Source organism: Vulpes lagopus, chromosome 2 (genome assembly GCF_018345385.1).
Source record: "Vulpes lagopus strain Blue_001 chromosome 2, ASM1834538v1, whole genome shotgun sequence".
Taxonomy (NCBI): domain Eukaryota; kingdom Metazoa; phylum Chordata; class Mammalia; order Carnivora; family Canidae; genus Vulpes; species Vulpes lagopus.
The window spans coordinates 25,659,414-25,781,309 of record NC_054825.1 but is presented as its reverse complement, the minus strand read 5'-3'; the positions used below and the strand labels follow the sequence as shown (position 1 = coordinate 25,781,309).

General features: G+C 38.9%; 2 protein-coding genes across 3 annotated transcripts; one reads left to right on the top strand and one right to left on the bottom strand.

Moving 5' to 3' along the window:
• Positions 1-1,053: 1,053 nt before the first annotated feature.
• On the bottom strand, positions 1,054-89,180 carry NT5C2 (5'-nucleotidase, cytosolic II). 2 transcript variants are annotated; one of them, XM_041742486.1, is made up of 19 exons: positions 89,104-89,180; positions 79,938-80,062; positions 50,008-50,081; positions 20,046-20,163; positions 19,109-19,204; positions 18,754-18,777; positions 13,983-14,074; positions 13,793-13,850; positions 12,660-12,753; positions 11,968-12,021; positions 8,502-8,585; positions 7,414-7,455; positions 6,245-6,352; positions 5,900-5,966; positions 4,930-5,100; positions 3,571-3,622; positions 3,384-3,444; positions 3,079-3,255; positions 1,054-2,496 (listed from the first exon to the last, which is right to left on the bottom strand). In XM_041742486.1, exons 2-19 carry the CDS (start codon positions 80,036-80,038, stop codon positions 2,260-2,262), a joined length of 1,710 nt encoding a protein of 569 aa, XP_041598420.1. In that variant the 5' UTR covers positions 80,039-80,062; positions 89,104-89,180; the 3' UTR covers positions 1,054-2,259. The 2 variants fall into 2 exon arrangements, with proteins under 2 accessions (XP_041598420.1, XP_041598421.1); XM_041742487.1 differs by lacking the exon at positions 18,754-18,777 and having other exon boundaries at positions 89,104-89,179.
• Positions 89,181-105,766: 16,586 nt separating this feature from the next.
• LOC121476836 (nucleoside diphosphate kinase, mitochondrial-like) lies at positions 105,767-107,375 on the top strand. Its single transcript, XM_041730941.1, has 2 exons — positions 105,767-105,930; positions 106,772-107,375. Exons 1-2 carry the CDS (start codon positions 105,767-105,769, stop codon positions 107,373-107,375), a joined length of 768 nt encoding a protein of 255 aa, XP_041586875.1.
• The last annotated feature ends 14,521 nt before the right edge of the window (positions 107,376-121,896 follow it).

Below are 121,896 nucleotides of genomic sequence, written 5' to 3'. Positions count from 1 at the left end.
GGGAGAAGCAGGCTCCATGCACCGGGAGCCCGATGTGGGATTCGATCCCGGGTCTCCAGGATCGCGCCCTGGGCCAAAGGCAGGCGCCAAACCGCTGCGCCACCCAGGGATCCCCGGAATCCTAGCTCTTTAAAATAGGTTTTGGTGGTCCGAAGGAAGCTCTGACCAGCAGTGGAGTTCTTCAACTTGTGTGCACTCCTTGATCTTTGGATCCACTGTCAGACATCTGGCTAAAAAGAAACTCTTATAAAGATAAGATCTTATGTGGCTAACACAATATAAAAAGTGTGGTAAATTAAAAGCAAAGTGCTCATAATGGTCTTTGCTCTAAAACAAAGTATGTAAATGTACTATTAGAAGTTAGGCTCTATAGTTTTAATAAGTCACTTTGAAATTATTTGGCTTTGAGCAAATTTAAGATGGTGTCAAACTGCACATCTCCATCTTGAATGAGAATAATAGCTGGGGTGACCACAAACATACTCTTTAAAATTTAAAATGGGGAGAGTATTTAAATGCTATCTGTAACCTGATTTTTTTTTTTTTTTTTTTTTTAAAGATTTGAGATACTATGTGCAAGCAGGGGAGGGGCAGAGAGAAAAAATCTCAAGCAGACTCCTTGCTAAGCGTGGAGCTCTACCTCAGGAGCCAGACCCTGAGATCAAGACATCAAGCTGCTCAACCGAGTCAGCAACCCAGGCACCCCCATAACCTGATTACTTTTAAAGTAGCATATATTCCTAAGAAATACCAGTTAGAATGTTTCTTGACATAACTTAATGTAAAGCCCATAATGAAAGTGATAAGGTAATATGGTCTTAGCTATGTTACTGAATTATGTTCCCTTCCTATAAAATCATTTTTGAAAGTCTTACTTCATAGTCCTGTGAACTTCCCATGATAAAGTTGTGAGACTTATTTAAGTACTATAAATTTAACCATTAGTCATGCCAAACTATATCTCCTTTAAGAGAATGTCAAGTTGATGTCACTAGCCAAACCTAAACCCACCTGAAGACCAACAGTTATTACAGGAAGGGGTCAAAGTCAGTATTAGAAATATTATACTTTATTGAATTCTAGAGCAGCTAAATCTACCATCTGTGTTCACCAGTAAGAATGGAAGGAATATAGGAAGGGTAAAGTACAAGTCTACACTATGTTGGAACTGCTGTCGCCACTCTGACTGCACCTGAGGCAGTCTAATACCCTTTAGTACACAGTAATGATCCATTCTTGTTCAAAACAACAAGAAGTGATTTCTCTTGGGATTCTGAAGTGAATTTATTCACACTGATTGTGCCCTCTGCTTTAGGAAGGTTCTGACTTCACCCTTTTCCCATCCTCTAAAAGCTTGACTTTGAACTATAGCAATCCACCCTAAAGGACAGAGAAGGCTGGGACTCTGGGAGCATGAGCCACACTAGCCCACACTAAGAAGTTCACTCAGTTATGCTCTAATGAAAGAAGGAGGTTCCTCCTTTTCCTTTTCACAGAGCTTGTTCCTTTGTCCTCTTTCAGCTTAAATTCTTTCTACAGATTCATCCCAGATGAGAAAAAGATTGTTTTTGGATAATAAGCATCTCTGCTATCAAAAAAAATATAAGAAGAGATGAAGACTTTTACCTCAAAACAGAATCACTGCAGTGCATTCCAGACCAGCCCTCAGCAAAGCAAACCCTTGTGCAAGGCCACTGCAGCCCCTAATTTGCCCACAGGCATAGAGGACCCTTGAAAGCTCATAAAAGGAACCCTGACCTGAACAGAAGACTACATTTGATAATGGGAACAATATATTTCTCCACTGATATATAATACTGTGTAATGCACGGAAAAATTCAGGATGGACTTTGGAGTAAGAGCACAATTTGTAACATAACATCATTTTTGGATCACCTCTTCCCATCACCCTTGCTCCACTCTGAGACTCTTCACCACCCCTGGTGTAGCCAATACATACTGAGAATGAAACAAGACAAGGAAACAGTGTCACAAGCCACGTTGGAGCCATCTGCATGCAGTTCAGCCCAGCTTTACCCTTACTTTCTTTCAATACAGACTCCATTACAATTTGAACCATCTGCAAAGAGTGCAAACAAAACTAAGAAGTATCTCTCTATGATTAAAATATTTTAAAGTCTTCAGAAACTTTCCAGATGTACCTTTGATGGAGCTCCCCACCCACCACTAGAACCCATCCTCTGCTCCTGTGAGTCCTGCCAGACTTGTTTAATGGATGCTCAGTTTTGGTTTTCCTCTTTATTCTTCTTCCTCTTCCTCTTCCTCATCATCATCTTCATCATGGCAGTGTGTAATTTCCTGGGGGGCCAGTGGGAAGAGGTTGGGGGGTTTAATCTCACTAATCGACCGGGTCAACTGGTGCCGCTTATAGTCGGTATCTTTGAAATCAACTGATGTGCGGTTCCGGGTGGCAAGAGGGGACTCCATCTCATTGATATCTACATGTGTGTGTTCCACCGTTGATTCATGAGGCATCTAAAACAAAGTCAGAGATTCAGAAAGCAAGTGGAGTAAAACAGTTTTCCAAATCCTAATCCCTTATCCCGCTTAAGGTGGCTGTGCAGAGACATGTCTATAATGGATCAGAGGCCCAGCCAATTTAGATACTGAAATAATGTCTTTCTAGAACTACCTAAAGCTATCTTTTTTTTCTCTCTTCTTCAAAACTGTCCAAATCATTCAGCTGCGAACTAGAAAAGATGAGGGAGAAAAATTCTTATTTCGCAGCAAAAGCCAGTCCTGAACTATAGGTCAGTATCAGAACATAGCACTAAAAGGGAGAAATACGGTTTTTATGCTTACAAAAAGGAAAGTCTTCGTTACTCAAACAACATTTAATATACATTTCAGGGTAAACCTATACCCTATAACATTTGATCTTGATCCTGCTTTCTCAAAGACCCCTTTCTGTGCAACCATGTAACCTGCTTGTGGGCTTTTGCACATTAGAAAGACCAAAACTCTCTTGTACCACCCTATAATAAACCTGGTTGCAGATCTCAGCCTTACAGAATATATCTTAATTGAAAATAGTAGCGTAAGACTGTATTAACTCACCAAGACATGAGCAGCTCTGAAGAGGTAGCTGAATGGATAATACAGCAGGTTGATGAAAGATGCTGCATAGAGATCAGCATACCGCATCACCTGACTGGCAAAGAGGGTCTGTCGGGAGCCACTGCGAAACAGGCTTCCCATCATCCCATAGCACATGTCCATGTCATGAGTTACTTTCTAAAACAGAAAAGATTGAATTCAAATAGTTACTGAGTGCTGACTATACACCAATTCCTATATAACAGAAGAAATAAAAAAATCACAACTTGATCTTCCAAGTTTTCTCCCAAATCCCATTTGGATACCTTAATACGTCTCTGAATGGAACTAATGTCTGGGCGTTCATTGCTGCTGCTGTCAAGATGCCTAGAAACAAAAGAAAACACCACTGAAAATCTCTAGAAAAGATGTCTCTTACACCCCTAGGTGATTCCCAAAGAGGTAGATGGTTTTTAGGGAAGAAACTTTTCTTTTGAGAATCCAGAAACTTACTTGTAGAGTTCAGCCAAGAAAATATCCAAGCTCTGAAGCTCTTCGAAAAGTGCTAAAGTTCAGAAAGGAAAGAAAAATGTTTTTTAAAAAGCATTCAGTTTAAAAAATAGAAAATAAAATAAAAAATAAAAAGCATTCAGTTTTTAACTGCTGCTGGAACTAATTAAAAGGTTGTAGACATGGTTGAAAAGTAAAGCTACAGGTAAGTGTACAAAACGACTTCCTTCTCCAGTGTTAGGAAAACCTACTCCTGGCCTGCTTGCGATCTAGCAGCAGATGAAAGCCATGGTTTCTTCCTTAACTGCTTTTCTTCCTACCTGAATGCCACTCATTACAACTCTCCCTTCCAAATGGATGCTGACTCTGAGCTTACAAATCAACTAGATTTATAGAATCTCCTTGGTGGAAGGTTGAAAATGGGGATGAAGAGCTGGCTAGAAAATACCACCAAGGACAAGCAACAGCTAGGATATGTTGCATGCTTTAAAAGTGTTCCATCTTTCTCGACCTGGCTTTCCCAAAAAGAATTTAGCCCTAATGGATCTGTTGTGTGTAACAAGTTTTATTTATTTTGGGGAGAACTGAAAACACAAATCAATTTCTCTGTTCTATGGGTCAGATGAGGTGCCATGACTGAGAAACGTTGTTTACTTATAACTTTTTTGTACATATATTACACCCCAGTTAAGTCTCAATGAAGTATGTTATTATCCTCATTTTCACATTTGAGGAAACAGGTGTCCCAGTAACTTCTAAGGGCCTGAAGATATTAAGTAGAAGAGCTGGGGTAAGTACCTGAAGCAGTACCTTTCCCCACACTGTGGGTAATGCTAGCAAGGACTGGCTGGAGAACTTATGTGTCAAACAACTTTATGTAACTAGACCTACATACGGCTCAATTCAGCATACAGTTCAGAGAATACAATTTGGCCTCATTCTCTACTTCTCAGAAGAGCAGGGGAAAAAAAATAGGACATATGACTACTCAGAGCCATCAATGCCCTCAAATCACAGATATAGGCTCATGGCAGAGAAACTGAAACTAGTAGGTATGGCTGGAAAATACGGGACTACAGAGGAAAGTGGAATTCAGTTTAGTTGCTACAGTAATATAACTTAGGATAGCAACATTCTGTGCTTAACCCTGAAGGAAGTCAAGAAGTCTGAACAAGATAACCTCTACTATTTTCTCAAAGTTTGGAGTTCTGTACCTTACCTAGCTAGAAGAAAGTTATCTAAATATCTTAGGACCACCTCTGTCCCCCGCTTTCTCCCCACATTCAAAATAATGAGTTCATTAAAGAGGACTGATTCATAGCTGACCCTTTAGGATAGAAATTAAGAGTAACGGTTCCCTACCACTCTTATCAGTCCAGACATGCAGCTCCTGTGCAAGTTCAGGAATCACCAAGAAAGTTCGCCACCCCTGCCGTTTCTTTGATTTTAAAATGTCTCCAAAAATGTGATCTCCAATATACAAAATATCTTTGCCCTTGGCTCCCAAGAGATCACAGACTGTATCTGATGAACCTGAAACAATGGAATAATAAAAATGTTTCCATGTTAAAAACAGCAAATACTGTGCTAATTTCATTCTTATGCAAGGACCAGACTAGAAAAAGGGCTCACCTTTCTTAAAGACCCACCACTAGTTTTTACTTCATCATTCCTTTTAGTGCCTCTAAGGCAAGGCCTTCAGTTCCACTGAGCTAACCAGTGCTCCTGATTACCAAATCCAAGAGCAGCAAAACTACATGTTTCAGTTTTAATGAATATAACCCTCCAAAAGTACCGCCCCCATTTCTCATCAGACTGCAACAAAATCTGCATCTGTGTCCATGAGGGCTCTATGAGGAACCCTTTGAGAACTGCCTCAAATACTTAAAAGGATGAGGAAAAACTGACCCTTTTAGTAAAACCAAAGATTCATTAGGCCAGGGCACCTGGATGGTTCAGTCAGTTAAGTTTCTGCCTTTGGCTCAGGTCATGATCCCAGGATCCTAGGATCAAGCCCCACATCAGGCACCCTGCTCAGCAGGGAGTCTGCTTCTCCCTGTACCCTTCTGCTCACACTCACTGGTGCACTCTCTCTCAAATAAAGATCTTAACAAAACAAAACAAAAAAAGGACTCATTAGGTCATACTAACAACTTTCCAAACCCATTCTCCCCGACTCCTATTGCATTAGTATGTGACGAAGCATTTACCTCCAGTGGACTATATCTTCAGAATACTTAAGGAGTATGGGTGGCACTATACCAGGAGGACACCAAAACTTTCCCAGAGAAGTCTGAACAAAGACAAACTAAAAGGGAAATCTGTGACTCACCTCCTGAGTAGACAATGCCATGCTGTAAGGGCCCTGTGTAGGTACCAATTTTCAGCTTGCCAGTTTTCTGTGAGAAGAGATGACAGACTTTGTAATATTATTGTTTGATCACAACTGCCACCCAAAATGTGATTTGGATAGGCAGCTGAATGAACAGCACTTTTGAATTATATTATTTTGGATTTATTTGGCTATCTCAATGAAAACGTTTAAAACTTAGATTAAATTCAAAAGAAATATATGGCTAATAAGTTAAAAATACCTCTTTCCTTAGGAAGAATAAGAGTAGGGAAAGGATAAATACAAAGGACATGGGCTAGCAGATAGATCATCCTCTTGACTTACAGTATCCACCTGACGCAGTACAGTGCCTTCTCCAAAAAAGAGTGGCTTCCGTGCATCCACCAAAATCAGGTCAAAGTAGGACTGCCATGGTCGATGGGAACTCCCAGGCTGATGAAGATGAGAAAGAGCAACAGCCAAAAACATCGTCCTAACGTTAAGGCACTAATATTTCATCTCACTCAGATGTAAGGCATATTAAGTATGCCCAGAGGATCCCACTATTTTGTGAAAAACATTGTGTCTTATTATAAGCCACATTCTTTTGGAAGAGCACAGGTAAAAATATAAATTAACACGTTGTAAATCATTTTATCTACTAATTATTTCACGGCAATGCATCATATAAAGGAATGTGTGCTCATACTCTGAAATGGGCTAAAAAAAGCTAAAAAGGGGCCAAGGAGAATGCAAATCAATACTCCAGACACAGATTAAGAGGCAGATCAGCATGAGAACTGAAGTATTATACAAACTAACATGGAACTATTACTAGCAAATTTTACTAGTTATGTTCTCAGAATAATGGCTCTGGGTACACATTATTAGCCCTTGGCTCATATTGCAAGCTCACCACAGCACTATCACAGAGGTTATGCCCATTGACATTATCTCCATTCTGAAATGGAACCATGATATTAAATTTTTAAGGTCAAGCTGAAGAGCAATACATACTGTGCTTCTGGGCGATTATGTACGGATATTTACTCAAGCCTAGTACAAAAATCCCACAAGTATGGGACTAAGTTGCAACGAGTAGTCCTTAAATCTGAGTGTAGTCCCACTGCAGGACTAAAAAATTCTCTGCTAAATATCAAAGCTAACTGTTCTCTTGGCCCAGAACTCAGCAATAACTAAGAGCAGTATCTAGACGGTGTCAAGAATATATATATTTTGTTTCTTTTAATCAGATATATTCCTCAATCTGAAAATTCCAGTCTTTACCATACAAACTTAACAATTCTGCATAATATTATTCTGATCCCATCCCACTAAACACACAAATATCTCTCCCTTTTATTTCTGTCTACTAAGTTTTCAAAACCCTAGCAATGTTAAACTATACTAGCTCCTGCAATGAGTTCTGACAATTCCCTTACTCTCAATATTTCAGGATGACTAAATGCATTCATTATTACTAAAGCAATGGTCTACTAACTTATATATAGTACCTTGGGGCCATGTGGGAAATCAAACAGGTAAGTCATAATTTTCTGGAAAAAAAAAATCCAACATAAGGTCCATATACTACTTTTGCAAAAGATACATAGCACCTACAAAGAAAACAACTCAAACTCAAGCTTTTCATAAGACACGTCTTTTTCAATATGATTCATCACATTGTTTCTTCTAAGTTTATGAAATCATGACAGCTGAAGCCAGAAATTAATGCTTCATAAAACAAAAGCTGACATTCTCAGTAGGACATAGGCTTCTTCTGGGACACATTATTAGCCCAGAAGCATATTTTTGTGCTTCATCCATATACCCTTATTCTCCTGGAGGACTGGAACATACATTTGGAATGTTTATCTGAGGTAAGGGCATCAAGAAAACTAATGACTCACATGGGAATAATACACCTTGGCCTCCTAACTATTGTTCCTAGATTACCAAGCCAACGAACCATTAGACTTGTTGGCTTTGTAAGACTGCTTACTCCAGATCACCACGTTTCTAAATTAAGATTTTACATAAAGAGAACTGGGGAGCACTGAGCTGCTTGCTAGTACTAAAAACTTGCAACTGTCTTATCAAAAGTAAGATGAGGCCAAGGAGTTAAATTGGCTTTTCTAGACGCTTTAATCATGGCAAAAACATTTTTTTGAAGCTATAAGGCAGTAAATTTTGATGGCTAAGAGTCAAAACATCTTTGCACCATCTACTGCTATCTAGCTCCCAACAACAGGGAGGGCATTTACAGATGTACAATAAATAAATGTGTGACTTTCAAGTTTGTATAAACGATGCACCAAAGAGACAGAGAAGCCATTAATCAGCACAAATGTTTTAAATAACCTCCAAATTAAAACCTTCAAGTAGCCAATTATAATCAGGGAAAATAGTCAAAAGGAATACTGAGAAAAATTTGAGAACCACTCTGATGTAGTCCTTATGCTAAAGATATTTTTTCACTCTTCTCAAAATGAAATGGCAAAAAACTACCCTCATTTAACAAACTACTGTCCTCATTATCTTCATAGTGCTTTAGGCCAAAATATTCTTCTCTATAGACATTATATGAATATTAAGCACTTACATCTGTATATTTATAGTCACTGTTGGTGGCAAGAAACACTTTCCCTACTTCTTTCATTCGGCTCAAAAGCAAAGGCAGTTTTCCCTGCAAAGTAATAGGATGATGAGTCAAACACTAAAACACAAACATATACTCATTTACACTTGGAGTTTTTTTTCTACTGGATTAAGAATAGAGGATGCCCTTGAAGGGCTGGTCAGTTTCAGAATTTTACATTTAAGTGACCACATTGTCACTATGCATGAATGAAGTATTAATATATGTAGTATGCATGGTGTATATAATGTTTAGGCTTATATATGATACACACAGGTGATATTATTATTATATATGCTTATTTAAAACACCTCTGGGCACCTGTTTGGGTCAGTCAGAAGAGGATTCGACATTTGATCTCAGGGTTCTAAGTCTGAGTCCCACACCGGGTATAGAGATTACACATATGCATACACAGACAAAAACAACTTAAAAATAAATAATGTTTTTTAAACAAAAACATCTCTACCTTCCTCATGTCTGCCTCAGGAAAGAGCCTAAATTACCTTGTAATCTCTTAAAGTATATGAATGAGGTATGGAAAAGGTCAGGAAAAGCTGACTTTAAATATTTGTTAGAGAACACATGAACAAGCGCGTACTTGAGCAGGCGGAGGAAAGGGAAAGAGACAAGCAGACTCTTTTCTTTTCTTTTTTTTTTTTTAAACAGGCTCCCTATGGGAAGCCTGATGCAGGACTTGATCCCAGTAACCTGGGATCACGACCTGAGCCAAAGGCAGACGTTCAACTGCTAAGCCACCCAGGGTGCTAAGCAGACTCCTTTGTGTGCTCGATCCCATGAATCTGAGACCATGACCTGAGCCAAAATCAAAAGTTGGCAGCTTAACCAACTAAGCCATCCAGGTGCCCCAAGAGGAGCTGATTTTAACCATCATGAGCAAAATACTCTACATGGGGAGTGTAAGATATGGCTTCACCAAGTATACTTTTGTTTTATAAAACACCTTGCAGGAGTGCCTGAGTGGCTCAGTCGGTTAAGCATCTGCCTTAGGCTCAGGTCACGTGGGATCATCAGGCTCTCTGTTCAGTGGGGAGTATGCTTCTCCCTCTGCCTGAAGCTCTCTTTGCTGTGCTCTCTCTGACAACTAAAGAAATAAAATCTTAAATAATAATAATAAAATACACCCTGCAGAATGGAATGCCATGTGCAAGATGCAACCTAGAAATGCCCAGCACTTGCAGACCCATGAGGAAATTCTAACTCCTGACGTGATCAGAAAGAAAAGCTTTTCCTTCTCTCTTAGTAAACAGGTTCCTTCACTTAAGTTATCCTAGACCTCTCCTAAACCCCTCAGTGTTCTCTTGTGATAGAAGAGTGGAAGTGAGAGTGGGGGGGAAGCAGGAGGTACAAAAACTATACCAAAGTAAGAAATTTGTACCAAAGTATATTGAAAAAATACTGCATTCTATTACTCTTACTCTGTGAGAAAAGGAAGAAGTATCTCATCTTGGAGCTATGTGTGTCTCCTTTATATTTTATTTTATTTTTTATTTTTTTAAAAGATTTTATTTTATTTATTCATGAGAGAGAGAGAGAGAAAGAGAGAGAGAGGGAGAAGCAGGTTCCATGAAGGAGCCCGACATGGGACTCGATCCCGGGTCTCCAGGATCACGTTGGGGGCCGAAGGCAGGCGCTAAACCACTGAGCCACTCAAGAATCCCTCATTCATTCATTCATTCATTCATTCATTCATGATAGTCACACAGAGAGAGAGAGAGAGAGAGAGAGGCAGAGACACAGGCAGAGGGAGAAGCAGGCTCCATGCACTGAGAGCCTGACCGGGATTCGATCCCGGGTCTCCAGGATCGCACCCCGGGCCAAACCGCTGTGCCACCCAGGGATCCCCCCTCCTTTCTATTTTTTTTTTTTCAAAAAAAAATTTTTTTTAAAGAATGCTAGCATTTTTTAAAAATTTTTATTTATTTATGATAGTCACAGAGAGAGACAGAGAGAGGCAGAGACACAGGCAGAGGGAGAAGCAGGCTCCATGCACCGGGAGCCCGATGTGGGATTCGATCCTGGGTCTCCAGGATCGCGCCCTGGGCCAAAGGCAGGCGCCAAACCGCTGTGCCACACAGGGATCCCCCCTCCTTTCTATTTTAAAATAATTCCAGACATGGGTGCCTGAGTGGCTCAGTCAGTTAAACGACAGCCTCTTGGTTTCTGCTTAGGTGGATATCTCAGAGTCCTGAGACTGAGTCCCACATTGGGCTCCGCACTCATTACAGTGTTGGCTGGCAATTTTCTTTCCTTCTCCCTCCTCTCTATTCCTCCCCCTAGCTCATGGACATGCTTGCTCTCAATTAATTCTTTTTTAAATTTATTCATGAGAGACACACAGAGAGAAAGAGGCAGAGACACAGGCAGAGGGAGAAGCAGGCTCCATGCAGGGAGCCCAACGTGGGACTTGATCCCGGGTCACCTGGGCCAAAGGCAGCGCTAAAGCGCTGAGCCACTCGGGCTGCCCAAATTAATTAATTCTTTAAAAATAATTCCAGACTTACAGACAAATTGGGAAAATAGTACAGAGGGCTCCCATACATTCTTCATCTAGCTTCCCTTGATATTAACATCTTACATAACCACAGAAAAATGATCAAATCCAAGAAATTAACATTGGTACAAGTCTATGAACTAAACTACAGAATTTAAAAATCTTTCAAGATATTTTAAAGCTTTCCTTATTATTTCCTGTTGATAGTTAAAAGCAATTTAAATAATGGTCATATATATGTACATTTTTGAGATTATCATCTAGTTCTGTGGTTATAATTTGACCACGTTTAGGTGTGACTTGTGGCTTTCCCCATTACTAACTGTATGAACTTGGGCAAGTTATGTAACATCTGTTCCTCAGTTTCTTTATCTATAAAGCAGAGGTAACAATACCTATCCTCAGGATTCTATGGAAGATTAAATGGGGATCCCTGGGTGGCGCAGCGGTTTGGCGCCTGTCTTTGGCCTAGGGCGCGATCCTGGAGACCCGGGATCGAATCCCACGTCGGGCTCCCGGTGCATGGAGCCTGCTTCTCCCTCTGCCTGTGTCTCTGCCTCTCTCTCTCCCTCTCTCTCTGTGACTATCATAAAAAAAAAAAAAAAAAAAAAAAAAAAAAGGAAGATTAAATGGCATATAGTCACTTAGTACAGTGATGTGCACACAGTAACTACTCTAGCTGCTATTATTATTATTATTATTAGAGTTAAAGGGCAAATGAAATACTGGGTCTTCTTACCTTCTATGAACAAACAGGAAAAACTATACTAAGACTTATGTTCTGGCTGAAAATCACTGGTGATTATACTTGACATATATTGTATCAAGACAAATCTTCCCTTGTCCATTTCATTATAAATAGGCTTATTATTCATTTCCATGATTTGCAGATCTATTTTCCCCTTTATTACTTACATCTTTGACTACATACTTCTCAAGATTTTCAACTGTCTTTTCCTTAAGGGAACCCTACAGGAAGAAAAACAAAGAACAAAATCAGTTTTTACAGTTTATAAGAAAAACTATGTCTACTATTAACTCAAATGCATTTCTTAAATATTTACCAAAATGGAAAAGTAAATAAACTAGAGAAGGCCATGATAAAGCAGCAGATGTGATTTGCAATGACTCTGCCTTCAAAATGTATTTAAAATATAAAACTATTTTTATTTTAAACTAGAAATCAAAAGGCATTTCATATTTTACTCAGTATAATTCACAGTAAATGAAATATTAATTAGTGTTATTATAGTCAAGCAGGAGGTATTTGGAAAAAAAAACAAACAGCCCATAACCATCATCAAAGAATAGGGTAAGTATAATCTTAACAGTAAGATCTCTTCTAAGTTTGGGAAATGCAACCTGAAATAAGAGCTAGAAGCCAAGCATTATCACTGAGGAAAGATCAACATTACTTCTGAAAGCAGGACAGCCAAAGACAAGAACAAAAATACTCTAGAGAGCTGTCACTAGGGGGCAAATCCATTTTTTTTTTTTTTTAATTTTAATGGAGGAGAAATTCTGCTCTATTTGCACTTGGAAAGTTAATGTCAGACCATAAAACACACATCATAGAGTGATTAGGTGAATCAGGAGCTCCTAGGTACCTTGTAATGAACCCAGTCGACAGCATCTCTTACATCCTGGAACATACTTCGGTAAGACATGAAAAGGTCCCCATCTTTAAATCCTGTTTCACAGCTATACAAAGATGAAAAGAACATGACAGGGAATCCAAAAGAAGGCAAATAAAATGATTATCAAACACTGCCCAGGGGACCCAAAGGTTCCATTATCACATGGCTAAAGGTTGTGGCTAATTAGGAAAATAATTACTCCCTAATGAAAATCCATCTGACCACCAGAGAGGACTATAGTGTTCAATGGAATATGATAATTGTGAACAAACATAAAGTGATAGAATAATATATAGAATGGAATCTAAAAGGTCAATTCCAAAAATATCACGTTCTTTTATTCATCACTTTGAAGAAACAGGTTCCCATCAAAGAAACATTTAAAACTTAAAATTGGTAATTTAGGTTCCCTTCATCCTGACTTTTCTAACATCGTCTCTAGGTCAAAGGTATGGCTTATTTTCTATTTAGCTTAGTGACTTGGTGCTTCACCAGATTTAGTGCTTTGAAGTGGATAAGGCCTAGAGAGGATAAGAAGTTTGCAAACTCTTACACCTATGGCTAAACTTTCAGCAGTGGTTATGCAATTCCCCCTAAAAAAGAAGAGGATAACTTGTTCAAGATTTAAACACAATTTTACTTCAGGGAGGATAAACCATATTTACTCCTCAATCAAATTTTGCTGGGCCTGGGAGTAAAACTAAATTACCACCCCTGAATGGCTCCTGGGCAGCTGCTGTGAAATGAGTTGGGGGTTTTAGTGTAATTCTGCTTGGACAGATAATCATCACACAAACCTCCCACTCAGTTGTCACAATTAGCACCTCTGCTGGCCGTCTTCATTCCCAGGAGAAGCCAATCAGAAGTGGTCCCTTCCAAACATGGCTGCAGCACACTGGCAAGGAGAGGGGCCGTGTGGGAGGTGAGAGCCTGCATGGAGCTGCTGGTGCTGTCCCATCTCTCAGGCTGGCAATGTGGCATCTCTCACTAGCACTAAATTCACTTCAGAAAAGCAGAAAAGACCTACAATGGCCAGTTCTCTAAAACCCTGTACATTAATTTTAAAAATCAATTGGAAAAAGAAAATTATACCATATACATACCTGGTATATCTAGGACAATTAGTAAAAAAATCTACAAGGCAGGCCAACAGGTAGGTCTCTGAAAAATGAAGAATAGATATTCATAAGCTATAAGTGACATAATTCAAACTTATTTCATTATCTCCCTTGAGCAAATGATTTTGAAAAGAAGGAGAAGCATCCATAATATATAAGCACAGAATGAGTCTACCTGGTAGGTTGAATAGTGTGTTCAAAATGTAAAATCTTTCAGTGTCATCTCGCTGGATAAATTTATTTGGATACTGCTCTCTAGTTTCTGGTCTGAAAGAAAAAACTTTAAATTAACTGACATTCAAAAAATGAACATTGTAATAGCTATAAGAAATATTAATCATTCAAAAATTCATTCAAATGTGTTGGTGGCTACATGCAAGGCAGGGTTCTAAATATTACACATAAGTAGCTACGAAGATAAAAAAAAGCTTAGGTTCCAGCCCTTAACAAGTTCTCAGTCTGATAATGGAGGAGAGTCACATACACCAAAAGTTATCACCAGGTAAAAAAATATCACAACTGCCACAAGGAAGAGAAAATAGAGGAAGAGGGGAGCATTTCAACTAAAGGGGTAGAAGAAAGTGAATGTGGGAGTGATGAGAGAGAAATTCAGGAAGGATTCATGAAAAAGGTGGCACAGGAACTGGTCCTTAAAGAATAGGTATAGACCAATTAAAAAACTAGTCCAATTTGAGAAGACAGAGGGGAGCAGAGGAAAATAAAGCTAGAAAGATGAGTTGAGACAGATTATGTTATTGCTACTTTTCATTCAGGGGCAATGGAGTGCCACTGACAAGCTTTGGGTTTTTTTTTTTTGTGTGTGTGTGTTTTGTGGGTTTTTTGTGGTGGTGTTTTAGCCACTGATAGTTTTTAAGCAAAGGAATAAAACCATCAGAATTACAAAAATATTCAATTAATAACAGTTTTAGGATAAAAAGGAGAAAGAAATGTGACATGTCACAAAAATGACTACAAATTCTTCCTATGCTTTTGTAACGTGTGACTTTGCAGTTCCTCTGATTAAGAGGCTCAGTCTCTTTCTCCATCCTCAAATACAGGCTTGAACAGCAGCAACTAGGGATCCAGCCAGAGGCTTGGAAAACACTTGTGTATAGGGGCTTGCCTACTCTTGCTGCACTAGCACCTCTGAGTGAATAAATGAGTGACATAACCTGCTGAAGGATAAAAGGCTACATACAGAAATGAGGCACCCCAGCCACAGGCTGCCAACTGCCAGACATGTGAGTGAGGCTGTGCCAGATCAGCAAAGCAATCCCAGAACTGCCCAGATGACTCTCCAAATTTCGAGCTAAATAAAATGGTCAATGTTTTAAGCCACTAAGTTTTGAAGTAATTTATTATGCAGCAAAAGCTAAATGACACAGACACAAAGGCCTGGGAAATCAGTTAAGTGGTTATTGCAGTCGTCCAGATGAGAGCAGCAGCAGTCTATCCTAGAGTGGTGGCACAGGAAATTAAAGAGAAGCATTAATCATGAGAGACTTCCAAGGTAAAATGAACAAGACTGGCTGTGGCATATAAGGGACATGACAGTCAATATGATGATGCTCACATGAAAGTGTCTCTGAGAAGGTAGTGGTACCATTAACAGAAATATGAAAACTGGATAAGAAATAGATGTAAGAAGAGTTCTATTTTGGATACATTAAGCTCAAAATAAACAGAGGGCAGCCCGGGTGGTTCAGCAGTTTAGCGCGGCCTTCAGCCCAGGGCGTGATCCCGGAGTCCCGGGATTGAGTCCTGCAACGGGCTCCCTGCATGGAGCCTGCTTCAGCCTCTGCCTGTGTCTCTGCCTCTTTCTCTCTCTGTGTCTCTCATGAATAAATAAATATAATCTTTAGGGAAAAAAAATAAACAGGTTTTTATAGGCAATTAGAAATAAAGGTCAAGAACTTAAAACAGATTCAGACTTTAGAGAGAACTGGGGTCATCTACACACAGGTACAGATGAAGTCAGATGAAGTCATGAAGACTATTACAATAGACAAGGCCACTTGCCGTGCAGAGGAAGAAGCGAAGACGGAATAGACCTGTGGAGAACACTTAGGGTTAAGAGGAAAACCAGTAAAACAGATAAAAGTTGTTAGAGATGCCCATGAACCTTGGAGAGTGAAATGAAACACTCCAAGAAGAGGAAGGGGATAGAATTAATAAGCAAAAATAGTACAGAGAAACCCCAAAGGAGAAAAACTAAAATATAAAATCGCACAATTCTCAGGGCACTTGGCTGATTCAGTTGGTGGAGCATGCAACTCTGATCTCAGGGTTATGAGTTGGAGCCCCATGTTGGGTGTAGAGATTGCTTCAAAATAAACTATTTATGAAAAAATGCACAGTCCTCACAATGAATATACAGAGATAACTAATCTGAAAGAAGGACATCACATTTAAAGTCCATACTCAGAGTAATCTGGGTAAATTCTTGCTTAGGTCTAACTACCAATGGCCTAACCTCTAGTTAGGATATAAAATCACATCCGTTTCCTGTCTTAGTCACCCTTTGGAAAGAAGAGTTCCCAACAAGGAATAACTTTGTAGAATTTCTCATTTTCTTGCTTTCTAAAATTTTCTATGATGAAAATTAAGGTGAAAGGGAATAGTAAGGATACGCTCTCCTCAATCAGGTTTAGTTAGACGACACTGTCTCCTTAAGATATACTTTCCTATTCTCTCCATTGTTAAAGAGTAATTCCTTTACATAAGGATAGTAAACAGTTATTTATCAGGCAATTAGAACCCAAACTGACTTATAAATATAGTTAGCAATTACATTTCGTTTAAACTAAGTGTCAAATCAGGCTACCATATATTTAAAATAAATATTCATTGAGTGGAAATAATGTATCCCAGAAGAAGGAAGTTAGATTTGGAAGTTGGGAAGAAAACAGTAACAGTATAGAACCTTGCTCACTTTCTGTGACTTGTAGAATGAAGATTTGATCTCAGTACTAACCTACTCTAAAACTTCAAAGACCTTTGCCAGGGGTGCCTGAGTGACTCAGCCAGTTAAGTGTCTGCCTTTGGCACAGGTCATGATCTTGGGGTCCTGGGATTGAGCCCCATGTCAGGTTCCTTGCTCAGTGGGGAGTCGTGTGCACACTCTCTCTCAAATAAATAAAATATTTTTAAAAAATTGAAAAGTAGGGATGCCTGAGTGGCTCAGTGGTTGAGTGCCTGCCTTTGGCTTAGGGCGTGATCCCGGATTTCCAGATTCGAGTCCCACATCAGGCTCTTTGCATGGAGCCTGTTCTCCCTCTGCCTGTGTCTCTGCCTATCTCTTTTTCTCTTTCTCTGTGGGTCTCTCATGAATAAATATATAAAATCTTTAAAGAATAAAAAAATTTAAAGTAAATTTTATAAAAAAATAAAAAATTGAAAAATAATGGCCTTTGCCATGGTCCAAAACAGAGACCCCAACTCATTGGGAAGGCATGTAAATGTTATGCCTGATGCAGCCCTACCCTCCTTTCCAGCCTTGTCCACCAGTATGCTTCAATAGCTCACTTTCCCTCTCCCTCTAATCTAAAGCTCTTCTTCTCCACAGGCTTTTCCTTTTGACTCTAAAGACTATACATGCATGCATGCATGTCGTCTGAATGGTTCTGCATTACCCATAAATGACTTTTTTTTTTTAAAATACTACTAAATGTACTTCCAAAGGAGCTATTTGGAAACTTTATTTTGGGGAAAGAAAGGTCTATGAATCTTGAGTTAGTAAATCTAATTGCAGTACTAATTTATAGAACTTCCCTGCCTTTTCTTCTGACTACTCCCTCCTCCATAACATAAAAATCCCTTTTCAGACATTAATAAATAGAAGCTTGGTTCATCTTCATTGGGACTTCAAATTATGGTACAATATGCACATGTAAAATAGCTTAGGTTGCTAGCATTATTTGCAATCCCTTCACATTCTAAGTCCTGTCTCTAGATACTCATGAATCTTGAACAAACCCCTCATGAGAGGAACAGTGAAAGAAAGGTGGATATAATCACTGGCCTGCCCAGATATCAAGATAGGTGTTTACTGCATACTGTTCTCAGTATGCATACTTGGAAATCTTTGAGCCTGTATAATTCCAGCTGAAAAGTCTCACATTAGATGCTTCAATTCCAAATAGGGTATTACTGTGACCTCAGATTTAAAGGATACTCTGCTACAGTTAGTTTGTGCTTATCACAAAAAAATATTTATCAAAAAGATTCTCTTTAAATATTTCACTGTAGACTGTGTTGTTTTTACTACTTCACCTCTGAGAATAACATATAGAAGAGATACATAATCTATTTTGGTTTTAAGAACTGCTCTGTCGCTGGACACCTGGGTGGCTCAGTGGTTGAGCATCTGGCTTCGGCTCGGAGCATGATCCTGGAGTCCCAGGATCGAGTCCAACATCAGGCTCCCTGCATGGAGCCTGCTTCTCCCTCTGCCTCTGTGTGTGTCTCTAATGAATAAATTTTAAAAAATAATTTTTTTTAAAGAGTTGCTCTGTTCCAAATACAGTGTCAGTAGTAAATTAGGTAGTAAAATAGTGGAGAAAATGTACAACTGTAAAAAGCCACAATGACCAGAAAGTGTCAAACTGTGGTATTGTAATTTAAAAAAAAAAAAAATTGGGATGTTTCACAAAAAGAGTAGACACTAAATTTTATCTGCTGTTTAATAGGGTGGAAAGTCCAAATTAGTGTGAATACTGGAAATACTCTGGTTATTAAAATATAGCTTGCTCTTATTTGTTTTAAATATTATCACACTTATTCATTTTTAACTCATATTTTTAACTCATATTTTTAAAAACTTTAACCACATGATCAAATATCTGAAGCTATTCATTAGAATATTAAATAATATATTAGCTATTAAAAACCTTAGTCATTTACACTGTTGTAGTTTTAAATTTTTCAAAGCACTTTTATATACATACCTCTTCTGAGCAGCTACCTGAGAACTGTATTAAAAAGGAGAAAATAAAAATCTTAGAATTTCAAATAAGTCAAAGCCACTACAATTCTTTTTGGGTGAGTTTTAAGATTAGCTTTGTTGGATGCTATATAATTAGAAACCACTTAATTTACCCAAAATGTAACTGCTAACTACATTTATAAGTCAGTTTGGGTCCTAACTGCCTAATAAATAATTGTTAAGTATCCTTATGCAAAGAATCGTTCTTTAATAATGAGGGAACAGGAAAGTATAGTACAGTACATCTGGGGAGACAAGGTAATCTGGGGAGACAAGGTATCAACACTAGAAAGAGGCTAAGGGTTCTATGTACTCACCCTCTTATGAAGTTGAATCCATGTGCACAGACCAAAAGATTTCCATATGCATCAACTTTCAAAAGATTTCCATATAGTGTATCAAAAACAAGTCCCCTATGTGAAAATGAAGACATTTGTCAGTAATACAAAAATAATATAGGCAACAGTCTTATGTAGTATTACTAAATCATCATAAACCAACACCACCTTATTCAAGCTTTTATGACAACTCAAGCATGTTCCTAAACAATATAATCCTGGAGTCTGAAGTAAGTAAAATCTTAAAAACTAAACCTAGAGCAACTAAAAAATATTTACTTTGTCCAGAAAAATAATCACAACTGTTTTCTGTAAGAAATAAGAGCCTTAAATGAGGTATGAACTATAATTCCTCTTTATACAGTGGTTCTATTCTAAAGGAGTCTTAATTTCCTTGGACAAATGAACTGGCTTATATATCTCTCTAATAGATGCTGTATATGGGACATATATGATGGCATCACAAACATCATCTTTCTTAATCTTAAACCCTCCCTATCAAATCCAAAAATGCAAACTGCCAAGAAAGCTCCCAATGACAAAGTGAAATGTATTAGTACTACACGTAACTGCTCTCCAACAGCAAATGGTAGGAGTGTCTGTGATTATTGCCCATCAGTTTTAATAATCTCTTTCCCATAAAGAGATCTTCTTCAGTAAACTGAATAACTAATAAACTAAGCTCAATTCCAAGAACACAAAAGATACAGTGTACATAAAGACCCATGGTAATTTTAGAATCAATAGCAACCAAACAACAACAACAACAACAACAACAACAACCACCTAGAAACAAACCAAATAACCTTTTTTGGTTCTTTTCTTTGAGGGTGAGGATGGTGAGAGGTGGTTTGGAATTATTAATCTGGGGGATAGAGGAAAGGCTCTTAATCCAAAAAAAATCTTGAAAAATTACCTGGTAGGGAATGTAGAATCATAAGCAAAGCTGAGCAGTTCCTGAGGGTAGCCAATAGAAACTAATCTCTCCACAGTAAGCTCAAAGCCAAGAGACTCATACTCCGGGGACTTGTACACTGCACAAAGAGGAGGTTCTCATTATAATAATAGTCAATGAAAATAAAAGGCAAATGAGTGAATTTCTACTCCTTCCTAAACTCCTCTCTCTTCCTAAATGTGCTATTTTCTTCTTTTCCCCCAAACTCCACATTTTGTACTGCCCCAAACAATCACAGAACTCAACTGTTAGTCTGCAGAAACAGGTCATATTTCCATAGGAGCAAGAGCAATAAGATGAATTATCAGACATTTCAGAATAATTCATTTCTTAGGAAACTTAACCTTTTTTCCCTTTACCTGTTCTTTCATGCCCACAATCTAAAGGCAGAAAAAGAAACTAAGATGCACAGCTATGATATTAACCAGGTAGAGAGGTGTATATATGTTGAAGGCTTCACTGATGTGTATAGTTAGTGTAGGAATCCTTCAAAATGACCTTTAAAAAAAAAAAAAAAACCACAGTATTTTTGCAATTCCTATTTGGCTTGGTAGTTGCTTTATACCCCTTCAATCAGCACATAATTCTATTTGTCAGGATTAATTTGTTTTCTCATCAGTGCTAGAGTCTGGCTAGAGCCATCAAAATAGCATTTAAGTTATTGCTACAATATCAGCCATAAAAAGACATGCCTGAGACAATCAGGAAAATCTGGATGTGGACTGGGAATGAGATATTAAAGAATTATGACTAGGGGTAGGAGGAGGGAGAATTGGAGGAAGGCGGTCAAAAGGTACAAATTTCCAGTTACAAATAAAAATAAATACTAGGGATGTAACAGACAACATGAGGAATTTAGCTAACACCACTCACTGTATTATATACAGGAACGTTAAGAGGGTAAATCCTTAGAGTTCTCATCACAAGGAGAAAAATTTTTTCATTTATTCTTTTCTTTTCATTTTATTTATGTGAGAAGATGGATGTTAGCTGAAACTATTATGATGATCATTTCACAATATATGCAGATCAAACCATCTTGCAGTATGCCTTATTTTTTTTGTATGTCTTAAACTTATACAGTGATATACGTCAATTATTTCTCAATAAGACTGGAAATACACATTAAAAAAAGAATTAGGACTCATTTTATGAGATGTCATTATGGAAGGATGGGTATATGGAACTGTATGTATAAAATGAGCATGTGTATGTGTGTGTATATACATAGATATCTATATCTATATCTGCCAAAGAAGCCTACTAAGTTTGTTACAGGTGAAAAAAAATGTATTTTAGAATATGGGTATTTCTCTCTACTACTATAGATCTCTGAAATCTTCTATAACAAAAAACTTTTCAGAATAATCATTGCAGTTCAGTATAAAGAAAATGATGTTCCTTTAAATAGGTTTCCTCCAATGCAATATTTAGGTAATCATCTTCCCATCAGTGTCTAGGAGTAGATAAGCCATATTAAAGAGAGAAATAAAAAGACCTGCAATCTTGCTCAATGCCAAAAAAAAAAATCCATTTTTATCTCACAATATTATTCTTATTAGATTACTACTGTTCTTCTATCCACAATCTATACAGCCTATGGCTCAAACTGATTTTTCACTGCAATTAGTTTGCCGGCCCAAATTAGTGCTAAATCTTAATGAGTACTATTCAACTTTTCCTTGCCAAAAGAAATCTTTTAGAGTATTTCTGGAACTACATAAAAGAAACCAGTAATACTGGTCACTTCCAAAGAAGGGAACTGAGTAGCTAAGAGATGGGGAAGTACACTTTCATGTACCATCTGTACTTTTACAACTTGTAACATATTAATGTATATATCCATTATTTTTAAATTAAGCTGAAATGTTAAGAAAGCAGGGTGAACTTTCAAAATATTTAATACCATCTGCCATATTTAAAAAGCCTAAAATTGGGGCAGCCCAGGTGGCTCAGCGGTTTAGCGTCGCCTTCAGCCTTGGGCCTAATCCACGAGACCCAGGATCGAGTCCTATGTCAGGCTCCCTGCATGGAACCTGCTGCTCCCTCTGCCTATGTCCCTCTCTCCTCTCTCTCTCTCTCTGTGTCCCTCATGAATAAATAAATAAAATCTTAAAAAAAAAAAAAAAAGCCTAACATTTTTAAGGTTCTTTAGGAGAAGGAGGTTCTTGAGTCTTGTCCCCTCAGAATAATGCCAAAAGAAGCCATCATTCCCTTTGATGTCTCAGAGGTAAAAATAATTTAATGCTAATGCTGACACCAATATTATCAAAATTGGCTACATATTTTCTCTGTTCAATTCCATCCCCCTCATCACCCTTTCCCACCAAAACAAAAAAACAGCCATTTTGGAATCCATGAGTGTGGAATTATTAAATCTAGATGACGTAAACTGTGATAAAGGAAGTGCTTGTATATTCATACGCACTAAAAGAGTAAGAGCTAGTGTATTATAATAAAACCAGGAAAGTAGTATTGACTGATGTCAATCTGAATTATTTTGAGAATATAAAATTATCTCTCTCACCCAACACTGTGCACACTTCACTCCAACTGGGAGTAAATCTCTTTTAACAAAATTTCCATAAAACAAAAACTTTCTCAATCTTAACAAAGCCCCATTTATTTCAAATAATATTTAATGAAACAAAATTCCAGTATAGTTAAGCAATTTGGATAATCTACTGGCATTCAGTCTTACAGGATTTGGCCCATATAAAATATTTTCAAGTAACAATTTTTTTCAGGAGAATAATTTGCTGGATATACCTTAAAAATGGGAGGCAAAAAACCCAAAAAACTTTAATCACCCCCACCCAAACTCACCCATAAATGAGCCATTTTCCCCAGTTTAAAATCAAGTAATTATAGAGTGATGGAGTAATGATGAATTAAAACCTGTGTTCAGAAGACACTTTGGGTTGAAACCCAAATCTATTTTTTCAGAATTTTTAGTGAAGAAAAAAAAAATATTGGGAGGGAGGGTAGATATCTCAAATCCTCATTTTGCCAGCATAAACCCTAGAACAGAAAATAAAACACTATATACTTGCCACATTTATCATTATTCCAGGACAGAACTTCCCAAGTGTTCAACTGAGGTACTTTCTAGTAACTCCCCCTACAGAAATACATTAAATTTCCTTTCACTCAATGAGTTTAGGGTACTTTCTAAAAATACAATGTATTTTCCCCATTTGCTGACCTGAAGTTACATAAGCAAGTACAAATGTAAACTTAAGCGAGAATTTAGGTCTCCCTGAGTCTCATCCAAAGCTTTTTTGTGGTGGGATATACTACCACTGCTAAAAGTGAATTTCTAGATTACATAGGCCATCAAAATTTAAGCCTAGGTGTTGAAACACACTACCCTCCCTCCAACTTCATTCACCTAGTCCAAAATAAACTGCTCTAGTCACAGGTGGGAATGGATTTAGCAAAGAGAGTTCAAGTTCCACTTTGACAACACTATCCATTTCACTAAGCTCTATATTAATCAGTAGGACCTACAAGCTATTGACATTTTCTCATAAGCTTCCCGGATAATCATTTCAGTAACACGAATTCCCAGGTCATTAAATCATCTGCTAGAACACTATACAGTACAACCAGGGCTGGAGAAACAGAATTGTAGTTGCAGAGATCACAAGTTTAGATGTTTTGTTCTAAGTGTCCCTTGGGAATAAACTGAATAGTCACAATTTGTTCTGACCTGGTAGCAAAAATGACTAGTCTACATAGTTTCACCAAATCCTTGAGAAATAAATAAATAAAAGCAAATTTCCTTTTTTAAATTACCAGGCCCTTCAAAGTCAGCCTTTGTAGCTGTGAGGAACCATATACATCACCTCAGACTATATATATATATATATATATATATATATATATATATATATATATATATATGTGTGTGTGTGTATGTGTGTGTGTGTGTATATATATGTGTGTGTATATATATATATATATATATATGCCTCTCCACAGCTGCAAAGGCTCTAATTTCAATTTCTCTTGCAAAACTGGCGAGTAAATGATGCATAACTTCAAGCTCAATTCTTACAGCTGACTTTCCAAAACAAAGCCAATAGATTCAAAGTAAACATAACCTCACATATTCACTGCTTATTTCTTCTTCAAGTCCTCAGGCCTATCCTAATTTACCCAATGTTCAAAGACAAAGAAAGAAGTTATTTCAAGGGCTAAAGTCCAAAAAAGAGGAGTGAGTGCTTCAGCCACCAGAGCAGCACATGGTGTTCTCAGGTTACATAACTAGACTATAAAGAGAACAACCAAAGCTTTGAAAGCTGAAGCTACTGAGAACATTTAAAGATATTCTTTATAATCTGTAAGGAAAAAATAGTTCTCCAAAAAATATCAAATGTATGTTGTGGAGATGAAAGTTATGGGCTCTATTTTGAGTAAATGTTGTTCATACAAAATAGAACCTATGTTAGAGGAGACCATCTCTTTGAAATGAGCCAAAATCTTTCTGCAGGGAAGTCTAAAATTCTCATGCACTTTTTTACCTTTGCCACCAAGACACACTGTGTATAGTAGTTTACAGATTTTAGAAAAAGGAAGGGCAAACCTCTACAGAGGTTCCAGCCTAGCAGAATGCTGCTGCCAAAATGAGAACTCACATGAGGCAGATGCAGATGTAGAGTGTCACTCCAGTCTTGAAGGAGTTACACTGGCTCTCCTGTTAAAAAACAAAACAAAGCAACAAAACAAAACAAAAACAAAAACAAAACTGGTTTTAAAACTGTTGCGATGGGCTGGAACAGAGAGACACCATTTGGATATTGGTATTTACAGGAGTTACTGCCCTCCTATTTAGAAGCCTCTGACTATCTCTAAAATTCATCTGAATGGCCATAACAAAACAAGGGTATTGAAGATAAGCCTCCGTTTTGTGTATTTAACTTTTCTGACATCCTGAACCTGGAATACAAGCCAAGTCTGAACTTGAAATGTTAAAAGATAAACAGAAAAATAGATTTATTTTAGTTTCTTTTCTCTAGCACATTTTAGGTTTATATGACAGAAACTAAAATGCAGCTGGTATATAATATTTAAAATTGAACTACAGTAAGTGAAACAGGCTAAATAAGGATGCAAGAATAAACGAGTAGTCTCATCTTGCTATTAAGCACCCATTTAAAGTTAAGTCCATTTGTACCTAACTACCTACTTTTCTATCCTTCCAACACCTAAATTTGTCATCCTGATTGAGACAGACAAGAACCAACTTTATACCGCTGAAAACCTAGCCAGATGTCTAAATGTGGAATAAAAGGAAATTTTCCCTCAGTAAGCAGTGTCTTATTATTCTGCTTTCATAAAGTTAGAGAAACTACCTAGTGCAGTAAAATAACTGACTTAAAGACCATAGAAGCTATTGACACTTTTAAGATATACACTATGTTTAACTTCATAGGGAGTCATTTTCCCTAGAGACATTCAGGTTTTTAAAAACATATGGTTTGACTCCTCCGACTTTTTTGTGAAAGGAAGCTGATACTAAATAAAAGAGCAAAAGTGACCAAATATAATGTCTAAAGGTCCTATAAACACTCAACTAGGAAAAACCACCACCACCAATCACTATGAAAAATAAATTCCAACCCAACCACCCAAAAATAGTTACTTGCTTTTATGCTGTGAATGTGATTAACATCAACATTCTCTATTTAGGCTATGCAATCTTGGTTCTCTGAGACTATAACTAGAAAAGGCAAATTAATTCACATTTTTATTAAGGAGATTTTAAATAAAACTTTTCCAATTCTTATATAAACAGAAGAGGACCTTTTCTATTTTTCAAAACTATTTGAAAACCCTAACATAATAGCATAGTAAAACACAGACACAGTAGAAACTTCTATCTCTAATCCAAGAGATCACAAATGATTTTTAAAAGATATGGAAATTTCTAAAAATGCTTTCCATTTTAATTTACTTAAAATACAAAAGCTAGGCACCATGCAACACTTTTAGTAATATAACATAAAACAAACTCCCAAATGGTTAAATAAGGTAAACAAGTGGAGTTTAGAATACTGCCAATTTAAATTCACTGCAAAAGCAAAAATGCTAAGCAAGAGATTTGTTTAAAAAATTACTATTTCAAAATAAAATGAAAAAATTCCCTTATTCAAATTTCTTCTAAGAGCCTGTTCCCCTAGTAGGAACATGTATTTAGAGTGTTCATTATTGAAGTATAGTTGACATACAATGTTATATTAGTGTCAGATGCACAACATATACATTATGCAGTGCTCACCGTGGTAAATGTAGTTTCCACCTGGAAAGTATGGTTTTCAATTTAAAACAAAAAAACTGAAAATTTGAGGCAGTAACTTTAAAAATCCTCCTTAACCAAAGAAGCTGCTTGCAATTTTAAAATATAAAAAAACTATTATGTAATTTTCCCCCCAAAATAAGAATAATCACACTCAAATGCTTTTACTAAAACAAAACAAAACAAAAATGCCTGTACTAAAGTTACAGTAATGTAACAAACATTTGAGTGCCTACTGTGTACCAGGTACTAGATGCTAAGAACAAAAATTCATGGTCCATGGCTTGAAGGAGCTTAAACTGTACTACAGAAATATATGATTAGATAACTCATAATAATTTCAGAAGATCAATTCCATTATGTGACTTGGGAAGTATAGAGGGACAAGAAAAGGGTCATTAACCCATCCCAGGTCTTCTTCAAAACTATGTATGATTCATTCAACCTTAAACAGTTCATTTTTATATCTGCTCAAGGTACAATATCAAGTTCACCAGACAGACTTTCTGAGACTCAGATTCAGGTAATATGTTCCAAACATCTGTATCAGTGTTCAATTATTGTGCAAAATGAGCTAAGCATTGGTGCATGCCTTGCCTACAGGGGGAAGTAGCTACTACTCACACTCAGCTACCCTATGGGAACTAGAGCCAAACATTGCCAACCGTGTGATAACAGCCTAAATTCTAGCTCTCAATTTTTAACTACTGACTCAATTTAAAAAACCAACAACTCTATTTGAGCCAACTACGGTCTGTGTGTGAACTGGGTGCATGGGCCACTAGTGTACAAAGCCTAGTGTATACTTTAGATCATATACTTCGACATAAGTATTCCCACCTAATTGAAATGTTTTGACTATCCTCAGAGTCTTGAAGTAAACAGAATTTAGGTACTTACTGAACTGTAAATCCAGATGGAAGTAAATTCATTCTTCAATAACAGAGTATCCTAGATAATCCTGTTATTCTACTCATCTCAAAGAAAAATTGAGAGGGTGGATAAAAAACTTAGGAAATAAAGGAATCTTTATGCAGTTACTTAGTTTGGTCCTCTGCCATAGTACCATTAACAATTATGCCAGAACAACTATAATTACCTGAATTTGATTCCTTCATATGACTATCAAACCAAACCAATGTTCCCAAAGATTAAAAGAATCAGAATCACCTCGTGATGTGCCTAGGTAACCCCCACTATTAGAGTTCCCTGACCTAGCAGGTTTTTATCCACAAGGTTTAACCTTAAATCTTCATTATACAGCTTGAATCCATTATCATGTTGTCCTTTCCTCAGTGACCATTAACCTCACGATAAAGCAAACATTCAATGTATACGCAGAAAAGAGATGATGGATCAAAAGTAACTATTAAGACTCATTTTAAATTAAAAAAAAATATTTTAAAGATTTATTATTTTAGAGAGAGCGAGTGAGCAGAGGAAGGGGTAGGGGGAGAGGGAGAATCTCCAGCAGACTCTGCAATGAGCCCATCTCAGGGCTCTATCTCACAACTCTGAGATCATGACCTGAGCCATAGTCTTAACCGACTGAGTCACCCAGGTGGCCCTTAAATTTTTTTAAAAAATTTTAATTCCAACATAATTGATATTAAGACTCTTAAAACAACTTCATCCTTGTTGAAAATAGCAGGCAATATTTTTTAAGAGTAAGATTTTAGTAATTTTCCTGATGTAACTATTCCATGACACTTATTCCAAAAATTAATCTGGTTTATGTCTGAATGCTTTTATGAGTGGCAATGAAAAGATCATAAGTACTGATAAGTGATTATTTCTATCACTCACCTTGTTATGGAGGAGATAGAATTGGATTTTATTAAGCAATCTTTGAAATTTCCTAATGATCTAGGAACCAACCACATATTATTGCAATTCAAAGAAATGAATTTGAAATTAGTGAAAATCGGGGAATGCCTGGGTGGCTCAGTGGCTGAGCATCTGCCTTCGGCTCAGGTCGCAATCTAGGGGTCTTGGGATTGAGTCCCACATCAGACTTCCCACAGTCAGTCTGCTTCTCCTTCTGCCTATGTCTCTGCCTCTCTCTGTATTTCTCATAAATAACTTTTAAAAATCTTTAAAAAAGAAAAAAAAAAACAGGGCACCCGGTTTAGTGAAAATTAGTGAAAGCCAGGGCACCTGGGTGTTCAGTTGGTTGGGCATCTACCTTTAGCTCAGGCCATGATCTCGGGGTCCTGGGATCAAGCCCCACATCGGCTCCTTGCTAACCTGGAATCTGCTTCTCCCTCTCCCTCTATCCCTCCCCTTGCTTGTGCTCGCTCTCTCACTCTCACAAATGAAAAATAAAATCTTTAAAACAAAATTTAGCGAAAAACCCTAACTGGGAGACTGAAATGACATAAAGGCAATCAGAGCTTGGAAATTAAGTGTAGATCCATATGTGGATAATAGGGATGCCTAAAGCTAAAATGCATATCTAATATAGGTAGTATATATAATATAAATATGTATCTAAAAATTATAGTCTTGAATATATTTATCTCAACCAACACATATAACGCATTGGAGGGAGGTGGCGGTAACTGGGTGACGAGTATTGAGGATGGCACATGATATGATGAACACTGGGTGTTATACACAACTGATGAATTATTGAACGTTACATGTGAAACTAATGATGTACTGTATGTTGGCTAACTGAATTTAAATAAAAAAATAAATTAAATATATATATATATAATGCACTGGAGTTTTCTGAGGTAGTATAAGAAATCCATAAGTTTAAGAAAGAGCAGTAAGAATACCTAAAATAAAGATATAGCTCAGATGGAAATGAAGAATTAAAAAATCTTTACATTTAGATGCCTTAAAAAATTACTTCATTGGTATTTTGCCAGTTTTCTCTATCTAGTTTTGTTTTGTTTTTAAAGAAGGCTCCACTCCCAATATGGGGCTTGAATCACAACCCTGGGATCAAGAATTGCAGACTCTACCAACTGAGCCAGTCAGGAACTCCCTCTATCTCGTTTTTAAATTTAACTTTATTAAGAATATTTTTTAATCATACACAAAAGTACTGAGAATATTAAATGAGCGGCTTTGAAACCATCACCCAAGCTTTAACAATTATCAGTTTTCTTGGACTCTTGTTTCATTTATCTTCCCTAATCTTTTCTCTTCCAATTTAATAACTTCTATCAGATCAAAAGTTTTTAAACTGATCTTTCACAGAATATTGAAATAGCACAATTATACACAAGATATCATATACATGCACATACAAAAGTATTCACTAGTTTGGGTAAATCTTTTAATTACTGCTTAAATATCCTTCCCACTTAGAGCCCAGTGACATAAACAGTCTTTTAACAGCAGTAAGTTATAAATAAGAGCCTTCCAAATTAAGGGTTGCTCAGAAATCTTTTAACTATTCATATGGCTGGGGGAGGGAGGACCTATACTAAGGCTGTCAATCTTACAGTCTTGAAGAGAAAACCCTACCAAAAACAGTGCTCTTTTGGTATGAGCAGTATGGTATGAAGCTCTTTTGGGATGAAAGTACTAATTTAGTACCATCATATATGAATACTCTAGGAAATCAAAGTTAACACATAAGGTGATACATTGGGCCAAAGAAAATAGAAGTGTAAACATGGGAGAAAAATTTTAAACTAGGGATGCCATCAACAATAGTTTTTAAAAAATAACTTAGTTCAGTTAAAGAAAACAAACTAATAAAGAAGGCAAGTACTTTTACCTAAGGATCAGATTTATTCCAAAAAAGTTTTAAGTTCTCTAATACAACTACACCAAAACAGAACAAAAAAACAATTGTGAAATGAAAATAATGAAAGTACATTAAGGTGTGACATAAAATAATGCCTTTTATTTTCCTTATCCCCTCCCCAAATAATGTCTTTTAAAAGCAAAATGATAGAAAAACTTAATCATCCAAATGAGCCTTCTCCCATTCAAAATAATCACTCCACAAGTCAATATATATTTATTCCAATAACACAATCATTACCCAGAACAAGTTTAAAATTCTTCTTTGAAAATCACTTTCAGAGTCTATAGCATATTATTCTAGATATCCCCCTGGTAGCACATTTTTCATCAACAATAATTAATTTAAACGGGGGAAAGTAGAGCACCTAGCTGGCTCAGTTGGTAGAACATGCAATTCTCGAGCTTAAGGTTGTGAGTTCAAGTCCCACAATGGGCATGGAATTTACCTTTTAAAAAAAAAAAAACTCCAAAATAAAGGGGGTAAAAGGTATTCGAGAGCACTGAGTGAATAAAAGGGTAAATCAAAGTGGGTTGGTTACAAACTAGGGGTTGCTGAAGGGGAAGTGGGTGAGGGGATGGGGTAAGTGGATGATGGGCCTTGAGGAGGGTATGTGATGTGATAAGCACTGGGTATTGTATCCAACTGATGAATTACTGAAAACTGTATGTTGGCTAACTGAATTTAAATTAAAAAAAAAAAAAACACAAAAAAACCCCAAAGTGAATTAAAAAATAGGTGACTACTTAATGAAGCAGGTTTTCTTGTGTTTATAAACTGGCTATAAAAACAAATCCAGGAATCCCTGGGTGGTTCAGCGGTTTGGCGCCTGCCTTTGGCCCAGGGCGTGATCCTGGAGTACTGGGATCAAGTCCCGGGATCGAGTCCCATGTCAGGCTCCCTGCATGGCGCCTGCTTCTCCCTCTGCCTGTGTCTCTGCCTCTCTCTCTCTGTCTCTCATGAATAAATAAATAAATAATCTTTAAAAACAACAACAACAACAATTCAAGGGACACCTGGATGGCTCAGCCATTGAGTGTCTGTCTTCGGCCCAGGGCATGATCCTGGAGTCCTGGGATCGAGTCCCACATCGGGCTCCCTGCATGGAGCCTGCTTCTCCCTCTGCCTATGTCTCTGCCTCTCTCTCTCCATTATCTCTCATGAATAAAAACAATCTTTTTTTAAAAATTCCCCAAAAAAACTTCCAAAAGAATTCCTAAAATGCCCAAGAAATGACATCAAACAAGTGCCTGTCTAGTTCAGTCAGTAGAGCTTGCAGACTCTTGATCTTGGGGTTTTGAGTTCAAGTCCCACACTAGGTATAAAGACTACTTAAAAATAAAATCTTATGGGACACCTGGGTGGCTCAGCAGTTGAGCATCTGCCTTTGGCTCAGGGTATGACCCAGGATCCGGGATCAAGTCCCACATCAGGCTCCTTGTGGGGAGCCTGCTTCTCCCTCTACCTATGTTTCTGCCTCTCTGTGTGTGTGTGTCTCTCATGAATAAATAAATCTTCAAAAAATAAAAAAATAAAAAATCTTAAAAAAAATGACAGCAATACTGGAATAAGTTTTTCCTAATAAGGTTATATGAAGGATATCTTTTTGGAAGCATATTTTATCACAGGCTTTCTTTTATAAAAAGTAGTCTTTTGGGACACCTGGATGCCTCAGTGGCTGAGTGTATGCCTTTGGCTCAGGTTGTGATTCCGGGGTCCTGGGATCAAGTCCCTCACTGGGCTCCCTACAGGGAGCCTGCTTCTCCTTCTGCCTATGTCTCTGCTTCTCTCTGTGTCTCTCATGAATAAATAAATAAAATCTTTAATAAGAAAAAAAGTAGTCTTTTGACCCATGTTATATAGGTTTAATTTTGCAAATCACCTCAAATCCTTTTTGGAGATTTACATGAAAGTTTATTTTTTTTGTTTTACAGTCAATACTATAAAAAACCCTCATTATGCAAACCCAATTAACCATAGGCCCTATAGAGTTTAGCTTATTCTGAATGGATCCTTGATACTAATCATTGATTGGACTCTAGTACTAAATTATCACTTTTCATCTTCATAATTCTTCTGAGTTGAGGACATAGTGGAACTTACTCATCCAAATGAGCCTTCTCCCATTCAAAATAATCACTCTCTGAGGCAACATATATTATGGCTTGCACATATATACTGATTAGATTTTATTGTTTGTTGGTGTTTTCTAATTTTTCTTAATAATTTTATCAACTGCAATCCTAGTTTCTTCTTTCTGGAAAGGGAACATTTGTTTTCAGAGGTTTTTCTTTTTATTTATTACCCTAGTTTCTCTGTTCAAACACTCAACTCATCCCCTTACTCTACTGTTTCAGAAAAATAAACAAAAACCCAGTTTTAAAGTCCTTTTAGAAAAAAGAAAGGAGGGCAGCCAGGGTGACTCAGCGGTTTAGCGCCGCCTTCAGCCCAGGGCATGATCCCAGAGACCAGGGATCGAGTCCCACGTCGGGCTCCCTACATGGAGCCTGCTTCTCCCTCTGCCTGTGTCTCTGCCTCTCTCTCTGTGTGTCTCTCATGAATAAATAAATAAAATCTTAAAAAAAAAAAAAAAGGATCGGTAAGAGGGATAATGAACACATTTTACTTATCAAATGACAACTATTTTTATATTCTTTTACTCTTCCTCTGTATATATTTGATCCATTCACAAACTGATAAATTCTTCAAGAATAAGAGAATATAAAAAGGTTAATAACTTCAATGATTTGGAGGTGCTCATTCGCTAACACAAAAATTTCTTGCATAGAGACAATCTGTTTGGGAGAATGTGGAGTAAGGTAATGTACAGGTTCTACATTTTCCAAGTTGTGAGAAGGATGCCTTGAGTAATCTCTCGTGACTTGGGACTATGAAAATTTCTCTGGCTTTTCTGAGATAGGTTATCTTCCTTAGTCTATACCAAAAACTTCTTTTTTTTTTTTTTTTTTTTTTAATACCAAAAACTTCTCAGGAAACTTTAACAGACATTGTTGTCACACTAAGAACTTCAACAGATGCATCCAATTTACACACTAGCCACTGTAAGTTCCACTCAGCTAAGTTCCATATTAATTCATTACTATTACAAGGAACCTGACTTTCTTTAAGAAGCACAACACAAACACATTGTCATATATTTTACTTCAAAAAGTGTCATCTGAAAAAAAAATAAAAATAAAAATAAAAAGTGCCATCTGGTGCATATATGGTCAAACAATTTTTTACAAGGATGCCAAGACTGTTAAGGAAGGAAAAGACAGGGCAGCCCTGGTGGTGCAGCGGTTTAGCGCCGCCTGCAGCCCAGGGTGTGATCCTGGAGACCTGGGATTGAGTCCCATGTCGGGCTCCCTGAATGCAGCCTGCCTCTCCCTCTCTGTGTGTCCCTCATGAATAAATAAATAAAATCTTTAAAAAGGGGAGGGGTGGAGACAGTCTTGTCAATGGTATTGTGAAAACTGGATATCCACATACAAGAGAATGAAGTTGGATCCTTACTTTACCCCACATACAAAAATTAACTCAAAATAGATCAAAGACCTAAACATAAAGGCTAAAACTATAAAACTTTTAGAAGAAAATAAAGGAGGAAATTTTTGTTATACTGGTTTTGACAATGATTTGTGACAGCAAAATCACAGCCAACAAGAGAAAAAAACAGATGGATTGGACTTCATCAAAATTAAAAACTTTTGTGTGTCAAAAAACACCATTCAACAGTGAAAAGGCAACCAACCCATAAAATGAGAAACAGTATTTGCAAATTATATACCTGATTAAGAGATTAATATCTAAAATATTAAGAGCTCCTATACAACTCAACAACAACAAACCAAATACTCCAATTAAGGAAGGGACAAAGGACTAAGATAGACATTTCTCCAAATAAGATATACCATACAAATGGCTACTAAGCAGACGAAAGGTACTCAACATCACCAGCCACTAGGGAAATGTAAATCAAAACTACAATCTCACACCCATTTTAATGACTGTTATCAAAACAACAATATAAATCTGAAAATAACAAGTGTTGTCAAGGATTGCACAAACTGGAACTCTGATGCACTGCTAGTGGAAATGTAAAATGCAGCCACTATGGAAAACAGTTTGGGACTTACTTGAAAAGCTAAACATATAATTACTGTATGATTCACTAGTTCCAAACCAGGGTGTATACCCAGAAGAACTGGAAGCAAAAACCCAAACAGATTCTTGTATACCAATGTTTCTGGAGGCATTATTCAAAATAGCCAACAGTGGAAGCAACCCAAGTGTCCAATGATGGATGATGGATATACAAAATGCGGTATGTACATATAAAGAAATATTATTCAGCCTTAATAAGAAATGGATATACAAAATGTGGTATGTACATATAATGAAATATTATTCAGCCTTAATAAGGAATGAAATTCTGATATATGCTACAGCATGGATGAAACTCGAAAACATTATGCTAAGAGATATAAGCCAGGATCAAAAGGACAAATATTATGTGATTCCACTCATATGAAATATTTAGAATAGGTAAATTCACAGAAAAAAAATAGAAGTTACAGGGGCTGAGGGAAAGGTGATGGGAAGTACCCATTCAGTACAGTTTCTATTTGGGATGATGAAAAAATTATAAAAATGAATAGTGGTGTGGGTTGCACAACACTGTAGATGTACTTAATGACAAGAGTGATACATTTAAAATAGATTTTAAAAGTTAAATACTAAGAGTGATACATTTAAAATAGATTTATTTTTTTAAAAGATTTTATTTATTTATTCATGAGAGATATAGAGAGAGGCAGAGACACAGCAAGAAGGAGAAGCAGGCTCCATGCAGGGAGCCCGACGTGGGCGGGACTCGGGATCATGCCCTGAGCCAAAGGGGGAGGTTTTTTTTTTTTTAATTTAAAGATTTTATTTATTCATTCATGAGACACACAGAGAGAGAGGCAGAGGCACAGGCAGAAGGAGAAGCAGGCTCAAGGCAGGGAGCCTGATGCGGGAATCAATCCTGGGACTCCAGGATCACGCCCTGGGCCAAAGGCAGGCGCTAAATGGCTGAGCCACCCAGGGATCCCTTAAAATAGATTTTAAAAGTTAATTTTATGTATATTTACCACAAATTTTTAAAAAGGGAAGGAAAAAGCTGCTCCACCTCATTTGAGAGATCTTCAGTGACAGCATAACAATAATATATGACATGTAATACTTATTACTTTAGATTGTGATTTCTCCTTAAATGCTGTTAATGCCAATAAATTTTGTGAGGATATACAAGAGCTGACAGAAAAATGACCTAAGCACCCTGGACTGTAGTCCAAGTAAATACACCCCATGCAAAAAATGTTCATTTAAATGTTGAGCTGACTCAATTCCAAAAACAATAAAACAAGATCACTGAGTGCATCTACTATGCATGACAGGAGAGATGACAAAAGGTCCTGAGATACTCCTGCTAGTAGCAGGATTATCCTCTGATTTAGCAAGAACTAGTTTAATTTCTTCCCTGATACTTTTAATAGCTTTATTCTATCTTCTCTCTCCACCTTAGACTTACTCATGTAAAATGCTTAGGTTTGATATAATTGGATTTCATCCCTGGTGGCTAATAATATGGCCTGGAAAGAAGAGAAGTACAGAAATATTCAAAAGGGGAGTCTAACTTATATTTTCAAATCCTCTCAAGATTAAAATTAAAAAATACAATTTTAGAATTCTAACAACATCAAGTACAGAGTATTTATTTACACGGTACTCTTGAGGCTTCATTCCCTTACGATTACATCCAAAAATAAAACAAAAGAAAAACTGCAAAACTATCTGTATTCTAAGGACGAGGATTATATTCAAATGCAAGACAAGATGCATTTGCCCTAGAGAGGATTTCAACTTTTGTGGGGGAAACACACACACACACCCCAAAAACTCCACATAGGGTGATTTTGGTGTGTGTGTGTGTGTGTGTGTGTGTGTTAAAGATTTTTATTTACTTATTCATGAGAGACACACACAGAGAGACAGAGACAGAGACAGAGACATAGGCAGAGGGAGAAGCAGGTTCCACCCAGGGAGCCTGATGTGGGACTCGGTCCCAGGACTCCAGGATCACGCCAGAGCCAAAGGCAGATGCTTAACCGTGAGCCACCCAGGAGTCCCTGTTTATGTGTTTTAAGATTTTTTTATTTGAGGGAGAGACAGCGCAAGCAAGCGCACACACTAGCAGGGGAAGCAGGAGGCAGAGGAAGAGGGAGAAGCAGAATTCCCATGGAGCAGCAAGCCCCATGGGGGGCTTGATCATGGGATCATGCATGACCTGAGCCAAAGGCAGATACTTAACCAACTGAGTGCCCAGGTGCCCCAATTTTGTTTATGAGCTTTTTTCTCTGATTTCTCACTGACGGGTTAATAAATAATTTCTATTCCTGTGACAGCTAGGAGCAGAATAAGAAACAAAACTGACCTGAGTTTGCATTCCAGCTATGAGTCTTAAATCAATTGCTAGCTATGTGCAATTTTTTTTTACCTTTTGACTTGGTGAACTATTTGTAAAAATGGAGGTAGTAATCTCACTTCAGTGGGCTGTTGTGAGGATTTACTGTACATAAAATACATCTTCTAGCACATACAGTAGTACATGCTTAACAAATGTTCTTTTCCTCCTGACAATTTCTCAGAAAAACAGGAAGGAATGAACATTGACCATGACACCAACTAGTACTGAAATGTTAAGAAAATTAAGGAACTTATTTTTGGACTTACCAAAATGGCTCTGAACCTTAAGGTGTTGGAGCCCGAAAATAATTGCAATGTGTCTCTTTTTGGAGCTTTGAGCTCAAGAGGGGCAATAAAAAGAAAGAAAAAGGCAGACTTTTTGATTGAAAAAAGAACAATCAAGGTGATTTTTTAAAAAAGATTTTATTTATTTATTCACGAGAGACACAGAGAGAGAGAAAGAGGCAGAGGGAGAAGCAGGCTCCATGCAGGGAGCCCGATGCAGGACTCGATCCTGGGTCTCCAGGATCATGCCCTGGGCTGAAGGTGGCGCTAAACAGCTGAGCCACTTGGGCTGCCCAATCAAGGTGATTTAAATGAACCAATTTAGAGTGGCACCTGGCTGGCTCAGTGAGCAAAACATGTGACTACGGATCTCAGGATTGTAATTTCAAGCCCTACACTGGGTGTGGAGTTTACTTGCAAAGCAAAACAATAAATGAAACAATTTAGAAATAATACATTTTCACAATACTAAACCAAGAGTCACTACTTAAGTATTAACAAACCCTCTCCCCACCCTACTCTCCCTTGGCATAAAGACTTCCTAAAATTTAACAATTATACATATATAATTTTGATGTTAAATACATGTTTTAAGTCTTTCATACAACCACAAAGACCAACTACTTCTTTTCACTTCAGAGTTCGTTTCAAAAAATAGTTCCCCTTGCACTTATTAGAAGCCTATCAGTGAAACCTTTGTCATACATTTAAATATGGACTTTCTCAAAAATCCATTCCTTCACCATGATCCTGCTAAGAACCCTTTGCTAAAAACAGTACATAATTTCTATGGAAACATAATCTGATACCAAATACCCTGATATTAAAATCTATTCAGAAAATAACTTCAACTTCCTTTTAAGCTCATAATCATCTGCATTACTTTAAAAAAATTCAAAAACAAAAGAGGGAGAAAAGATTCCACTCATCTGTCCAGCATTCCAGGTTTTTTCACAATATATAGGAACACAAATGAGTTTAAGGTTGATATTTTTCTCCTTATTCCTTAGGCTTGTTTTCCCTTATAACTAGAGTCCAGTATATCGATACTTGGTATCACCAGTCAGAGCAAGAGAACTATTTTCATTGCATTCATATTTTATATACATTATTTCATTTAAACCTTATACCAATAATTTATTCCCACCCCCACCCCTACACACACACACACACACACACACACACACACACACACACACACTTTTTTTGGATTAAATGAAGAGACCCGGAGAGGCTAAGGAACATGCTGGTAGCCAAGAGCCAGTACAAGGTAGAGCTGGATCCAAACCAAAGTCAATCACACTGAGGGTTCTGCGTTTTCTACAACCTCATAGCCTCTAAATTAAAGATAAAAATAAGACTGGGCATAAATTCAGATTGTATGGGACTTAACCTTCAAAACAGAAATAGATTATTCTTTTTCCTCTTAAATCACCTTTTACATCCAGATTACTCTCACTTAATAGCTACTGGCTAACATTTGCTTATTAAAGAAACCACACTTTGCAGATTAGCAATCTGGCAGATAGAGAACTACCATCATGAGGCGGTGATATAAATACTTTATACCACTCACTGAATCAGAAAATAATTTCTCATTCAAAACCACAGCAATAAATTTCTGGATATTAATATTATAAAACTAAATAATAGAATACTCAGAGTAATGGAAACCGTAAGTCTGCTTATGCCTATTTGCCACTTGAAAAATGAACAAGCACTAAATAATCTAGAAAATGTCAATTCCCCAATTTTCCATTTTCACACCACTGCTGTTAATAACAAAAAAATAAACAATATAACATTTTTAGCAGTACTCTATACAAATAAAACCAAAGAAATAAAATTCACAAATAGGACAGATTACTCCCTCCATTCCACACAGAGTAAGTAGCTGGGTTAAAAACAACTTTCTTGCTCTTTCATAAGTCCAAAGACCTAATCTTAAGTGGATTTTCAAGAGGTTTTTTGTCTTGATTTGTCCTGGGAAATGCACTTATCAGTCTGATCCATCTGACCATCCCATGTAAAAGAAAAAGGCTAAAGATTGCTCTCATATAATGACCCACAAACTCAAAACCTATTGTCCAAAAAGCACCTACATTAGGATAGCTTAATAAAATAGAAAACCAGGGCAGCCCCGGTGGCTCAGTGGTTTAGCACTGCCTTCAGTCCAGGGCGTGATCCTGGAGACCCGGGATCAAGTTCCGCGTCGGGCTCCCTGCATGGAGCCTGCTTCTCCCTCTGCCTGTGTCTCTGCCTCTGTGTGTCTCATGAATAAATAAAGTCTTATAAAAAAATAAAATAAAATAGAAAGCCAGAGCACTTAACACATCTAATTAAGGAAAAAGAAGCCTCAAGAGTAGGGAAAAGAGAAACACATATCTGTAGAGGAAGACAAAAATGCAAAGGACCACTTTCTGATATACAATCATGCGCATGTTTTTTAATGTAAAAAACATTTACACAAAACAGTCCACTGCTGGTCAGTGGCTCAGTATTACCTAGAATCTAAACACTGACTTTAATGTATGTATCTCACCTGCACTTGACAAACTGGTCAAAGCATAATTAATGTACATTCTCCCTTAGAGAAATAAAATGTTAATCTACAGTATTACAAGAGATAAGGAGCTAAATACCAAAACGGACATTAACTTTATAGGCAGATTTCAGGATTAAAATTGATTTAGGTCCAAGATAATCAAGAAAAATTAGTTATGTCAACAGGTAAGTTCTTTATTTTGGATTTTTTTTTTTAAGATTTATTTATTTATTCATTCATGACAGACAGAGAGAGAGAGAGAGAGAGAGAGAGGCAGAGACATAGGCAGAGGGAGAAGCAGGCTCCACGTCGGGAGCCTGACATGGGACTCGATCCCAGGACTCCAGGATCGTGCCCCGGGCCAAAGGCAAGTGCTAAACCACTGAGCCACCCAGGGATCCCCTTTATTTTGGAATTTTAAAAATTTTTATATAAAAACATCAATCTTACATAGAAATCCTGCAAATAAACAAAAACAAAAATACATAGCTTGCTTCAATTATAGGAATAACTGATGATAAAGAGGATCTTCTCTGAAAAACTGTTAGAGGTACAAGGCTGGCATTCAGAAGAGATGAAGATAATGAGGTTCCCATCAGAATGGATTATCCTACTGAACACTGTGACACACTTCATTCAGTGGAATGCTTATAGTGGAAACTATAAGCAAAATCATAAAATTATTTAAAAGTAATACAAGTCATGTCAATAATTTCTCTTTTAATAAGCAAACAAAAAAACCCAATAATCCCTCCACTTAACTTCATTCTACAAAAGATCTGTATAGCTTATTTTAGGAAAATTACAAGTTTAAAATTGTTATAAATTCAGCTTAATATTCTTAAGAGTTCATATATGTATTCTTGCCTTCCTCTTCCTTATTAGTGTCAAAGTTTTAAATTATTCACCACCAAATCTATCAACCTCATCACTTGGCATGAATAAGAGCATCTTAATTTTTTATATGCTTTTAAAGATTTTATTTATTTTATTTGAGAGAAAGAGAAAGAGAGAGCATGAGTGGGACAGGGGTAGAGGAGCCTGATGTGGGGCATGATCCCAGGAGCTTGAGATCATGACCAGATCTGAAGGCAGATGTTTAACCAACTGAGCCACCCAGATGCCCCAAGAACAGCATTTTTTTTTAATAATTTTTTTTTAATTTTTATTTATTTATGATAGTCACAGAGAGAGAGAGAGAGAGGCACAGACACAGGCAGAGGGAGAAGCAGGCTCCATGCACTGGGAGCCCGATGTGGGATTCGATCCTGGGTCTCCAGGATCGCGCCCTGGGCCAAAGGCAGGCGCCAAACTGCTGCGCCACCCAGGGATCCCAGAACAGCATTTTTAAAATATCAGATCATTTGAAACAAATGTTCTTATCAATATGAACTATAAAGAAAGGTGAATGATCAAAACCAAACAAAACCATGACACCCTTCCCACTACAGACTTGTAGACTTCTAGAAAGCCAAAGCCAGAGCTGTATCCTCATGAAAACAGCTTAAATCTCCAAAATTAAATCCTATCCCCCATACTTTCCAAGAAACATAAGTTATAGACATTTCCCACATTTGAAAACAAGGAAAACAACAACTTTACCTACATAGCTGTCTTATCAGAACAAATTTAGGCAAAATTTATACTGTGATAAGGTAGGACCTGAGCCAGTAACTGTCTTCTCTCAACAAATGTACAACTCTAAAATATGACTGCCATTTGAGATGTGATGTTCTAGCCACACACTTTGGAGCATCAATCCTAGTCTCATTATCAATTTTACTACATTCTACGAAAACTAGTAATCCATCTATGCTGTAAATGGTAACTCCATATCACTCAAAATATTATTTGCCAGAAGAGCCAATTCACAGATTATGCTGAATAGTTTTATAGCACTTCTAATAATTTCAATTTAAATAAAATTAAACATTTATTGGGTCATTCCTTCCCCCCAAGTAAAAAAAAATGCTAATTTAATGTCTCTACATTCTCTACATTGAAAATAGTAGTATACAAAGAAGACAGCTATTTAAACAACTACTACTTATTAAGCACTTAATATATAACAAGCTGATTCTGAAAAAAATTAAGAAACCAATTTTTCTCTGTATCCTCCAAATTCTGGAGTCAAAATATACAGGGGGGGCGGAAATGAAAGTACACAATGCCATATTTCATTCTGCACAGAAAATTAGCATTTTCCATAAACACTTGAAGAAAGCACGTCAACAACATAATGTAAAGGATGCTAGAGTCAGGACACAGAAGGAAAACAAACTGAATTATAATCAGAAATAAAAGTGGCTATTGCCACTGCCTATATAATGGTGCCTGGAATATTTGGATAGTACTTTATTATATTAATTTTATAAGAAATTACTTTTAATACAGTCAGCAATTATCATAAAAGCAGATTGTAACTTCACACTTATAAATAATTACTTTAAAATCACTATTAAATTTACATCTCCCTAATATTCCCATGCACTGAAACCAAAAGCTGGCTCTTAGTAGGGAGAAGAAAATCAATAAAACTGATAAAACTCTCGCTAGACTGATGAAATGAAAAAAAAAAAAAAAGACACAAATTACCAATTTCAGGAATGAAAGAGGACAGTACTACACATCCTACAGACATCAAAAGAATAATAAAAATATTATGAACAGCATGCCAATAAATTTAAAACCCAGTGAAATTGACACCAATTATTTAAAATGATATACAAAGAAATAGAAACTCTCACTAGCCCTAAATTTAAAAGCTGAATGCATAATTTAAACCCTTTCCACAAAAATAACTCCTGGCCCGTATAGAGTCACTAGTTAATTCTATCAAATGCTTAAGGAAAAAAATAACACCAATTCTATCCAAACTTTCAGAAAATAGGAAAGGGGAACAGCTCTCAACTCATTACATGAGGTCAGCATTACTCTAAAACCAAAATTCAACAGACCTTATAAGACAATTACAAACCAATACTCCTCAACGAACCTAATGCAAAAGTCCTCAACAAAATATTGGCAAACTTGATTTGCCAATATATAAAGAATTCTATATAACCAAATGGGATTTACTCCAGGGATGCAACGTTGGTTTAACATTCAGAAATCAATCAATGTAATTCATCCTTTTAACAAACTAAGAAAAGATGATCCATATGGATCATCTCAATAGAGGCAGAAAAACTGATGAAATTTAGCCTCCACTCATGTTAAAAAGAAAACTCCCAGAAAACTAAGAATAAAAGGGAACTTTCCAACCTAATAAAAAGCATTTATTAAAAAACCTTTAACTAACAATATACTTAATAGTGAAAAACTGAACATTCTCTCCCTAAGATCAAGAACACAGCAAAGAGGTCCATTCTCAACACCTCTCTATTAAACACAGTACAGTAAGGCAAAAAAAAAAAAAAAAAAGTTTTTGACAAGATATAAGATATATAGATTGGGAAAAAAGGATATGCAGATTGGAAAGAATTTAGAAAATCACAGTACTCAAGAATAGTAAACAAAAATGAGCTGTTATTTCTAAATGCTAGCAATAAAATAGGAAATGAAATTTCAAACAGCATTTACAACTACATTAAAAAATAGCAAATACTTAACACATGGATGTAACAAAATAATGTAAGATCTTTACACCAAAAATGACAAAATACTGCTAAGAAATACTAAAGATTAAGTAAATCACCCAACATATCATGTTCACAGACTGGAGGACTCAATGTAGTTAAGATGTCAATTCTTTACAAATTGATCTAGAAATCAAGGCAATTCTAGTAAAAATCCCAGCAAGCATTTTTGAAAATTTGATAAGCTGATTTTAAAATTTACACAGAAATTTAAAGGACATAGAATATTAAAATAATTACAGGAAAGACTTAAAAGTTAGAGGACTTACACTACCTGACTTAAAGACTAACAATAAACCTGCAATAATCATCCAGACCATGTGATATTTACTTCAATCAATGAAACAGAACGTCAACAGACAAATCAACACATATTGGTCAATGTATTGAGAAGACATATATCTGACAAAGGACTAGTACTCAAAATACATAAAGAACTTCTACAACTCAAAAATAAAAAGACAACCCAATTAAAACATGGGCATTTGAATAGGCACTTCACAAAAGAAATATAATTAGCCAATTACCACATGAAGAATTTCAACATCACTAGTTATGATGGAAATACAAAGTAAAATCACAATGATATTGTGATATTATGATAAAATACATATTTACTAAAATGGCTAAAATTCAAAGGACTGACAATATCAAGAATAGGTGAGGATTGGATCAAGCAGAATTTTCATGTTTGCTCGTGGGACTTTAAAATGATATCACTACTTTGAAAAACCATTTGTCTATTTCCTACAAGGTAATTATATAATCTGTCTCCTTGGTATTTACCCAAGAAAAATTAAAATATATATCCACAAAAAGACTTGTAGTACACTAATGTTCATGGCAGTTTTATTCATAATAAATGGAAACAACTGAAACATCAATCAACAGGTAAATGGATAAACAAATTATGACATACAGGTATCCCGCACTTTTTGAAAGTTATGCCACTTAACTTTGACAAAAGACTTAAATTAGAACCCATTTTTGCCAACTGAAATAAATGTGAAGATTTTTGTTTTTATGAAAAAAGGTGAAAGGCAAAAATGGCATTCAGCATTTGTTTTGCAACCAGCCTTATAAAGGGCACAAGCAACAAGAATGGCTCTGCCACACTTCCCTGGGACTTAGACTCAACATCTCAGCATCAAGCCACCATAACTTTGAATTATGTCTGTAACCAATTGCGCTTTACTTCAACTTATTCTGTGTATCCATTAGCAAGATGTATTTTAAGGTATCAGAAAAGCCTAAGAAAGGTTATCTTGGGGGTCTGGGGAAGTCCTCAAAAATTTTCCATATAAATTAATGGTAACTATTCACTTTTTGACATTTCAGCTTACAAATAACCTCATAGGAACTCTCTACTCTCAGGTAGTGGGGGAAAAAACTGTACCCTTAATTAAAATGGACGACTACTTGGCTCCCCCCTCCAAATAAAGTTAATTTTAAAGAAAAACATGGTTAACTGTTTATAATGTTGACTGGTTAACATCACTAGTAATAAGACTTACCAACATTATGTACCCCTGGTATGATTCTCTGAGAAGAGTACACCATTTCTGCAGTGTTCTTCACAAATATGCATATTACTTCAATCATGTGGAAAATACATGAGACAAACCTAAACCTTGGATGATTCTACAAAAAATACCTAACCAGTACTCTTCAAAATTGTCAAAGCAAAGAAAGACAGTACTGTAACAGAAGACACTAAGGAAATGTAACAACTAAGTACAGCGTGGGATCCTAGATTGAAATAAAGAACATTAGTGGGAAAACTTGTAAAAACTGGGTAATGTCTATAGTTCAGTTAGTAGTACTATACTAACATTAATTTCTTAGTTCTTATAATCATACTATGACAACTACAATCAGGTAAGAGGTCACCATTAGAAGAAAATAGAGGCCAACTATTATTTTTGCAGTTCTTCCACAAATCTAAAATTATTTCAAACTTTTTATAGTTTAAAAATGTTAGGGGGATCTCTGGGTGGCTCAGCGGTTTAGCACCTGCCTTCGGCCCAGGGCATGATCCTGGGGTCCCGGGATCGAGTCCCATATCGGGCTCCCTGCATGGAGCCTGCTTCTCCATCTGCCTGTGTCTCTGCCTCTCTCTCTCTCTCTCTCTCTCTCTCTCTCTCTGTGTCTCTCATGAATAAATAAATAAAATCTTTTAAAAAAATGAACTATTTACTGACAGACACAAGATCAATGAATCACAAAAATATGTTGAGCAAAAGAGGCCAGATACAAAAGTACAAATTGTATGATTCCATTTATATGAAATTCTGAAAAGAGCAAAATTAATCCATAGTAACAAAAAGCCCTGAGGCAGAGTAGGGTAAGAGGGAGAACTGACTTCAAAGAGGCAATGAGGGAACTTCTGGAGTGATGGAAATATTCTTTATCTTAATTGTGGTGGTAGTTACACATGTGTATACATTTTGTCAAACTAAACCTATGTATTTAGAATGCATGTTTTATTGTACCTAACTTATTCCACAATAAAATTTGTTAAAATACAGAAAATAAGTTCATATTTAAAAGTATTTCACTTGAATAGTACGTATTTTATACTGGGTAAACTCATATACAGTGATTTTTTTTATAGTTTTTGATTAATTTTTAAGTTCTTAATTGTCTAATGCTCATCACAAGTACAATTCTTAAACCCCACCGCTATTTTACCCATTCCTTCACACCTACCTATACCTCCCTCTGGTAACCATCAGTTTGTTCTCTATAATTAAGAGTCTATTTCTTGTTTCTTTTTTTTAAATTCCACATATGAATGAAATCATATGGTATCTTTCTCTGACTTATTTCACTTAGCATTATACTCTCTAGCTCTATCCTTTCACTGTAAATGGCAAAATTTCATTCTTTTTATGGCTGAATAATATTCCATTATAAATACACACACCACATCTTCTTTATCTAGTCATCAATCAATGGACACTTGAGCTGCTTCCCTAATTTGGGTACTGTAAATATTGCTGCTAAAAACATAGGTGCCGGTAAATCCCTCTGAGTTAGTGTTTTTGTATTCTTTGGGTATATACTCAGTAGTGCAATTCCTGGATCGTAGGGAGGGTCTATTTTTAACTTTTTGAGGAAGCTCTACTCTGCTTTCCAAACTGGCTGCACCAGTTTGCAATGCCACCAACAGTGCACGAGGGATCCTTTTTCTCCACATCCTTGCCAACACCTGTTGTTTCTGTGTTTTTGACTTTAGCCATTCTGACAAAGTATGAGGTGATATCTCATTGTAGTTTTGATTTGCATTTCCCTGATGATGAGGGATGTTGAATATCTTTTCATGTCTGTGCTGTTCATCTGTTTGTCTTCTTTGGAGAAGAAATGGCTGTTCATGTCTTCTCACCATTTTTTTTTTTTTCTCTTCTCACCATTTTTAACTGGATTGTTTTTTAGATGCTGAGCTTTGTAAGTTTTTTGGATATATAAACGATAACCCTTCATTGGATGTCATTTGCAAATACCTTCTCCCATTCAGTAGGTTGTTTTTTACTTTTGTTGACTGTTTTCTTTGCTGGGCATAAGCTTTTTATTTTAATGTAGTCTCCACAGTTTGTTTTTGCTTTTGTTTTCCTTGCCTCAAGGGACCTATCTAGAAAAAAGTTACTATAGCCAATGTCAGAGAAACTACTGCCTCTGCTCTCTTCTAGGATTTTTATGGTTTCAGGTCTCACACTTAAGGCTTTACTTTTCTTACAGTTTTTAATTAGTTAATTTAGGTTTTTATTTTAATAAAGTACAGTGATTCTTTTTTTTTTTTTAAAGACTTTATTTATTTATTCATGAGAGACACACACAGAGAGAGAGAGAGAGAGAGAGAGAGGCAGAGACACAGGCAGAGGGAGAAGCAGGCTCCATGCAGGGAGCCCGACATGGGACTCGATCCCAGGTCTCCAGGATCACGCCCTAGGCTGCAGGCGGCGCTAAACCACTGCGCCACCGGGGTTGCCCCAGTGACTGATTCTTAAACTGATATATTAAAAACTATTCATTCAATATATAGTTATTGAGCACCAGGTTTTAGGCAACACATAGGATATAAACATGAAAAAGCAAGCCCTTGCCCTTGAAGAACTCACAGGCCAATGGGGAGATGAGGCAAGCAAACAATAGCTGCGAATGATATATAAATTGCTCTTAGGAAATGATGTACCAAGGTGTCAGGACTGCAGAGAAGACAATGTCTCAGATGAGGCTTCAGAAAGAATACAGACCCTTTCCAAGAACTTATTTTGTGAGGCAATTATACTTTTTTCAGGGATGTTTATTCCAAATACTCAAAGCTTTCAAAAAACACTTCTTTTAATCTTGTCTCTACACTTCATGGCATGTTTTTCTGATGAAAAGTCCTCAGAATTTCAAGGGTGTGGTTTGTTTGTTTTTTAAATAACAAAAGTAATTTTCAGATAAACTCAATGAATACCATTCTGGAAAACAGGTGAGAGTATGAGCCAATAAACTTGTTTTCCTATGTGATTTATGAAGTGAAGGTAAGTACCATAAGACGACTAACAATGTTTTTCATCCAACACAGAGTTTTTGAAATAATGTAGTCTCTTAAGGGGGACTATTTTAAAGGGCTTTAACCTTTTGAGTGCTAAGTCTTGGTTTGTTTGTTAAGGAAAGGAGCCTAGTACTTTGAAATTACATCTCACTATAAATTGTCATTGGTTCAAAATGATAATTTAAACTTATCATATACATATATACTTATGTGTAAACTCATACACACATGTAAATGTATACTCAGGTTTGAATCTCGGTTCAGCTATATCATAGCTAAACACCCTTGGACAAAGTCCTTAATATCCTAGCATCATCTGTAAAATAAAGACAATAAATAGTATCTGCCTCAGGGTTTCTGTAAATATTAAATAAGTGATGTGAATGAGATAATTCATGTATTAAATGAGATAATCTTTATTATTAGAACAGAGCTGTCACATAATAAGCACTTAAAGTGTTAATAATTACTATTATATTTATATAATAAGTATATTAGCGTTTTCACTAAAAGTATTATGAAGTCAGATTACCAAAAAAAAGCAAATAAAAGGAAGAAATCATATGGTATCTTTAAATTTTATGGGCTTTTCTCAGTGATTTTTTTTCATTAAGAGAATTCAATTTTTCATTATTATGTTGGAACACATAATTATCTCAACATTCAGTAATAAAATGTGCCTGAACACTACAGTTTTTCAATAAATACTAATTGAATGATTTCATTACAATCAGATTGTCTTAATAACCAAGGGAAACAATTCCATCACTTTTTCATCCCATTAACTACTATTTCTGCTTTAGATAGTATCTCTTCTAGCTGAATTATCTCATCATTCCTTTCCCTGGAGAGGTAAAATTCTAGAAAGGAGAGAAATTGTAGGATTTTACCCCCTATTTGTACAGAAAGATCTATGGTGAGAAAGTACAGTAATTAATTCAACTTGCTTTCTGAGAAGTGCTTCTAAAAGTGTCTGTGTCCAATTAGAAAAACATGTAAGAATAAAAGTGCTCCAAAAACAACCTTAGGGCAATAGAAAATGAAATAAACAACAAAGAGTAGGGAGTAAAGAAAAGGAAATGCAAACCAAATCAGTGTTTATTTTAATTTATTTTTTTTAGTGTATATTTTATAACTTGTTTGGTACATAGCATAGCCACAGCTATGTGGCAGCTACCTATAAACTGCGTATGTTCATTTTTACATTATTATAAGACATATTTACATACATTTATAATACATTTATGGGAGGCCTGGGTGACTCAGCAGTTGAGCGTCTGCCTTCAGCTCAGGGCATGATCCTGGAGTCCTGGGATTGAATCCCACATCGGGCTCCCTGCATGGAGCCTGCTTCTCCCTCTGCCTATGTCTCTGCCTCTCTCTGTGTCTCTCATGAATAAATAAATAGAATCTTTAAAATATATATATGTAATACATTTATGTATAATACATATTATTACATTAGTCTAAAATGAACATAAAACTGACATCTAATTTGAGATGGAATTCGGTTTTCTAATACCATTATAAAAGGTTTCTGAAGAATAGTGAATTTATACATTTTAAGGTTTTTGTGTAAAGACAGTATTTTTTAGAGAAAATTTCTGAAAGATTCTTTTCCAAATGTCATGGCAATACACATATGCATGCACATACATATATGCGCATGCACTCAACTCAGTCCTTCATCTCTATTACTTCTTAAATTAAATGACATTTTCACCAGACCACAAATTTTTAATAAAAGCTTCTAAGTTCTGAAAAGATCTTGTAACTACTGACTAATACACTGATTTTTTTCAAATATATCTGAGAGACAGGAAGGGGAAAACAGCACAGTGCTGTGTTTAAAGTCTATTTGATAATGAACAAAACAAATAGCTCTAATTTTTAAGAAGTCTTCACATAGTATATTTATAGTCATTTCAATGGAAATCAACACATTTTCCAGTTGTCTTAAGAGTAGCATTAAAAATTTTAACTGACATAAGTTTTTCTTGGGTGGAACAAGAGACACAAAATTCCATCATTGAAGAATAGTTTAATAGAGTAAAAGCCAAAAGTGCCTTGATATACAAATTAATGTATAATTTCACCATATTATTTCTTACCAGTCTCTAAAATGATTTAGCACTTGTCTACATATTTCTACGAATCTCAAGGATATCTGGTAATTTCAATATATTCATAAATATCAATGGAAGGAGCTTTGATGACAAAAGCTTCTAGTAGCTAAAAATATGATTAAACCAACAAGCATTTACTGAATAGCCTCCTGTAGACCCACTGTGTTATGTCTAAAGCAGTTTTTAAGCAATCAAAAAGTGCTACTCACCAGCAAGTGTATAATCCATATCAAAACCAAAACACTTTATTTTTTCCATGGCTAAACTTCGGTTCACAAACACCCTAAAAAAGAAGCAAAAAATGATCTCTCAATACTAAAACAAATCCCCCCAAAATTCCTAAGTTTAATGTAATTATTTGGCTATCTTTCTAGATTTTTTCATTTAAATACCAATTTTAATATTCTTAACAGGGACTCCTGGGTAGCTCAGTTGGTTAAGCATCTGCCTTCAGCTCGGGTCATGATCTCCAGTCCTGGGATCAAGCCCCACATCCAGGTCCCTGCTCCGAAGGGAGTCTGCTTCTCATTCTCCCTCTGCCCCTCCACCCCCACTCATGGGCATGCTCTGCCCTCACTCTCTCTCTCAAATAAAGTTTTTAAAAAGATTTTACTTATTTATTTACTTACTTATTTGACAGAGAGAGAAAGAGTACAAGCAGGAGGAGTGGCAGGCAGAGGGAGAGAGAGAAGCAGGCTCCCTGCTCCATTCACAGCTTGACCCTGGACCCTGAGATCATGACCTGAGCAGAAGACAGAAGCTTAATCCACTGAGCCACCCAGGCACCCCATAAATAAAAGCTTTCAAAAAAATTCATAACAAAAATTATCCGAGTCTTTAAGCCATAAATGAAATCAGATATTATATGAAAATACATGTATTTTCTTACTATCTTGGTTATTAACAATGCCATGTGCTAAAGATTTCAGAGAATCAGCACTCCTTTTCTAAGTCTGACCCTCTAAAATAAGCTTATTTTTCAGATTTTATAATATATTCACTCATTCATTTATAACTTATTTAATAAACAGAGGTTCATGTAAAGCCTACTTTAAATAACAGATACTAAAGACATAAATATAAATAGATTCATTCAAACACTGGGCAGCCCTGGTGGCTCAGCGGTTTAGCACCGCCTTCAGACCATGGCCTGATCCAGGAGACCCGGGATCGAGTCCCACGTTGGGCTCCCTGCATGGAGCCTGCTTCTCCCTCTGCCTGTGTCTCTTCCTCTCTCTCTCTGTCTCTAATAAATAAATAAAATCTTTTTTAAAAAAATTCATTCAAACACTGAGTACTTATTATATTCCAAACAAGGTACATGATACAGTAGTGAATGAACAAGAGTACAGGCCCTTATGGAAATTCTTTTTTTTTTTTTTTTTGGAACTTCTATTTTAATTTACAATCTCTATCCTTGAGGAATTTAGCCTAGCAGGAAAGACACTTATACACAAATAATTTTAGCAATTCAATAAATGCTATAAAATAAAATAGGTAAGAGTACCACTTCTTAAGAGACCAGAAGAGATGCCTGAGCTGAATCTTAAGCAATCAGTAGTTTTCCAATTGGACAAAGCAAGAAAGGCAATCCAGGCAGAATAATCAAGCAAGGACAAGGTTTATAATGAACTATAAAACATTTACTATTACTGGAATGGAGGAGTTTGCTTTGGTTTTGTTTTTCTGTTTGTATTCCATAAGGGCAGGGTGAGGGGGAGAAGGAACAATACAAGCTAGGAAGCTAAAAAGGTTAACAGGAGTCAAAATCACTAAGACTATTTGCCACATTAGAGTTTGGACTTTATTGTAGAAGCAAGGACAAATGATCAGATTCTGAAGAAATGAAACAGATTCAAATTTCAGAAAGATCACTTTTGAAGACACAGGGAAAACTAAACATGTAATAGCATGGTAAATCACCACTATGATGATGTTTGGGGTAAGTTTTAATCATTTCTGAAAATAAAAATATGTTTTTGGGGCACCTGGGTGTCTTAGTCAGTTAAGTGTTCCATTTTTTATTTCGTCTCAGGTCATGACCTCAGGGACATGAGATCAAGTCCCACTTCGGGGTCCAAGCTATAGTATAGCCTGCTTGGGATTCTCTCTCTCCCTCCTTCCTCTCCCTCTGCCCCACCCCGCCCTCTTTAAAAAAAAAAATATATATATATATATACACACACACACACACACATGTGTGCATGTGTATATACGTATGTACGTATCTATATGTATATATACATCCATCTCATCCCCAGCTTGATAGCCAAATTACTGAATCCTCTTATTACCTATTATCCCCTTATTACCAAACCTTTTCTTTGCCTTCATTTTAGAAGTAACTGTGAGAAATGAGAATGCTAAAAATCACCTAGAAAACAAGAAAAATAAAGATGCCTGGGCTGGGCTCCCCTATTCATGATGTAGGTCAATAATCTCCAAAGGGAAGTAACTGTACCAGGGGATGCAGAAGATTCCACTGGGTATAAAAAGAAAATCTCAGATCTTCTACTGATACTTTCATCATTTAAATAAGTCTAATATAGTATAAAACTATATATAAATAAGTACAACAGTACATGAAGGGATCAATATTCTACATTTTAACTGATGGAATACTGAAGAACGTGGGGAACCACTGATCTAGGTAATGATTTCTTTTTTTTTTTTTTTAATTTTTATTTATTTATGATAGTCACAGAGAGAGAGAAAGAGAGAGGCAGAGACATAGGCAGAGGGAGAAGCTCCATGCACCAGGAGCCTGACGTGGGATTCGATGCTGGGTCTCCAGAATCGCGCCCGGGGCCAAAGGCAGGCGCTAAACCACTGCGCCACCCAGGGATCCCTAGGTAATGATTTCTTTTTGACTCTTCACCAACTCATATTTTACTATTTTAAACTTTATTTTTTTTAATGATTTTATTTATTTATTCGTGAGAGACACAGAGAGAGAGAGAGAGAGAGAGAGAGAGAGAGGGGCAGAGACATAGGCAGAGGGAGAAGCAGGCTCCATGCAGGGAGCCCAACGTGGGACTCAATCCCTGGTCTCCAGGATCAGGCCCTGGGCTGAAGGCGGCGCTAAACCGCTGCACCACCCAGGCTGCCCCTATTTTAAACTTTAACAGAAAACTTTTCTTCTCATCTCAGAACATATGTACCAATTTTAAATGCAGACAAAAAAAAAATCAAGTATTTGCTTAGAATGATTTTAATCAAGGACTAAAAAATCAATAGGCCCTTAAATTAAGAACTATTAATCTTCTAAAAAATATGAAAATCATTACTTATCTTAGTATGTTATGCACACCAGATTAGTCCCATAAAACCCTCGGTTCCTGAGAACTAAATCCTGAGAATTAATGCCAATCTTGGTATTTAGCTCCTTATCTCTGTAATACTGTAGATTAACACTTTATTTTTCTAATGGGATTATGTACATCAATTACGCTTTAACCAGTTTATCTACTAAATTACAGATAAGTTATATATGAAAGTCAATGTTTAGAATCAAGTTAATACTGAGTCTTGTGTATTAGCTTTGCCACTGACCAATGGTGGACTATATTTTATATAAAAAGTGCCTATCAGGCCTATTTCTAATTTCTCTCTTATCCTAAATTACTGTAGCAATGTTCTTTGCACATAATGTATAACAAGAACTAGTCCTTTCCATTTTGGCTTCCTCTGTAAATACCTGTTTTTCTTTTCCCTTTTCTTGGGCCTTCTTTTTCCCTTAATTAGACCTGTTCCCTTAATTAGGTGCTGTGGTTTCCTATTTTAAGTTGCCCTAATATGGATCCTTTATAATAGATGGAAAGGAGATAGAAGCCTAAATAGATAGGTGAAAGATACAAGGAACGACAAGATAAGTGACACCCACCCAAAACTTTTTTAAACACTCACAAACCCAAATATATCATCATGATCTTTATACCACTTCATCAAATTTCACCCTGCTTTTATTGATAAAAGCATCTACTTTATTATCATGTTTCTCAGTTCTCAGTTTCTCAGTTACATAAATCCTTTTGAAGGCACAAGAAGGGGAAAACACAAAGTAACAGTTCTAACTCTGGTAACCAAATGTTGCCACTGAAGATCAGGCTTTTCAAACACTCTTTCTCAATTCAAGCTAGAGGCCAACTGGATCAAATCCTTGATCAGAGCCCAAACAGCTGACATGCCTAAAATATTCCATGGGAATTCAGGCAGGAACAGACTGGGAAGATTCTTTCCTGTGATACAACCCAGTAGGGATATATGTTGGGACCACAAAGTAAAAGAAACAGCTTTGTTTCTGATAGAATGATATAAGCTGGTTTCAGGCACAGCTCAAATCAGAGTAAAAAACAGACTTTACCAATATCAATCAATCAGTGCTAATGGTAGGAAAAAAACTATCAATAGACATAGCAGGAAAGCTTTCTTTCTTGGTCAGAAGAAAGATTAAGCCTGTACTCCTTATCACGTTATTTTAAGGATGTGAAGATTATAATGCACTTTAGATATACTGCCCATACAAATTCTTGGAATCACATACATTGGGAATATGAAAATCTATTGTTTTTACCAAAATTATCACTGCTAAATATCCACCAAATTGCTGTTTCCCCTTTGACTTGTCACCTTATTCAATCAGCACTTTTTTTGAAAGCCTACTGCAAAGCCAGTACCACTTTGTGATATAGTCTCAAAGCTGTGCGTCAGGGAGTAGCCCGAGTGAGGAAAGACTTTTTTAGATGCCTAACTTTAGGAAAAAGATGTTGTCCTATGAAGACCTGGATTTATCCTTTATCTTCTCAAATGAGAGTAAGTAACCTCAACCACAGAAGCAATTCCCAAATTTAAGAAACCACTCCTGTCTCCCCTTTTCATTCTTAATATGAAACAAAAAGAAAAACCTCACATACATTTTCATCTCTCCTTTTCTTCCCCTAATTTATGCTATAAAACATGGAAGGAAAGGGCAATAGGGAATTAAATTGATTTTGTGTGCAAATATCTAAAGTGTATTAAGTAAAGCTATAATGACAAAAGGAAACAGCTGGATCATAGAGAATTACAATAATATATATGCTAAGATTTACAAAGATAATAAACATCCAAATGCTGAAAGTATGCATTGACTTCAGAAGAGAAGCAGTCTGGAGCCAGAAATATCATGTCTCCAGGATACAGTCTTCAAAAGAAACAATCTCTTGACCGCAAACTAGTCACTATTCTTTACTGTTATAACAAAGAAAGTATTAGGCACCGTATCAATTAAAAGACTGGGTCACAGTCCCATATTTAAAACGAAAGATCATAACTGCTTGGAGAATTCAAAAATTTATATTGGTCCCAGGACCTTGACTGTCTTTGCCAATGCCAATTTACTTGTGTCACTTTTCTAAATTATTAACCAGTAGAACACACTCCACTGTAGAGCTCCACTTCAAGAATGTGAATACATTTGTGAAATTAACCTCCTAAAGCTTACTTTAAATAAAGCACAAAGTCTCCACAAAGTATGACTGACCTAAGCATCCAACCTTAAAACGCAATTATCAGACAGAAATTCCTACCTATTAAGCCTTGCAAGTTACAGATTTGAACATTAACAAGAGAAACAATCTTTAGGAAATACATAGGTGCAGTATAAAACCAGGCACAGATTTTGACAGAGATAATTTAACAGCTTTTACTATCATATCCCAGCACAGTAAGGCATAAAATTTAAAGAAATTCTGTCAAAGTAAACATACATCTTAACCTATTTTAAGTTAAAGACTCCGTGCTTTAAGAATAGCGATTTAATATCTTTACACTTAAGGAACATGAACATGCAATTTACTAAATTTGGAATTTTGTAAATAGCAAACACTTAGTGGTTTTGAGATTTAACTCAATAATTTAGTAATTCAAAGCCGCATTACCTCATCTGTTACTGGTTGCCGTTCTGCAATGTGTGAAACTATCTGAGTCAATTAGTCCTTGAAGTCACATAACAAAATTCTTCTCCAAGAACCCAGTATAACTTTAACCTAACTTTAAAAAGACGTTTTAGTCTGAACCAAGCCCCTCAACGGCATGTATCTTCTGAGACAGTGTTGGAGAAAACACCTCTGTGTCTAATTTAACTTGTCATTGGATATCACTGTTGCTCCACACAAATCCATTTGGAATAGAGTTTCTTTGGCGATGGTGAACTTTATCCCTAGCTCCTCCTCCTGCCTAGAGTCACAATTTCCTGGCCAAGGGCCCAACAACAGTTACTGCAACAACAAACGAGACTAAAGCTACAAGTATAAAATCTTCTTGGGGATGTTTTGGTTATGGGTTTGTGTAACAATATACTCAAAGCTCGTTGCAATCAAACAGTTACAAGTGCTTTTTCAAGAGTGCAAATTTAGATTACGAACCAAAAAATATGAGTGTATATGTTTACTTAATAAAAATATGCTATAATGTGGATTTCTAATTGAAAATCTTTTTTTTATTTACTCATGAGAGACATAGAGAGAGAGAGAGAGAGAGAGGCAGAGACACAGACAGAGGGAGAAGCAGGCTCCTTGCAGGGAGCCCAATGCAGGACTCAATCCTAGATCCTGGGATCACGCCCTGGGCCGAAGGCAGACGCTCAACTGCTGAGCCATCCAGGCGTCCCTCTAACTGAAAATCTAATTTAATATCTTTCTCCCCAAACTCATTTATTTCTTTCTTTTTAAAGATTTTATTTATTTATTCATGAGAGACACAGAGAGAGACAGAGAGAGGCAGAGACACAGGCAGAGGGAGAAGCAGGCTCCATATAGGGAGCCTGACGTGGGAGTCGATCCTGGGTCTCCAGGATCAAGCCCTGGGCTGAAGGCGGCACTAAATCGCTGAGCCACCCGGGCTGCCCCCAAACTCGTTTCTATTTCTGCTTTTGGCACTCTCATTTTACCACTCAACCCTAAAATCTGGTTAATATCTTTTAACTCTTTCCTCTCCCTCAAATCCACATCTCACATGCCTTCATTTAAATTTACAAATGTCTATGGAAATGATCTTCCATTCAATTCATACTGCTAACAACTTGTCCAGGTCCTTATTAATTCATTAACTCTTTAGCAATCACCTTTCAATTGCTCTGCCTGCACACTAATAGACAAATTGACTGCTTTGAAATACTGCTACTCAAAGTGTAGTATATAGTCCACAGACCAATGCTACATACAGAAAATGCAAGTATTTAGAAATTTTTATAGCAACTGTGAAAATTTTGTTTGTTCAATGTTAATAATAAAAAACGTAGGGGTGCTGGCTGGCTGAATTCCAGAAGCATACAACTCTTGATCTCAGGGTCATGAGTCTTGAGTGGTGGGTACAGAGATGACTGAAAACTAAAAAATAATTTAGACTTAAATGTCTTCGCTTTCCTAGTAATTCATTTTTACATATTTTATAAATGCAGCAATTCGAAAAGACTGGAATGAAAACAAAAAAACTGATCCCCCATCACTGATAGTTTGAGAAGCACTACCCTAAAGCCCAGCTCCAAACATGTCATTCTCCTATTTAACAACCTTTAGACATTCCTCACTACTTACCCAACTATACAAGTCTGTGTATCTTCAAGGAGTTCAAAGCCTTTCATCATCTTTTCAAAATCAATTTTATCTCATATTGCTCCACATCATGTACCTTTTGCTCTAATAATCAAAATGAACTACTTGCTATTTCCTAAAGTGCCTGAACTTTATTTATGCTGTTCCCTACACCTGAAATGTCCTCCTCAGTTATCTCTAATTTTTTAACACACAGCAATATCAAGTGATTTCTTCAAGAAACTATTCTGGCTGTGCCACGGAACTATCTGGCAATGATGCTTCTGGGTCTCAGAATATTTTTCTACTTAATGAATGAGATTATAAAGTTGTGATCCAGATGAGAGGTTTGAATATTCAAAATCCTTTACTTTGGCACATGGCATATTTTGGCACATATAGAAAAGATATGGATAAGTTCTCTTATTCTTTACTGGATTATAAACTTTGAGACCAGAGTTTATTGCCTTCCCAAAACCTAACATAGGGCCTTATAAAGAACAGACACAATATTTAACGGAGTACTGGGCTTCATTTGGGGGTAGAAAATTTTTCTAAAGTTAAGAGAGTGGTGAAACGCCTGGGTGGCTCAGCAGTTAAGCGCCTGCCTTTGGCTCAGGGTGTGATCCTGGAGTCCGGAGATGGAGTCCCACATCAGGCTCCCTGCATGGAGCCTGCTTCTCCCTCTGCCTGTGTCTCTGCCACTCTCTCTCTCTCTCTCTCTCTCTGTGTCTCTCATGAATAATCAAATAAAATCTTTAAAAATAAATTAATTAAATTTTAAAATAAAAACTAAAAAAATAAAAATAATGGTGCTAGTTACACAACTCTGTGAATATACTAAAGCCACTGAATTATTTACTTTTTAAAAGAGTGAATTGAATAGTATGTGAACCGTATTTCTATAAAGTTATTTAAAAAACATAACTGCAAGACCTCATTCTGCCTTTATGTCCCTCTCCTGCAGTAAAAAAGTATGCTTGGCAACATAAAAATATATAGGTAAGAACTTTCTAATTTATGAAATGGATTCCTAAAAACTGAAATTCAAATACCATGGATATACAGACACAACAAAACATTTTGGACTAATTTTATAAAAGAAAAAATGATTAAAGTAGCATTAGTTTTTGTTTTCATAAACTTCAGCCAATAATTTAGTAATTTGTCTGAATATCTTCTCTGAGAAACACACTCAGGAAGGATACATTTTATCACACCGTGCCAAGAGAACAGCAACCTGTGCTTTTAACAGCCTAACAACATGGGTGCCTGAGTGGCTCACTCAGTTAAGCATCTACCTTCAGCTCAGGTCATGATCTCTGGGTCCTGGGATTGAGGCCTGCATTGAGCCTCACATCAACCTCCCTGCTCAGTGGGGAGTCTGCTCCTCCCTCTCTCTCTCTGACCCTCCCCATCTCGTGATTCTCTCTCTCTCAAATCTTTTTAATAAACAAATAAAAGTTTGAATAACAAGCATATTATCATTTCTAAAGTAAAACATGAATTAATTAGAATACTAACTTTTCTCAAATACTCAGTATAAAAATGTTCCAGTGAAAAGAAGTATACTATGGCCACGTGTATAGAACAAAAGATGATTAAAATTTAACATGCCATCAATTGTAAAATTCACCCATATTAGATGCCACTAAAAGTGGGGGGTGGGGGTGGGGGGTGGCAGCCCAGGTGGCTCAGCGGTTTAGCGCCACCTTCGGTCCAGGGCCTGATCCTGGAGACCCGGGATCAAGTCCCATGTCAGGCTCCCTGCATGAAGCCTGCTTCTCCTTCTGCCTGTGTCTGCCTCTCTCTCTCTCTCTCTCTCTCTGTGTGTCTCTCATAAACAAACAAACAAACAAACAAACAAATAAATGTGGGGGGGGTGCCCAAGAAAATTTAGAATCTCATAAAGCTAGGATATCACAGGGCTATACCCATAACATGAGGAAAAAGAAGAAATAAATCTGCAACATAGAAGAAACACACAAGAAAATCTGTACATCTCAGTCCTAGGGCAGGGGAAAAACCTCCCCTTGAGGAACTGAACAGTCATGTAGTAGGTTTGTGGTCTGAATTTGCACTACTAGGATGGTTAATATTGCCCCTAGGTGACTAAAAGAAATAAAAGTATCTGAAAGAACTCAACTTAATTCTAGGTGGTATACTGCTAGATGCAGCCCAACTTCAGAGATGTTTAAATGTGAAAAAATGTGTATAAAATACTAAGCATACTGATCACACTATCTTTCCACTCAAGCTTTCAAAGCATACTTTAAGGAAAAGACATTAAAATTCTTTTCACCTTCTTTCCCAAATGAAGGAACTGCAGTAATGAGAGCAGGATGGTGGGGAATAAAAGACTAGCAAATGTAGAATACACAAAATAAGGGAGAAACTGAAGACAGTATCAGTACTTCTGAATATAAATTTACTGTTTTAGAATCTTGGTCCAATTAAATATAGATTTTTCCAATTCCTTTTTTCCTATTTTCCTCGAAGTTCTTTTTTACTTTTCCTCCACAATTTTTTTTAAAGATTTTATTTATTTATGAGAGAGAGTGGGGTGGCGGGGGGAGAGAGATGGGAGTGAAAGGGAGGAACACAACCAGATTTCCTGCTTAAGCACGGAGCCTGATGTTGGGCTAGATCTCAGGACCGTGAGACCATGACCTGAGCCAAAACCAAGAGCCGGAGGGCTTAACCAACTGAGTCACCCAGGTACCTCTTCTCTACAAGTTTTTTTTTTTTTTTTTAAAGATATGTTTATTTGATTTTTTTTTAATTTTTATTTATTTATGATAGGCACACAGTGAGAGAGAGAGAGGCAGAGACACAGGCAGAGGGAGAAGCAGGCTCCATGCACCGGGAGCCCGACGTGGGATTCGATCCCGGGTCTCCAGGATCGCGCCCTGGGCCAAAGGCAGGCGCCAAACCACTGCGCCACCCAGGGATCCCTTCTCTACAAGTTTTTAAAGACCAATGTAGGGATGCCTGGGTAGCTCAGCGGTTGAGTATCTGCCTTCGGCTCAGGGTAGATCCCGGAGTCCTAGGATTGAGTCCCACATCAGGCTCCCTGCATGAAGCCTGCTTCTCCCTCTGCCTATGTCTCTGCCTGTGTCTCTCATGAAAAAAAAAAAGACAAATGTATAGAGGATAATTTATAAAATGCAGCAAAATACAAAAGTTGAATTTTGTGGAATAAAAATGAAAAGAAAATATGATTATCTGATACTTAAGGTTAATTTAATAATTGTACTGACTGTGAGATACCTGAATGGATCAGTGGTTAAGCGTCTGCGTTCGGCTCAGGGTGTGATCTCAGGGTTGCATGACCCTCGGGTTCCGGCATCAAGTCCCTCATTGGGCTCCCCAAAGGGAGCCTGCTTCTCCCTCTGCCTATGTCTCTGCCTCTCTCTCTCTCTGTCTCTCATGAATAAATTAAAAATCTTTTTAAAAAAAAATTGTACTGACTGTGCCAATAATGGAAAAGAGGGGCCAAAATCTAGAATTTAGGGGAGCCTGGGTGGCTCAGTTGGTTAAGCCTCCAACTCTTGGTTTCAGCTCAGGTCATGATCTCAGGGATCCTAGGATCCAGCCCCAAGGCAGGTTGTGTACCTAGTAGGGAGTCTGACTCTGCCTTTCTCTCCTTCTCCCTCTGTTCCTGCTGCCCCTCTACCCCCCTACTTGCCCTCTCCATAAAGAAATCTTAAAAAAAAAAAAAAAAAACCTAGAATTTAATATAAATGATAAAACTCATATCCTAAAGCATCTATTTCCCCACGTATATTTCCTTGGATAAGAATAAACAGTAACACAGGGCACCTGGGTGGTACAGTTCATTCTCCAACTCTTTATTTTAGCTCAGATCAAGATCTCAGGATCCTAAAATTGAGCTCTGCCTGGGGCTACATGCTAGGTTTGGAACCTGCTTAAGATTCTCTCTCTCCTCTGCTCCTCCCCCTGCTTGCACTCTCTCTCAAATAAATTAATAAACAAAATCTTAAAAAAAAAAAAAAAAAGCACTACTACCCCAACTGTTTTCTCTTTTGCATTCTCATCAGCAATACATTTCAGCATGAGGCGCTCCACATTGTCTTTTTAATTTTAGTCATTCTAGAGGGTCTATAATGGTATCTCATTGTGGTTCTATTTTATTTTTTTAACATTTTATTTCATTTTTTTTTTTTTTGACACATAGAGAGAGAGAGAGCACAACCAGGCAGAGTGGCAGGCAGAGGGAAAGGTCAAGCAGGCTCTTCATTGAGCAGGGAGCCAGATGTAAAGCTTGATCCCAAGATCCTGACCTGAGCCAAAGGCAGATACTTAACTGACTGAGCCACCCAGGTGCCCCTCATTGTGGTTTTAATTAATATTCCCTAAGGACTAGAGTGTCTTTTTTTTTTTTTAGAGCATCTTTTCAAGTGCTTATTAGCCATATCCTTTTCCATGACAAATATACATTCAAATCTTTTGCTCATTTTTAAACGGGGTTTGTCTTATTATTGTGCTGTGAGAATTCTTCATATATTTTGGATATAAGTCCTTTATTAAATATATATATATGGGGATCCCTGGGTGGCGCAGCGGTTTAGCACCTGCCTTTGGCCCAGGGGGCGATCCTGGGGACCCGGGACCGAGTCCCACATCGGGCTCCCGGTACATGGAGCCTCCTTCTCCATCTGCCTGTGTCTCTGCCTCTCTCTCTCTCTCTCTCTGTGACTATCATAAATAAATAAAAATTTAAAATATATATATATATACATATATATATATATACGTATTGAGAATATCTTCTCCCAGTCTGTGCCTTGTTTTTTCCTTTTCTTAATGGTATCTTTCAAATAGCAGAGTTTTGTTGTTGTTGTTGTTGTTGTTGTTGTTCGTATGTACACAATTGATCAATTTTGACTTTCATGTTATATATTTTACCTAACAAATTTTTAGGTAATTCAAAGTCACAAAGATTTTTGCCTACATTTTACTTTTTATATTTATATTTAGGTCTAGAATCCACTTATCATTTTTTATATGTGGTTTGATAAAGGTCAAAGTTCATTTTTTCCCCTATATGAATGTTCAGTTGTTCCAGCCATTGAATTACCTTGGCCTCAATGCTGAAAATCAATTGACTATAATAAATGTGTGGGTCTATGAATTCCTTATTAGGTTTCATGATCTGTGTATGTTTGTCCTTATACTAAACCACATTGTCTCCATTACCATATGTTTACTTTAAGACTCAAGTATAGGGACTCCTGGTGGCTCAGGGGTTGAGCATCTGCCTTCGCCACAGGGTGGGATCCTGGGATCCGGGATCGAGTCCCACATCGTGCTCCTTGCAGGGAGCCTGCTTCCCCCTCTGCCCGTGTCTCTGCCTCTCTCTGTGTGTCTCTCATGAATAAATAAATTAAAAATCTTAAAAAAAAAGACTCAAGTATAATTTTCGGTGATTTAATATAATCTTTTCGGGGATCCCTGGGTGGCGCAGCGGTTTGGCGCCTGCCTTTGGCCCAGGGCGCGATCCTGGAGACCCGGGATCGAGTCCCACGTCGGGCTCCCGGTGCATGGAGCCTGCTTCTCCCTCTGCCTGTGTCTCTGCCTCTCTCTCTCTCTCTCTGTGACTATCATAAATAAAAAAAAAAATAATAAATAATAATAATAATAATATAATCTTTTCCTATTACTGTAAGAAAAATATTTCATAGGTATCAAATGACTGTACTACATGTCCAAATATCACACAGACAAAAACTGTGACTAGAATTCTTTTCATACAAAGTACAAAAGTTATCCATTTATTTCTAAAGACAACAAAGAAAAATAAAATCTAATTTCGTTTATATGATCCATGCATCTCAAATAAACTTGCTCAGGCTTGCCTAGCTGGCTCAGTCTATGGAGTATGTGGGACTCTTGATCTCAGGGTTGTAAGTTCAAGTCCTATAATGAGTGTGGAGCTTATTTAAAAAAAATAATAAATAAATACATGGGCAGTAACTACTCTTTAAAAAAAAAAATGAAAAAAAAAATAAAATAAAAAAAAAACAATGAATTTGCTCATTATCTATTTAGACAGTATGGGAATTGCCCCAACAGCTCCTAGAAATAAAGCTAAAAGAGTATCTTAGCCCTTATGGTATCCTTTGGTTTGTACAGATCTTTTTCTAACTAAGCAATTCTAACACATACTTTACCATAGATGAAAAATTAGTACTAATTACTTTCTAAGAATTTTGAATGCACCTAGAAATATAGTTCTTGGGATGCCTGGGTGGCTCAGTGGTTGAGCATCTGCCTTCGGCTCAGGGCGTGATCCTGGGTCCAGGGATTGAGTCCCACATCAGGTTCCTGTAGGGAGCCTGCTTCTCCCTCTGCCTGTGTGTCTGCTTCTGTCTCTCATGAATAAATAAATAAAATCTTTAAAAAAAAAAAAAAAAAGGAATATAGTTCTTAAATCTACAAATGAGCTTTATAAACAACTGTGTGTACAAGACTGACAAATCCTACCAGCATCTATGATAATCTTTATCATAAAAATTATTTAATTGCAGGTTTATAGCTAGTGCTAGAAGGAAAGAAAACATACAAACCCTAAAGAGGCAGTCCTTTCATAATTTTTACATTTAAAGAAACCTCAAAATTCTAGTGATATAAGAGGTCTAAAAATAATATAGAATTATTATGCCAGTGGTTGTTCTCTTTATTCAATAATGAGTTTTAAAAGAGCAGTAAAGTGGGTCGATTTTGTTTTGGTCATAATCAATACATTAGATTAAAATAAATTGTAATAATGGGGCTCTGAAACTACTCCAAAATTTCTAATAGAACAAAGAACTAGAAAAAGAATGAAGAGCTTCCAGAAAATCAAAATTAAATTTTACTACATTTTTGAGATCTATGTCCTACTTAATCAAAGGGAATGTCTGTCTGAAATTAATCAGGTCCAGTTACACTTAAAGGTTAGAAATGAAATAGTATGCAATCATTAAGTTATATGTCACCTATTACAGTGGTAACAAAAAGAGTATCAGACTCTGTGGCATAGGAGACAATAATACAGAAACAATGAAAACCTTAACACAAAACTATTTTATATTGTAAAGTAAAAGGAAATAAGAGATTCTACTCAAAATTACTTTTTGCTTAACACTCCCCAGAAAGAAACAAAATCACAAGCCGCTTTTCACTCAAATCTTTCACATCATCTTCCAAAGGTACAAATTAATTGCAAATACCTTTGAGCTTTTAACTTCACTCATTTCTATGTAAAATTCTATGTAACAGACACCACTGTTTGTTTCCAATATTCATAAACACTTAATACAGAAAAACAAAATGAGTTTACCACAGAGTAAACAGAGTGCTTAAGGCTCACTAAATTCCTATGAAGAGTATCCATCCTCAATGCTGTCTTTCAAAATAGCAATAGTTACTTTACAGTAGATTACATGTAAAACATTAACAATAATGTAAGCTTTCGGCTAAATTTCTTTCAACCTCTCCCTCTCTACCTTCTCTGTCGGACTGGTAACACTGCTTATTTATCTTCCAATTCACAGATGACTAGAACATCTCTTCACTGAGAAAAATGGAGGAAAAAGAATAATAAACTCACTTACCCTTCCTTAGACATTCTCAAAGATCTACTTCCTCTGGATGAGAATACAGGATCAACAAACAAGCTTCACTGATCTCTTGAGAACTGTAGCTCATTTGTTAAAGCACAGAGAACTCAGGCCCTGAGAGGCCAAACAAATTCGGGCACAATGCCGAACCCTAACCAGGCAGTATCTCAGGGACCAATAACCTTCACTTTAAATACTTGAAAACCTAAGAATAATAGAAAAAAAAATTGGAGGGCAGAAAAAATAACTAATGGCCTGAAATGTTTAAGACTGGCCAGTTTAGAAAGGCGACAATCCAAATGGCAAGTTCCCCTAAGAGACAGGAATCGTTACTGGCAAACACACAGAAAAAGCAAATTTACCCCCTAATGAGGCCCGCCAATAGTACGCAAACAATGTGAGTTTCACAGAATGGAGCGGCCCTAGTCAGTCCAAATCATTTTTAGTTTACACTGGGAGAGGAAAAAAAAAAAAATCAACAGGATAAATAATACCATGTTTTAATTTTCAATTTAGTTATTCTCACCCCCTAGAAAATGAACTACAGAAGGAAGCATTTACATACTGATCATTTTACAGGAGGAACATAAAGTATTTACACACTGAGGTCTTCTTTATCATTAACTGCTTTTAAGGAAAACATCTGTGTTCACAAATGTTTTACTCAATTGCCTAAAATTTTCAGCTTATGTGGAAAGCAATTTACAGATCTCTGGCAAATGGGGGATATATCCAGAAGATTCTAAAAGTTAATTCCAAATCTCAGAGCAAGTTGAAGTTTGAAAGAAAAACATCTGCAACATTCCTGCCTCCTGACCAATATAATGCATAGGGATTATGCAACAAGGGGAGAAATAAACAAGGGTGCTAAAGTCTAAGAACACTGAAATGGCAAGCAAATCCCCCTACTGGTGATTCAAATTAAAAATATACATATCTTAAAGAAATACTGTATGAATTAAAACTTTAATTAAAGAAAATTTATCCTTTAAATATCACCTAAATATCTTACTAAAAAGGTTTCTATTAGTTATTCCAATGTTTAGTCATCAATAACTAAAAGCTGTGTATCTGAAACTAAAATAAGTGTAAGTATACTTGAATAAAATTTTTTTTAAATACAGTGCTATTAAATACTATACATTTCAAACTAAAATTATTTTCAGTTTATTTAGAAAAGCAGTGTGGAAGGAGAATGAGCACTGGAACAACTAAACTCTAGCTTCTCCACTTTCTGGCTCTAGCACCTTGAATAAGTTACTCACCCCAAACATCAGGGTTTTTTTATCTATAGAAGAGAGATCACATCTAGTAGGGTCAGTCTGTCATTTTTGAGCACGCAAAGAACTACTGTAACTTCAGGTGTGGGGGTGCAGGAAACCAACCGGGTTGCTTGCCAAGCATTATCTCACCAAAATATCTCTGGGGAAATTTTTTTTAAATCCAATTCTCAAATTGTACATGAATGTGAAGGACTTTTCACAGACTCTCCTCAAACTTAATTCAATAAAAGAATACAAACAATATGGAAAAATGATATAATCCTTAAGACTGCCAATTTCCCATGGCTTCCCTTGATTTTCAATATGTGGCTCAGTGTGGTAGAAGCAAATGTAATTACGAGTTTAAGGCTTTACTACTTGCAAAGAGAAAGCAAAATGATTCTCACTTGAACAAAAGAGCATACACACATGAGCTTCCTATGCAAATGATAATGCACTGAGATGATTAGCTCTTTCAAACTCCATTCATATAGTTAAGACATATTCACTGAATCTCTATGTGTCTGGTACCCATAATACAAAGATGAATATGGCAGTCCTTGATTTTCGGGAGTTCAAAGTCTAATGGAGGAGACACACTCATAAAGCTTTAAAGTAGTGTGTTGATGCCTGGGTGGCTCAGCGGTTGAGAGGCTGCCTTTGGCTCAGGGCGTGATCCCACTCTCCCGGGGTCCCACATCAGGCTCCCTGCATTCAGTCTGCTTTTCCCTCTGCCTATCTCTGCCTCTCTCTTCGTGTCTCTCATGAATAAACAAAATCTTTTAAAAATAATAAAATTGGGATCCCTGGGTGGCGCAGCGGTTTGGCGCCTGCCTTTGGCCCAGGGCTCTATCCTGGAGACCCGGGATCGAATCCCACGTCGGGCTCCCGGTGCATGGAGCCTGCTTCTCCCTCTGCCTATGTCTCTGCATCTCTCTCTCTCTCTGTGACTATCATAAATAAATAAATAAATAAAAATTAAAAAAATAAATAAATAAAAATAAAAAATAATAAAATAAAAAATAAAAAAAGTAGTGTGCAATTACAGTATTAGAGATATGCACAACAGAGAGATGCATCTATATTCTCTTGGCTGAGTCTTTTTTTTTTTTTTAAGATTTTATTTATTTATTTATTCATGAGAGACACAGAGAGAGAGAAAGAGAGAGAGAGAGAGGCAGAGACAGACAGAGGGAGAAGCAGGCTCCATGCAGGGAGCCTGACAAAGCCTCGATCCCAGGACTCCAGGATCATGCCCTGGGCTGAAGGCAGGCGCCAGACCGCTGAGCCACCCAGGGATCCCCTTGGCTGAGTCTTACTAAAGGACAAAATGCCCAAATTGTTTTTTTTAAACTGACATTGTACTGGGCATCTGGGTGGCCCAGTTGGTTAAGCATCTGTCTTCATTTGGCTCAGATTGTGATCCCAGGGTCCTGGGATGGAGCCCCTCCTGTGGGGGCTTCTCCCTCTCCATCTGATCTGATCCTTCCCCTGCTCATGATCTTGCTCTCTCTCAAATAAATTAATAATCTTTAAAAAAATAAACTGACACTGTGCTAAGCACTTTATATTATCTCATTTAATCTCAAATAATTCTATGAACTATAAATCTTCCCAATTTCACAGATGAGAAAAGATTATAGGAGTTAAATAACTGTGATTCTAAAGAAATTAAACAGAATAATGCAAAATGTTAACCTAAGACCCAGGCTCTTAACCACCATGCTAAAGGATTAACAGATGTTAAACATGCTCAAAGAAAAAGAGTGGGTGGAAAACATTTCAACAGAAGTGTTACTATGAATGAAAAGCAGTACAGCAGACATGATGTGTGAAAAAACCCTAGACTCAGTTCAGAGTTAATGGAATACAGAGTGGAGGAGGGGAACTGCTCAAAATGAAAAGTGGAAAGAAAAGAATCAATCTCACAGGGCCTTAAATATTAGGTTAAGGGGCTTAGAATTAATCCCATTGCAAAGAGGATGTGATGTCCCTGAAGGTGTTAAGCAGGGTGATAATATGATTTAATAACAGATTTGGAGGCACCTGAGTGGCTCAGTTGAGCATCCAACTGTTCAATTCAGCACAGGTCTTGATCTCAGGGTCCTGAGTTCAAGCCTGACATGGAGCCTACTTTAAAATTAATTAATTAATTATAAAAAATAAAAATAGATTTGAAGAGAATAAGCAAAGCAAAGAGATCTATTGGGGATTACTATAAGTAATCCAGGACAATGAGGACCAGAGCCTGGACTAGTATTATCAGCAATGAAAAGACTGGAATCTACAAATGACTAAATGCACATATATGCATGCATGTATTTTAAATGTATTGAGGAGGTGGGGTGCCTGGGTGGCTTAGTTGGTTAAGCGCATAACTATGATTTTGGCTCAGGCAATGATCTTGGGTTGTGGGATCAGCCCACATTGGGCTTCATGCTCAGCAAGGAGTCTGCTGGAGATTTTCTCTCTTCCCTCTGCCCTCATCCCCCTTCACACATGCGCACTCTTTCTCTCTCAAATAAATATTTTTCAAAAAATAAATAAAGGGGATCCCTAGGTGGCTCAGCGGTTTCGCGCCTGACTTTGGCCCGGGGCGCAATCCTGGAGTCCTGGGATCGAGTCCGCATCGGGCTCCCAGCATGGAGCCTGCTTCTCCCTCTGCCTGTGTCTTTGCCTCTCTCTCTCTCTCTATGTCTATCATAAATAAATAAAAATAAATCTTTAAAAAAATTAAATTAAATTAAATTAAAAATAAATGTATTGAGAAAGGACTGCAAAGATGATCTCCAAAATACTAATGGTGTTCACCTATGAGAAAGAGGAGTGAGGGTGAAAGGGTAAGTGAAGGAGAACTTCATATTCACTCTTATATTTCCATACACTTGATTACTGCACAGCAAAAATTTACTCAGATATCACCTAAATATTTTTAAACGCTGTTAAAAAATAATTAAAAGATTAACATTTGGGATTATCATATGAACTTCTGAATGGATGTATTTATTAACAATTAAAATTCTCTTTTTTAAAAATAATTGTATTTATTTATTCATGAGACAGAAAGAGGCAGAGACACAGGCAGAGGGAGAAGAGGCTCCGTGCAGGGAGCCCGACATGGGACGCGATCCCGGGTCTCCAGGATCACACCCTGGGCCGAAGGCGGCACTAAACCACTGAGCCACAGGGGCTGCCCTAAAATTCTCTTTTAAAAAGCCTTGAGGGACGCGTGGGTGGCTCAGTGATCGAGCATCTGCCTTCAGCTCTGGGCATGATCCTGGGATTGGAGACCCAGTCCCACATTGGGCTCCTTGTGAGGAGTCTGCTTCTCCCTCTGCCGATGTCTTTGCCTCTCTCTGTGTGTCTCTCATGAATAAACAGAATCTTTAAAAAAAAAAAAAAAAAAGCCTTGAAGGGAGGGGGTTAGAAATAGAGTATTCAGTTCCTTTGACTTTTTTTTTTCCTTTAGGAAAAAAAAATTATCTTACTTATTCATGAGAGAGACAGAAAGAGAGAGGCAGTGACATAGGCAGAGGGAGAAGCAGGCTCCCCACAGGGAGCGCAATGTGGGACTCGATCCGGAATTGCAGGATCACGCTCTGAGAGAAAGGCAGGTGCTAACCGCTGAGCCACCCAGGCGTCCCAGTTCCTTTGACTCTTAAACAGAAGTTCTTTAAGATTTAAATGTTTACTATTTAACTGGAAACCATAAAAAGTAACAAAGTATATTTGATTAAAAGAATTCCAAAATGAAACTGAAACTTAAATTATAAAAAACAAAATTTTAAATGTGATAGATTCAGGTCAGAGCCAACTAAAAAGAGAATTAGTGAACTAAAAGTCTGAAAAACCTTCCAGAATATAACAGGGAGAGAAAAAAGGATGGAAAATTCGAGAGAAAGAATGAAAGAAAAGAGGACACAGTAGTGCTAAAGTGTAACATATGTTTATTAAAGTTCAAAAGGACAGGAGCACCTGGGTGGTTCAGTGGCTGAGCATCTGCCTTTGGCTCAGGCTGTGATCTCAGGGTGCTGAGATTGAGTCCCATATCGGTCTCCCCATAAGGGGCCTGCTTCTCCCTCTGCCTATGTCTCTGCCTCTCTCTGTGGCTCTCATGAATAAATAAATAAAATCTTAAAAAAAAAAAAAAAAAAAAGACCTCCAATGAATCCCAAGCAAGATAAATAAAACCAAAGTTTAAGAGTCTCCAACCTGGGGAGGAATATGTGTGAGAGTGACACACTTCTCTAAAATAAATAAATCTTAAAAAAAAAGAAGAAACATCTCAAAGCAATGACCTAACCTTTACCTTAAGAAATTAGAAAAGGAAGAGCAAACTAAACTCAAAACAAGCAGAAGGAAGGAAACTGTAAAGATCAGAGCAGAGATAAACAAAAGAAAATAGAAAAACAATGGAGGAAAATCAATGAAACAAAGGTTAGTTCCAACAATATAACACTTAGCTACTACAATGAAGGAAAAAAAAAAAAAAAAGAAGACTCAAATTACTAAAATCAGAAATAAAAGCAGAGGGCAGCCCTGGTGGCTCAGCCCTTTAGCGCCACCTTCAACCAGGGCGTGATCCTAGAGACCCGGGATAGAGTCCCACGTCAGGCTCCCTGCATGGAGCCTGCTTCTCCCTCTGCCTGTATCTCTGCCTCTCTATCTCTCTCATGAATAAATAAAATTAAAAAAAGAAAAAAGAAAAAAAGAAGGAACACCTCCCAGATCATTCTACCAAGCTAGTATTACATCTTTTTTTTTTTTTAAGTAGGCTCCATGCCCAGTGTGGAGCCCAAATGGGGCTCAAAATCACGACCCTGAGATCAAGACCTGAGCTGAGACCAAGAGGTCAGATGCTCAAGGGACTGAGCCACCCAGGTGCCCCAAGCCAGCATTACATCTTGATACCAAAGCCAGATAAGACATTATAAGAAAAAAAAATAACAGAACAATATCCGTTATGAAGATAGGTACAAAAATCCTCAAAAAAATACTAGCAAACCAAATCCAACAAAGTACAAAAACTACGATTCATTTTGATAGACACAAAAAGGAATCTGACAAAATCCAACACCCTTTCAAGATAAAAACATCCAACAAACTAGGAATAGAAAAGAATCTCAGGGGATCCCTGAGTGGCTCAGTGGTTTGCTGCCTGCCTTTGGCCAGGGGTGCAATCCTGGGGTCCCAGGATCGAGAGCCCCGCGTTGGGCTCCCAGCATGGAGCCTGCTTGTCCCTCTGCCTGTGTCTCTGCCTCTCTCTCTCTCTCTCTGTGTCATAAATAAATAAATAAATAAATAAATAAATAAATAAATAAATGAATAAATAAATAATTTTAAAAAAAAGAAAGGAATCTCAAATTAACAATGAAAAGGAACTTCCATAACCTGATAAAGGACATCTATGAAAAACCTGTAGTTAATAATGAAAGATGTAAGATTTCTTCCTAAGGTAAGGTAAAAGAAAAAGATGTCTACTCTCACTAGTTCAACTCAGTTCTGTACTGGACATTCTAGCCAAAATTAGGCAAGAAAAAAAGGTTTTCATATTGGTAAAGAAGTAGAAGTGTCCTTATTTGCAGATGACATGATCTTATATATTAGACTCACTAAAGAATTCACAAAAAAACAAAAAATTATTAGAGGCAACAAACCAAGTTGAAGAATACAAAATCAGTACATAAAAAAGCAATTGTATTTCCATAAACCAGCAAAGAATAATCCAAAAATGAAATTATGAAAACAATTCCAGGGGTGCCTGGGAGACTCGGTTAAACATTTGCCTTCAGCTCAGTCATGATCCCAGAGACCTGGAATCAAGATCCGTGTTGGGCTCCCTGCTCAGTGAGGAGTCTGCTTCTCCCTCTCCCTCTCTGTCTGTCCCTCCTCCTACTCAAGCTTAGTCTCTCTAATAAATAAATAAAATATTTTTTTAAAAAGAAAACAATTTGGGATCCCTGGATGGCTCAGGTTTAGTGCCTGCCTTCGGCCCAGGGCATGATCCTGGAGTCCCGGGATTGAGTCCCACATCGGGCTCCCTGCATGGATGGAGCCTGCTTATCCCTCTGCCTTTGTCTCTGCTTTTCTCTCTCTCTCTCTCTGTGTGTGTCTCTCATGAATAAATAAATAAAATCTTTTAAAAAAATCCATTTACTATAGTATCTAAAATCATAAAATACTTAATAAATGTAACAAAAGAAGTATAAGACTTGTGCACTGAAAACTACAAAATACTGTAAAAAGTGATTAAAGAAGATCTAAATAAATGGGAAGATATCCCATATTCATCGATCAGAGACTTAATATTGTTGAGATGACACTACTCCTTAAATTGATATAAAGATTGAATATAATCCCTATCAAAATTCCAAGTTAGCTTTTTGGTAGAAATTAACAAACAGTCCTAAAATTCTTATGTACATAGGTGGACCACAGAATTGCCAAAACAATCTTGAAAAGGAAGAACAAAACTGAAGGATTCACATCATCACTTCAAAATTTAAGACAAAGCCACAACAATAAAGACTGTGTAGTATTGACCTGAGTAGACAGATCAAAGGAATACAACTGGAATTGCAGAATTAATTATACACATCTATGACCAACTGATTTTGACAAGGGTATCAAGATCATTTAATTTGGAAAGAAGTCTTTTCAACAAATAGTGCCAGGATAACTGGATATCCACATGCAAAAGAATGATTTTGGACCTTCATCTTACATCATATAAAAAAAAAATTAGATCAAAATAGATCAAAAACTTAAACATAGAACATAAAACTATATAAAACTCTATATAAAACTCTCAAAAGAGGGACTCCTGGGTGGCTCAGCGGTTGTGTGTATGCCTTTGGCTCAGGGTGCGATCCCGGGGTCCTGGGATCGAGTCCCTCATCGGGCTCCATGTGAGGAGCCTGCTTCTTCCTCTCCCTATGTCTCTGCCTTCTCTGTCTCTCATGAATAAATCAATAAAAATCTTAAACAACAACAACAACAACAAAAGCCTCTCAAAAGAAAACGTAAGTGTAAATCTTTGTGACCTAAGATTAAGCAATGGTTTCCTAAATATGACCCTAAAAGCACAAGCAACAAAAGAAAATATAGATAAACTGGACTTCATCGATATTAAAAAACATTTGTGCTTCAAATGACACTACCAGGTAAATGAAAAGACAATCCACAGAATGGGAGAAAATATTTGAAAATTATGTAGCAGACATAGGTTTGGTATCTAGAATATATAAAAAAACTTATACAACAATCTAAAAATAAAACAACTAAAAAGATTTGAATAAACATTTCTCAAAAGAAGATATGCAGATGACAAAAACATTTAAAAATGCTCAACATCATTAATCATAAGGAAAATGGAAATAAAAATCACAATGAGATACCACTTCTCACACACACACTAGGACAGCTATAAAAAAATAACAAATAACAAGTTATGTGTTATTGTGAGGATGTGGAGAAATTAAAACCCTCATCCACTGATGGCAATAATGTAAAATGACACATCTATACCGGAAAACAGTCTGACAATTCTTCAAAAATAAGTTAAACATAAAGTTACTACATAAGCCAGCCAATCCCACTGCTAGATACATACCCAAAAAAACTGAAAACATGTCCACACAAACTTGTATGCAGTGGTCATAGTAGCATTATTCATAATAGCCAAAAAATGGGAACAATCCAAATACTAAGCAACAGATGAACAAAATGTGGTATATCCATACAATGGATTATTACTCAGCCATTAAAGTAATTAAGTTTGAGCCATGCTAGCACATCGATCAATCAAGAAAACATTAAGTGAAAGAGCCAGAAACAAAAAAGACCTGATATGATTCCATTTATATGAAATGTGTAGAACATTTGATTCCATACAGAAGAAAGTAGATCAGTGATTGCCAAGGGCTGAGGGAGGAAGGAAGGAAGGGTTATTTCTAGTGGGTAAGGGATTCCTTTTGGGGTTGATGAAAATGTTCTGGAATTAGTGGTGACGATTGCACAATCTTATGAATATACCATAACCAAGGAGTTGTACATTTTACAAGTGTAAAGTTTATGGTATATGAATTTTATCTCAATTTTTTAAATTACATTTTTAAAGTTAAGAACATCTGTTCAGGGATCCCTGGGTGGCGCAGCAGTTTGGCGCCTGCCTTTGGCCCAGGGCGCGATCCTGGAGACCCAGGATCGAATCCCACATCAGGCTCCCAGCGCATGGAGCCTGCTTCTCCCTCTGCCTGTGTCTCTGCCTCTCTCTCTCTCTCTCTGTGACTATCATAAATAAATAAAAAATTTAAAAAAAAAAAAAAAAGAACATCTGTTCATCAAAAGATTATTGAAAATAAAAGGCAAGACAAAAACTGGGACACAATCACAAATAACTCATGTCTACAAAGTAGACATTTATTCTCCTGAATAAATAAAAATCTTAAAAAAAAAAAAGGGTCCTTGAAGATGAAATATGCCATTTAAATATGAGTAAGATTTCCTCAAACTGACTTTCTTTTCATTCATTCATTTATTTGTTCATTCATTCATTCATTCAAGACACAGAGAAAGAGGCAGAGACATAGGTAGAGGGAGAACCAGGCTCCCTTCGGGGAACCTGATGCAGGACTTGATCCTAGGACCTCGGGATCACAACCTGGGCCAAAGGCAGACTCTCAACCATTGAGCCAGCCCGGCATCCCTCAAACTGAGTTTCTTATTACAGGATTTCATTGAATCAAACATCTGCTGTCTCTTCTCTCTCTTCCTTGCTAGCACCACCACTTTTCTATTTTACTTTAGGCAGGTTTTTAGAAGAAGCACAGAGGCAATGATAAAGAGAAATAAACTGAGAATGTTTTAAGATGCAGTATCTTCTTCTGAACAATAAAGTTTAGAGAATCTGTATCCCATAAAGTAGTACCACTACATATTATGAAAAGCACTTATATTTAGAGGAGACAAAGAATATCTATGATGTAAAAAAGGCATGTCACTGAATTTTTTAAATGCAACTTTCTATGTTGAAATAATTACAAATTCATATGCAGTAGAAGAAACAATACAGAAAGATTCCCCTTTTCCATTCACCTAGTTTCCCTCAATGAAAATATCCTGCATAATGGGGATCCCTGGGTGGCTCAGCTGTTTGGCAGCTGCCTTTGCCCCAGGGCGTGATCCTGGAGTCCGGATGGAGTCCCACATCGGGCTCCCTGCATAGAGCCTGCTTCTCCCTCTGCCTGTGTAAAACTTTAATACCTGTTTTTTATTTGAAGTTCAAAAAAAAATCATAACCACTTCTAATAGTAGGAGTGTGTCAAGCTACAGGTACTACAAAATAATTTTATACATGTATACAAATTCCTTTTTATTCCTTAAACATATATAATAATTTAAAAATTTAAGTAAAGAAACTATTATTATTCATCAAATTTAAATAAACCACTGATACGGCTTTGGAAGAGTAAAGTTCAATTAAAAAAATTTTGGATAAATATATAAAGAACTTCAGAGCAAAGTGGTTGCAATGTCTTATAAAATAAGGCAAAGGGGGATGCCCGGGTGGCTCAGCTGTTGAGCATCTGCCTTAGGCTCAGGGCATAATCCCGGGATCCAGGATCGAGTCCCACATCAGGCTCCTTGCAGGGAGCCTGCTTCTCCCTCTGTGTATGTCTCTGCTTCTCTCTCTGTGTCTCTCATGAATAAATAAAATAAAATCTTAAAAAAAAAAATAAGGCAAAGAACTGCTTAACCAAAAATTCACAAGCCCAATTATTTATCAAATTTCAGTTCAACATAACAAAAACTACTGCTGAATTCATAAGCTGTGTTCATATAGAAAGAACCAATTCACTTACAGAAATTCTTCTATACCAAAATCATCAAAATTTAAAAAGAAAAAAACCAAATACCTGACTTCAGCATCCTGATCACAAACATGGAGAGCAGATGAAAAATCTAATTGTTCCATTGTTGGATTTGGTAGATACAAATTCTGATCTATTCTGATCACTGTAAGATTCTAGGTGTTAAACAAGAAACTATTTAAGAAGTTAACTAACTTGCCTCCTTCAAGCCACTGTAACATCTGAGCAACTCAGCCTATCTTCTGACCATACAGCAAAACTATTTCAATGAAGGGTTTGGCCTGATGATTATCCTCACCCTAGAAGACTCAACAATCATAATAAGGAAATGGAAGAAGAACAACAGTCACATTCTAAAGACCAGTTTCTTAATAATGACTCATGACCATTATTTTTAAAAGACTAATATTAGCAAGAAAAAAGCCAGAAGTTAAAGTTTATTTACTTAACTAAAAATATTTAGCTTCTTCTAAAAAGGGAATTCCAAAGCATCACATACAATGTACATGACAAATGATCATCATAATCTGCCTAATTTAACCAATGATAAATTACCAACTCCAATAAATGTCTTTAATAAAAAGCCCTGGAAACAGAATATTCTACAAACTGACTTAACTAGAAAATGAAAATAAATTCCTTTTAAATGGTTTCTATTAAAATTTTTTAATTGGGATGCCTGGGTGGCTCAGCAGTTGAGCATCTGCCTTTGGCTCAGGGCATGATCCCAGAGTCCCAGGATCGAGTTCCACATCAGGCTCCCTGATGGAGCCTGCTTCTCCCTCTGCCTGTGTCTCTGTCTCTCTCTGTGTCTCTCATGAATGAATAAATAAATTCCTTAAAAAAATAAAAATAAATAAAAAATTTTAATTAACAAAAGCAAGAATTCAAGAACCCAAATTTTACATTAAAAGGAAATTCTGGGCAGCCCCAGTGGCCCAGCGGTTTGGCACAGCCTTTGGCCCAGGGTGTGATCCTGGAGACCCGGGATTGAGTCCCGTGTCGGGCTCCCTGCATGGAACCTGCTTCTCTCCCTCTCCCTCTGTCTCTGTCTCTGCCTCTCTCTCTCTCTCTCTCTCTCTCTCTCTCTCTCTGTCATGAATAAATAAATAAAATCTTAAAAAAAATAAAAATAAAAGGAAATTCTGCAATATGCTACAATATGGATTAACCTTGAGAACATTATGGTGATATAAGTCTGTCACAAAAAGACAAATACTGTATGATTCCACTTATATGAAGTACTTAGAGTAGTAAAAATTATAAAGACAGTATAATGGTAGTTGGTTGCCAGGGCTGGGAGAGGGAAGAACAGGGACTTATTGTTTAATAGTTATAGTATTAATTGTATAAAATGAAGTCATGGGGATGGATACTGGTGATGGCTGCACAACACTGTGACTTAATACCACTGAAGTATACACTTAACAGTTAAGTGGCAAATTTATATTATATATACTTTACCACAATAAGAAAAAAAGAAAAAAAGGTTTTAAATGATCTAAAAATTTAAATCCTTGAAGGGGTTTTTTCCTACTGTTTCTATTATTGTAGATTGCACGTTACCATATGAAGAATGTAAGGTGCAGAGCCAGTCTAAAATGTTCCAGGAAATATCATTCTAAATGAGTCAGAAGCACTCAGACTATGACATATTAAATACAATCAGGACACCTGATGTGTACTAGATGATCTCCATTGCATAATTCTAGTCCTTGTTTCCACTGATAAATATGTTACATCATAACCAAATGTATATAGTATAAAGACTACACAAATAATTGTATAAGTATAAAACACCTAAATATTTCCTCCTTCCTCTAACTTAGAAACAAATGAATATTTATGAGTTGTAGATTCCTGGAGTTCCCATACAACTTTTTAGCACTACCAGTACATCAGTGTTTCTACTTACACCTTGCTTTCCCAACACGGGAGGCAGAGATAGTTCTAGAAGGGCCCAAGTCTTTCCATCCTATTAATTTATGAAAAAGTGGGGGATCCCTGGGTGGCGCAGCGGTTTGGCGCCTGCCTTTGGCCCAGGGCGCGATCCTGGAGACCCGGGATCGAATCCCACATCAGGCTCCCGGTGCATGGAGCCTGCTTCTCCCTCCGCCTGTGTCTCTGCCTCTCTCTCTCTCTCTGTGACTATCATAAATAAATAAAAAATTTAAACAACAAAAAAAAAAAATTTATGAAAAAGTGTAAACTTCTAATTTCTGTCTAAAACCAAATGATTTCTAAATGCAGACCCTACTTCCACATATCTTAGCTACTAAAGATTAGGCAGAAACAGCCATTTAATATAATCGATTAATTGTAACAAATAAGGGGCACCTGGTGGCCTCAGTCAGTTAAGCATCTGCCTTAGGCTTAGGTCATGATCCCAGGGTCCTTGGACTGAGGCCCGCATGGGGCTCCTGGCTCACTGGGGAGTCGGCTTCCCCTTTCTCTGCCCCTACCCCCAGCTCATTCTCTCTCTCTAAAAAAATAGATAAATCTTTTTAAAAAGGTAACAAATAAATTTTAAATATTCACATTCTAAAAGTTTTATAAAGATTTATTTGGGGGGGGGGGAAGGAGAGAGAATCTTCAAGCACACTCCCTGCTGAGCATGGAGCCAGAGACCTGGGCCTCAATGTCACTAGCCATGAGATCATGACCTGAGCCAAAACCCAGAGGCAGCCACTTAAATGACTGAGCAACCCAGCTGTCTTACATTTTAAACTCTTAAAGGAAAAATGATTTAGAGAAAATGTTAAAGTCTTTTTATTTAAGATTTTTTTATTTATTTGAGACAGAGCAAGCTAGAGAGAAAGAGACCGAGGAAACAATGGGGGTGGGGGTGGGGAATGAAGAGGAGGGGGAGAGGGAGAAGTCCATACCCCGCTGAGCCAGATGCCTGCTAATACAGGGATTGATCTCAGGATCATGGCATCATGACCTGAGCTGAAGGCAGATGCTTAACCAACTGAGCCAGCCAGGCACCCCTATTGCTAATATCCAGCACTACTCACATTCAGTTTAATAAAGTAGCCAGTAGACATAATTTTAAAAATCTACTTAAAACTATAATTGGTTTGTGGCAAACGTGAATTAAGAATTTCATTCTTGTTGTTAACTAAGGTACAATTTTCTAGCATCTGAAGACTTTCTTCAGTTAAGGATTTTTATTAGTAGATATAAGAAACAACAAATTTCCTTTTAAAACATAGTGGCAGGGCAGCCCTGGTTGGCTCAGTGGTTTAGCGCCACCTTCAGCCCAGGGTGTGATCCTGGAGACCTGGGATCAAGTCCCACATCAGGCTCCCTGCATGGAGCCTGCTCCTGTCTCTGCCCCTCTCTCTCTCTCTCTCTCTTTCTCTGTGTCTCTTATGAATAAATAAATAAAAATCTTTAAAAACATGTATCTATATATGTACATATATATAATTACATATATATAACATACATATATATGTATGTGTGTATACACACACACACATATATGTATGTATGTATATATATAAAACATAGTGGCAGCAGTATGGTTAAAAGTCTAGATTCTGGGGGCCCCTGGCTGGCTCAGTCAGAAGAACCTGCAACTCTTGATTTTGGGTCATGAGTTCAAGGCCATGGTCAGTATAGAGATTATTTAAATAAATACTTTTTAAAAAGTCTAAAACTCTAGACTGGGATTGAACCACAAACTAGCTATATGCTGTATGTAAACTGCCTAACTTCTTTACACATTAATTTCATCATCTGTAAAATAAATATGTGCCCACTTTATAGAGATGTTTTGAGGATTAAATAGACAAAATACTTACCGATGATAGGCTTCTCGTCGATACTTTTTCAGGGAATGTTTATCCATGTTAGCAGGCATATCAGCTGCATTCTGTAACCGATCACTCCAGGAGGTTGTCATTTTATTTCAATTTTATGCTGAACTCTAGAAAAGAAAATCAGTAATTTAGTAGCTTAATATTGGTATCTATTTACTGTTAGGATTTTTTTTTTTTTTTTTTTTAATTAGAAAAACTCTAGAGGCATCTGGGTGGCCTTAACTCAGTTAAGAATCTGACTTCAGCTCAGGTCATGATCTCTGGGTCATGAGATCGAGCCCTGTGTTGGGTACCATGCTGAGCATGGAGCCTGCTTAAGATTCTCGCTCCATGGGCAGCTTAGGTGGCTCAGCGGTTTAGCACCGCCTTCAGCCCAGGGTGTGGTCCTGGAGACTCCACATAAGGCTCCCTGCATGGAGCCTGCTTATCCCTCTGCCTGTGTCTGTGCCTCTCTCTCTGTGTGTCTCTCATGAATAAATAAAGAAAATCTTAAAAAAAAAAAAAAAATTCTCACTCTTTCCGGACACCTGGGTGGCCCAGCAGTTGAGTGTTTGCCTTCGGCTCAGGGCATAATCCCAGGTTAGGAGATCAATTCCCACATCAGGCTCCATGTGGGGAGCCTGCTTCTCCCCCTGCCTAGGTCTCTGTCCCTCTTTCTGTGTCTCTCATGATAAATGATTTGAGCATCATTTCATGTACTTATTTGCCATCTGAATATCTTTATTGATGAAGTGTCAGTTTATATAAAAATATATAAATATATACATATTTTAGAGAGAGTGTGTAAGTGTGGGAGTGTGATGAGGCAGGAGAGAGAAATTCTTTTAAAGATTATTTATTCACGAGGAAAATGAAAATTACCACCACAATAAGATTCCACTACATACCTGTTAGAATGTTTAACTTTTTTTTTTTAAGATTTTTTATTTATTTATTAGAGAGAGAGAGAGAGAGAGAGAGGCAGGCAGAGGGAGGCAGAGGGAGAAGCAGGCTCCATGCTGGGAGCCTTACGTGGGACTCGATCCCAGGGCTCCAGGATCACACCCTACCTAGGCTGAAGGCAGGGCTAAACCACTAAGCCACTGAGGTTGCCCTAGAATGTTTAACATTTTTAAAAGATTGGCCATAACAGGGCAGCCCCGGTGGCGCAGCGGTTTAGCGCCGCCTGCAGCCCAGGGCGTGATCCTGGAGACCCTGGATGGAGTCCCACATCAGGCTCTCTGCATGGAGCCTGCTTCTCCCTCTGCCTATGTCTCTCTCTCTCGAATAAATAAATAAATAAATAAAAGAAGAAGACTGGCCATAACAGGGCAGCCCCGGTGGCTCAGCGGTTTAGCGCCTACTCCGGCCCAGGGCAGGGCCTGATCCTGGAGACCCCGATCGAGTCCCACATCGGGCTCCCTGCATGGAGTCTGCTTCTCCCTCTGCCTGTGTCTCTGACTCTCTCTCTCTGTGTCTCTCATGAATAAATAAATAAAATCTTTAAAAAAAAAAAAAAAAAAAGAGGGATCCCTGGGTGGCGCAGCGGTTTGGCGCCTGCCTTTGGCCCAGGGCGCGATCCTGGAGACTCGGGATCGAATCCCACGTCAGGCTCCCGGTGCATGGAGCCTGCTTCTCCCTCTGCCTGTATCTCTGCCTCTCTCTCTCTCTCTGTGACTATCATAAATAAATTTAAAAAAATTAAAAAAAAAAAAAAAAAGAAACACAAAAGTTAAAAAAAAAAAAAAAAAAAGACTGGCCATAACAAACTTGGTGAGGAAATAGAGCTACTAGAACTCTAAAACACCTTTGGTAAGACTATAAAAATGGTACAAGCACTTTGGAAAAGTTTTCTATTTCTTTAAATAAACATATAGCTACTTTATGTCCCAATCTTTCCACTCCTACATAATTACCCAAGAGAAATGAAAGCATATAGTCAGGCAAAGATTTACACACAAATATTCATAGAAGCTTTCTTTGTAATAGCCATAAACTAAAAATAATCCAAATGTCTATTAGCAGGTAAATGGATAAACTGTAGTACATCCATACAATGGAATACTACTATGCAATAAAAAGGAATGAACTACTGATGACGTGAATAAATCAGACACGACTGCATACTATATTTTATTGACATAAAATTCTAGAAATGCAAACTAATCTATAGTGACAGAAGATCAGTGGTTGCCTAGAGGGAAGTAATAAGGCAAAGAGGGACCCAGGAAAATTTGGGGGAGGGATATGTTCATTATCTTAATTATGGTGATTGTTTCACTAGTGTATATATGTCAAAACTTACTGTACACTCTAAATATGTGCAGTTAATGGTATGTATTTATATCTCAAAGAAACTTTTTTTTAAGTCTTTCCTTAAAAATCAGAGGTAGTAATTACACTAAGAAAAGATTTCCCCCACGTATTTTAATCTTTTATTACTTTCTCCAAATTATCTGTAGGAAAAATTCAAAGCACTTTCTTGGGTCATTCATGGACTAAATAAAATACATCTTATTTTAAAAATTCAAGTTATAGACTCTCAGCAAAGATAACATAAAACTTTAACTCAAATGTAAACATAAATGATTATTAAATAATCAAATTATGACTAATATGGGATAAAACCTGCCATGAGGTCTTTACAGTTAAATGAAGGGGGTAAGATTTTCTTAAATCATCTTCAAACAATTCATCTTATGACAATTTTACTATGATCTTACCTAACATATCATAACATTATACGACAGACTTTTGAACTATATACACAGAATCAACCTAATGCTTAACTAGTTTTCATAGTAATATTAAAATTAAAGATAAGGATGCTTTATAATCTGGCCAAAAGGGGTGGGGGCACCTGGGTGCCTCAGTCGGTTAGGTGTTTTTTGCCTTTGGCTCAGGTTATGATCCCAGGATCCCATGTGTGTTGGGCTCCCTGCTCAGTGGGGAGTCTGCTTCTCCCTCTCCCTGCTTTTGCTCTCTCATTCTGTCAAATAAAGTCTTTTTTTTTTAATTTTTTTTTAAATTTTTTTTTTTTTTTTTTTTATTTTATGATAGTCACAGAGAGAGAGAGAGAGAAAGAGGCAGAGACACAGGCAGAGGGAGAAGCAGGCTCCATGCACTGGGAGCCTGATGTGGGATTCGATCCTGGGTCTCCAGGATCGCGCCCTGGGCCAAAGGCAGGCGCCAAACCGCTGCGCCACCCAGGGATCCCAGTCTTTTTTTTTTTAAACAGACTTTATTAGCATCCTGGTGAACTTAAGCCTTTAAGATTTTTTTTTTTTTAAGATTTGATTTATTCATTCAAGAGAGACACACACAGAGAGAGGCAGAGACAGAGGCAGAGAGAGAAGCAGGCTCCATGCAGAGAGCCCGATGTGGGACTCGATCCCGGGACTCCAGGATCACGCCCTGGGCCGAAGGCAGACGCCCAACCACTGAGCCACCCAGGTGTCCCCAAATAAAGTCTTTTTTTTAAAAAAAGACAAATTTCCAAAAAGTAGGTAAATATTTCATTTGCCACCTAATTACAGTGTCAAGCTTAAGAGTAGTTTCTTTCAGTAAGGTATAGCAATAAATAATACTGAATAAAAAGTTCAAATTTTAATTCCTTTCAAACAACATGGTACAATTAGAAAATTGTTTCAATTTAAAATATACAGTCTGCAAAGTACTTGTACCTTAAGAGTAACAAATGAACTTTCAAGCATCTGAAATACTGTAGTTTTTTTACACTTCAAAAATATTTCACAGGTAAAACATACTCCGTTCCTTTCAACACTAATTCACCCTCCCCCCCAAAAAAGGGAAACCAGCTGCCTTAACAGCTCCAGGCAACTGCTAAAAACAGGAAGCAAAGAGTAACCGAAACTGTAGGGTAAACCTGATTAGCAAAACCCTTTTAAATGTTTCAGATCACATCAGTAATCCACTTGGAAAGAAGTAGCACTTATAAACACTGTGTAGCACAAGTCTATCTGGCAAAGTGTTATATACTGCATATTGAATCAAATAGTCATTTTTCAATGGAATGTCAATATAGATAATAGGGTAATGATAGCGGTACTAAATATGAACTCTCAGCATCTGACTAAACTTCACTGGAATTTATTCTGTTTTAAATATAAAACTTGACATTTCTAGGGATGCCTGAGTGGCTCAGTGGTTGAATGTCTGCCTTTGGCTCAGGGCATGATACTAGAATCCTGGGGTTGAGTCCCACATCGAGCTCCCTGCATGGAGCCTGCTTCTCCCTCTGCCCAGGTCTCTGCTTCTCTCTGTGTCTCTCATGAATAAATAAATAAAATATTTTTTTTAAAAAGCAAACTTGACATTTCTAAGTTTTATAATTAACCATTCTAAGGACACTGAACACTGCTCTGAAACTTGAATGAAAAGGATAATTTTGAATGGTGTCTTCAAATTTTCTCACCAGTCTGAATTTATTTTAATCTTCATAAATACAACTTTAGTTGTTCATTACACATATTAAACTGGTTTACGGGGCAGCCCCAGTGGCGCAGCAGTTTGGCACGGCCTGTAGCCTGGGGTGATCCTGGGGACCCAGGACCCAGTCCCATGTTGGACTCCCTGCATGGAGCCTGCTTCTCCCTCTGCTTGTGTCTCTGCCTCTCTCTCTGTCTCTCTGTGTGTGTCTCTATGAATAAATAAATAAAATCTTTAAAAAATAAAAATAAAAAAAAATAAACTAGTTTACAGAAAAAGAAGAGTTAAAGCTACATCCTCCATCTGTATGGCCTGGTACTATACCAAGTAGGCACACTATATTTGTGAATGTGTGTGCACACACATGTGTAAAGTATAAAATTACTTTATTATAGGGGCACCTGGGTGGCTCAGTTGTTGAGCATCTGCCTTTGGCTCAGGTCATGATCCTGGGGTCCTGGGATGGAGCCCTACATCGGGCTCCCTGCTCAGTGGGGTCTGCTTCTCCGTCTCCCACTGCCCCTCCCCCTGCTTGAGAGCATGCTCTCTCTCAATTTTTAAAAAACATAAAAGTATTTCCTTTGTTATGATACAAAAGACAAAATATTTCTCATGTGACCTTGTTTTCACTTTTCTGTTCTGACAACTTGGTTAACAGCTTTAAATGTACAATCTATATAGTTAATACAGGTTATATATGAACTATAGATATGTTGAACCAGAAGAATACTGACAATACTAAGTAGACAATAAGCCTTACCAGTTAGTGATGTGGACCATTTCTACCAAAAGGAAAATGCACATCTGTATAGTCACCTCTACCAACTGGTGCTGACAGAAAGGCAGAGGCTTCTTCTCTACTGCAACCCTGTGGGCATAACTCTCCACTGTGGGCATCTGTTTGGTAAGTAGGCACATTTTATACACAGTCCTTGACAACCCTATTCCTTGACCAACCAGCAAGTAAAGTAAGAAAGTATAGTGGTCAGTTATTTTAAACATTGTGTATGGCTTAGCGTCACCTCTGTAACATGACCACAAACAAACTTACAAATACACTCTCTAGAAAACAAGGGAGGGAAGTCAAATCCAAGTTTAGATTAATTAATCTAACAACACTAATGAAAATCTAAATCACTGTATTTATAGTTAACAGCAACGGGGCCAAGGGCAAGCTACCCCTAGACGGGGCCACTTTGGCATTAACATTATTTTGAGTTAAAAAGTATTTAGGGGATCCATGGGTGGCGCAGCGGTTTGGCGCCTGCCTTTGGCCCAGGGCGCGATCCTGGAGACCCGGGATCGAATCCCACGTCGGGCTCCCGGTGCATGGAGCCTGCTTCTCCCTCTGCCTGTGTCTCTGCCCCCCTCTCTCTCTCTCTGTGACTATCATAAATAAATAAAAATTATAAAAAAAAAGTATTTACAACACAGCAGATTCAGGAAAAGCTCTTTACCTCTCCCTCAAGTGCCTGTTTATACCAAGAAGAAAGCTATTAACGGAAATCCCTTACCTAAGACACTGACCTACATGAGGCAATCTTTGTTTTCCAACCATTACCTCTCACCTTCCCTCTAATGGTCTATTTCTACCCTTTGTATCCTCAGGCCCCTAACTCTCTCCTCAGGTCACACAAGCATCATGTTGCCTGTCTCTGAATTTCCATTGCTGTGTGGATTCCCCCTATGTATGCTATTAAATCTGATCTTCTCTTGTTAAACTGCCTCATGGCAATTTGTTTCTTAGTCCAGGTAGGACTTTGAAGGGCAAAGAAAATTCTTCCTTCCTGACAATAGTGTCACCTCTAATTCCAAGAACAGCACTTTGAAACAAACTTTAGCTTTGGAAGTATTTTTGTAACTTTTATTTCCTCTAATCATAAAATTCATGGAAGAAAATAATCACATAAAATATTTTAAGATAAAAAAAAAAATTTTAAGATGAAGTAGTCAATTTTCCCCAAAAAGACTCCTTAAAACTGTTGTATGTGAACTGTTAAATGTTTTTTACCTCTGCCTTTTGAATAGTTCATGACAGTTTTTTGTTCATTTTTCATTCCATTAGTTTCATTCACAGTTCTATCATTTGCCCTCAGTTATACTATACATTCCTGTAAAAGGCCAGCATTCATACTTCACACAAGTGATACAGCTAACAAATTCCAACTAATAAACTCACACTTACCTGTCTACACATATTACTTGCTATCTTCTTACCCTCCTTTTTCTCTTTTTGCACATTAACACTTTCAGACATGATGTATTTTGACAGTCAGACCTTTTCTCTAAAATGTAAGCTCCATAACGGTGAGATTTGTTTTGTTTGCTGCTATAAAGCCAGTTCAACAGATTTGATATATATAGGCAGAAACAAACGGAACTCCTAAACCTCTAGACTTGGAGGTCTTTGCTTTTTAGAAGCAATTCTTGTGTAAGCCTGAAAATGCAAGAATATTGCACAAGTTCCTTCTAATGCTCTAAATGAGTCTTTGTGAAATCTTACTTTTGGTTCAGAAACGCAAGAGATTCTTGGCTTCATTACCGTAATATTTTGCTAACATTTCGACATCAGGCCTTGGAACAAAAGGTTCCTTGTTCTCTGATGGAAAATAACAAAACTGAGAAGAGATCTTGTCAAGTGAGAAATGCAGTACCTGTTGCCTTGACAATTTGTTTTTCTCCAAGCAATAATATGCTCCAACTCTAGTCTGAAACTAACTGGAAAATACAAATTTAATCCATATGTTCCTAAGGTTCCTAAACATACAGAGACCTGAATTTTGTTATGTTCTCAATATTCTACTGCTGCTACTCCTAAAATTGTTACCTCAGCCATATCACACTGAATACTATATATATTTGTTCTACATCAGCATATGAAGGTTGCCTCTGAATGTTCTGAGTAATACCAGACCTTCAACAATAGCATGGTTATTGACACAAAGAACAAGCATGTAAAGAAAACATTTTTTTTAAGATTTCATATATTTATTTGACAGGGAGTGAGCACAAGCAGGGGGAACAGAAGAGGGAGAAGCAGGTTCCATGCTGAGCAGGGAGCCCACCCTAGGATGGTGACCTGAGGTGAAGGCAGACACTTTAAGCCACCACTCAGGCGCCCCTAAAGAAAACATTTTGAGGATATGTAGTATGTCATGTATTTATTCAAAATATTGCTAAAATTAACTATGGTCTTTCAAAAGCATAAAGGTAACTAAGTGTAACAGTTTTTACATTCAGCCAATATATAATGCGTCATACTTTCAGTAATGATTCTTGAATATTCTTTCATAAAGGAGGTACAAAAAATCTGTTTGATTTCAAAATGAACTAATTATTTTACTGACTAAGTTTCTGGCTCACCATTCAACTTTGTTTTACCTATTATCTTTCACCTCACAAAATACCAAAAAATAATAATAAAAATCAGAAATTCAGAAATAATCACCACAGTATTTCCACTTTTTGGTTTATAAATTCACATTTATGGATTAGTCTGCTTCTTTGGTAAAAATCCAGGGATATATGTAAGTTCAATGCCTTAATAACACTAACATAACAGCTAACACTAAGTGTTCACTTTTTTCATATTTTAAGCACTGTACATATTTTATCTGACTTCTCACAACCGTATGAGTTAGCTGCTATTATCTTTGTTATACAAAGACGAAAACAGTGTATTGGAGTTAAATAATTTGACCAAGGTCATAGAATTATACTTGTGATGAAGATTCTAGAGCCACACTGTCTGGACTCAAAACCTGGCCCAACACTAATTAGCTCTATGACTGAACAAATTCCACACTCCAGTTTCTTCCACACCAAAATGGTCCAACGTGGGGCAAGGATTCAATACATTAATAAGTGCAAGGTGCTAAAGAACAATGGCTGACACGTAGTGCTTAATAAATTATTATTTATAATGCTAGAGCGCACAATGTTTAACACTTGCAGCCTCTGCACAATGTACAACAGTAGTCCCCCTTATCCACGGTTGCCCTTTCCATGGTTTCAGTTACCCATGGTCAACTGCAGTTCCCAGAAGCAGATGATCCTCCTTCTACCATATAGTCAGAAGGTCGATAGTAGCTTAAGGTTACGTGACAATACCTATGCCATTTATTTCACTTCATCTCATTACATAGACATTTTTATCAGCTCATGTCATCACAAGAAGGGTGAGGACGGAACAAGAAGATACTTTGAAAAAGTACATTCATATAACTTTTATTATAGTTTTGTTCTATAAAACAACTGGCCTGCACTCTTCAAATACATCAGTATTATAAAAACAAACAAAAAGATGGACCTGCTGTGAATTAAAAGTAATTAAAGAGATACAGCAACTAAACGCAGTTTATGAGTGCCCAATTTATGAGTGAACTGTAAAGTTCATTTTTGGGCACCTGAGTGGCTCAGTTAAGTATCTGCCTTTAACTTAAGTCATGATCTCAGGGTCCTGGGATCTAGCCCCAAGGCTCCCTGCTCAGTGGGAAGTATGCCTCCCCCTCTCCCAACCCTCCTACCCCTGCTCCTGCTCTCTTGCTCCTCTCAATTAATAATCGTTTAAAAAAATGTTTAACAAAAAAGAAACCACTGCAAAATCATATGTATAATATATTAAGCAAGAATTTACATACTTTTATGGATATATACATATTAGTAAAAGTAAAAAAAATGCAAAGGGAATGATAATTATTGAATTCATGACCGTGTTTACCTCTGTAAGAGGGCAAGAAAGGGAAACAGGATCAGTAAGGATTCATATAGGCCTCGGCTGTATCTGTAATTTTTATCCCTCTGAAAAACATATATTGAAAAAAGAGACCACACAATTAGAAAATAGAAAAAAAGGGATGCCTGGGTGGCTCAGCGTTTGAGTGTCTGCCTTCGGCTCAGTGTGTGATCCTGGAGTTCTGGGATTGAGTCCCACATTGGGCTCCCTGCATGGAGCCTGTTACTCCTTCTACCTGAGTCTCTGCCTCTCTCTGTGTGTGTCTGTCATGAATAAATAAATAAAATCTTTAAAAAGGGAGGGGGGGCACCTGGGTGGCTCAGTGGCTGAGCATCTGCCTTTGGCTCAGAGCATGATCCTGGGGTCCTGGGATCAAGTCCCACATCAGGCTCCCTGCATGGAGCCTACTTCTCCCTCTGCCTGTGTCTCTGCCTCTCTCTCTCTCTCTGTCTCTCATGAATAAATAAAATCTTTAAAAACAAATAAAATAAAAATTTAAAAATATAGAAAAATATATAAATATGATGGTCTATAAGGTGATCATTACATGATTTTCTGTGTATCTGAAGATATATTTTTTTTAAGATTTCATTTATTTATTCATTCCTGAAAGACACACAGAAAGAGAGAGAGAGAGGCAGAGACACAGGCAGAGGGAAAAGCAGGCTCCATTCAGGGAGCCCGATGTGGGACTCGATCCCAGGACTCCAGGATCATGCCCTGGGCCAAAGGGAGGCACTAAACCACTGAGCCACCCAGGGATCCCTGAAGATATTTGAAATATAAAAATATTTCATATTTTAAAATAAATTTTAACATTAAAGAAACCCCATTACACTGAACCAAGAAGCTTTCAAAACATATAATCTACTGAATGTCTGAAGTGGAAATATACTAATTCCCAACAAAACATATATATTCTTTTTTTTTTTTAAGATTTTATTTATTTATTCATGAGAGAGGCAGAGAGAGAGGCAGAGACACAGGCAGAGGGAGAAGCAGGCTCCATGCAGGGAGCCCGATGTGGAACTCAAACCCGGGTCTCCAGGATCACACCCTGTGTCAAAGGCAGGCGCTAAACAGCTGAGCCAGCCAGGGATCCCTATTCTTTTGTTTTGTCCATTAAATTTCAGGCACCAGATTTCAGTCTTCTCTTTCCAAGCAGACCCTGACATAGCAGGCTTTTCTATCTCACACTCTTGACAATGTTTCCCAATAAAGATACACACAAAAGAAGGGCTCCTGGGTGGTTCAGTCGGTTAAGTGTCCAATTCTTTTTTTTAAGATTTTATTTATTTATTCATGAGAGACACAGAGAGAGAGGCAGAGACATAGAAGAGGTTGAAAGGAGGCTCCCTGCAGGGGGACTAGATCCCAGATCCTGGGATCACACCCTGAGCTGAAGACAGACACTCAACCACTGAGCCACCCAGGCATCCCTAAGTATCCAACTCTTAATCTCAGCTCAGGTCTTGATATCAGGGTTGTGAGTTCAAGCCCTGCACTGGGCTCCAAGCTAGGCTGGAGCCTACTTAAAACACACACAAACACACACACACACACACATGCATATACACGGTAGAAACAAGTAATTCAACATTCTCCAATTCAATTTAATCCTTCTGATTCTGTATTCCACCTCAAAGGGGACAGTTTTGTTTCTCTGCTGGTAATTCTGCTATTTTTATTGCCTTTTATTAACTTGTTGCTAAAGTTGTTTTCCATTTAAGAAAGAAATAACAAGAGATGCCTGGGTGGCTCAGTGGTTGAGCATCTGCCTTTGGCTCAGACAGTGATCCCGGGTTCCAGAATCGAGTCCTGTATTGGGCTCCCTGCGAGGAGCCTGCTTCTCCCTCTGCCTGTGTCTCTGCCTCTCTCTCTCTCTCTCTCTCTTCTCTCTCTGTCTCTCATGAATAAATAAATAAATGTTAAAAAAAAGAAAAAGAAAGAAAGAAATAACAAACGAACTGCCACTGCAAACTCTGGTAACCAATCATAGAATTCAATCAAATTTCAAATAATAAAAGGTCATGTAAGATTTACTGTGTCAAATGACAGAAGCTTAGTAATCCACAACAATTTGCAATCAACTTCCCTAAAGCAAAGAACTTTTAGGGGCACCTGAGTGGCTCAGTCCATTGAGCGTCTGACTCTTGCTTTCAGCTCAGGTAATCATCTCAGGCTCCGGAGATGAAGCTCCGCATCAGGATCATGCTCAGCAGGGAGTCTACTCAAGATTCTCTTCTCTCTGGCAGCCCCCTGGCGCAGCGGTTTAGCGCCGCCTGCAGCCCCGGGTGTGATCCTGGAGTCCCAGGATCAAGTCCCATGTCAGGCTTCCTGCATGGAGCCTGCTTCTCCCTCTGCCTCTGCCTCTCTCTCTCTCTAACTCTCATGAATAAAGTCTTCAAAAAAACAAACAAGCAGTAATAGCTAATATTTATAGAGAACTTAAATGTATGCCAGTATTGCCTCAATGAAATTATCCTATTCAATCCACACAACCCTGTGAAATTTCTTATATTTTCCCCTTTTTCATAGTGAGAGAAACTAAGCGAGGCTAAGTTCTCCAAGGTTCCCTGGATGATAAGTTGCAAGACAAGTTTCAAACCCAGACTCCAAAAACTAGGTCCTCAAACATAATGTGATGCTATCTCATGCCTTATTGACTGTCTTTATTGCTCAAATGTCACCTAACATATGCCCTGTGACATTTAATGTTTTGTGTTCACAAATGTTGTCTAAGTGGCTCATAATACTACACTTCTTCAACAAAAATTTACTGAGAGCCTGTATGCCAAGTATTGTTGACTACTGGGTCTAAAAGCATGTTAGAGTCTCTACAAATGAAAAGTAGATGAATTCTTTAGACACATGGACATCCCAGAAATGTGGGTAAATGAAAATTAAAAATAGTATGTATGTAGCAGGGGTGCCTGGGTGGCTGAATCGGTTGGGCATCTGCTTTCGGCTCAGGTCAGGATCCCAGGGTCCTGGGATGGAGTCCCCAAATCAGGCTCCCTGCTCTGTGGGGAGTCTGCTTCTCCCTCTCCCCCAACACCCTGCTTGTGTGCTCTTCTCAAATGAATAAATCAAATCTTAAAAGAAAATAAACCCACCAGTATGTACATAGCAATTGAAACTACATAAAAAAGGATGCCTGGGTGGCTCAGCGGTTGAACGTCTGCCTTTAGCTCAGGGTGTGATCCTGGAATCCCAGGATCAAGTCCCACATTGGGCTTTCTGCGAGGAGCCTGTTTCTCCTTCTGGCTGTATCTTTGCCTCTCTCTCTGTGCGTGTCTCTCACGAATAAATAAAATCTTTTTTTTTTTTTTAAAGCTACATAAAAACTATGCTTAAATTGGAAAACATCATCATAAATAGTATGATAAAGTTGGGGTTTGTTTTTTGTTCTTTTGCTATTTCATTGGTAAGCTTTTATCATATTTATCTCTGCTTAAAAAACTAAGCGATAAAAAGCTGTATTAAAAAAAAAAAAAAACAGGGCTGCCAGGGTAGCTCAGTTGTTTAGCGCCGCCTTCAGCCCAGGGTGTGATCCTGGAGACCGGGGATCAAGTCCCATGTCAGGCTCCCTGCAAGGAGCCTGCTTCTCCCTCTGCCTATGTCTCTGCCTCTTTCTCTGTGCATCTCATGAATAAATAAATAAAATCTTAATTAAAAAATAATGAAATTAAATTAAATTTGAAAAAAACAGGGCAGGCCAGGTGGCTCAGCAGTTTAGTGCCGTCTTCAGCCCAGGGCATGGTCCTGGAGACCTGGGATCGAGTCCCACATTGGGCTTCCTGTATGGAGCCTGGTTCTCCCTCTGCCTGTGTCTCTGCCTCTTTCTGTGTCTCTCATGAATAAATAAATTTTAAAAATCTTTAAAAATAATAAAAAAATAAAACAGGGCAGCCCCGGTGGCTCAGTGGTTTAGCGCCGCCTTCGGCCCAGGGTGTGATCCTGGAGACCTGGGATGGAGTCCTACGTTGGGCTCCCTGCATGGAGCCTGCTTCACCCTCTGCCTGGTCTCTGCCTCTATCTCTCTCTCTCTCTCTCTCTGTGGGTCACTCATGAATAAATAATTTTTTTAAAAAAATATGTTTTAAGTGCTTTCTTTCTCCCATGAAACAGCAAAAACAGCCTAGAGACAGGTGAATGGACATCCCTCCTCTTAACATTCCACTGTAATTTGGCTTTAAGAAGATACTTCTGATGCACAGAAAGGCCTGCAGATACCCTAAGTAACTATCTCTATATATAAATCTTCCTACAATTATAAATTTTTGGAAACTTGTAGCTAATTGTACATTTTCATGCAATAGAATCAAATCTTAGAACTGAAAGAAATTTTGCAGTACATCTCCTTCAGCCCTCTCATTTTACAGACTGATTATTAAATTCTAAAATCCAGATTCTAGGTTAGTGAGAATAAATGCAGAAACCTATAAGAGCTGAAATTGTGTTGGCTAATAATGCAAAAGAAATGTATTTCAGAAATAAAGTCTGTGTGTGCTAGCATCAGCCCACCATGTGGAGTTCTGATTTTAATTACTAACTAGCTGCGTTTTACTGAACTTCTACAGGCCTGGATATCTTCATCTGGATAAATTCCAACCATTGTTGAAAAGTGTCCCAGTAGGGGCTCCTAGCTGGCTCAGTGGTAGAGCATGCACCTCTTGATCCCAGGGATGTGAGCTGGGAGTCCAACCTTGGGCATGAAGCCTACTTAAGTAAAATTAAGAAGGCAAAATGTCCTGGTAAATATCAAAAAAAAAAAAAAAAAAAAAAAGACCTCAATCACATCAAGTTTCCATGGTAAACGGTTCTGTCTCAACATTCTTCCTTTCAGGTTACAGTTAGCATAATTTGCATCCGCTGTCTTCAGAGGCAAATTTAACGATGTGCAGACATTACAAAACAAGTACAGCTCAATTAAGAGGCCGTCTGCACCGGGACACGCATACGCGTGCGCACGCACACGAGCCTATAAAGGTGACTAGTCACTGCGGAGCCCTGCGCGCGACCACGCATCCCTCGAACCTAGCGGCCCCGCCACGGGCAGCACCGGGCAGCACGGGGCAGCGAGCTCTACCTGCTGCTTCTAAAGGCTGGGGCCTACTAGCGTCAAGCCCTCGGACGCCACATGCTTACACGTCAGGGCTCGGGCCTCCCAGCTGCATCGCGCCCTCAGCGCTCCGCAGCCTCGAGGGTCCCCGGGAAGGAAAGGAACCGGCCGCCACCGACAGCTGCCCGACTCGGAGCCGTTAGGGAATAACGAGCACGGCTGCGGCGGCTTGCGACTCGACGGGCGCTTTCCAGGAAGTGCTGCGAAGGACCCGACTGGACGCGGGTACCAAGCTGGCATTTCCTGCGGCTGGGACGGCGCCTCCGAGCACCGCGGCTCGCTCGCTCCTCGAGGCGCACCCGGAAGGCGCAGGCGGCGGAGGCCCTCGAGAGGCGGAAGGACGCCCGCGCCGGCCGGGGAAACTAGGCACGACCGGGCAAAGAAGCGCCCGCCTGGGGCGGGGGGGCTGCCTCCCGCGTGGGAACAGCGAGGGAACAGGACACGGCGCTCGCGGCTCCACAGAGACCGACGGAGGGCCGCGCTCCGCGGGGAAGGCGGGCCCGGCGAGCCGGCGGCGGGGAAACAATGGCGCGGGCGTGACGTGGGGCTGGGGGCGTCGCCGCGGCGCGGAGGCTCGGGCGGCTCCGAGGCGGGGCGGGGGGGGGCCGTGCGGGGCCGCGGGGCCGAGGGGCCGAGGCCGCGGGCGCCGCGATGGAGAAGGGCCCGAGGAGCGCAGCGGCCCGGGCGGGCAGGGGCAGGGGCAGCGGCCGGGGCAGGGCCGGGGCAGGGCCCGGGGCAGGCGGCGGCCCCCCGACCCCAGTCGCGCGCTCGCTCGCTCGCTCGCTCGGCCGCTCCCTCCCGCCCTCCCGCGGGTCCCGCCGCACTCACCGACCCGCCGCACGGCAGCAATCCCAGCGCGCAACTGCCGCAGCCGCCTCGGCGCGCGCCTTCCCCGCCCCCGCCGCCCCGGCACCGCCCCCAGCTCGCGCCCGGCCAGGGACCGGTGCGCTGTTCCTTCCCCAGCTCCGCCGCAGAACCCGGCCGCCGCGACGCTCCCTAGCCGCGCTGCCGGAGAGGAGCCCCCACGCGGGCTTGTGCCTCAGGCCCTAGCGTGGGTTTGAGAGGCCCACGACAGCACAGGAGCTGTGGCCGAGCCGTGGGATAACGCACGCTCACGGCCCTTACGTGTCTTTTCGGTCTCCATCCCTTGGCCTTGCTGCAAGGCCCTGGACCACCTTACCTTGCCCAGTCCTACACTCTGACGCTTTTCCTTAGGGGGATGGGGCACCCTTTTTCCCCCAAACACTGAATCTTCTAGTCAAACGGACCCCAGAGCCCCTCTAGTCCAGACCCCCATACCCCATAAGCACAGGCTTGAATCTCAGCTTTGCAGTTCGTCAGAATGGGTTGGAATTCCAGGTCCACCACTTAAAAATTGTGTGACCTTGGGCAAGTTACATGACCTCACTGTACCAAGTTCCCTCATCCACAATACAGGAACAGATAACAATAGTACCTACCTCATAGGGTGTCACAGGATGAAATAATAGAGGGAAAGTCCTCGGCACAGCCTTGGCACACAGCACTCAATAAATATTAGTTATATCGACCCCCCACCATAACCAAGTCGTTAGACTCCCCAGTGACAAAAGCCCACTATTTCCAGAGCAAGGCATTCCTCCCTTTTGGCAGCTCTTAGACCAGTTAGAAAGTGTTTCTGAAACATCCACTCTCTGGCCCACGTCCTCCCCCTTGGGAGCCTCAGAGAACAAACAGGTCTAATTTCTCTTTGACCTTCTACTTTATAGACATTTGAAGATTTCTGCCCCAGGTTCTCTGTTATTCTAGACCGGTGTCTCCCATTACTGGAGAAGGGAAAGTCTTTGTCCTCATTGTCTTCATGTGCCTAGTAGGTTAGAATGTGGCTCCTTTAGAGTATATCACCCAAAATAGAACCAAATGTTTGTAGTACCATCAAGAGCAAAGCAGTACCCTAACTTCCTCTTTGCAGGACTTCCATTCAGGCAATAAAGTTCATGGCACCCACACTATTGACTCATAGAACTTGCCTTCAACTAAAACTCCAAGACTTTTATTTTTTTTTAATTTTATTTATTCATGAGAGGCACAGTGAGAGGCCAAGACATAGGCAGAGGGAGAAGCAGGGCCCCTGCAAGGAGCCCGATGCACAACTCGATCCCAGGCCCAGGACCCTCAGGATCAAGCCCTGAGCCAAAGGTAGATGCTCAACCACTGAGCCACCCAGGCATCCCCCTCCAAGACTTATTTTTTTTTTAATTTTTTTTAAATTTTTTTTTAATTTTTTTTATTTATTTATGATAGTCACAGAGAGAGAGAGAGAGAAGCAGAGACACAGGCAGAGGGAGAAGCAGGCTCCATGCACCGGGAGCCCGACGTGGGATTCGATCCCGGGTCTCCAGGATGGCGCCCTGGGCCAAAGGCAGGCGCTAAACTGCTGCACCACCCAGGGATCCCCCCTCCAAGACTTTTAAATAAGTGTTCTGCTGGAGCGATTTCTATCTCTTTTGTGTGTGTGTGTGTTTTTTTTTTAAGATTTTATTTATTTATTCATGAGAGACAGAGAGAGAGAGAGGCAGAGACACAGGCAGAGGGAGGAGCAGGCTCCATGCAGGGAGCCCGACGTGGGACTCAATCCCAAGACTCCAGGATCACGCCCTGGGCCAAAGGCAGCGCTAAACCGCTGAACCACCTGGGCTGCCCTCTTGTGTTTTGTGTTTTTTTTTTCTTTTGTGGCTTTTGAGCCAACTTCAATTAAGGTCCGCTGAGGACAGGCTTGGGCCTCTCACCTACTAGCTTTTTCAGGGTATGTGAGTAAAAGGAATAGAAGTTGAAAGTTAGTCTAATGCCACCTTTCAACCAAGTGCTTTTGGAAAAAGTTTAGGGTTTGTGTCTAAAGACCATGCCACTAAGCAAATAATATGTATAATCTCAATGTATGTATATGTATAATCTCAATGAGAAAAGAAAAATGCATGTACACACACACAAAAGACTAACAGGAAATATGTAATTGAATATGTTAGTAGTGCTTTTTTTTCTCAGTGATAAGATTCAAGGTTTCTTTCCCTCTTTATACCTCTCTATAAATTTTCCAGATTTTCTTTTTCTTTTTTTTTAATTTTTTGATAGTCACACACACACACAGAGAGAGAGAGAGAGAGAGGCAGAGACACAGGCAGAGGGAGAAGCAGGCTCCATGCACTGGGAGCCTGACGTGGGATTCGATCCCGGGTCTCCAGGATCGCTCCCTGGGCCAAAGGCAGGCGCCAAACCGCTGCGCCACCCAGAGATCCCTATACTACTTTTATAATCAAGAACTTTGTTTCCAAAAAGTCAGAAAATTTTTTTCAAAAATCAGAGATACGTGGAAGATGGCACCAAAGGCGAAGAAGGAAGCCCCTGCCCTTCCCAAAGCTGAAGCCAAAGCAAAGGCTTGGAAAGCTAAGAAAGAGGTGCTGAAAGGTGTGCAAAGTCACAAAAAAAATTTCCGTAAGTCACCTACATTCCGACCACCCAAGACCATTCATCTCTGAAGGCAGCTCAAATGTCCTCGAAAGAGCGCCCCCAGGAGAAACAAGTTTGATCACTATGCCATCATCAAGTTCCCCCTGACTACTGAGTCAGCCATGAAGAAAATAGAAGACAACAACACACTGTGTTCATTGTGGATGTCAAGGCCAATAAGCACCAGATCAAACAGGCTGTGAAGGAGCTCTATGACATTGATGTGGCCAAGGTCAACACCTTGATCAGGCCTGATGGAGAGAAGAAAGCATATGTTCGACTGGCTCCTGACTATGATGCTTTGGATGTTGCCAACAAAATTGGGATCATCTAAACTGAGTCCAGCCAGCTATAAATCTAAATATAAATTTTTTCCTCTTTAAAAAAAAAAAAAAATCAGGCATCCCGGGTGGCTCAGCGGTTTAGCACCACCTTCAGCCCAGGACCTGATCCTGAAGACCCAGAATCGAGTCCCACATTGGGCTCCCTGCATGGAGCCTGCTTCTCCCTCTGCCTGTGTCTCTCATGAATAAATAAAATCTTAAAAAAAAAATCAGAGACATGTAATAACATTAAAAATTGGGAAATGGGGGATCCCTGGGTGGCTTGGCGGTTTGGCGCCTGCCTTTGGCCCAAGGCACGATCCCGAGGTCCTGGGATCGAGTCCCACGTCGGGCTGCTGGGGTGGAGCCTGCTTCTCTCTCCTCCTGTGTCTCTGCCTCTTTCTCTCTGTGTCTATCCTAAATAAAAATAAATAAATCTTTTTTTAAAAATTGGGAAATGCGGGAACCTGGCTGGCTTGTGGTTGAGTGTCTGCCTTTGGCTCAGGTCATGATCCTAGAGTCCTGAAATCGAGTTCTGCATCAGGCTCCGTCCAGGGAGCCTGCTTCTCCCTCTGCCTATGTCTCTGTCTCTCTGTGTGTCTCTCATGAATAAATAAATAAAATATTTTTAAAAATTAAAATTAAATAAAAACTGGAAAATAGGGATCCCTGGGTGGCGCAGCGGTTTAGCGCCTGCCTTTGGCCCAGGGTGTGATCCTGGAGACCGGGGATTGAATCCCACGTCAGGCTCCCGGTGCATGGAGCCTGCTTCACCCTCTGCCTATGTCTCTGCCTCTCTCTCTGTGTGTGACTATGATAAATAAATAAATTTTTTTTAAAAAACTGGGAAATAAACAAGAAATAACAAAGAAAACATTTATAATATATAAAACAAAGATTTGTATCTGGAACATACAAAGGACTCTTAACAAATAAGAAAAAAAATTTAGAAAAATGGGCAAATAATATAAATTGGCAGTTCACAGAAAAGGAAATAAAAATTGCTAATAAGCACACAAAAAATGCAATCTCAGTAGTAACCAGGGAAATAGAAATTAAAACTGAGATTGACAATAATTTTCAATCTTCATAATATCAAAAGAATATAAATTGGCACAGCCACTTTAGAGAGCAAATAGGACATCTATTAAATCCATGTTTTGGGATACCTGGGTGGCTCAGCAGTTAAGAGTCTGCCTTGGGCTCAGAGCATGATCCTGGAGTGCCAGGATCAAGTCCCACATTGGGCTCTTGCATGGAGCCTGCTTCTCCCTCTGCCTGTGTCTCTGCCTCTCTCTCTCTCTGTGTCTCTCATGAATGAATAAATAAATAAATAATAAAATAAATCTTAAAAAAAAAATCCATGTCTTAGCATGTCACTTCTAGTTATATACCATAACTCCATGTACATATGGAAGTGTATACATGATAATTACTATGATATTGATAATAAAGAAACTTTAGAGTCAGTGCCCACCAAAAGGGGAATGGCTATATAAAATGCACAATACTCATAATGCAATTCTGTAGAGAATTTAAAAGAAGTGACTTTAATCTATACATTAATATAGATCTATCTCAAAATCATATAGTTGAGGGGTACCTAGGTGGTTCAGTCCATTAGGCATCTAACTCTTGATTTAGGCTCAGGTCATGATTATAGGGTCCTAAGATTGAGTCCTACCTCAGGCTTGGTGCTGGATGTGGAGCCTGCTTAAGATTCTCTTATTAAGAAGAGCACATGATGTAATGAACATTGAATATTATATAAGACTGATGAGTCACTGATCTCTACCTCTGAAACCAATAATACACTATATATTAATTGAATTTTTTTTATATTAATTGAATTTAAATAAAAACATTTTTAAAAGATTCTCTCTTCTTCCTCTGCCTCTCCCCCTACTTGCTCCCTCTTTAAAAAAAAATCATATAGTTGAATGTAAAAAGTTGTAGTATAAATATAATATGTAAATTATATATAATTGATATATTTTTTAAAAATCTTTCTCAAAATGCTTACCTTCTGTCTAACCCTGAAAACTCATCAGACAAAAAAAAAAAAAAATCATCAGACAGGGCAGCCCTGGTGGCGCAGCGGTTTGGCGCCGCCTGCAGCCTGGGGTGTGATTCTGGAGACCCGAGATCGGGTCCCACGTCGGGCTCCTTGCATGGAGCCTGCTTCTCCCTCTCCCTGTGTCTCTGCCTCTCTCTCTCTGTGTCTATGAATAAATAGATAAAATCTTTTTTAAAAAAATCATCAGACAAACTCAAATTAAGGAGTATTCTACAAAATACTAGACCTGGGGCAGCCTGGGTGGCTCAGCGGTTTAGCGCCGCCTTCAGTCCAGGGCATAACCTGGAGACCGGGAACTGAGTCCCACATCGGGCTCCCTACATGGGGCCTGCTTCTCCCTCTGCCTGTGTCTCTGCCTCTCTCTCTTTCTCTGTTTCTCTCATGAAGAAATAAATAAAATCTTTTTTAAAAAACTAAAATTACTTCAAAATAAAATGTTAAAACACTTTGCAACTCTTCTGTAAATCTAAAATTATTTTCAAAATAAAATGTTAAAATACAGACATAAATATCATTATTTCTTATTAACGCTGCTATAGACAAATTCTAAATTCATATGTGAAACCTAATGCCCAATGTGATGGTATATTGAGGTGTGGCCTTTGAAAGGTAATTAGGTCATGAGGGCAGGGCCCTGATAAATGTAAGGAGTGCCTTTATAAAAGAGATCCCAGAAGCCTTCCTACCCATTCCACTCTGTCCTTACAGACAACAAGAAGACAACTGTCTCTGAATCAGGAAACAGGCCTTCACCAAATCTACTGGTGCCTTGCTCTTGGACTTCCCAGCCTCTAGAACTGGAAGAAATTTCTACTGTTTATAGGCTACCAAGTCTCTGGTATACTGTTATAGCAGCCCAAACTAAGATAATCACACATTACATTTGTAAAAGATTTTTAAAAGATTTAAAAGACTATAAGGTGACATGCCAAACTCTAATCAGAAGTTATACCCCTCCTCCAAAAGCTATCTCTGAAGATGGGATAAACGGTCAAGACTGAGGATAAAGGGAGTTTAGCTTGGTTTTACTGCGTTTTGTTTTTGTTTTTTGGTTTGTTTTTTGTTGTTGTTGTTGTTTGTTTGAGAGAGAGAGAGAGAGAGAGCACATGTGTTGAGAGGCAGAGGAAGAGGGAGATAATTTTAAGCGGGCTCCATGCCCAGTACCCAGCCGGGGGTGGGACTCGATCTCATGACCCTCCTAACTAAGATCATGACCTGAGCCGAAATCAAGTCAGACGCTTAACCAACTGAGCCACCTAGACACTCCTAGTTTTACTGTTTCTGAAGATAAATGTATTCATGTAGTGTTTTTATAACTAGAAATTAATTTTTTTAATTGCAAAAGAAAGGTAAAGGGCAGGACATTTGGCTTAATGACTTTCTGGAGAAAGACAAACCATACCAACTATGAAAGAACCTTCTAACAGAAGACTGGGGAGCCTGAGGAAGCAATGAGGAGCCTTAAGTGGCTTGCTTGGGGTCTCTAACTTGGCATTAGCTGAAAGGCCTGGGCAGTGAGTGCTTCGCCAGAGAGGCTGTCCTACTGTGGCACTAGGTGTCCTTTCACCAAACTGCCTGCCCAGTACCCACATGGCTGTCCTACCCCTCTGATTTACATGATTTTCCCCCAGAATACAGTAAACCTTGAGTCACCCAGAATGTAAGCAGCATACACAGGTCAGCAGCTTTCAGAGCAATGCAAACATTGCTCAACACCCTGGCCTGGGGCCTAGACTCAGCTTCCTGCTGCCCAAAAATCTTCCTCCCAGGAAGTGTTCAGCTTTAGATCCAATCAGCCATCTCAGATGTCTCTGTTTTTCATCCTTCTTTTTCTAATAGCATCAGGTCAGCACTTACCATGATTCGTGACAGCACAGGCAGTAAGCAAGGAGACAATCAGAAAGTGTTAGTCTAACTAGAAATGTCTAGTCCAACCTGAGAGACAGGACATCCATGTAAGACTAAGGAGCATCGACATTTCTTCAGAAATACTAGGTGAGCTCTGACCTTGTGCCTGACCCTCCTCAATAGAGACATGGGTCTTGGCCCTCTTGGACCTTTCTGAATGCTTGGGGAAGATGAGCTTTAAAAACAAACAGGGGCAGCCCAGGTGGCTCAGTGGTTTAATGCTGCCTTCAATCCAGGGCCTGATTCTGGAGACCCGGGATTGAGTCCCACGTCGGGCTCCCTGCCTGGAGCCTGTTCTCCCTCTGCCTGTGTCTCTGCCTCTCTCTGTGTGTGTCTCTAATGAATAAATAAATAAAATCTTTAAAAAATAATAAATAATAAAAATAAATAAATAATAAAAATTAAAAAAACAAACAATTATTTTACTACAATTTTAGGGAAGTCAAATACAGGAAAAGCAAAAGATGCTAGGAGAGGAAAACAAAATAAGGGCTAGGTTTTGAGGTAGAGAGAGGCTCAAGGAACATGTCTCTAAAGAAATAACATCTCAGCAGAGCCCTGAAGGAAGGGTAGGACTTCAGCTAAAAAGAGAGTGGGACTTGCCTGGAGGGATGCAGGATTCCTGAAAGAGGCTCCAGAAGGTACAAAGGCCTGAAACAAGTCACTATTACAGAGTCTCAATATTGCATAGAGAATGGGAATAAGGTAAACTGAATCACCACTTCTGCCTCAACACACCTTCACTTTTATGTTTTTAAAAGCAATTCCAAAAAAATAAAAATTAACAAAAATAAAAAATAAGTAAAATAAAAAGGGATTCCATATACGGTGTATGTGTGTGTGTGTGTGTGTGTGTAGTAACTGCCCATATGTCTATGTTTGAAAAAAGGGTTTGGTTGTTTTTAAAAAATGTATTTGAGTGGTACCTGGGTGGTTCGATTGGTTAAGCGGCTGACTACATTTTGGCTCAGGTCATGGTCTTGGCACCTTGCCATTAGCCCCCTTCATCAGCTCAGCAATTATTTTAGTCTGCCTCTCTCTCTCCCTCTACCCCTCCCCAAGCTGGTGTGTACGCACTTGCTTGCGCACGCTCTCTTTCTCTCTCAAATAAATAAATAAATAAATATTTTTTAAAAATGTGTTTGAAAACTACCAGTCTAGGCTCTGGAAGACCTTGGAGACAGCCTTTGCATGGACTCAAGTTCCAAGCTACAAGGGCTTGCTGATCTTACCCAAAGTTCATCATTTTGCTACTGTTGTCTTGCCAGGCTCTGTCAAAGGGCCATCTGCCCACTCTGATTCTCCCAGTGGTGTTGTGGAAAGACCTCAAAAGAGATCATTCACAGCAGCTCAGTACAGATCGGCAGCTTAGTCCACAGGCAGTTTCTGTCTATGAAATCAGAGGCTGAAAATAGATCATTACATGCCACAAAAGTCTTAAATTGCTTCTAACCAGGCAGCATGATGTAGGGATTAAGAAAGTGGATTCCAGAGCCAGACTCTCTGGCTTCAACTTCTGGCTCTATAGCTAACTAGTTATGACCCTGGACAGGTTTCTCAATGCCCTCATGTCTTAGTTTCCTCATCTTTAAAATGGAGGTGAGGATAATAATAGTGTCTACCTCATAGACTTGTTGAGGATTAAATGAGATCACATTTGTACAGCATTTGAGACAGGGCTGGGCATCCAATAACCACTATATAAATAAATTTGTTAAATAAAACCAAAGTGGCAATGGTATGTTTCTTTCTGTATGAATTTATGGGTGGCAAAGCCCAAAACCAGACACTTCAAGTCTTCTTCTGTTTGATGTTTTACCATTGCTGTCAAAGTGAAGGCTTTGACAGTCAAAGTATCCTCCTACAACTCCGAGGAATTGGGATCATGTAGCCCTCTGAAACAGTAATTACCAGATTCAGGATTCCTTCATTCAGTAATCCATTTCTGGGGATTCACATGAGATGGCCATCTTTGGACTATGCCATCCAGGGCATTAAGATAAACTGCCATTAGGGCACCTGGGTGGCTCAGCCAGTTGGATGTCTGCCTTTTGGCTTAGATCATGATCCTGGGGTCCTGGGATCAGGCCTATGTTGGGCTCCATGCTCAGTGGGGAGTCTGCTTCTCCCTCTCTCTCTGCCCCTCCCCCAACTTGTGCATTCGCTCCCTCTCTCTCTGTCTCTCAAATAAATAAAATCTTTAAAAAATAAAAAATAAAAATAGGGCAGCCAGGGATCCCTGGGTGGCTCAGCGGTTTAGCGCCTGCCTTTGGCCCAGGGCGCGGTCCTGGAGTCCCAGGATCGAGTCCCATGTCGGGCTCCCACGTCAGGCTCCCGGTGTGGAGCCTGCTTCTCCCTCCTCCTGTGTCTCTCTGCCTCTCTCTCTCTCTCTCTCTCTGTCTGTCTGTCATAAATCAATCAATCAATCAATCAATCAATCTTAAAAAAAAAAAAAATAGGGCAGCCCCGGTGACTCAGCGGTTTAGCGCCGCCTTCAGCCTAGGGCATGATCCTGGAGACCCGGGATGGAGTCCCATGTCAGGCTTCCTGCATGGAGTCCGACAGAAATAAAATAAAACAAAGTTTAAAAAATAAAAATAAATAAATAGAATAAACTGCCATCTACTATCATTATTATTTTGTGAAAGGCAATTTTAACACCAAAAAAGTAGGAAAAACATAAGCACAGAATAAAAGGCAGAGCCTTAAATTGAGCTTAGTAAAAAATTGATACCCTTTTCTTTTTTTTTTTTTTTTTTTTCCATTCCATCTTGAGCTAGCAGCCAAGAATGGAGTCCTGCCTAAGATCCATCATTTGGCTAACACTGCTCTACAAGGCCCTTCTGAGTGTTCCTGGACACACTGGACATTGTAACTAAACACCTCTCCACCTCTCCAAATGTCCACTCCTCAAAGCTAGTCTTGAACATCCCAAACTTTACAAAACTGAAGGCATTGCTAATAATCCCAGAGAGCACTGCTATGCTCAAAAGTAGACAGCCCACAATTTGGAGGAATTATTTTAGTTGTTCCCTGTGGCATTTAATGGGGCCACTCAGAACCTTGGCTCTAATTCCAAGGAGTCAAGGACTCTGAGCTACCTGGGTGTTTTAGGAAGAAACCTCCCAGTCCTCTTGACTCTCATACCACTATCATACAACACTTCTGAAACCAGATGTGTGAGGGTTTTCCCACATCAAACAATTCTCTGTGACAACAGAGTATCAATAATTTAACTGAATTCTGAAACTGTCTGCCTAGAGATAGTGCCAGATCCCACAGGGTAAGGGCTCAGTCCCATGGACTGCCACCAGTAACAGGCCCCCAGGTTACCCACAACTTCTGTCTGACTTGGCTACAAATCAGGGATTCCCATGACCTCCTCCTCACTTGGATTTGATTATTTGCTTCAGCCACTCACAGAACTCAGAGAAACACCTACTTGCATTTACCAGTTTATTAAAAGATATGATAAAAGTGAAGAGCCCGAGGAAGAGATACATAGGGTGAGGTCTGGGAGGGTCCTAAGTACAAGAGCTTTTATCCCCGTGGAGTCAGAGTGCCATGCTCCCAGTACGTGGATGTGTTCACCAAGCTGGAAGCTCTCTGAACCCCACGTTTTTCTGGAGGCTTCATCACACAGGCATGATTGATCATTAACTCCATTTTCAGTCCCTTGCCCTTCTTAAAAGAATGAAGAAAGGGGCTGAAAATTCCCAGCTTCTAATCATGGCTTACTCTTTCCAGCAACCAGCCCTCATCCAGGGAGTTACAAGGGGTTCAGGAGCTCTGTTCCAGGAACCAGGTAAAGAGAACAACGTCTGTTTTCTATTACCTCACACTGAGCGTGCAGTATTTCCTCCCAAACATAATGAGAGCGTCCAGGAAGAAGAGTCAGGGGACAGGGACTGTCATGCTGACTCTGTTGCTAATCTACTGTGTACTTTTGGTCAGGCCCTCAACCATTCAGAGACATACTTTACTCTTTTACAAAATGGAGGCAGCAATACCTGCTCTGCATTCCTCCAGGTTGTTTTGGAAATCAAATAAATAATGTTTATGAATATGGTATTGAAGCACTGTAAAGGAGTAGGTATTTGTTAACTCTGAGACCTCACCCCCTTCTGGTCAGGGCCCCAAGATCCCTTCCTAAGTTTATACCAAGGATACTTCCCTCCACCCTTTCCTTTGGCCTGACTAGGACTCCATAGCACAACACTCCAGGGTAGACTGCTAGGCCTTGGGTTAGAGCAGTGTGATAGGGAAGAGATGATCTGTTCTCTCTCAGAGCCCTGGTCTCCCAGGTCTCTCCAGAAGGGAGTGAGCTCCTAAGAATTAAACATACAGGAGTCCACAAATACTCTTGGAGTTGCAGCTTAGTAAGTCTGCCCAAGAATGCTTCCTGCTAAACTAACAAAGGGTGATAGCAAGAGAATGCTGGGAGACATTCCATTCCCCTGCCTCTAAGGAATCCTGGCAGCTCAACTTTCTAGTGTGTTATATCTGGAAGAAACTTTAGATCAGTGGTTCTCTATTCTGGCTGAACTTTAGAATCACCAGGGGAGCTTTTAAAAAATACCCATGCCAGGCGGTACCTCACACCAATTAAATCAGAATCTTTTGGAGAGGGACCTAGACATCAGTATTTTTAAAACTCCCCAGATGACTGAAATGTGCAGCCTAGTTTGAGAACCACTGTGGTAGATAATCCAGGTCAAAGAGTTCATTTTACAGAAAGAAAAATAGGGGCCAGCGGCCCGCAGGGCAGGGTCATGCGCGGCGGCGTCTTGGGGCGCGCCCACTGCCGGGGCTGCTGAGTGGCCCGCGGGCCCCCCGGCCGAGCCTGCTCGCGCGCCCCAACTCGGGAGGGTCCTCCTGGACTCGAGAGCGGACCCTGGCTGCAGTTAAGCCCGATGGGGTGCAGCGGCGGCTTGTGGGGAATGTGATCCCCTGCTTTGAGAGGAGGGGCTTCAAGCTGGTGGGGATGAAGATGCTGCAGGCACCAGAGAGAGTCCTTGTTGAGCACTACCATGACCTGCAGAGGAAGCCCTTCTACCCAGCGCTCATCAGCTACATGACCTCCGGCCCCATGGTGGCCTTGGTCTGGGAAGGCCCCAATGTGGTCTGCTCCTCAAGGACCATGATAGGACACACCGACTCAGCTGAGGCCGCCCCCGGCACCATCAGGGGGGACTTCAGCATCCACATCAGCAGGAACATCATTCATGCCAGTGACTCCGTGGAGAAGTCCCCGAGGGAGATCCAGCTATGGTTTCAGAGCAGTGAGCTGGTGGACTGGGCAGACGAAAAACACGAGAGCAGCATCTACGCAGCCTGAGCACTCGGGCTGCCCTCAGCCACCCTGTGGCCGCCCAGGATCAACTACCTCTCTCGTCCAGACCCCGAGCCCACCCCGGAGGTCTGCCCTTCTGTCCCAGACCCCGTCTACCTTCTGTTCCACGCTACCCCGAGGAGCTGAGCAACCAACTCTATGTGCCTTTTACTATTCTGAGCCAGTAAGAAATTGGACCAAATCGTTTCTATACCAAAGTGCCAGACAACCTTTGGGGTATCTCCAAAAGTACGTAGTGTAAGCGCCCTTCCCCCAACGGGAGTGGGACATCACTGTGTTGTGGCGTATAGTGTGTATGTGGCCTATAGTGTGTATGTGGTATATAGTATAGTTCCTGCCATCTCTCAGATTAGGGATGAGGACTTCATGCAAAGTCGTAAGAGTTTGAGAGTAGAAATAAAGCTTACCTGCTCACGCAAAAAAAAAAAAAAAGAAAAGAAAAAGAAAAATAGGCCCTGGGAGTTTAAGAATTTTGTCCAAAGTCATACAACAGATTAGTGTTTGAAATATCCATTCAATATGTTGATGATAATAACAGCTAATTTTTGTTGAACATTTACTGGCAAGCAACCTCTGCTTTACAAACATAATCTTAGTTTATCATCACAATAATCTTATGAGAAAACCAAGGCCCAAAGGGTTTAGTTTGCTCCGGGTCAAAGCAGCTAAAGTGGCAGAGATCCCTGTTCAGCTGTTCAGCCAAATTTGAGCAGCAGATGACAAGACAGGTGTAGGGCCCCTCCCTTTAAGGAATGTATAGTCTATCTGGAGGGCTAGTTAACAGGTGAGCCAACAATCGAAACAGTGTGATAAACATTACAGGAGAAGTAAACAATGGAAGGCCAAGGAAGTCACCTAACCGGGAAAAGTCAAAGAAGTCTTCTACAAGAAGTTACTTAGAGAAGTCCTAAAAGGTGAATGAAAAGGAGTTTAATGAAAAGAAAGAAAGAACTGGAACTAGCCAAGTGTAAAGATATGACACGTTAGAGAGCATGGTGCTCAGAGAATGCTCAGAGCTCTGTAGTAATTCAGAACAACTTGATAAGTACATTTGGGTAGCGATATTAGTAAGTGGAAAGATTAAAGAATGCAGAGACCAGATCATTAAGAAGTCTGAAAAAGGGAACCATCAAATGATTATAAACCAGACAATGAAAGGATATAAATTTGTTTAAAAGATTACTGGAGGATAAGACATCAAAAGCCCAGGCAAGAAAAAAAAAAAGCAGCCTATATTAAAACTAAAAATTTTTGTGGGAAGATGGCAAGTAGGATGTCAATAATTCACCTCATCCCATGGATACAACTAGATAAAACTCACAAAAGGGCAAATAATCAGAAAACTACTCAAAGACTGGTAGAACAAACTCTACAACCAACGTAGAGACAAGAGGTGGGAAGCTGGCTCAGTCAGTAGAGCATGGGACTCTTGATCTTGGGGTTGTGAATTTGAGCCTCACATTGAGTGTAGAGATTAAAATAAATAAATAAACTTAAAAAAAAGTATAGAGACAAGGCCACACTGAAGATGTTAGGAAGGGCAGAGACACAGTGGGGAGCTAAACCTAGCAGGTCTGACCGCCAGGGGGAGGGAGCCACTGGGCACTGAGAACATCAAGAAACAGATTACAGCACTCAGAAGCCTGCATGGGGAAGATGCATCCCTCTAGCATTTGGCTTTGAGAATCAGAGGGGCTGTATTTTGTGTGTTCTCACAACCAGTGGGACTTAAAGCTTAGAACATTATTACTATTACTATTATTACTATTACTATTATTATTATTATTATTATTATTTTGGGAGTGCCTGGGTGGCTTAGTTAGTTTTAAGTGTTCAACTCCTGATCTCAGCTCTTTTTTTTTTAAATATATTTTTTAAAGATTTTATTTATTTATTTCTGAGAATGCACAGAGAGGAGAGAGAGAAGCAGAGACACAGGCAGAGGGAGAGCAGGCCATGCAAGGAGCCTGACGTGGGACTCAATCCTGGGTCTCCAGGATCAGGCCCTGGGCCGAAGGCGGCACTAAACTGCTTGAGCCACCCTGGCTGCCCTCAGCTCAAGTCTTTTTTTTTTTTTTTTTTATTTTTATTTATTTATGATAGTCACACAGAGAGAGAGAGAGAGAGAGGCAGAGACACAGGCAGAGGGAGAAGCAGGCTCCATGCACCGGGAGCCCGACGTGGGATTCGATCCCGGGTCTCCAGGATAGAGCCCTGGGCCAAAGGCAGGCGCTATACCGCCGCGCCACCCAGGGGTCCCCCTCAGCTCAAGTCTTGATCTCAATTCAGTCTTGAGTTTAAGCCTTGTGTTGGGCTCCATGCTGGGCATGGAGCCTACTTAAAAAAAAAAAAGTAAAATTATTATTTTTCTTTATAGTCGTTCAATAACACCCTATTATATTCAGTCAGAAACATGAAAATGGAGGAGGAATAAAAGGTTACTTGATCTCTCAAGAGCAATATAGTTTGATTTTTTGCCATACAAAAAGTTAACACTTTGCAACATTACAGGTAACTTTTATTTTCCTTATTACACACTTCTGTATTTTACAAACTTTCTATAATGAATATGTCTCATTTTTAACATTCGAAGTTTTAGGGAAAAATAAAATAAAATTTAAAAAATTATAATTATACAAAAGGAAGTTCTAGGGAAAAAAAAGTGAATGTGATTTTTAAAAATCAGTTCTTGAGAGGTACCTGGGTGGCTTACTCGGTTAAGCATCTGCCTTCGGCTTGTCATGCATGGTCCCAGGGTCCTCCTTAGCAGGGAGCCTGCTTCTCCCTCTCCCTCTGCTGTTATCCCCTGCGCGTGCTCCTTCTCTCTCTCTCAAATAAATAAAATATTTAAAAAAAACCTTCACTCTTTGCCCCCTCCCACACTACCCCAGCTCAAGCTTGCCTTCTCTCTCTCAAATAAATAAATAAATAAATAAATAAAATATTTTTTAAAAAATCACTTCCTGAAATAGATTTACATCTCCTTATCCTCTGTGAAGGGAGATATCATCTTCCCCACTACTGTACAAAGTGGGGAATCTTGGCATAGATTGAAGAGCAAGTGCAGGCAGCCTCAGTGTCTGAGCTCCAGATCCTATGCTCCAGGGCTGCACTACATAGGTTTTTATGTGCAAAAACATATCTTCTGGAGCCCACAACCTTAGGACTGGAGATGTTCAAGCCTGGAACTTTAGGAGCTGAACCCATCCTTAAAAAGATAGCACAATAGTCTATGGAGATAAAGTTTAGAAACAAGTTTGAAAAGTGCCTGGGGCATATGGGAGGGAGAGTTAGTTACTCATCTCAGAGTTCCCGGAGCAACTTCTCCAGAAACAGAGGAGGTAGCAGGTGCCATTTCCCTCCCTTCCCTCTCCTTGTCTTCAGCATAATCACAAAGCCACCTACCAGAACCAGTGCAGCAGGTGGCACTGACTTCCTAACTTGCTTACATCATACCCTGCCCCCTCCAGCTGGGCCTACCTCAGTCCTGGTACTGTGGGTGCCTTCCCAGAAGAATGATGCAAACATTGCCAACACTGCACTTCCCAACTTCCTGTGGAGGAGACATACACCTTGTCAAAACTGCACACCCTCCTGGTGTGTGCTTTGCAGAGCAGCCCCAGGTGGCCTGGTCTCCACAGCAGCTACTAAATTTCCTCTGTGGGAGAAAACCTCGTTAAAAGTGTGCACCCCACCCAATACTTTGAAGAGCAAGAGAATAGCTGACTTTCCTAATACAGAAACAAACACAGAGTTAGGCAAAATGAGGAGACAGAGAAATATGTTCCAAATGAAAGCACAGAACAAAATTATAGCAAGATACCTAAGCAAAACAGGGATAAGTAATATGCCTGATAGAAAATTTAAAGTAATGATGATAAATATATCCATTGGACTTGAGAAAAGAGAGGCAGACATCAGTGAGATCCTTAACACAGAGATAAAAAGACTAATCAGAGATGAAGAACACAATAATTGAAATTAAAAATACACTTGATGAAATAAATAGCAAGCTAGAAAAAGCAACGAGATGAATTAATGACCTGGAAGACACAGTTATGGAAAGTAATCAAGCTGAACAAAAGAGAGAGAAAAATTATGCAAAATGGAAATAGAGAACTCAGTGACTTCATCAAATGTAATAATGTAGAGATCCCAGAAGAAGAAGAGACAAAAGGGAACAGATAATTTATTCGAAGAAATAATAGCTGAAAACTTCCTTAATCTGGTTAAGGCAACAGATATCCAAATCTAGGAAGCACAGAGATCCCCAACAAAATCAACCCAAGGAGGTCCACATCAAGACACAATGTAATTAAAATGGCAAAAAGTAGTCATAAAGAAAAAATTTTAAAAGAAGCAAGAGAAGGGCACCTAACTGGCTCAGTTGGTGTTGCATGTGACTCTTGATCTCAGGGTCATGAGTTCCAGCCCCATGATAGGTATAGAGATTACTTAAAAAAAAATAGAGGGGTTCCTGGCTGGCTTAATTGAGTGGAACATGAGACTCTTGATCTCAGGGTCATGAGTTTGAGCTCCCTGTTGGGTATAAAGATTATTTTTTAAAAAGTTTACTTACTTTAGAGAAAGAGAAAGTGAGCAGGGGAGGAGCAAAAGGAGAGAGAGAGAGAGAGAGAGAGAATCCCTGCTGAGCATAGACCCTGATGAGGGCTCAATCCCAGGACCTTGAGATCATGGCCTGAGCCAAAATCAAGAGTCAGACACTCAACTGACTGAGCCATCCAGGTGCCCCAGGTGTAGATACTACTTTTTGAAAATAGTTTAAAAGCAGCAAGAGAAAATAAGACAGTTATATACAACAGGAAACCCCATAAGGCCATCAGCAGATTTTTCTGCAGAAACTATGCAGTCCAGAAGAGAGTGGCATGATATATTCAAACTGCTGAGAGGGAAAAATCTGCAACCAAGAATACTCTACCCAGCAAAGCTATCATTTTGAATAGAAGGAAAGATAAAAAGTTTCTCAGACAAACAAAAACTAAAAGAGTTCATGACCACTGAACCAGCCCTGGATGAAATATTAAAGGGGACTCTTTGAGAAGAAAAAAAGACCACAAGTGAAAGTATGGGCAAAGCAGGAAACACACACACACATATATAAAGTAAAAACACAAAAGCATATCTGTGTATGTATGTATGTATGTATCTATCTATATGCATATATATATGTAAAAATCAGTCAAGGGATTCACAAAATTAAAAAATGTAACATTTAACACTATATACCTAAAATGTGGGAAGGAGCAAAGAATGGGTTCAAACTTAAGTGACCATCAACTTCATGTAGACTGCTATATGCACAAACCCAATGGTAACCATGGATCTGCAATAGATATGCAAAGAATAAAGAAAAAGGAATCCAAGTATATCACTAAAGAAAGCCAGTAAACCATGAAAGGAGCAAGAGAAGAAAAGATCAGAGAAAAACTATTAAAAAACCACAAATTAAGTAACAAAATGGCAATAAATACATATCTCTCTCAATAATCATTTTGAATGTAAATGGACTAAATGCTCCAGTCAAAAAAAACAGGGTGACAGAGTAGGATATGCTGCCTACAAGAGACTCATTTCAGACCTAAAGACACCTGCAGATTCAAAGTGAGGGGATGGAGAAAGATTAATCATGCAAACAGATGTCAAAAGAAAGCCAGGGTAGCAATACTTATATCAGACAAAAGAGATTTTAAAATAAAGACTGGGAAGCCCTGGTGGCTCAGCGGTTTAGCGTCGCCTTTGGCTGAGGGCATGATCCTGGAGACCCAGGATCAAGTCCCACATTGGGCTCCCTGCATGGAGCCTGCTTCTCTCTGTGCCTATGTCTCTGCCTCTCTCTCTCTCTCTCTGTCTCTCATGAATAAATAAATAAAATCTTTAAAAAAAAAGAAAGAAAGAAAAAAATGCATGGAAACAAACAAAAAAAATGGTCTAAAACCTTTGGGGTGCAGCAAACACAGTTCTAAGAGGGAAGTTTATATCAATACAGGCCTAACTCAAGAAGCAAGAAAAATCTCAAATAAACAACCTAACTTTACACCTAAACAAGCTAGAAAAAAAAAAGAACAAAACCCCAAACCAGGAGAAGGAAGGAAATAAAAAAGATTACAGCAGAAATTAATGATATAGAAACTAAAAAAATATATAACATATCAATGAAGCCAGGAGCTGATTCTTTGAAAATCTCAACAAAATTAATAAACCTCTAGCCAGATTCAGAAGAAAAAGAGAGAGAGAGAACTTAACCAAAATCACAAATGAAAGAGGAGATATAATAACCAATATCACAGAAATACAAACAATTTTAAGAGAATATTATGAAAAATTAGATGCCAGCAAATTGGACAACCTAGAAGAAATAGATAAATTCCTAGAAATATATAACCTATCAAAACCAAAGAAGGAAGAAATAGAAAATTTGAACATACTAATTACCAACAATAAAATTAAATCAGTAATCAAGGGGGCCTGGGTGACTCAGTTGCTTAAGTGTCTGCTTTCGACTCAGGTCATTCATTATCCTAGAAACCTGGAATCAAATCCCATATATGGCTCCCTTCTCAGTGGGAGTCTGCTTCTCCTGCTCTGTCTACCCCTCCCCGCTTCTCATGTGCTCTCTCTCACTCAAGTAAATAAATAAAATATTTTTTAAAAATAAAAAAATAAGTAAATCAGTAATCAAAAAGCTCCCAACCAGACCAGTGGGCTTCACAGGTGAATTCTACCAAACATGTGAAGAAGAGTTAATACTTATTCTTTTCAAACTATTCCAAAAATAGAAGAGGAAGGAAAACTTCCAAATTCATTCTATAAGGCCATAACTCTAATACTAAAACCAGATAAAGACACAAAGAGAACTACAGTCTAATATATCTGCATAGATGCAAAAATCCTCATGAAAATACTATCAGGGCAGCCCCAGTGGCGCAGCGGCTTAGCGCCGCCTGTAGCCTAAGGTGTGATCCTGGAGACCTGGGATCGAGTCCCATATTGGGCTCCCTGCATAGAGCCTGCTTCTCCCTCTGCCTGTGTCTCTGCCTCTCCCTCTCTCTGTATCTCTCATGAATAAATAAATAAAATATTAAAAAAAAAAAGAAAATACTATCAGACAAATCCAACAAGACATTTAAAAAAAATCATTCACCATGATCAAGTGAGATTTATTCTCAGTATGCAAGGGTGGTTCAATATTCACAAATCAATCAACATGATGCATCACAACAACAAGAGAAAGGATAGGGTAGCCCTGGTGGCACAGCGGTTTAGCGCCGCCTGCAGCCCAGGGCGTGATCCTGGAGACCTGGGATCGAGTCCCATGTCGGGCTCCCTGCATGGAGCCTACTTCTCCCTCTGCCTCTCTGTCTCTTTCTGTGTTGTACATGAATAAATAAATAAAAATTTTAAAAAAAAGAAAGAAAGGATAAAAACCATTTCAAAAGATGCAGAAAAAGCATTTGACAAAGTACAACATCCATTTATGATAAAAACCCTCAACAAAGTAGGCTTAGAGGGAGCATACCTCAACGTAAGTAAGGCCTTTTATGAACAACCCGTAGTAAACATCATCCTGAGTGGGAAAGAACTGAAAGCTTTCACCCTAAGGTCAGGAACAAGACAAGGATGTCCACTCTCATCACTTTTATTTAACACTGTACTAGAAGCAGTTGAGCCACCTTTGGCTCAGGGCATGATCCCGGAGTCAAGTCCCACATTGGGATCCTTGCATGAAGCCTGCTTCTCCCTCTGCCTGTGTCTCTGCCTCTCTCTCTTTCTCTGTCTCTCATGAATAAATAAATAAAGCCTTTAAATACACACACACACACACACACACACACACACAAACACATTGTACTAGAAGTCTTACCCACAGCAGTCAGACAACAAAAGGCACCCAGACTGGTAAGGAAGAAATAAAATCTCCACTATTTGCAAATGACATGATACTATATATAAAACCAGAAGAACTCCACCAAAAAACTACTAGAACTGATAAATGAATATAAGGAACTGATATAACTCAACACCCCCAAAACAAATAATCCAATTAAAAAATGGGGAAAAGGCATGAGCAGACATTTCTCCAAAGACAAACAGATGGCCAATAGACACATGAAAAGATGCTCAACATCACTCATCATCAGGGAAATGCAAATCAAATTTATGACATATCACCTCACACCTATCAGAATGGCTAAAATCAAAAACACAAGAAGCAACAGGTGTTGGTGAAGACGTGGAGAAAACAGATCCCTTGTATGCTGTTGGTGGCAATGTAGACTAGTACAGCCAGAGTGGAAAACAGTAGAGAGCTTCCTCAAAAAGTTAAAATCCAGGAATTGCACTACTGAATATTTACCCAAAGAATACAAAAGCACTAATTCAAAGGAATACATGCGCCCTGATGTTTATAGCGTTATTTACAATAGCCAAATTAGGCAAGTAGCCCAAGTGTCCATTGATTGATGCCTGGATAAAAAAAGATGTGGTCTACACCTATACAATGGGATATTATTCAGCCATAATAAAGAATGAAATCTTGCCATTTGCAACAATCTGGATGGAGCTACAGAGTATGCTAAGGGATAGAAGTCAAAAGAGAAAGACAAATACCCTATGATTTCACTCATATATGGAATTTAAGAAACAAAACAAATGAGCAAAGGAAACTGTTGATTTCGGCTCAGGTCATAATCTCAGGGTCCCAGGGCTCCCCACTCAGCAGGAAGTCTGTTTCAGGATTCTCTTTCTACCCCTCCCACCACTTCTCTCTCTAAAATAAATAAAAATTTTTTAAAAGAGAGAGAGGAAAAATAAAATAAAATAATAAAAAAAAAATAAAAAGAGAAAGAGGGACAAACCAAGAAAGAGACCCTTAACTAAATAGAACAAACTGATAGTTACCAGAGAGGAGCTGGGTGGGGGGGATGAGTGAACTAGGTGATGGGGATTAAGAGAACACTTATCGTATAAGCATTGAGTAATATATAGAGTTGCTGAATCAGAGCACCTGAGTGGCTCAGTGGGTTAAGCATCTGACTCTTGGTTTTGACTCAGATAATGATTTCAGAGTTGTGGGATCAAACCCAATGTGAGCTTCTTTTTTTTTTTTTAATTTTTATTTATTTATGATAGGCACACAGTGAGAGAGAGAGAGACAGAGACACAGGCAGAGGGAGAAGCAGGCTCCATGCACCGGGAGCCCGATGTGGGATTCGATTCCGGGTCTCCAGGATCGCGCCCCGGGCCAAAGGCAGGCGCTAAACCACTGCGCCACCCAGGGATCCCTTTTTTTTTTTTTTTTTTTTAATTTTTACCAATGTGAGCTTCTGTACTCAACATAGAGTCTACTTGAAATTCTTTCCCTCTCCCTTCCCCTCTACTCCTCCCCCTGCTACAAGCTCTTCCTCCTCTAAATAAATAAATAAATACATAAATAAATAGAATTGTTAAATCACTGTACTATATTACTGAAACTAATATAACTGGAATTTTTAAAAAATGTTTAAAGATTTTATTTATTTATTCATGAGAGACACAGAGAGAGAGAGAGAGAGAGGCAGAGACACAGACAGAGGGAGAAGCAGGCTCCATGCAGAGAGCCTGACATGGCACTCGATCCTGGGTCTCCACGATCAGGCCCTGGACTGAAGGTGGCACTAAACTGCTGAGCCACCCGGGCTGCTCGAGTAAATAAAATCTTAAAAAAAAAAAAAAAAAAAAAAGGGATCCCTGGGTGGCGCAGCGGTTTGGCGCCTGCCTTTGGCCCAGGGCGCGATCCTGGAGACCCGGGATCGAGTCCCACATCAGGCTCCCGGTGCATGGAGCCTGCTTCTCCCTCTGCCTGTGTCTCTGCCCCTCTCTCTCTCTCTGTATGACTATCATAAATTAAAAAAAAAAAAAAAAAATTAAAAAAAAAAAAGATTGGATTTTTTAAAGTATGGTAATAACAATATTGTGGGTTTTTTTTTTTTTTTTAAGTTTCTGTCTTTTATAAAGGATGGAGGTAAATGGGACAGGGCTGGCCATGGGTTGATGTTTATTGGAGCTGGGTCATGGATACATAGAGATTTATTATGCAATTCTACTTTAGGACTGTTCAAAATCACCATAATAAAATGTTTACAAAATAATAATACAGATATAAACCTATAAGGGGTTAGAGATAAAGATGTTATTATGTTATTAGCAATAATAATACAAAGTACTACCATTTAGAGAGCCTCTAGTCCATGGCAGGCACTTTGCCGGGCCCTTAAAGTGCATCAGTTGTATTTTTCATGGCAATTTTTTTTACAATTTTTTAAAAAAATTGTATTAATTTATTGATTCATGACAGACAGAGAGAGACAGAGACATAGGCAGAGAGAGAAGCAGGCTCCCTGCGGGGAGCCTGATGTGGAACTTGATCCCAGGACCCGGGGGATCACATCCTGAGCCAAAGGCAGAGGCTCAATCACGGAGCCACCCAGGTGCCCCGCCAACTTTTATTTTACTAAGGCTCAGAGATGTCAGATGTCTTGCATAACAGGTGGTAAGCTTTAGATTATATAAGCTATATCGGAGGGAGCAAATAAAGGAAGATAATTACACTTGAAACTTATGTAATGCTGTGTGTCAACTATACTTCAGTTAAAAAAAAAAAACACAAGATAAATTAGGGACTAAACAAGAAGTATGGACTGTTGACAGTTGAGAATAGGAAGAGGATACCATAAAGGAAATAGTAAGTAGAATGCTTTGCAAACCAAGGAATAACAGAAATTCGAGAAGAATATAGTGGTTCATAGTGTCAAATGCCACACAAAGTGCAAGCAAAACAGCAATTGAAACCCCTCCTTAGATTTTGCAATTAGAAGGGTGCTGTGGCCTTGGAAAGAACCACTGGAGTGGTGGCGACAAAAATGGGGTTGGGAGTAGGTCGGCAGCAAATGGGACCTACTCTTTTGACAAGCTATGCTGTGAAGGCAGCTTGAAAGACTGATGTGATACTGTGATACCTAAAAAATACGTATTTGGTCCTAGTCTCCTTTCTGGCACAGAGGTCTTAAAACCCTTGGAATTTCCTAAGTATCTTTTGTTATGTTAATGAGGTGACTTTTGGACTACACTTAACTGAAGACTGGTTGCCAGGGGAACCAACCTTGGATTCAAGGGGTGGAACTGACCTCCAGGGTGGAGAAGGGGACAGAAGGTTGAATCAATCACCAACAGCCAGTGAGTTAATCAACTGTGCCTATATACTGAAGCCTTCATAAAAATCCAAGAGGGTGGGGTTCAGGGAGCTCCCAGGGTAGCGAACAGGTGGAGATTTGGGGGACTCCCTCCTGAAGGGGAAGGAACGTGCAGCTACCTACAAGGATGGTACAGAAGCTCCTCACCTTCTCCATACCTTGCCCGATGCCTCTCTTCTATCTGGCTGTTTCTAAGTTATATCCTTTTCTGATAAACTGATAATCTAGCAAGTAAAAGGGTTCTCTGAGTTTTGTGAGCCACTTTAGCAAATTAATCAAATCCAAGGAAGGAGGGGATTGTGGACAACTTTGATCTATAGCCAGCCAGATCAGAAGCCCAGGCAGCAACCAGGACTTGAGAATCACATCTGAAACTGAAGCTGGGGGGTTGGGGTGGGGCAGGGGTCAGTCTCAAGTCACTGAGCCCTTAACCTGCAGAATCCAATGCTGTCTCTGAATTGAGTTGAAATGTGGGGCACCCAGCTGGTGCCCAAGAATTGCTTAGTGGTGTGAGAAAACCCCCTCCCCTGGGGTTGGCCCTAGAACCTGAATAGGCTTGTAGGTGGAGGGAGGCAGCCATGAAGGTGAAGGAAGCCTGTGTCTGTGTGTGGCAGGGAAGAGCCAGAGGAGAGACAGGCTGGATGAGAGGGAGGTGATGCTGATGGTGCAGATGGTGTTGAGGGTGTCCTCCCTCATATAGGAGGAGGAACACCACTTTGTGAACGGGGAAGAGGTACGGAGGCCCCTCATGGCCTGGGGGTTCAAACAGAGATCCAGGGAACCATGAGGTCAGAGAGCTGGTAAGCTGGGAGTCAGGGAAGTGACTAAACTGGCAGCTATGAATTATGGCGAGAGACCTGTAGGTTAGCATTTCTGAGCTGGAACAGTCATGACAACATCCAGGATGTGCCTGACTGAAGTGACACTTATGTCACTAGAGTTAAAAGGTCAAGAATTATGGGCTGTATTATCCTCAGGAACGGATCTGAAATAGAAAAAAAAAAAAAAAAAAAAGTCCGGTGGGTTCTATTCTGAGAGAGATCAAGAGAAAGCAATTCCTCACCCTAACACATAATCACATGTGAGGACTTAAAAAAATAATTCCAAGGCCTAAACTATGGCTAATCTAACCACCTCTCTGCCAAAATGTAAATGTATAGCTTCCTCAAGGGTAGACCAAACATTTAGGCCAAGTAAGCCTGAAGCAGGAATCTGCAAGATAAGTTCTGGCTCTATCAGCTACAAAATGACTGAAATGGACCTTTCTGAGTTAGCCGAAGGCCTGGTCTCTACTCATTCATTCAATGCATTCAACAAACATGCCTTTTTTCTGCCAGGTACTTTTACTAAGCCCTGGGGATGGGAACATGAGTCATCGGTGATCTTTATGGAACTCACAAACAAGCAGAGGCACCAACCGTGACCCAATATGAAAATTCTAGAGCAGAGGTAGGTAGAAAGTGCAGTGGGATTCTGTAAGCACAGAGAAAGGAACCTAGATTTGGAGCAAGCACCCCAGAAGAGCAGATGTAGGAGATGAACCTTAACGAACAAGCAGAGTGTCCCAGGCCAGGAAGTCTAGGAAGGGCTAGGAACAGCATGAGAAAGGCACAGAGGACGTTAAGAGTCAGGACACTGATCTGGTTTGGCAGAGCAGTAGTTCTTAAAGGGCAGTCTGCACAAGAATTAGCCTCAGTCTGATGAAAATGTAGCTTCCCAGGCCCCAAGAGCAACTGATTTGGTGGTCCCAGGAATGTGAATTTTAAAACAAGCCTCCTCAATGATTCTGAAGAAGGTGATCTGTAGGCCACACTGAAACACTCTGAGCTAGAGTATGGAGTAGGGGTAGGAGGAAGGAGAAGGGCTTGGGAGGAGGCAGAAATTTTGGTCGGGACCACACTGTGCTAAGGAGTTTGGGCCTCAGTTGTATAGGCAGTGAGGCACCCTTTGGGAGTGCCCTGGTGCCATCGGTTTTAGAAAGCTCAGTGTAGAGGCAATGTGGCAAGAACCTGGAGAAAAGGAGGGTCGCCATATCCAGGCAAGCCATGAAAGGTCTCTTCCAGGGCATGTGCATTACTCAGAGATCAAACCACAATAAGGACTCTGGTACTACGACCCACTCGGTAGCAGGGGGCTGCCGGCATGTCCTCAGACCCCAAGGAAACAAAGATCTCCCCTGGGAGTCAGCAGTAACGGCTAGGGTGGCCCATTAACTGCCCATGGGCCTATACCGAATGCAGGCTGGGGGACGCTCCCTGTGGTTCTGAGGCTTGTGCTGAGTCATCTCTCACAGGAACGAGTTTCTCAGAGCCCCTGGGATCTTGCTTCACAAGCTGCTGCTTGGCTTCCCTGTGGTTTCCAGGCCAAGTAGGGAGAAAAAAAAAAAAAAAAAAAATTAACCGAAGGTACTTCTAGGGCTGGGTGCCCAGGACCCCTCCCCTTGCCTCCCTCCTCTTCTTTGCTCTAGAAGCTAGGATAAACTGCTGATTGCCCAGTTTCATAATCCTCTTGGCCACGCTGCAGCCAAAGGGCAAAGGTGAGCAGCTCTCAGGGACAGATCTGAGGTTGGAAGGGACCTGATGGCAGATGACCTGTTTTCCTGGGAGGGGTCCCTGGCTGGCTGACTTGAAACTCACTTCATCACCCAGGCCTGGCTCCCAGGGAGGCTCTCACCATACCACACTGCTTCTCAGGGTAACTTCCTGGTTGACTGCCACGAAGGGCTGACCTGACACAAAACTACTCCCTTTTTTGAGCTTCAGCTTCTCCTGTAAAATGATGGAGTTGGATTCCAAGAACTTTCACCAGTCCTATCATTCCTTGAGCTGCGCTAACCAGACTGAATACCCTCTGCTTCTGGACTCCTCCCTCCAACGCCCCCAGGAGGTCCAGGAGCTGTTTTAGGTACTTTCAAGAAGAACCCATCCATTTATTTTATTTTATTTTTTAAGATTTCATTTATTTATTCATGAGAGACACAGAGAGAGGCAGAGACACAGGCAGAGGGAGAAGCAGGCTCCATGCAGGGAGCCCAATGTGGAACTCAATCCTGGGTCTCTGGGATCAGGCCCTGGGCCAAAGGCAGATAGATGCTCAACCGCTGAGCCACCCTGGCTGCCCTAATTTATTACTTTTTGAAAGCTCCACTATGTGCAGATAATAAGAACATCAGATATTTATCTTCTTTGCTCATCACAACAACTCTATGATGTAGGTACAATTATCTTTATCTCACAAATGAAAAAATTAAGGCCCAG

What these genes read in the sequence shown, in the direction of transcription:
- NT5C2 (XM_041742486.1), bottom strand. Translation starts at nt 80,038, where the DNA reads ATGACAACCTCCTGGAGTGATCGGTTACAGAATGCAGCTGATATGCCT. An exon ending in CAGGTAGCTGCTCAGAAGAG is followed by an intron (nt 14,075 to 18,753) that starts GTATGTATATAA and finishes TTTTTCTTTCAG; the next exon opens with ACCAGAAACTAGAGAGCAGT. An exon ending in AATTGTCCTAGATATACCAG is followed by an intron (nt 12,754 to 13,792) that starts GTATGTATATGG and finishes ATCTTTGTATAG; the next exon opens with CTGTGAAACAGGATTTAAAG.
- LOC121476836 (XM_041730941.1), top strand. Translation starts at nt 105,767, where the DNA reads ATGGCTTACTCTTTCCAGCAACCAGCCCTCATCCAGGGAGTTACAAGG. An exon ending in GAGAGCGTCCAGGAAGAAGA is followed by an intron (nt 105,931 to 106,771) that starts GTCAGGGGACAG and finishes TTCATTTTACAG; the next exon opens with AAAGAAAAATAGGGGCCAGC.